The sequence below is a fragment of the Paroedura picta genome, chromosome 12 (assembly GCF_049243985.1).
Source record: "Paroedura picta isolate Pp20150507F chromosome 12, Ppicta_v3.0, whole genome shotgun sequence".
NCBI classification, from domain to species: Eukaryota; Metazoa; Chordata; class Lepidosauria; order Squamata; family Gekkonidae; genus Paroedura; species Paroedura picta.
The window spans coordinates 16,756,299-16,860,478 of record NC_135380.1 but is presented as its reverse complement, the minus strand read 5'-3'; the positions used below and the strand labels follow the sequence as shown (position 1 = coordinate 16,860,478).

At 47.7% G+C, this 104,180-nt stretch overlaps 2 protein-coding genes across 3 annotated transcripts; both read left to right on the top strand.

Moving 5' to 3' along the window:
* Positions 1 to 806: 806 nt before the first annotated feature.
* LSM1 (LSM1 homolog, mRNA degradation associated) lies at positions 807 to 12,771 on the top strand. The gene is made up of 4 exons (XM_077306795.1): positions 807 to 1,049; positions 3,300 to 3,368; positions 10,871 to 10,986; positions 12,242 to 12,771. Exons 1-4 carry the CDS (start codon positions 845 to 847, stop codon positions 12,410 to 12,412), a joined length of 561 nt encoding a protein of 186 aa, XP_077162910.1. The 5' UTR covers positions 807 to 844; the 3' UTR covers positions 12,413 to 12,771.
* Positions 12,772 to 15,935: 3,164 nt separating this feature from the next.
* LOC143821387 (G protein-coupled receptor kinase 5-like) lies at positions 15,936 to 92,898 on the top strand. Of its 2 annotated transcripts, none has more exons than XM_077305284.1 (16): positions 15,936 to 16,719; positions 62,287 to 62,382; positions 67,367 to 67,479; positions 76,196 to 76,273; positions 76,858 to 76,958; positions 77,232 to 77,324; positions 77,429 to 77,492; positions 78,411 to 78,551; positions 80,104 to 80,294; positions 81,240 to 81,277; positions 81,919 to 82,008; positions 82,970 to 83,178; positions 83,974 to 84,111; positions 85,361 to 85,498; positions 86,248 to 86,379; positions 87,436 to 92,898. In XM_077305284.1, exons 1-16 carry the CDS (start codon positions 16,668 to 16,670, stop codon positions 87,523 to 87,525), a joined length of 1,764 nt encoding a protein of 587 aa, XP_077161399.1. In that variant the 5' UTR covers positions 15,936 to 16,667; the 3' UTR covers positions 87,526 to 92,898. The 2 variants fall into 2 exon arrangements, with proteins under 2 accessions (XP_077161399.1, XP_077161400.1); XM_077305285.1 differs by lacking the exon at positions 15,936 to 16,719 and adding an exon at positions 60,897 to 60,997.
* Positions 92,899 to 104,180: the final 11,282 nt, after the last annotated feature.

Here is a 104,180-nt window from a genome sequence, read left to right as displayed (position 1 = left end):
GTCTTCAGCTCTACAGACTTTTACATCACTTTGGCCTGGGTTAAATACCCAGCAGAAGGAGGGGGGAGTGTGTTAGAGAGGTTTTTCTAGGTAGGCTCCGGCTGTGTGGCTGTGCTATAAGCCAGGCCTAAACTACAAGTCCTTTACAATCCTATAATCTTTCCATGTGATTTCGGAGGCAAAACTGCAATCATTCCCCTTTGGGCTGCATGAGATTACGGTTAGGGTTCAAGAGGTGCGTTTCCCAGGTCGTCCCCAAAACCCACAGACACGATCCGTGGCACTCGCCTCCCCTCTCAACTCTCCCGCTTTCCCCTATGGCAGGGGTAGTCAACCCGTGGTCCTCCAGATGTTCATGGACTACACTTCCCATGAGCCCCTGCCAGCAACCGCTGGCAGGAGCTCATGGGAATTGTAGTCCATGAACATCTAGAAGACTACGGGTTGACTACCCCTGCCCTATGGCATCAGCGGACCGATGCGCGGAGAAGCAGGCGTAAGCAGCTCGACAGCCCCTACTGGATGGATTTCTCTGCGGACTGACTTGCGAGCGACGGGCCCGCACCAAACTGGGAGGAGGAACTGCGGGTGGGGGGCTACTTCCACGTGAGCCCGCCCTGGGTCCGGCTTGGCAGGGCCTGATCCGAAGGCAGCCTGCGCTCGGGAGCACCGCACGAGGACGCGTGCCCGCGCTTGGGATGCTCAGCCGTTCCCCGCACCTGGAGCCGGCCCACCGCAGCGGATGCCCATCAGCCTTGATTCCTGGGTCCAGGTGGGCCGCCTCCTCCTCCTCCGCAGCCCATATAAGCCTGCGGCCGGCGCTGGCTGGGCCCTCCGGAGCTCCATGCGCACGAACCCGCCGGACGCGCGCAGCCTCCCCGCCGCTTCTCCCCGCCCCGCCGGAGCATGTGCTTCCGGACCGGGCGGGGAGAGGGCAAGGGGAGGTTCCGCTTCTGCGAGAGCAGATGCTGGCGGCGGGGCTTCCGCTGCGGCCGGGGGCAAGATGAACTATATGCCCGGCACCGCCAGCCTCATCCAGGATATCGACAGTGAGTCCGCTCCCAGTCCCCAACTCCCCAATCCCCAATCGCGCCCCGGAGCGGCCCTTTGCAGGCGCCTCCTTTGCAGCCGCTCCTTTGCTCGGGCGTGCTTGGAAAGCCTGGCCTTTCGGCGTGCGGCACGCGGGATTCGGTCCTGCCCGGCTGCATTGGCACGGCCAGCCGGGGGAGGGAGGTGAGGCGGGGAGCTAGCCCAGATCCTAGCCCGGCACGTGAATCGATGCGCCGCCCCGCCTCCTTGAGAGCTCGTCGCTTTCTTGCAGCTCTTGGCCCCTTCCAAGTTGTGGCTTTTCAACCCCCCCCCCCCCCCATGAAACTTTATTTGGGGTGTGAAGGATTTGAAAAATAGGTTCTCTCGTGTGTGGTGCTCACCTGAGCGCTTGTTTAGTGTCCGCAGAGCGTTGTGCCAAGTAGGTAGACTGCTTTGGACCCAACGATCAGTTGGCTTGCTTCCTGGCGCTGGTGGCGGAGGATGCCTGCTTCCCTTTTCCAAGGAACGGGGAAGAGCCTTTGTCCATGAGCTGGCTTGCTCTGCTGAACCTTGGTTTTTTGCCTCTGCTGTTAATTCTCCCATCTGAGAGCTGCAGCATGTACACTGTAGGGAGAAGAGCTGTTGGCAGGCAGTGTGGAGCCGGCCTGGCTCCTAAATTTTTGCCAGTAGCTCCTAGATCAGGACTGTGTTTGTCTATGAGGTTTTTGCTCTTCACCCTGGGCTCCTTGGATGAAGAGTCAGATAATGCTTACAAAACCTTGTCCATCTCTATTCTTTCATCATACATGTGTTTCTGGAGATGGCAATCTGGGGGAGAGGACTGATAATTCCAGCATGAAGAAGAGCTTGGGTTTTTTACCGTGCTTTTTACTACCCAAAAGAGTCTCATAGCAACTTGCAGTTGCCTTACCTTCCTCTCCTCTATGAGGTAGGTGAAATTGAGAGTGTTCTGAGAGAACTGTGACTGGTCCAAGGTCACTCAGCTGGCTGCGTATGGAGGAGCCAGGGAATCAAACATGGCTCCCCAGATGAAAGGCCATCACTGTTGAGGGCTACAACCATGCTGCCTCTCAATGATGGAGAGTAAGAAAGCTGCTGGGGGTGCAGACCTGGCTGTGGCTGTTGTACCTGACAGGTGAATACGGATTGTGCTGATTGGCTACCAAGTCAGCAACAGCTGAGTTCAAGCTGAATTAAGTCTGGCTTCCTTTCCCTGCAGTACTACAGAACCTGGGCATAGCCAGAGGTGCGACTTGAAGGACAAAAGCCAAAGGGGCTCTTAATCCTGCTGACTTGCAGCCAGGACCCCTTGGATGAGACTGCTTTTATAAGAGTACTTATTAATATACATAGTACAGAGTCTTGGCTTTTTTGGTTTGATACATCTACCTTGTAATATGTTTTTGTTAGTTTTGTGGGCTTCTTTGGGGAGAAAAGCAAGATATAAATATAAATAGTGATTGGTGGTGCACCAGTGATGTCTGATCTGTATGTATGCTGCTAGTGGTTTTAATCCTTTGCCATACATTGTAATAACATAGCCTGCAGCACAATAACTATACCATGAGCATGTAATGGTGCTCAGCACAATAACTATACCACGAGCATTTAACTGTGCTCAGCAGTGGGATCCCCAGGGTAATGACAGGTCAGAATGGCTGTGCCTGTGATACTATTTCCATTTCTGGTTTTTTTGGTGAATTTCTTTATGGGACCACTGTATGGATTTCAGCAGTCTTATGACTCTGGCATTTAAAGGTATACAGAAGATGGGGTGCAAACAGGCTTGCAGCATTCTAATACCATTTAGAGGGTACATCTCCAATATGCCTAAAAGAGACTTTTTGAGTATATCCAGTGAAGAGCCCCCCCCCCTTCCTCTAAATCCCCTTGTGCATCAGAGAGAGGGGGAAGCTGCCACATGAAACTTTTCTGTCGTGCCTTAATCCAGTGGAGCTCAAACTTTGCTCCCCGTTTAACCTTTTCCAAAGTTAATATCCAGGTACAGGGGGCTTTTGAAAGCTTCCCTCAAGTCATTTTGGGAAACAGTGTTTGTGTGAACAGCAGGAGGAGACGCGAGCCTGTAATATCTTGGCTGGTGTTGGGTTTAGGAAGCTCTGAACTGGAGATCACTGGTTTTGGAAAACCCAACCACTGCCACCACTAAAAATCCTGTCTGCTTGGTTCGGGTTGTACTGGGCTGATTTGTGGGTGACTCGACTTTTAATCTGGATTTTTCTTTCTCCTAGAGAAACACTTGGTCCTCCTGCGAGACGGCAGAACGCTGATAGGATATTTACGAAGCATTGATCAGTTTGGTATGCTTACCTTTTTAAAATGGTTTTTTTTAAATGGTTGGTGCAGGGGTCACTGAATAAGCCCAGCAATGCTTGAGTAGCCCAGGATCCAAAGACAATCGATACATGCTGGGGATTAAAGGTATTAGCATCCCTGTCTTGGCTACAGCTGTGAAGGCTGCCAAATAAGCAGTGCTGGTTTTCTGGGGCGAAATCAGAGGGCTGGATACCGCTAACTTCTGCGTTTGATGAGAAAGGAAGAAGGCAGCACAGCCTCCAAAAGGCAATACTGAGAATCCTGGGATCTGCAGGTGCAAAAGCCACGTAGGAGAAAGGCTGTACTGTGGGCAAGAACTGAGTGAGATTGGAAAAGCTGGCTGGATACAGCCTGAGATGGTTCCCTTCCATTTGTGCATGCTGTTAACCTCCTTCCCTTCAGATCTTTCTTCGGATCCTAGTCCAAATCTTCCCCCTGCTCTCAGGAAGCCATTCAAATTCTACTAGAATTTAAGCCTGTATACTAGAATTTAAGCCCGCTGTAGCCAAAATACAGCAGGTGCTAGTGGGCAATGGGTGGGTGCGGGAGGCCCCCCCCGGCCTGGGCGCCCCCCTCCCCCCCCCCCCCCGCGCTGAAGCCTGGCCCAGCCGCCCTCCTCCGCCCCGAGTCCCCGGCTTCAGCGCTGGGACGCTTGCACTCGAAACCTCACACCTTGAATAAATCTTTGTTGTTCTTAAAGGTGCCACTGGACTCTGATTTTGTTTTGCTGTGCTGCTTCAGACCAACACGGCTACCCACTTAAATCTATCTTTATGTTCCGCTAGAGGGAGCCAAACATTTTGAAAAGGCTCTCCCACTCCTTGAAGGGTAGACGTGTACATGGTCCAGCCAGTGCTGTGCTGAAATCTTTCTCTCAAACGACAATTAGGAAAATCCTTGTATAGGCTTTCTTGTGCCTTTTTAACTTTACCCGACCTCTGTTCTTTACAACCATACCCAAAATGCAGTCCACAAAGGTAAAAGTAGCCCTTAGAAAATCCCAGCTTCCACCTTCTCGGGTTTTTTTTTCTTTTTAAGTTTTCTTTCTGGTTATGATGCTTATTATATTAACCGTGCCTGTGTGATCTAATGGATAAAATGTTGGAAATTGGCTCAGCAGATTTAGTTTTGAATCCTAGCTCTTTAATAGAGCTCCTGCTTGTTTGCTGAACAACCCAAGTTCAGTCCCATAGCATCTCCGGGTAAAAGAAGCAGGTGATTAGAAAGAGGCTTTTCTACCCAAAGAAGACAGCACTGTACAAGGTTGAATCTTTCAAACATAGTCTAGTGGAAGTAAATGTGCTTTGCAGACTGGTATCTTCAGTTGAAACATCTTGCATAAATGAGTGCTGGGGATGACCTTTTATTCTGGAGAATCATTTGGTAGCTTCATATGCTTGAATGGCATTGAGTCAGTCAGCCCTCCTTTGGTTTTCACCCACACAAATGTAGTAAGTGAATAAAAATGAGGGTGGTCTCAATATAATTTTCAATGTAGGAGGGTTGATCTTGGCAAGATTTGAGCTTCTGGAGAGCCAGTGTGTGTAGTGGTTAAGAATGGTGGCCTCTAATCTGGAAAATGTCGTTTGATTCCCCACTCTTCCCCTTGAAGCCAGCTGGGTGACCTTGGGCCAGTCACAGTTCTCCAAGAGTTCTCCCACTTAACCTCACTGGGTGTATGGAGAGGAAGGGAAAGTGTCTGCAGACACTTTGAGACTCATACATGGGACTGCGTGTCCCTAGATGGAACTGAAGATCCCTTGGGATTACATCTCACTTCCAGACTAAAGAGATCACTTCCCCTTGAGAAAAGGGGTGCTTTGGAGGGTAGACTCCAGAGCATTTTACTGCATTACATGCTTTCTCAATCAGGGGTTTCATGAAACACTGGGGTTTCTTCACGGTTCTGGAAGGGTTTCCTGAAAGGTGGCAGTTAATCAATGTTGTATATAAAAATGTGTTAAACATTTATTGTGTGACACGTCAACCCACCTGCCCCCTCCAAAATGGCCAATGATGAGCCTGGAGAGGGGTGGGAAGGGGAGGCACCTCAGATAGGCATGTGCACAGCTGTACTCCCCAACCATATTCTGCATAATCGTGACACTTCTGGGGTTTTTTGGAGCTTGATGAATGTTTCAGGGGTTTCTCAATGGTAAAAAAGTTGAGAAAGTTTGCTTTATTGAGGTCCTTCCCTGTCCAAATCCCACCCTCTCCCAGCTCCACCCCCAAACTCTATAAGTATTTTACAGCCCAGAGCTCGCAACCCTATTCCTGCAGGTAAAAAGTGGGATATAAAAACTTCTTCTGATTATCTACAGCAGAAAGGGTTAGGATGCATTGGCAGTGCTGGCAAAGAAAGCTGGGAGCTTTTGGTGCTGCAGAGGTGCCCTGAAAAATTACCTAGGATCTCTGTTAAACATGAGTGATAAGGCTTGCCAGTATGGAGGCTGATATGGGAACGAACAAAGAATAAGTCACAACAGATGAAGGAAGCAATATTAACTGCAGCCTTTTAAGGGATGTGGTGAGGACGACAAGATTTTTTAGACCCGCGGTGGCGCACAATGTCATCTTGAACGCAGGCTGGGAAAATAAGGGGCAAACGCCATGTGTGGGTCTGGTTAATGGAAGCGTGTGGTTGTCCAAGGAAACCGCTTGTGAAATAAGTCTTTCCCTGGCACTTTAGCAATATTTATAAATTAAGACATTTTATATTTGACTATAAAAGCAGGCTAACATCGTTAGGGCCTCTTAAAGTTTGAATTATGGCATCATCCATGCAGCTGCTCTAAGGAACTTCTAAAGGGAATTTATAGTACACTCCTACTAAATCGCTGTTCATTGCTTAAAAAGAAATCGGAGTAGCACATCGGCATAACTGCAGAGAATAAGTGACCAACTATCCGGACATGGCCTGACTCATTTTATAGCTTGAAATACAAAATTGAGACTCTTCTCCAAGTGGTGATTAATATCAGTGAGGTTAGGTGGGGTCATTTGACATCTTCAGAGTATCTTTCTATTCCCTTATTGCGCCTTTCCTTGTGCAGGGCAGTATGCATGGTTCTTGGCACCTTTGTTTTGTCCTCTCAGTAACCCTGTGAAGTAGGCTAGGGCTGAATATCTGGCTGGCCCTAGGTTCCCATTTAGATTTTCTATGTTGTGTGTGGTCTCTCCACAGGTTTCCCCAGTTTCCAAGTACAAAGTTAGAACTGGGCTACTCATTCTGTCCTAAGCAAATGCACAGCATGGCCTTCCATTAATGGCAGGCTTGCTACAAATTTGAATGAACATAGATGCAAAACCTAAGTGTTGCGCAAAGCATCTGAAATAATTGTCTGTGTTCATGGCTGGGGACCAGCCTGGGCTGCCTTATCTTGAATAATCTTCCACTTGAGTTTACAAAGCAGGAGCTTCTGGCTCTCTTCAAGATAAGTGAGTTTATAATTAAGGTCTTGCTTGCCAAATATTTATGCACCGTGCATAAGAATGGTACATGGAAACTGATCTGGAATGCTTAAAAGCCTTGTAAATTCTGAAGTTTTACATGTCAAGATGTTCTCTTTTTGGCTGGCTGAAACTTCTTGAAAGGTACTTAATAGGTCTTTTAAACTTTTGTGTGTGTGTATGTTTTTAAGGCAGCATTCTCTCGCATCATTCTGTCCAAGCTGTCAGCCCTCAGAGTATGGCTGAAATTTCCCTTCAAGAAATCTTGGTGCTTCTGCCCTCACATCATCAGCAGGGGTCCACGCATTTCCTCTCCCAGTTCTTGACCTTCAGTGGTTCGGGTCAGTGGAGTCGGATGCTTGATATGACCGATCTCTCCCACCACTCTTCCAAAAATGTCTTGCAAAAGGCCACGCCTAGCTGTATTTGTCCTTGGGGAGCTGGAAGTTGATCAGTGTTTGGCTCTACAAGTCAGATGTTCTGTTAGGCTGTTGCATTGTTGCTGTCGCTGGGTGCCTTATTAAGCTGCACACGGAGCCACTTGCCAGAAAAAACATCATAGAAGCAGGAAGCAGCCCCATGACGCCTGTGGCCTGTGTTCTTGGTTCTTGGTGTTTTGCAAAGCAGTTTTTCTGGCAACAGTTCCCGGGACCATCTGGAGCGTTCTGCGAACTGTTATCTGGATGGTGTCTGTAAAATGGGTAGTGATGTGACTTTATTGTGGTGCCACTTTTCCCTCAGCCGATCGTGGTTTCCAAACATAACCAGTAAACAAGCATTCAGCCAGAAGCTGTTCTACCAAGCTCCACCTTGTACTCCCCCCTTCATTTTATGATTTCTCACCATTGGGAACCCAGAATAGCTTACATCGTTCTCCCTGTCTGCATTTTATCACAACAGCCCTGTGAGGTAGGCTAGGCTGAGTGTGACTGGCCCATGCTTAATCGGCAGGCTTTCAGGGCAGGGGATTTGAGTCTGGGTGTCTCAGGTCCTTGTCTGACGTTCTCTGACTTTCTTCTGATTTGCAAAACAGAAGGAATAACCCTCAGCCCATTGGTAGTCCATTCCAAAGGGCTGGAGCTGCTGCTGGAAACGTTTTAGCTCAACCAGAAACTGTGTCTCAAGAGATGGTAGGTTCCACCCAGGCTCATCTGTTGGTTTGGACTGAGCGATTGGGCATGAACTTGGAATCCCCTTGACCCTTAGCAACTTGAGGCCACTCGAATCACCAAGCTTCCTTATGCTGAGGGGAGACCATTGGTCTCTCAAGGTCAGTGTTGTCTGCTCTGGCCAGTGGAGCCTCGACAAGGTCTGTCACATGACCCTCCTGCTAAATCCATTTAACTGGAGATGCCAGGAATTGAGCCAGGGACCTTCAGCACGCCAAGCAGATGCTCTGCCACCTTCCCTTGAATAGCATCTGATGCTGGCAATCCCGTATGGATCAAGAGGCCCAAGAGCTTTGTGGAAAGTCTCCAAACCTTGGCTGCTTTAAACCTGCAGAAAGAAAAAAGAGGTGCATATACTGGGGCTATCTTTTTTTTTTCTTTCCCCTGCCAATGCTTACCTCCATCTGAGGAAGCCATTTTTGTTTTAGGAAAAGACATCTGGTTGAGCATACCCCTCTCCCCCCTCTCAGCATGAGCGCACATGGGACCCCTATTGCCCTTCCCGAATAGCTTCCCTTTTGCTGCTTCCTCCTAGAGAACCAAGCTCAACTAGATAGCTCAGAATAAAGCAGTGGCGTGAACAGCACATGTGGCATGTGGCTTTTTTTGTTGTTTGTTTTTTTGGCAGAATGAAACTGGTTTAGCAAGTCGTTAAGAGTTTCTTGAGTAACTCTGAAATGTTGCAATCCTTCCCGACATACTAGGCTCCTACCCACACGCCCCCTTCGCTCAGGGATTGCATTTCTCCGTCATGTATCGCCATTGAAACAAACGTGGACATTCATCTCTCAGATAATTGACCAGTAAAATTGCAGCAGGTTATGCAGACCCACAAGGGCCGTGAGTGACAGGCCTCCAGGTACCCACCATCAGTGTGACATATGGGAGAGGGGGAGAGCATTTTATTACCAGAGGCCACACCTTCCTTCAAATCAGGGACTAGATTGTAGTTCAAGGTCATCTGGAGAACCACAATCTTGGCTACTCATGGACTAGATCAGGGGTAGTCAAACTGCGGCCCTCCAGATGTCCATGGACTACAATTCCCAGGAGCCCCTGCCAGCATTCGCTGGCAGGGGCTCCTGGGAATTGTAGTCCATGGACATCTGGAGGGCCGCAGTTTGACTACCCCTGGACTAGATTAATCTCTTTGCAGTGATCATAAAATCATGGAGTTGGAAGGGGCCTCCAGGGACCTCCATGGGGGAGTGCCTGACAGTGTTCCATACTGGGGCAACATGGGCTTTTTGTTGTATACTGCTATTGTTACTCCTTTTGTGACTGTTAAGCCCCCCCCCCCCTCTTTGTGGTTAAGAGAAGCAGCCACAGTGATCCTTCCCATCTCTTGGGGTGCTGTGGGTCCAGCTGTAGGAACCTCAGAATAGAGATGACTGTATAACGGTCCCATGCTCATAAAGCAATCTTTGCCGCTTAAATATTTATTTAAAAGAAACGAAGTACCATGAGTCATGAATGATTAAATGTTTTTTCTTCTTTATTATCCATTGAACAAGCAATTACTGTACAAGTTGGTAACTCTGAAGTGGTGGGAACAATGTGCACTTCTTAGAGAGCAATAACTCATTCAAATTGGTCTGCGATTAAGCTTATGTAAATGTGCCCTCAGGAAGCCAGACTGGGGAGCAGTTATCCAATCATTCCTTGCTCCTGAGCATTAAAAAATAGATAACAGGCCGTTCAGAGATTGTGAGGAATCATGTTAGATTAAGCCGTGGTTCCGTTAAACCATGGTTAGTATGATCATCCAGATGTGAACCACTAACTGTGGTTAGTCGGGGTCCCTCAAACCAGGAATTGATAGTATGATGCCAGGGTTTGTAGCCAGTTGATTGACCATGTTAGGCTTGGGTACATACCGAAACCCTTTCCCCACTGCAGCCCAGGTTGCAAAGGTAATGGACACCAGCATTTATCGAAAGCCAAGACTTGAATGATTGTAAAATCGAGATTGTCTGGAGACAAACACCAATTAAAATTAAAACATGGCTTTGTGCTATGTTTGTGGACTCCATAGTGGTGCCTTTACAGCATCTATTGCAGGTTTTCGAGTCAAGAGTACATTTTAACAAATCTTGCCTTTTGAAGTACATTTTATCCACCTTTCTTTAGCAGAGTTCAGGGTGACTACTGTTTCATCATGCTGCTATAGACTAACAATGGCTGCCCATCCAAGACTATAGTAACTGGAGATGCCAAGGTTGTAACTTGGAACCTTCTGTATGCAAAGCTCATGCTTCATTACTCAGCCATGGCTCCTTCCTCTTACTGCACCCACAAAGTCTGGGAACTGTGAGTGCTGCTGGAACTGAAGAATAAGAGGAATCCAGCTTGAGGCATTATACATCAGGGTAGGCACATAGTTTGCTGGCAGGTGGCATACAGTCGACCTCTTAGGGGGCAGCCTTTCTCAACTATTTTACCTTCTAGAAACCCCTGAAACATTCGTCAGGCTTCGAGAAACCCCAGAAGTGGTGCGTTTGTGCAGAATATGGTTGAAAAGCATGGCTGAGTACATGCCCACATGGGGCCCCTTCCCATCCCCTCCAGGCCCATCAGTGGCCATTGGGGGGGGGGGTTGACATGATATGGTCATATCACTTGATAAATGTTTTAAAATAAAAAAAAATCTATAACAATTAACTCCTACTCATTCAGAAAATCATTCCAAGGTCGTCAGGAAATCCCAAGGTTTCACAAAACCCTGGTTGAGAACACCTGTCTTAAGGCATTGTTGAAGAAAGTCACAAGGTGTGTGGATGGTAGTTTTCCATGTGTGTGCAATTTCTCTTGCCCCTCCTGCATTTCAGCCCTTTCTCTGTTCTTCCCCCATGCCCTGAAACTTGCAGCCAACTTGGTGTTGCACCAGACGGTGGAGCGCATTCACGTGGGTAAAAAGTACGGCGACATCCCCCGTGGCATCTTTGTGGTGAGAGGCGAGAACGTTGTTCTTCTGGGAGAAATTGTAAGTAAGCAACTCCCTCCTATACACACATACACACAAAGCACTCCATTCTTCATTTTAGTGGTTCACAGGGTTTGTGTCCTTTGGGATGTTGGTTGGTTCTGAACTGATGTTCCTGTGTTCAATTTTTGCTGGGTTTGAGGCTCTTTGCCTTTTATTTATTTTTATATTTGTGATTTGATTTCTGTACCACTTTTCCACATGAGAGGGTTCAAGACGGTTTACACCAATACATAAGAACATCAAGCAATACAAATAACAACATGCAGTAGAACAGTGAAATCCTATTAAGAGACCCATCTCCCCCTTAACCTACCCTGTTTTTTCTCAGCATTTCTCATGGCAAGTTCACACTATTTTTTATTTATTGTTGTGATTGTTTTTGCATAAACACTCCCCCCTAAACAGACATACTTTATGATTCTGAAGTGGGGAGCAACCACAGGCCATTCTGTAATCTTTCATGAGCCAAGTTTTCCTTTATCTTCAGAATGTTCTTCCTCAGATCTGGTTGGCTGCAGTCTTTTCTGGAAGAGCAAAAAGTTCACCAATGGTATGGCAAGGTCGGGAAACGCAGTGTTCAGACAGAGGATGGAGGAAAATGCACAAACAAGCAATGGGTACTCCATTGCTTAATGCTATGCGCCTATGCATTTGCAGCAAACAGAACTCTAATCCTGTGGAAGTATCCTAGGGGTAGACTCATGCAGTGGATTGTGTATGGATCTTTCTACCGGCAGTCTGTACTGGGATAGGAGCAATGACTGTGTGCATAGTTTTTCCTACTATAAAAGGTGAAGTGCCTCTGATAATAGCTACTAAACTGACGTAGTAAATCTGCTCCCGGGCTGTGTCTCTTCAAGCTGCAGGTCAGAGCTCCCATGTTGTTTCTCTGCCTGGAAAATCCCTGCATGCAGAAGACTAGCATACCAGGAAAAAAACTAGGCTGGTTACCTGCCTTGATATGCTTGGTCCATATGGGCTGGGAGCTCTTGTAGAGAAGGGCACCCCATCGCAAGAGCCTCCAGCTGGAGTTAGTTCACCCACAGCTTTGCCATCTCACTAAGACCCTGGCTGTCTTTGCCAGCCATGTCATTTGGGAAGCATTAGTGGGGACAGTTCCAATGCCCACACTCTGTCCAAGGGCTTGAAGGTCACTGCATGGTGCTTTGTGGACCAGCACGGCTGTTGGCAGCCTTCTTTGTCTCCTTGGAATACATGTCTTGAGTATGACTTGACCCTTCTTTTGCTACAGGACCTAGAGAAGGAAAGCGACACCCCATTGCAGCAAGTGTCAATCGAGGAGATTCTGGAGGTTCAGCGGGTAGAGCAGCAAGCAAAGCAGGAGTCGGAGAAGCTAAAGGTGCAGGCACTGAAGGAGCGAGGCCTCTCCATCCCCCGGGCCGATACCCTCGATGAATATTAGACCGTCTGTTTGGACAGGCAGCTGCGCCTCTGCAGCATTTGAACTGATGAGGTTTTGTGTTGATCCGTCCTTATGACCAAGGACTGGTGATTTGGGTTTGTTTTGTTTTGAATTCTTTGGGGGGAGGGAAAGGGGGTGCAGGACACAAAGTTAATCATGGCTTTTTGTTTTCTCATTGCAAAAAATCACTGTTCCTGACGACCTAAGCGCTGCCGGATGTCTCATGTAAACCAGACGCTGATAGAGCAGCTATACGGCTTGGGATAAAACGTCTTTTTAAGTTGTCTTTTGTTCTCTGTGACGCCAGAGGGGGTGGAATGATACCTCCTGATGTGTAAATAAAAAAACAAAACCCTGCAGCAATTCGAATGCTGGTTTTGCTAAGGCCAGAACACGACTGAGAGTCTGTGCCCCGGCCTCTTTCATCACCAAGTGCTTTCCCCCTTCTAAATCGATACAGGACAATAACTAAATACCACTAGAACTTCCTCGGGAGGCTTCTTTGGGAGGTGTGGGTTCTCCTTTTTTGGAAGTTTTTAATCAGAGGCTCAATAGACATCTGACGAAAATGCTGATTTTATAAACTTGGGCAGATTGTGAGTGGGTGGGCAGATAGCTGTGAGTTCCTGCATTGTGCAGGGGATTCGACTAGATGACCCTCGAGGTCCCTTCCAACGTGATGATTCTATTATTCTATGAACTGGCTAATGGGCATATGAAGTTACCTTATACTGGTCAGTATTAATACTGGCAGTGGCCCTCTGAGGTCTTCTACATTGCTTGGCCCTTTTAATTGGAGATGCTGGGGACTGAGCCTGGACCTTGTTTGCAAAATAAATGCTATATCCACTGAGCCCCACAGCCTCTCCCCTCAAAAGGATGTAGGGAAAGGGAAGTGGGTGGAATTGCCACTCAGATGTTACTCTTGTGGATGAACAGGGGTTCAATAGATACCATCTAGCAAATAACCGAGTGGCTGCATTATCATTTGATCTCACCTATAGGTTTTTAGTAAGTGGTGGCTCATCTCTCCTGTACCTCCTACTGGTAATGTTATCTGTTCCGAAGGGCAGCAGAATGCCACAAGGATGTGGGTCCTCCTGGATCCAGGCAACGGAGACCATCTAGTCCAGCATCCTGTTTCCCTACCATGGCTACTCATATGCTTGGCACAGAGGCAGAGTCCCTCTGTGTCCTTCTTATTAGCTCTTAGCAGCTTATATTCAGAAGTATATGACTTCCAGATAAAGGTAAAGGTATCCCCTGTGCAAGCACTGGGTCACGTCTGACCCTCGGGGTGACGCCCTCCTGTGTTTTCATGGCAGACTCAATACAGGGTGGCCTTGCCAGTGCCTTCCCCAGTCATTACCGTTTTACCCTCCAGCAGCAAGCTGGGTACTCATTTTACTGACTTCAGAAGGATGGAAGGCTGAGTCAACCTTGAGCCAGCTACTGGGATCGAACTCCCAGCCTCATGGACATAGCTTCAGACAGCATGTCTGCTGCTTACCACTCTGCGCCACCTGGCTTAACATGAGTATCTGGATAGGGAAAACAGTAAAACATCTTGAAAATACATTTATAGTAGCAGAAGCCTTTTTATCAGGTTATTCAAAGAGCAGACTATTTGAGCCAGTGTGGTGTAATGGTAAAGAGCAGCAGTCCCTAATCTGGAGAGCTGGGCTTGAATCCTCACTCCCCCACATGTCACCAGCTGGGTGACCTTGGGCCAGTCACAGTGCTCTCAGGGCTCTTTCAATCCCCCCTACCTCACTTGGTGCCTGTTGGGGAGAGGGGAGGCGAAGGACAGGAGTGTGTAAGCTGCTTTGAGAGTCTTTTAGAGAAAAAGCAGGGTATGAAAACCTATTTTCTTTCTAAATTCCTCTTACATGGCTTCAAGTGTTTGGATGCTTTGAAGTCCACTTGGTTTTCAATATTTTTGGTACCCTGGTATCACTTGAATGTCTTAAATTAAGCACTCTTGATTGTTGGAACTTAGGCACACAGATCTTGACTGAAGTACACTGTGCTTTGTACATTTCACAGTGTGCAGTTTATAAACTCGTTGGTCATGCAAGAGAAACGCTGGGTCAGAAAGTCATTGAATTCCGATCTCTGAATGAAAGCTGCTCAGGGCTTTGCTGGTCATGTGATCATTTAATTGAGCACGTGAGGCATTCAGGTGCTTTCTCTACAAGCTCTGCTGGTGCATACAATGGTTCTGGTACTAGAACTGACTTCTCTATAGAGCAGGGCCAGATAACCATCAGATTTAATCTATAATAATATTTATTTATTGTATTTCTATACAGCCCTCCCCGAAGGCTCGGGACGGTTCAAATAAAACAGAAATGACACAGATAACATAGTTTAACAATACAGTGGTAACGACAAACAACATTGTAGAATAGAAAAACATGAACATTAAATCAACGCATAACGGTGGCCCAGTGGGTTGGGCTATTTGGGAATTTGCTAGCACTTCCTGTGCTCAAAGCACCAACTGTATGAAATCTCCTACAATACTATCAATAAGCTTTAACTACTAAACTGATCATACATATTCTTATCCTAGAGCCCTATGAGTTATCGACCATGGTACAATTCGAACTCGTTCACTTTGCTGCCAAACTGCTGCCAGTTGCTCCGCGGCTTTTTTGTTGTTTTTGTTCTTAAGGCCCATGCCCAGATTTGCTGAATGGGGTTTGAAACCTGATCCTTTGCACGTGAGCTGGAATGTAAGCCTCTCTGCATTCCAGTGGCTATCCTTACATATAGATTTAGTAACCTTCCCACCTCAGGGAAACAAAAACGTTTAGGAAGGCAGCAGCTACTCTGCTTCTTATGGATTCCTATTCCTTGCCGGGTATGAATGCATACGGCTGAAGGGGGGTTTAAATGTTAGTAAAACTCTAATTATGGGCTAAGCCTGTCGGGAGAGGTGGGAAATAAATCTAATAATAATAAAATAAGCATGTATAATCCAGATTAAGGACAGAATATGGGTGGGTCGGTGGTTGCAAAGGCCATGCGATACATGGTTGGGTTTCAGTGCTGACCGGACGTTTGCTAGGAAGAAAGCTTGCCGGGGCCTCCCTCCCACCACAGTTTTCATTGCACATGTTCTCACGACATTATTGCAGCGCCTCGAAACCCTAACTTTGTTCTGCCGCTTCAGACCAACACGGCGCCCCACTTGCATCATTGCAGGGGGTGCGCGACCTCCTTCAGCACATACCGGGTAACGCAACACGGTTTTGCAGCGGGGCTTTCCTCCGCCAAACAGGAAAACCTACTTCTAACGTGCCTCGAAAGCGCAGTCGCCAGCGCGCGCGGAGTGCTCTGCCCGGGAAAGAGGCTCCGGAATGCCGCGGAAACTACATTTCCCAGAATGCACCCGAAATCCCAGTTTTCTCCCCCCTCCCCTCGGGCAAAGCGGGTAAAGGGCATTACATAACTCCCGGAGCGTTGACACCTCTCGGCCCCGCCCCCTGCCCGACGTCACCCGCCCGGGAGCCCCGCCCTCGCGGAGCACTCAGTCGCCGTCCGCGTTCAGTTCCCCCCAGGCTCGCGCTGCTCCGCGCTGTTTCCTGCTGCCCGCGGCGGAGGGCGAGAGGGGAGCCCGGTCGGGCTGAGCTGGGCTTGGCTTCCCGACCCTGCGTGGCGAGCGAGCCCTCGCCCCGGAATCCAGCCCGGGCAGCCTGCGCCTCTCCCGCCCCTTCCTTCCAGCCCGGGCTATGGCGTGCTGAGGAGGAAGGGGGTGCGGGGGCTTTGGGGCTTTTCAGCGCCCCCCTCCCCCGGTTTCCATCGGAGGGGCGCTTCCCCCATCACCGGGAAGCCTTGTCCAGACTGCGGGGGGCGGCGGAGGGGATCCCCCCCCTCTGCCTGCATTGCTTTGCATTGCATTGCGGCGGTGCTCCGAGGGGAGCGGGAGGGCTCTTCTTGCAACCCCCCCCCCCCCCATGCCGGCCTTGAGCGTCGCGATTGCCCCTTAGGGGGAGGGGAAGCACGTTTTTGTTTGTAGGGTAGACCGCCTTGAGGTCTAGGGCGCTGCGAATTTCTAGCCCCCTCCCCCCCCGAAAAAAAAATCGGGAGGGAATCACCTCGCAGCAAGCTGGTCCCAAGGAAGAGCAGCTCCCCCTCCTCCCCGTTTTGGGTGGCTTTTTTATTTTATTTTTTGGCATTATTCCCCCCACCCCACCCCCCGGACTCCTCTCCCCACGGCTCGCCGCCGCATCTTGCAAGCTGGATCATTATGGAGCTAGAGAACATCGTGGCCAACACGGTCCTCCTGAAAGCCCGAGAAGGTAAGCGGCTCGCCGGGGTGGGTGCGTGGGTGGGGGGCTTCTTTGAACCTGGGCTTGTGCAGGGGGCGTCGCGAGTGGAAGGGACCTCGTGGTCACAGCGGAAAGTTTGGGGGCCCTGCATCCGGCATCTGGCCGGGACTGTGCAGACGGGCAGCTGGCTGGATTTCCCGGCGGGGGGAGGTGGAGAGAGAGCTGGGTCCTGGGAATGCCGGTCGGCTGCAGGGCGACGAGAAGGCGGCCGGGCGGGCTGGACTACACGAGCGGGGTTCCGATCCGGAGACGTGGGCCTTCGTCAAGGGTCGCCCGACAGGACCATGGAGTTGGAAGGGATCCCTCGGGGTCATCTAGTCTAACCCCCTGCAGAATGCAGGAAATTCACAACTACGATAGAAGCAAGACGAAAAAAATAACCCTTGTGGGTCTGAGGCGGACCATGTTGCTGCAGGAGAGCGTGATAGCTGCTTCTGAAATAAGGCTCATGAGCGCAATAGAGCCTCCTCCTGAGTAAGTGTGTAGCTTCAAGGTTTTTGCCCTGATAGCGCTTCATCGGATGAGCAGAAGAAAAGATGTACTTTCAGCCCTAACATAGCTTTCCTTGGTCAGATGCCTTGTATGAAGGTATATCTTACTCCCCACCACCACCACCCAGCTCCTTGTATAGCTCCTTGATTGCCCTTTTGGCCTTGGTCTCTCCACCTTTAAAATGGGTGTCTTACAAAGCAGGGCTATGCAGAGTTACTCCGGGCTAAACCCACCAGCATAGAATAACTGTTACACCAGAGATATCCTGTTGCTAACCTGTTCTGTTGTGTTCTTGGAAGTATGTCTCTTGTGAAGTGTTTTGTATGCTAAAGATGAAATGTGGATTGTTCATAGTCTAGCATATATATTTACTTTTCTGATTGGCCCTTTTTTCCCCACAAAAGAAAACAAGGACTAATGCTCCTCTTTGGCACCTGCATGGCATATGATGCCCATTCCAATAGTTGGGGATGGTGGTGTCAGCGGAGCACATTTGGTTAAAGCCACAGGTCAGATGCCTCAAATTCGTAAGGATGACTATAATGGCAAAAAGTGACAAAGCAGTCAAGAGAAGTGTAAACCCGCTTGCTTTAAACACATTTGACCTTAAACATACACATGCACATACAGTTATGTCTGATGTTTGAGGATGGAGGCTTCACATCGCTCTGCAGACCAGGAGCGCATTGCCATTAGCATGAGTGAGCTAGAATGCTCCCTAGCCTTGCTTCCTTTTGACAGGGAGCTTTGGCACGTGACTTTGCTTGCTGCTTAGAAGCCATTCTTTCCCTGAAAGCTTATAATGATGGGGAAATGGAGATCACTTTGCAGAGGGAGTGTTTTTGATGAAGCTAGGAAAAATCTAGATCAGAAAGGCCTAGCGACATTTCCCTTCTGCAGTTGAAGTCCAGAGACCAGTCTTAGCAAAACTGGTATGTAGATCTAATCCAATTTGCTATGCCTAAGCAAGGGTGATTCAGTAGATCTAATATAGCCTTTCTCAACTTTATTCCTTTTGAGAAACCGTCAACCTTTAAGAAACCCCAGAAGTGGCACGATCATGCAGAGCAGGGGTAGTCAACCTGTGGTCCTCCAGATGTTTGTGGACTACAATTCCCATGAGCCCCCGCCAGCAAATGCTGGCAGGGGCTCATGGGAATTGTAGTCCATGAACATCTGGAGGACCACAGGTTAACTACCCCTGATGCAGAGCATGGTTCGGAAGCATAGTTGGGTACACGCTAATCCAGGGTCACCCCACTTCCCACTCCCTTCAGGACTATCATTGGCCATTCTGGAAGGGGAGAATGGATCAACATGACCGTATGTGGCCTTATCACTCAATAAATGTTTAATAAATGTAAGAAACATATAAAAAGTTAAGTAACTACCATGATCCAGGAAAGCCTTGCAGGGCCATCAAGAACCCCCAGAGTTTCACAAAATTCTGGTTGAGAAAGCCTGATCTAATCACCACCCCCAGTCAACTCTAGGTGTCTGGACCAATTGCAGGTGGGTAGCCATATTGGCCTGAAGCAATAGAAAAAAGTTTGAGTCCAGTGGCACCTTTAAGGCCAGCAAAGTTTAATTCTGGGCACATGCTTTTGTGTGCAGGCACGCTTCATCCAGAGCAGAAATTCTCACCTTGGGAGGCTTTCTGGCCCAGCAGGGCATGCTGTTACTGGGCTCCAGTACTGCATTTGATGGCTACTTGTGATGCAACCATCCCCATTAGCCCAATAGGAACATCCTCCCAACCATCCGAATGAACGAAGTGCAGGAGGAAGATGTGATTCATTGCTGAAATGTTGGTTGTCCTCACATAACCTTTGTGTCGTTTTTTTTTTTAAAGACACTACAGTATTTGAATTCCTAACCTTTTTGTAATTGGGCTCAGAGCCTCTCAGAATGACTAACTTTGTCGGGAGTCAGAGCCGTAAATTCTGTCTGGTTGTAATCTGCCAAAGCAAGGAACTAATTTTCTAGGTCCAAAAGATTCCTTGCCTGGAAAGCCGCAATTCAAGTGGTAGACTGGGAGCTGAGTAGGGTGACAGACCCTTTGAGGTCTTGGACTGAACCAGAAACAGCGGCTAAAGCAAATTTCTTCTACAAAAATTAGAGGTTTACTGTACTGTAATCCAGACAGCAGTTTTGTCCATCCATTGGCTGAATGGATGACTTCTCCTTGGAGATGTTCTTGCATGACAAACGTACGGTGATATGAGTTCCATGTAGGGAATTGCATATACTATTTCCTGAGACTCACAGTGTAATCATGGTACGGGGAGCATTGATGGGCAGAGAGATTCCTCAGAGTGTGGGCAAAACAAAGCTGCATTAGCACTTTTTTGTAACTCTTTGGAAAGTTAATAGGCTGCTTTCTTGAGAAGTGAGATTTGGCTACAGTTGTGCACGCTAATCACTTCCTGATGAGATTACTGTAAGGCAGCTTTTCTCAACTTTTTGCCATTGAGAAATCTTTGAAACATTCTTTAGGCTTTGAGAAACCCCCGAAATGGCTTGATCATGCAGAATATGGTTGGAAAGCAGAGCTGTGTACAAGCCCACGCAGGGCCCCTCCCCTTCCCACCCTAGGCCCATCATCAGCCATTTGGGGAGAGGGAATGGGTCATCGTGACCATATATTGGTATACCCTAATGTTTAATATATTAAAAATACATTAAAATTAACTCCCACCCATTTGGAAAGCCCTTCCAGGGCCGTCAAGAAACCCGAGGGTTTCCCGAAACCCTGGTTGAGAAAGCCTGCTGTCTTTCAGGTCTTTAATAGGCAATCTTTGTAGAAATGTCACTGGTTTAAAATGCAGCAGGAAGATTGCTAGTGGGAAATAATTATTGCTCCCAGGATTAATAAACTCCATGGGCTGGCAGGTTGTTGCAGGGTATAATTTAAAATGCTGGTGCTTTCCTTTAAAATCCTAAGGCAGTGATACTCACTGGGGCCACATGTAGCTCTTTGACATGCCATCTGTGGATCTTCTGAGACCGATACCCAAATGTGGCACCTGCTCCATCTTCCAGGTGAGCAGGCAGTGCCCTTGCCTTCTGGGGCTTGTAGCTGGCACTTGGTTCCAAGCTGGAAACAGTCATTGCCAGAGGAAGTGGTAGGCGGTGAACCTCTCCGAGGTGCAGGCCTCTTGCTGGGAATATAAGTAAATGTGGCTCTTTCAATAGATCAGGGGTAGTCAAACTGCGGCCTTCCAGATGTCCATGGACTACAATTCCCACGAGCCCCTGCCAGCGGATGCTGGCAGAGGCTCTGGGGAATTGTAGTCCATGGACATCTGGAGGGCCGCAGTTTGACTATCCCTGCAATAGATGGTAATTATTTTATTTATTTTCTTTTGAGTTCGGCATACAAGAAAGAGATCATTTTAAATCAGTGGCCCCCAACCTTTTTATCACCAGGGACCGGTCAACACTTGACAATTTTACTGAGGCCGGGGGGGGGGGGGTGTCTTTTGCCGAGGAACGTTGCCGCCACCTGAGTCCCTGCTCCACTTGCTTTCCTGCCACTCGCTGGGGGGTGCTGCCAGCAGCCGCGGGGGAGCCTTTTTTTGTTTTCCCAGAATCGGCCTTTCTTTTACCTCAGTCACCCAGTTTTGCTGTGGCTTGGGGAAGGGCATCAAATAACCAAGTTGCACACTTGGTGGGCAGTAGTGAATTTAAGAACTACTTATCTAGCCGCAACACTGTGGCTGTCTCTGCCCTCAAGGATGGTAGGATTTGATGGGAGGGAATGGAGTAACAAGTCTGCATATAAAATTGGCTTTTCTTGATCTTAGAATGTTTCAGGAATGCATGAAACTACCTTGCATCACCTATAACAGCTATAACCTGCCTGGCGGTGACTCTTCGGAATCTCAGGACGGAGGATCACCTTAGCCTACTCTGGCTTCCTGAGATCTGTGCAGCTGAACTACCAAAAACTTCTATAGCTTTCTAGGCTTCTTGGAAGGCTCCAGAATGGAGCAGTCAAGTGAATCCAGACCTGTGTTCAAATCCCGGTGTGGTTATGCATTTGTTGGCTTTGTCCTGGAAATGTCGGTTGTTCATTTTTATGGTAGCCTTGAGCCGAAATGAATTAGTTAGAAATGCTCAGGGATTGAATGTGGCACCTTCTGTGTGCCAGGCATATGCCGTGCTACTGCCCCTCTGGCAGCCTTCCTTTCCTTCTTACAGTGAGCAGACTAGGAACCTAGAGAGTATATGAAGTCAGTGACAGACTATGGGCTCCTTGGAGGAAAGTTGGAGGAAATGTACGGATTTTGTGTGAATGAGAAGGGGGAACAAAAATCCTGAAATTTTATTCAATGAAAATCCCTTCTGATGTGGTAGTCCTGAACTGTAGCAGAGCGGAATAGTAAATTCTAGAGACATCTGATATTGCAAAGGAAATGTCTCAATCAGCACCCAAAATAATGTTCTCAGGGCAGGTGCAGTGAATGCAGATTTATAGACTACAGGTGTCTATAAATCTCCTAACAGCCGTGTGCTCCTTGGAGAATTCTTTTACTGCCCTAGGAAGTTGAACAACCCAAAACTTTTATAGCTTTCTAAGTTTCGTGGAAAGCTCCAGGTATAACAGTCAAGTGAATCCAAACCTGTGTTCAAATCCCGGTGCGGTTCTGGGTTTAGCCCTGGAAAATCCGTCTCATTTTTTGGTTTTGGTACCGTTGAACTGAAATGAATTAGTTAGCTGATGCAGAGTCTGTTTTTCCCTCCTGGTTAGGATGGATAGGCCATTGTTACCACCAGTGCTTATCTGAAATGTGGTTATCTTTAGCTGCAGCTTATCAGTAAGCTTGAAACTACTTAGAAATGAAGGCAGCAGGTCTCTGGATGAGACAGCCAAAGGAAGCGCATTTAGTTCACAGGTCTTCCACCCTGTTGCAAGCTGTGAAGAATGCTGAGCTCCGTTTCATGGCTTTTGAAAAGAGTGAACAAAATGAATATTCCAAATACTATCCCTAACATTATGGAAATGATTTACTGATATAAGGCCATTTTTGCGTTCTGCTGGAGCAGGCCAGTGGTCTGTCTCCTCCTCCATCCTGTCTCCCACAGACAGATGCCCTGGAAGTCCCACAAGCTGTGGCACAGAGGCCAAAGTCTTTATTTGTTTTTGCCCACTAACAGCAGGTGTCCAGAGGGATCCTGCATCTGAACATGGAAGCTCCATTTAATCATGATGGCCTATACCAGGGTAGTCAACCTGTGGTCCTCCAGATGTTCATGGACTACAATTCAAATGAGCCCTGCCAGCATTTGCTGGCAGGGGCTCATGGGAATTGTAGTCCACGAACATCTGGAGGACCACAGGTTGACTACCCCTGGCCTATACCATTGATGGACATAGCCTCAATGAATTCCTCTTTGTCTCCGATGGCAAAAACAAAATTGACAGTACATGTGCTCTCCCAAGGCTGACATTAGCTCTGCTGTTTAATTAATATGACTGTTTATTCCTACTGAATTGTATTTTGCCCAGAGGAACACTCAACCCGACTCTCTTGGTGGCCTGCGAATATCTGTTTGGTGCGGCATAACTTGAGTGAGGTTTTCTGTGAATTTTCATTCCCTTCACCCCCCCCCCCAACATGTTTGGCCTCAGGGAGGTGCCGGCCCTTTAATTATGTGGGATTGGAACATCCAGCCAGAGCTGGTCAGAAGGTGACCATACAGCAAGATGTCTGAAGAGTCTTTCTCTGCCAAGGGTTCAAGTGGGTAGCTGTGTTGGTCTGCCAAGGGTTGTCAGAATACCGGTGGGTTTTGTGTCTCATTCAGTTGGTTTGTGATTACCTTTCTTCAGAGGCTAAAGAAATCGCCCCTCCACCTTGTGAAGATAGTGTGCACGTTGTGTGTTGTAGAATAATCACACTTGCAGAAATGCTAAATAGATGTATTTTTAAGGCAGTGTGAATTTGCTTCCTTGCTCGTTTGATAGAATGTGCTGGTGTGGGATTTATGAAGAGAGGCATAGAGAGACACCAGTTTCAAGCCTATGGTGGGAAATGAGGTGTAAACTGAATAAATGTCCATGAGACACAAAGGCAAATAGGGATGCTGTCCCAGAAGCACAACCCATATTTCTGGACTCCTGCACCTCCGAGGAGGGAGGTTTCGAGGCTGGTGTAGTAGTAGTGGCTGGTGTCTACTCCCCCCATCCTCAGCAGTTGAAAGATGTAGGAAGAAGTGGTCTTCAACTGGGAAAATCCTCAGAGTAGCCCTGTGAGCTGTGTTAAACAATCCTTCTCTTTAGCTCTGTCACAAATTTGATGTCTAGAAGTAGCATTTTGCCCTACATGCCTGAGTAGCTTTGTGAGCTAGGCCACGGCTGTCCCCCTTTCACAGGAACGGCATTTTGGAGATTCAGGTAAGTAAGTCTGCTGAGACACAATAAAGTTTATATAATAAACTAGGGGCACAATAAAGTTTATATAATAAACTAGGGGCAAAGCCCATTGCATTCAGAAATACAATGGCCACTGGATTGTGTGTGTGTGTGTGTGTAAGAACTCTGCAGATGGCCTCTCCCTCCCCCCAGGACCTGGAAAGGATGTAGGCTGCAGGAACCCACTGGCAGGGGCAGCTCCCACACAGCAGGGATCTGCAGCCTCCAAGCCTCAGAAGGAAATGTAAGGAGGAGGGGGTGATCAGGGGTGGGGGACAGAAGGTGATTGGCTGGCTGCTGGACAGACAGGCAAGCCGGTTGGAGGAGGAGGCACTCAGGTGGGACAGTCGCCCTGAGTGGGTGTTAAGCCATGAGACCAGCTCCTCCTCCAAGGCCTTACCAGAAATATTACATGGAAAACATAATAAGTAAAGAAAGAAAGAATACCCTGCCTTTCTTCCCCAAGAGGCTCACATTGTTCTCTTTGCCTCCATTTAATTCACACAACAGCCCTGGTGACTCCGTGGCACAGCAGGAATTCGAACCTGGGTCCTTGTCTGCCATGCTATCCACTATAGCAGGCTAACTAACCCAAGGGACTCTGTTGAGTTCATGGCTGACAAAGCTCCAGAACCCAGACCTACCAACTCCTTGTCTATTAATGACCATTTTTACCTGAAACAAGAGTGGCCCTAAATATAAGGTGACCTCCTCTAAAAGTTTATGCACACACAAATGTTTTTGACTTAATGTAAATGTAAGGCAATCTCCCCCCCCCCCTTTTTTTTTATACATTTCAAACCTGAGTGGAAAACTCCAGTATTTAAATTGTAGAGGGGAGAGATCAGTGAAGTGACATACCAGCCTTGCTGGTGCCTTTAAGCCATCGTTGGTTTTCTTTGAAATACGGATGTGTGTTATAGGATCCCAAAGCTGTAATGCGAGAACCACGACACCCACGGCTGTTGGAAGACTGAGGAGAGCAAGCAGGGGCTTGGTGGAAGGGAGGGAGCTCATCCCTGCAACGTTTCTTGTCCTGTGGCAGCTTTGAGGCAAACGTGACCTGCATGTACAGCTGTGCTGGTGTCGTGAAACGCACAGCCTGGAAGGGAGGTCCCCCCCCACCCCTTCCCCTCGTGTGAGCAGGTTTGTTGACACAACAGATTGGAAAATGCTTATGCCCTGCCATTTGGTGCGTGGGCTTTCTCTTCCCCCTGCCCCTGAATGGTTTTATTTTACATTAGACAGCTCGTCTGCTTTCACAAGTCACCTTGGTAGGGAGGGAAGAGGTTTGCGCGTTTGCTTGTGTGCTTAAACTTTGAGTGGCATGCAAGCTCCAAAGAGGAGCAGCCGTTGATGGGGACGCATCAGCAAGCTGCGATGTCACTGGACTGTTTTATCTAGCACACTTATATCCTCTGCTCCTCTTAAGGAGCTTCAGTGCTTGTGGGTCTCCCTGTTGGGAGAATATCAATTGTCCAAAGTCACCCTGTGATGCCCACATAAGCCATAGCACCTGCTGTACCTTTCATGAGGGTTTTTGGAAAGGGGGTGGGGTAGATGGGACATTCGCCCCACATGCTTCTGATGGACTATTGCAATTTTTTTTAAAAAAATGGCGTAGCATCAGCTGCAACTACAGCACAAGGATCTTCACTGTTTGCCTGAGGAACAAATTGAGAGTCAAGTGGCACCTTTAAGACCAAGAAAGTTTTATTCAAGGGATGAGCTTTCATGTGCACGCACACTTCCTCGGATACAATGTCATGGGCTGAGGGTAATCCGTTCAAACTTGTGAGAGTAAATTAACAGACAGCATAATGAAAATGGTCACCAGATTCCAGAGATAAATAGGATTTTTTTTAATTCACTTGAGATTGAAGTGAATGCAAACCTGTGTTCAAATCCCAGTTTGAACACAGGACCTATGCTTCCCAACCATTTTCTGCATGATCACACCACTTGTGGGGTTTCTCGAAGCCTGCAGAATGTTTCGGGGGGTTTCACAATGGAGAAAAAAAATTAAAAGGCTGGATTAGGGCCTGGGAGACACAGGTTTGAATCTCCACTGTGCCACATATTTACAGGGTGACCTTGTGACATATACTTTCAGACTAACCTACCTTGCAGGATCCCTGTGAGGATGGAATGCAGGACAGGAATATGATGCAAGCTGCTTTGCCCCCCCCCTTTAGGGAGAAATGCAGGCTATAATTGAAATTATTATTGATACCAATAAAATAAAATATACCAGGGAAAATTCTAGTGCATGGATGTGAACTTAAATGTTTTTGCAGCTCATCAGCTTCTGAGCAGATGGTTCACTTAACAAGAAAGAGAGGTCAGAAATATTGGTCTTGACCTTTTGTACATCCAAGGGCCTATTTACAGAAGCTTCTTCTCAGTTAATACCCTTTATTTTGAAAGCAGATTGACTGCATGTTGTTTTCTGTGCAAACAGGACCTGGGATGCATAGAGACTAGATGTGGGGCCAGTACGTGTGGTCCAGTCCCTTCCATCTAAGCATTTATTCCACTAGATGTTTTCTCTGCACAGGGCAGATGAATGATCTCTTCCCCAAAACAGGCTTACAATGGCTTCCCCCTCCCTCTTCCAAAAATTTTTAAAGTCTTCCCCCTCTCAAAAATGTTAAATGTCCAGCAGACAGTAAAAGTACCCTTTGGCCAGGAGTCCAGGCAGACTGAAAATACAGGTTTGTGGGGCTTGGTGAGAAATGGTATAAACGTATTTATTTATTTCGACAAGCCTTCTCTGGGATCATTCCTCTCAAGCGTCTTTGGTTGTCAGGAGCATCCTAAAGCTTCCTCCATCATATTTCCCCCCCAAACTGTTGTTTAAAATCATAGAGTTGGAAGGGGCCATACAGGTGATCTAGTTCAACCCCTTGCTCAATGCAGGATCAGCCTAAAGCATCCAGGATAAGCATCTGTCCAGCCACTGCTTAAAGACTGCCAGTGAGGGGGAGCTCACCACCTCCTTAGGCTGCCAATTCCACTGCTGAACTACTCTGACTGTGAAATTTTTTTTGCCTGATATCTCGCTGGTACCGTTCTACATGTAGCTTAAAGCCATTACTGTGGGTCATTTCCTCTGCTGCCAATAAGAACCTTTCTCTGCCCTCTTTGAAATACTTAAAGACATCAATCACGTCCCCTCTCAACCTCCTGAGGCTGAACATTCCCAAGTCCCTCGGCCTTTCCTCGTAGGGCTTGGTCCCCAGGCCCCAGATCATCCTCCACTCTCTCCTCTGTACCCCTTGTTACTGAGCAAGCTTCTGTGGCAGAATAGGGACTTGAGTCTGAGTCTCCCAAGCCCTACTCTGGCACTCTAACCACTACACCATGCTGACAGGCCACATGGAATGTGATCTGATGGCTTTTGGGTCAGGGTTGGGCCTTGTGCAGAGGTCCTTGGCATGTGTTTTTTTCTGGTCTTGTGGAAAGCCTTAGACCTCTTTTTGAAAGCAGTCCTCTATCTCAGTGGTCCCCAACCTTTTTATCACCGGGGACCACTCAACGCTTGACAATTTTACTGAGGCTCGGTGGAGGGTGGTGGTAGTTTACTCCTCTACTCTCAACCACTGCCCTAACGCTCTCTGATCGCTATGGTAATGTTTAAACATCCCTTCAAAATAAGATACAGACACACCACAACAATGAACATAAGGAACATTTTATTTTCATGGAAACTTAAACTCCTGACAATGACAAATCAATGGGAACCCTGAGCTTGTTTCTCTGCAACGAGATAGTCCCATCTGGGAGTGATGGGAGACAATGACACCCGAAGTGTGTTGTAAAGGGCCGGGGGGGGGGGAAGAAGGCGTCCTTCGCGGCCTACCTCCAATTAGTTGATGGACCACATGTCCGCAGCCCACAGGTTGGGGATCGCTACTCTATCTGGTGCCAACTCCCTTCTGTCTACGCTGCCTAGTAGCTGGAGCGAATGGCCACAATCTTATCCTGCCTTCCAGCCGCAAAGGTGGCCACTTCTAAATTTTCAGAGTTTCTTAGCTGTATGCTTGGGTTGCAAAGTGGGAACAGAGCTGGTTTCCATCCATTGGCAGGTAGCCCTTGCTGCCAACCTCTCTGCCTCAATCCTTCGTTTGCAGCCTTTCTCACTGAGAAGCTCCTGAAACATTCTTCGGGCTTTGAGAAGCCCCACAAGCGGTGCAGTTGTGCAGAATATGGTTGGGAAGCATCACCATGGCACACCCACCTGGGGCCTCTCCCCTTCCCACTCCCTCCAGGTTCACCAGTAGCCATTTTGGAAGGGATGGGTGGGTCGGCATGGCCATATATGGTCCTATTACTCGATAAATGTTGAACAGATTTTTAAAATATATAAAAAATTAACTCCCACCCATTCGGGAAACCCTTCCAGGGCCATCAAGAAGTCCCAGGGTTTCACAAAACCCTAGTTGAGAAAGCCTGTTCTGTTGTGATGGCTCCATCTTGCTTTCTCACCTTTCGTTCTCCTCGGAAAGCATAAAAGTAGAGACTTCGCCATTCACCTTTTCTCACTCCACTCTCTCCTCACCCCCCCTCCCATTTAAATTCCCCAAAAGTGTTTCCTTTCGGCAGCTTTGTAGTTTCCAGGCATTTCCCTTCTGAGGCTGTGTTTGGTGCTGGGTTTCGTTTGAGCAGCGAGAAAGAAAAATAAGAAAGGGCCAGCTGTCCCGCACTCTGCTTCGTGTCTGTGTGGTGGGATCACTGTACACTCAACGCCAGGAACATTCTTCAGGACGTCGGGGGACTTGCTGGGTTTCCTGTTGGAGAATGCAAATTGGAGAGGGAGGGCGGAAGGAGTTGAGGCCTGTTTGGGCAGGTTACAGGGTAATATCTTGTAAGGGAAAGAGTGTGTGTGTGTGGGGGGGTGTTATTGGGGGATTATATGGGTTCCCCTGGGGCTGTCAGGTTATGAGTAAAGGGTTGAGACCTTTCTCTGGAGTGCCAGGCCTGCCTTTGCAGCGTGAGGGTTTAATAGTTCTCTGGGTTGCAGGACTAGGCTGGGATAGGCAGAATCTAAGACAGGGGTAGTCAAACTGCGGCCCTCCAGATGTCCATGGACTACAATTCCTAGGAGCCCCCTGCCAGCAAACGCTGGCAGGGGGCTCCTGGGAATTGTAGTCCATGGACATCTGGAGGGCCGCAGTTTGACTACCCCTGATCTAAGAGATGTGGACTGGCAAGAAGCGAAGAGCAGAATGTCTTCACTTGCAAAGTGATGGTGGGTTACGTGTTGGCCTTACTACTAGCTGTTTTCCCAGTTGGAAGCAAGTCATGTCTTTTTTCTCTTCCTTCTCCAGGCCACCGTGTTTTTAGGCCACTGCTGTGACATTTCTGGAAGGGGAATAAAAGGGTTTTGCAGGGTTTTGGTGAGGGGAAAAATGTGTTTGATTTGAGTCACCAGAGACAGGGCGCGTGGAATGCTGTGGAGGGCAGTCAGAAGTGGCAGAGTAGAGATCCCCTTTGGGGGGAGAAGAAAAAACCAAAGTCAAAAGCAAGAACGGCAGGAAAAGTAACAGACCGAAGGCAAATTAGCCATGGAAACAGCCACAGTTGGGCCAACATGAGATTATCTCTGGCTGTTGAGACAGAAAAACAGAAATGGGCAGGTTAGACCCGCAGATGGATGCACACTCGCCTGGAAGTAACTGTCATGCAACTCCATGGGGCTTACCTCTGAGTAAACAAGCATATAATGGGGAATGAGTCCATGTGGTGCAGTGTTGGGTACGCAATCAGTTGCGTTGTTATGTATTTTTAAAAGGACATTGCTCGGATGAATGTTAACCTCCAGCTTGCTCCTTGCCGGGCTCTCCAACTCTATGCATGATTACTCCCAATTTTCAGTTGACCTTACCAAATCATATTTTAATGCCAACCAAGGAAAGCAGAATAGCATACATGGTTCCCCTCGCTTTCAACAACCCTGTGAGGTAGGCTGAGCCAGGGTCACCCAATGAGCTTCACAGCAGAAGAGGAATTTGAGCTTCCCCGTCTTGAGCTCCGCTTTACCAGAAGAAAAGTGCATGTGGGTTCTCTTCAGGACTGGTGTGGTAATCGGGCCGATTGGCAGGACTGGCATCACTGGCTGGAATCACAGGGCAGCGTCTGAGCCTTAGAAGAGCTCTTGATCGTGGGGAGCAGCAGCTGGCTCAGGCTGATGCTCTTGGAGTAGTGATAGTCCTCTTGGATACAATGGGCCTGTCTCCCTGCCTTCCCTCCCTTGGCATGTTTGCTTATGTCACAGGTGGAAACCGGACAGATGGAATGCCACTCCCCTTCCCAACATGCAGTGATGGCTGCTAGGAGGAGGCCATGGGAGGAGGCCATGGGAGCAGTGGGGCAAACCATGAGAGGAGAACAAACATTGGCAAGGAGGAGTTCAGCTGCCTCACACTCACCTGTCCCTTCTGTCTTTGTTACAACTGTACCTGGAAGGGAGGGAGCCCAGGGAAGGACATCCATCTAGAGCTCCAAAACTTAGAACTGGCCATGCCCATTGGCAATTCAGGCAATATATTTTGACCTGGAGGTAGGATTTTGGGTGTGGTGTAGCCTTTCAAATAAATACATGGATGTTACTAGTCCTCATCATTAAACGAACCTTAACTTCAGTAGTGGTAACCTACTCTGTTGTACAGTGGGAGGAAGGGTCTAAATGTCTCTCACTCTTGCAGATCCCCTGCTGTCTCTTGGGTACTCCTGGGCAAGCAGAGTGGGGGTGGGTGGATCATCACAGTGGCATGGGGAAGGATGGGTTCAGTGATACAGCCCCTTCCCTGCCTCCCACAAGTTCCAGGCTCATTCTCTGGCATCTCCAGTGAAAGATTTCATGTCGAGGAAAGACCTTTCTCTGCCTGAGACCTTGGAGAGCTGCCGTCGCTGCAGAAGGTAGAAGATAACAGGCTTGCATCTTTTAACTTTTTGATAGTCTGTGTGACCGTCACTCCCATAAGGTTAGCGACATGCACTTTGATTATCTCTCTGATGGTTGATGATGTAAAATAAAGAGTGCAGCGGCAAGACACTTGCATGATCTTTTCCTTTCCATTAGCGATAGATGGACTTATAAGGATGATAACAAAAAGAATTGAGCTAAGGCCATGTAACCCTTCTCGAAAGCAGTTTGCCCCTGCAGAATGCAGTCTGTGCAGGCAGAGGGAGAGGTTCAACTGAGCACCTTCATTTGGGGAAAGCCTAAAGCATTTGGAATGAAGAGGCCTAAAAGGGGAACACGATAGAGGCTTAAAAATTGACACATGATGGATAGAGAGGCCTTTCCCCTCGCCTCCCATGACGCTTGGAGTTATCCTATGAATGATAGGCAGAAGAAACAGGGCACAGTGCTTCTCGACACAATACAAATGAACTTTCAGAACTCACTGCCACATGAAGTCATGGCTGCTCGCTTGGATAGCTAGTAACAAGATCAGTTACATTTATGGAAGATAGCAGTATCAATTAATATTAACCATAATGGATAGTAGGAATTTCCATGTTCATGATGCAGGGGTTAAAGAGTAGCACCCTCTAATCTGGAGAGCTGAGTTTGATTCCCCTCTCCTCCTCCACATGCAGCCAGCTGGGTGACTTTGGGCTCATCACAGTCCTGATAGTGCTGCTCTGACTGAGCAATCCTGTCGGAGGCTCTCTCAGCTGCACCTACCTCACAGGGTGTCTGCTGTGGGGAGAGGAAGGGAAGGAGATTGTAAGCCACTTTGAGACTCCTTCAGGCAGTGAAAAGCGGAGTAGAAAAACCAACTCTTCCTCATTTAAAGAGAGAAGCTAGTGTGCTGAACAGCTGATAATGACAGGCACTCTGCCCGCTCCCTTTAAATCTTAAGCAGACAGGACGCCTGACTTTATTAGCTGTTTGGTGAGTTCTTTCTTTCCCCTGCTTCTCAGGCAGTGGAGACACTACTGCTGGTGGGGGATGGGAACAGAAGCCTATGCACAGGATGCCCCAAGACCTTTTGGATTCAGCCAAATCTGGAAAGGTAAAGAAGTATTTGTGTATTTTGGAGTCAAACTCCAAAATGGTATGAATTTTTCTGTATGTGCACATGCCTAGCCCCTAGGAGCTGCCTGTTCCTTGAAACCCAATGAGCTCTCCTCGCATTGGGTGATGCTCCCCTTTAGCCATGTCCCTGGTCTACAGCAGAAACTTAGTTCTGTGCCATTTAATGCAAACTCCTTTTCCACCAACCTCATTTTCTGGGACCTTTGAGGCTCGTTCCTGCAGGTTGCTGATTACCGGAGTTACTTTAAAAAAAATGTGTACAATTAGCATTGCTCTTCAGATCTAGAGATCAACTCAGTGAAACAAATCAGGTCCTGAACCTGCCTTAAGCAAACAGCCGAAAGGCAAATACTACCCAGGCCAGCCGGGCAGAGGCACCTGTAGCTGTTTATGCTAGCAAGGAGGAGGCAAAAGGTTTGTCACTGTTGGCCGCCTGCTTTCTACACAGTCTGCGTCCTGCTTGCTTTGGCACAAGAGGAAAGGCCTTACGTGGTTCAAGCGCTTTGAATTTGAGGGACCGCCTTTCTGAACACGTTCCTCAGGGTACTTCGGTCAGCCAGTGCCAACTGCCCGAGGGTCCCTGGCCCCAAGGAAGTACTCTTGGCCTCGGCCAGAGTCACGGCCTTTTCAGCCTTGGCTCCCGGTTGGTAGAATGAGCTGGAAAGAAATTTGGTTGGCGTCAAGCAACTATTTCAGTTGACACTTGCCTGACTGACCAAGGAGTGCCCACCCCCTGTTTGCTGGTGGAACTGAGGCTTGAAATCACAGGCACCGACAGGTTATGTCTGCTGTTCCTGGGAGAACTGAAATGCTTCCCTGGCCAAGGTATCAGCCCTGAACTCTGGTTCCAGCTGAAGTCAGTAACTGCAGGCTAATGTCTAAACCAGGAGTGGGCAAACTGTGGCCCTCCAGATGTCCATGGGCTGCAATTCCCATGAGCCCCTGCCAGCAAATGCTGGCAGGGGCTCATGGGAATTGTAGTCCATGGACATCTGGAGGGCCACAGTTTGCCCACCCCCGGTCTAAACTAAGTGATCCCATGCTGCTGCATTGCCTTGAGAATGTCTGCCTGATATGTGACCCACCACTGGCTGTTTCCAGGGAGTATAAAAACTGGAAGGCTTTTTAAGCCAGGCCATAAGACTGGGAGGACCACCTATTCACTTATGACCTTGCTGGCCTATTATGGCTGGCATCTGACGTTCTGCTCCGCCCCTCACTATCTTCTTTAAACTGCCCGTGGCGCCACGGGCGCCACGGACTAAATAATTCGCTAAGGCGTGTAGAGGTGGGATTAGTCCGTGATGAGGAAGGGTCCGGATTGGACCCTTCCTCACAACAGACAATCGGAGGGACCAATCGGCAGCCGCGAAGCGCCTGCCGATTGGTCCCTCCGATTCCCAGCTCCAGGAACTGCGAGCCGCGCGCAGTGCGGCTCTCAGTTCCTCCCGGTCTGACGTGGCGAGAGGCGCAAAGCGCCTCTCGCCGCTCCAGGACGCCGACCCAGGGAGCGCCGACCCAGGGGGGTTCCCTGCCTGGCGGGCTGACGCGGCGAGAGGCGCAAAGTGCCTCTCGCCGCGTCAGCCCGCAGCCAACAGAAGCTTGCAGCCGCCGCGACCAGCCCGCCGCCGCGACCAGCCCGCCGCCGCCCCCGACCACTTCGGTAAGGCCCTAGCGCCCGCTGCATTCCCCTGCAGCGGGCTTGATTACTAGTCTGAAATAAAGAGGGTAGCCACCAGAGACTAGGCCTCTTCCGTAATGGCATCTCAGATGTGGATAGCAGCTCACATGGATCTGTCCTTAACATTTTTATCCTGCCCTTCTTCTGAGGGGCTTAGGGCAGGCTTACGTTATTCTCACCTCTTTCACTCTGTCCTTGCCACAGTTATTTAGGCTGCAAGATGGGCGACTGGACCCATGATCACGCCTCAGTGTAACTGGGGTTTGAACCTAGATCTTGCACTTGCTAGTTTTCTGTCTACTCTGTCATGTCGGCATGCCAACTAGCCTGACAAGTTTTACATATCAGGTGAAAATCTTTTTATTGGTCCAGACTTTGGGTTAAAATGCCTTATGGTTTCTGTAGCCCCACTTCTTTCCACACACACCCCTTGACTACCCCTTGCTGAACCTGGAACTGTTTAGCGTGTATTCATGCTTCTTCCAGGCAACATGGTTGATAAATGTCTTCAGGAAGTAGATGCATGACTACTGGGCATCATTTGGGTTTGCTGGGTCACAAATTGTGCAGGCCTAGTGTAGACCTTGCTGCCGACATGCTTGCTACAAAATGGACACACACATGGTCAAAAACGATGCTCATTTTTGTTCTTGGTTAAATATTCCCTGTCTGTGTGCTATGAAACTCAAAGCAGGATCCTGGCAACGTTTTTGATTATTTGCCAACTAGTTTGATAATCCCTGTCATAGGTGCATCTCTGATAGGAATAAAACATCAGGTTAGTTTTTAAGGATGCTTTAAAATCAGCCAGTGTTAGTTTCCATCTGTCAACAGTTGCAGAAATGGGGCTCCAGATTTCTGTTGCTTAGGGATGTGCGATTCAATCAGGATTACCTGAAAAACACCCAAATGAGCCTTGATTTGGGCATGAATTGGCGGAATCTGGTCCAAATTACCATTCCTCAATAGGTTTAAATGACTGAACCAACCTTGTTCAGATCGCTGAATCGTGATTCTGCACAATTTGTTCATTTGTCAAACAACCATTTAAACTTTAAAGGGAAAGAGAAAGGGAATAAAGTTCCTCTTTTCAGGGCTCTGGAGGCGTGGGGGTTTGAGGTAGAGGCACCAAACTTGAAGCATGGCTGCAGGAGCCTCTCTTCAAAAGGACCCTCAGGTTTCAAAAAGTTTGGACTTGGGGTCCAGTTCTAGGGACCTTATGAACAGACTAGAAAATCTACTTTTTCTCTCATCATCATAGGAAATAATGGATGGGAGTACCCTCCTTGGACCCTCTAGAATTGGACCCCTGGACCAATCTTTTTGAAACTTTGAGGGAAGGCTTCTTCAACCTTGCTTTCTCTACCTCAAAACCCCTCCAGAGCCCAGAAAAGACAAAAAAGGGGAAATCCCTGTAGATTTCAATGTCACCATTGGTTTCAAGGGCACTAAATTGATTTTTATCCAACCAAATCGATTTGGCTGAATCAAAAGAAACTATGGATGATTCAGACAAATCACATTCACACCAAAGCGATTCGGACGAAATCTGAAACTGTCCAAAAAGATTTTTCTTGCACATCCTTAGTTCAGATATTCCACTGGATCATGATGTCTGCTATAGCCATACTTTAAAAATAAAAAAATGGTTTGAACTTCACAGTATATAAAAACTGTGGCTGTTGTTGATTGTCTGACACCCTCCCTCCCCCTTCCATACATATGCAATGACCTCCCTAGAGCAAAGCTTATGTCTGTAGCTGTAGTTGGCCAATTCAAGCATCACATCCAATCATTGTAAACACGGACTTATGATTTATAAACTCAGCTGATGGGATTTTCATCTTAGGTTGGATCCAAGCAGCGTTTCCAGTGGTGAATAACGGAAGAGGGGGTTGGTTCCGTTTGATCATCCAAAGGCAAATCCAAAAGCAAATTCCTGGGAGTATGTTGTTTAAATCAGAGGTAGTCAACCCGTGGTCCTCCAGATGTTCATGGACTACAGTTCCCATGAGCCCCTGCCCACAAATGCTGGAGGACCACAGGTTGACTACCCCTACTTTAAAGAATCTAAGATCAGCATCTTTGTTCTGGGGGCTTTTGGCCCTGATCGCCTCCCTGAAAATCTGATGGGGAACATAAAGGAACATGTTGTAAGTCCTTCCAATCAAGGAAAGCCAGCTGCTGTCTTGGATGCAGCCTTTCTCTCAGGGCTCATAGCAGAGGGCATTGCTTGAAAGTAGGTCAGGCTGGTGGATCTCAATCCTCTTTGGCTGTTTCACGCTTGCATTTTGAAAGAAGCTCATACATACGTAAGAGGCAGCCTTATTCTGAGTCAGACCACTGGTCTATCAAGGTATATGTTGTCTGCTCTCCAGATGCTCCAGTGGAGGCCTCTCATATCACGTACTTCCTGATCCTTTTAAGTGGAGATTCCAGGGACTGAACCTGGCACCTTTTGGCATGCATGATCTGCAGCCCCTCTCAGAGTGTTCAGCCCCTGCCAGCAAAACCATTCTCAGATATGTGCTAATTTGGGAGATGATTTAAAAACAGATAGTAAGCAAAGTTAGTTAAATAGATGTTCCCCTGGAAGAATTGGCACCTTTGGAAGGTGAGCCCTATGATACTGTCCCCTCCCTAGGCTCAAACCTCCAGTAATTTTCCTGTTTGGAGTTGGCAACCCTAAATTACATCCATACTGAGCTTCCTCCCTTTTCCAAACTCTACCTTCCCCTGGCACTGTCCCAAACCTAGGAATATCCCAAGCTGTAGTTCACAGTACTACAGCTGCTGGCCAGACTAGACAAACAAAGAAAACGTGGGTAGATAACTTGGTTCATAGTGAAATCCAAAAAAGAGGTTACTAAGATCAACCATAATAAAACAAGCAAGCTTTTGAGCTCTCCAGAGCTCTTCAGCAGGACGGGATGCTGATAATTTTTTAAAGAAAGCGAGAGACGGGAGAAAACATTTCTCTGAGGCCATGATATTAAAGCTTCTTTGTCTACATCCTGTGTAAGACGGCATTGCTGACTTCAGTGGGGCACAGAGTGTTGCTGGTATCAGGTTGCACCCTTGGCATGCTAGGAACAAGATTTAACAAGATTTAAGAAAACCGAAGGCATCCAATTAAAAACATAACGATCAGATATCTTTCTGGCGCCAAATGGAATACATAGGTCCAAAAGCAAAGGGAAAAATGTAGTGTACTAAAGCAGAGATTATCTACAGATAACATGGACCTTTTTCATATTTGGAAGCATGACCCATTTCTTGCCGGGGGGGGGAGGTGTGCAGGGGAGGGGGAGTGAATACTGTATTCAATCCAGAATGCCATAATTTATCATGCCTATGAATCCTATTAGGAACTGTGAAAGGGCTAATGGAAGAGCTTAATTTATCATCGGTATTAACTGCAGCAAACTTGAAGATTTCTTTTCGTTAAGAGCTCAAATTTATGCTTTGCTTTCTTAGAATGTGAGGCATACAATGTTAGCCTTAGCTACTTAGGCAGGTTCTGAGTACATCTGTTTTGCATAATTTATTCAACAAGGGGCTCTGCAAAGAACCCAAGCTTCACATCTTTCTTCCAGGGCTTCAGAGAATCTATCAAGCATTGCTCCTCTAAGAACTATGCTTTTATTTTTCTGTAGGTCAGCTCCCAAAGTGACTTAGAATTCAGATCTGTAACAATATATTCTGTGTAGGGCTGGATTTTATTGACCTATTCCACCAACAATGGAAGAGAGGCATGTTTTCTCTGGAGGATGGATCTGCCATTTGTGGACCAGGTTCCTAGGATCCAACCCAAAGACCCATAGTTGCCAGAGAATTTTGGATAAAAATACATATTCACACATTTCAGAAGCACTGCCCATCCTTTTAAAAACCAACAATAATTCAGCCTTTTCTTTTAAAATATTTACATAGGGCAGTTCAGTTAGTCAAAGCACTTAGCATAATATTACTTTATCACAATCCCTACATCATTCTTGATATGTACAGTAACATTAGCCTTTGCTCACTTGACTTCAGGGTCTTTTGGAGCCTTGTAATTTTGTGAAAAATTTCATGTTATCTTAAGAACATCAGAAGAGCCCTGCTGGATCAGACCAGTGGTCCATCTAGTCTGGCATCCAGTCTCACACAGTGGCCAGCCAGTTCCTCTGGAGGCCTAATAACAGGGTATAGAGGCTGAGGCCTTCCTTTTATGTTCCCTTGTGGCAATGATTGCTAGTCTTAAAGTCTGGACAAATTCATATATTTGTGCCATGCCTCATCCTCCATCTTTAGACTTGCTCTGCATTCCACCCCATACCAGAGGGCTCTTCCCTCAAGTCACCCAAGTACCAAAATGTCCATTGTTAAGAGCTGGGGGTTCTTAGGGACTAGGAACTTAGGTTTTGCCATAGTCTCAAAAAGAAAACAATAGCCAAGGATCTATGATTTCAGCTCGATCCGGGAGATCTTGTGTTGATGATCAAATGTTATGTGTTACCAAATTTTTTGGTTCCTGAATGATTTTTAACTAATCATCTGCTTGTTTCCCTCATGATGGTTTACCCTAGAAAGGTTTGCTCATGCATGTTAAGGGTCACATGATTAATTTGCATGTTTCAGGTCTGATGCCGGATATTAAACCTGCATTTGGGGAAGGAGCCTGAAGCCAGATTTAAATCTCAGCCTCTTGTGTGGAAGGGATAATGTTCTATACAGCTAGGAAATGTTTACCTCTGTTATACTTAGAGGTGAAGGATAATGAAGTGTTCTGCATAAAGAGAACAAAAGAGCCTCATCCAGCAAGTCTAGGCCTGCAGAGTCCACATGGGCGTGTGAAAAGAGATGCCTCCCCCCTTCTCTTCTGGCAAATATAATTTAATCCTTCTGCATTCAACAGAAGCACAATTTCATCCCATCTTTTGGGAACTGGTTCAGTGAGTCCTGGAACTGTGGTGGCTTAGTGCAGGCTGTCTCAACCTGGGTTCCGTGAAACCCTGGGGTTTCTTGATGGCCCTGCAAGAGTTTCCCAAGTGGGTGGGAGGGTTTTTTGTACATTTTTTAAAATGTGGTAAACATTTATTGGGCGATATGACCGGACATGGTCATGTTGACACGCTCACCCCTCCCAGAATAGCCAATGACGGGGCTGGAGGGGGTGGGAAGGGGAGAGACCCTGGGTGGGCGTGTCCACATCTATGCTTCCCAGCCATAGTCTGCACCATCGCGCCACTTCTGGGGGTTCTCAAAGCCTGAAGAATGTTTCAGGGGTCTCTCAACAGTAAAAGGTGGAGAAAGGCTGGCTTAGTGTGCGCCTGATTGGGGTGCAGAGTGACACTTTGAAGACGAGGGGGCCAAGTCAAAAGATGTTCTTCAGAATGACATTTTCAGAAAAATTGCAAGTAAAACTGGTAGAGCTGGAAAAGCTGCCGGAAAGAGCAAGCAAAACAGTCACAAGGAAAGGCTTGTGTGTGTGTGTGTATATATATGCTAGTATCAAAGCCCATTTTAAAAATGGGCTTTGAAGGGAGCAATAGGCAGGCTCCAAACTCCCCCCCCCCCTGGCTCCCTCCCAACAGGAGCGTACCTGTGAGCCGCAAAGCCCTGTCGCTGCCTCTCTCCTCGTGGGCGACCATTGAGGCCGCAGCCACAAGGCTTCTAGCAGGCAAGGAGGAAAGGTAGTAGCTGGAGGGGGAGGGCCAATCAGGGTGGACCTGGACGGACAGGGCCCTGGACAGTCTCCTCCCAGGAGGCTGTTTCCCAAATAGAAGGGAGCGAAACAGTGTTAAGGATTTAGATATTAAGGACAAAGGACAGCTGGGGGGAGAGAATATGACTGACTGAGTGTTCTTCTTATATAGCATTAAATGCATACAAAAAGAAAGAACTTTGTGATACAATGTACAATTAATATACAAAAGTGTTGATAATGTTATGATTGTATGTATATATGTTGATGACCCATTTTTACTAGTTGTGCTGTAAGCTGTCTCATGAAGGAGGTTGCTTTGCTTGCAGGGTATAAATGCTGTTGCAAAATACTCATATTGATTATTAAAAGAAAAATGGAGAAATGTGTAGAGAGGCCTGCTAAGGGTTGTTGGCTCTGTTGGAGCTTCCGTGTTCAGGGGCAGCATATCACAAGAGCAGCAGGAGAGCACTAGTGCCTTTGTGACCTCCCAGGGGCATCTGGGTGACCGCAGTCGGAACCTGGATGAGATTAGATGGGCTAGGGAATTCCTTTCTTACCTGTGGTTTGCAAATGCTCGGACACTTGTCGCTGACGCCACAAAACCTTTAAGAAAAATGAGTTGTACGAGACATCTACCAACTATTTATCAGTTAGGATCAATAGTACATGTGGTATCTTTGAGTGCTAGAAAATGGCATACTGATCTCAAATCAACGGCTGGTGGCAGCTGCCAAAGAGGCCAATGTGTTTTTTAAGTTGCATTAATAGAAGTAGAGTGTCCATGTTACAAGATGTGCCAATCTTAAGAGAGGCACACACGTGAGGCCAGTGGAGCTGCTGGTATCTCAGCAGGGCTGTTGGGGTTGTGCAGAAAACCTGGGTTATGCCCCAGTCTCTGTTCATAGAATTGGATGTGCTGCAGGACATGTGACTGAGATTACAATGAAAATTGACAACGGACATTACCGGGAGTTCTTTTTGTTTTTGTTTCTATAACTGTGACGGTTTTAGTTAAATCTGAATTGTATTTCTCCAGCCTTCTTCTGCCCACTCAAATAGAAATCCACATACAGTGGATGCAGCCTTTCGCCAGTGAGTGAGCGTGTGCTTGCATTCTTAGGCATGAATTTCTCAGAACCATTGACAGTTCCTGAGAGCCAAGTACATATTCAGAAATATTGTTTGGGATAGCCCTCCCATTTCAGAATGCAGGGAGAGAAACATTTGACTGAATGCCATTCCCCTCCATAGAATCACAGAGTTGAAAGAGACCTCCAGGGTCCTCTAATCCAACCCCCTGCAGAATGCAGGACATTCACAACTACCTGCCCATCCTCAGTAACCCCAATTCCCCCAGTTTAATAGCTCCCTGTGCATCTAAAACTAAAATTAAACTTGGAAGGTGAGGCCAAGAACCTGGCTTTCATTGTGCACTGGGAGAAAGTTTGGTCATGCTTTTATGACATGGTATAGTCCCCCTGAGCCCTGGCTAGCCTGATCACATGCGATCCCAGAAGCTAATCAGCATTGGCCCTGGTGGTGGTGGTGGTTATTTATTTGTTTTATAGCCCACCACTCCCAGCCAAGCTGACTCGTGGTGGGTTGCACATTTAAAAACCAATGATAAAACCCCAATTAAATAATTATCCCACCCTGGCAACAAAAATAACCTCCCTTGGTTGGGAGATCAAGGAAGTTCAGTGTTGCTATGCACAATAGGCAATGACAAACCGTCTCTTGCCTTGAAAACGCTACAGGGTCACCATAATTCGACTTGATGGTCCTTTCCCCCCACCATCCCCAGAGTCTCCTGAAGGGCTGTGCCATAGACCTCTTTCCTCAAAGTCTCTCCTGGCTCAAAGACTTTGGTATATTGAACACCCAACTCCACCGCTGGTTTCCAGTGCTTTTCAAATAATAAATAATAATAAACTTTATTATATGTGATAATAAAACTTTTATTAGTCAGTGTGATCAAACTAAAAAAAAAACACATTATCTATTTTCCCAGGAAAGAAACTTATTGAGTTGAAACTCCTCCCTTCACCTTAAACCAACATTTCTTGGTTTAAGGTGGTATTTGGAAAGTTGGCAAAAGAGGGCCAAATTAGGTGAGATGTTGGGAGATCTCTTAAATGGATGCTCCCAGTATTTCAGACTGGAAAGAGCCACAAGGAGTGTGGTCAGGCCAAGGCCTTGATGTGGGGGAGAGAGAAGGGAGGGTGTTTAAACCTTCTTATCTCTTTCCTGTGCAGTTTCAGACATTGAAGCCAACATCTCAGTGGTTGCCATTAGCTCCGGAAAGAGAGAAGAAGGGCAGGGCACCCAGTTTTTCTCTGTTTCTCCCTTCCGGGCCAGTGCTCAGAGCGGCGTGAACCAGAAGCAGAACCAAAACCATCTCAACAGCAATCTGAGGGGGTGGAATATAAATGTGCTATTTAATTTTTTAAAAAATCCCTGAGATTGCAACTCTCGGAAATGGTACCTTGGGAAGCCTGTAGAGATCAATCAAGCTTGTGTAGGATAGTGACTGAGAGAGAGAGCTACAAGTTAGGGCATTTTGGGTCTCAGTCTGTCCCCTGCCACAAACCTACTAGATCAGTGGTGCTCACTCCACACCTCATGGAGAGCCACATTTGCAGTTACTATCATGCAAAAGAGCCATGTGGACCACGGTGTGTCCTGTGCACCACTCCACTAAAACACACACACAGTAAAAGGTAACTATTAATAATAAATATATAACTTTAACTCTTTTAATTACATGCTCAGAGGCACTCTGGTAGTGTTCTCTCTCCTCATCGGTCTTGAAGCCAAGGCAGCCCTTGTGTACCTGAAGTGAGAGCTTCTTTCTCTACCTTTCTGCTCTCTCCTAAAGATGACACCCAGCAGACCAGGCCAGAGATAGAGATTGCCAAGGCGTCAGGAGAAGAGCAAGCTGGCCCTGGAGAACAAAGCCACCACCCCTTGCTTTTTTTCACCAGTGGCGCTACTACAGTGGTTTTATTCTCTGCTGTTTTCCCAGCAGTTGACTGGGTGCTGCAGGGAGAGTACAGAGGCTCCAAAGAAGGGGAATTATTGAAGAGGATGGACCCTTTGATTCCATTCCTGGCACAAAGTCTGCAGCTCAGAGAAGTTTGCAACTCACCTGTACTCCAGTCCCTCCACGTGTGAGCCACCTGTCAACTACAGACTCTCCCATGCAAAGGCCATACCCACTTTCCTGGAACATGGGGCAGGTATTACAGGGGAGCAGTGCTCAAAGGAGCCACATGGGGGCATGTCAAAGAGGCACATGTGGCTCCCAAGCCACTGAATGAATATCACTGTAATAGATAATCTTGGGTTTATTCCCTATACTTCATTATAGGGATAACAATGCCCACTTTATAGGGTATTTATTTTTCTTATGGTATGTGTAGTATAGGAAGAAGAAGAGGAGTTGGTTCTTATATGCCGCTTTTCTCTACCCGAAGGAGTCTTATAGCAGCTTCCAATCAACTTCCCTTTCCTCTCCCCACAACAGACACCCTTTGAGGTGGGTGAGGCTGAGAGAGCCCTGATATTACTGCTCGGTCAGAACAGCTTTCTCAGTGCTGGGTGAGCTGGTTGCAGGTCACCCAGCTGGTTGCAGGAGATCCAAAGAATGTTTGGCAGCCAGGCAAGGGATATTCGAAGGTGGTTCGCCATTGACTACCTCTGTGTTGCGTTCCTTGAAGAAACTTTCACCCAAATCCTTGGAGGTCTCCCATCCAAATTCTACCCAGGGTCAATCCTGCTCAGCTTCCAAGATCTGATGGGATCTGGCTTGCCAGAGCTGTCCAGGTCAGGGCAACTTTATAGGGTTATTGTCAGGGTGTGTTTGAGATACTTTGAACATTTGAAAATATCGCACAAAGGTAAATGTTGTTACTGATCGTTTCAGGAAATAAAGGAGAAAAACGGCATGACAAGGGTTCTTCCGTAGACATAGACTTAGGGCAGTTTGTGTTGTTGGCAGCTGATCTCTATTGTTGCCATAGAGAAAATGACATCTGGGCTCTTTGCTTGTGAGTCCTGCGGCAAGTAACGATGGAGCTGGTATTCTTAAGAGCATGGAGAAACACACAGTTGAATGCACATGGGGCTGTGTTGCGACTTCACACAAGTGAGGCTTGTACAAAAAGCTCAGGCTTTAATGACTCTTGAGCTGCTTATCTTCAGCTTAATGGTGGCCAAGTTTATCATCTTGCTGGGGGGGGTTTTATACTCATGCTATACGTGTGCATGTTTAACCATGCTAAAAGGGGGGGGGGAATGGACTAGAGTTTTATAGATACAGTGAGGGGAGATGGGGGGAAAAAGTGAGTTCTAGATCAAATCCAAGCCTGAATTCTCGCTAAAATGACTAATTTGGGACCACTGTACTTTGGTCAGATTTGGGGAAGATGAGAGTCACTGAAAAAGACCGTAATGCTAGGAAAAATTGAAAGCAAGAAGAAAAGAGGCAGACCCAATATGAGATGTGTTGGCTTCATAAAGGAATGTTAGCCATCAGTTTGCAAGATTTGAGTGATGCTGTGTCTATGACGTTTTAGAGGTTATTCATTCATAGGGTTGCCACCAGTTGGAAGCAATTTAACTGTGTCGCACAAGCACACAACATAACAGAGGGGTAGCCATACTGATCAGAACCATCATCTACATCTTGTTTCCAGCAGTGGCCATTGACACGGTCTGTGGACATTTAGCATGAGTAAACATTTTATTTATATTTTATGTATAAAAATATTTATAACCTGCCTTTATGACTTGCCTTTCCCTTGTGGCTCAAGGTGGCTTACAGTTCCAAGGTTAAAAACATACAATATGTAATGACTCCCCCTTCCTAGGGAAAAGTCTGCAACTTAAACTCCGATAAAAGCCTTTCTGAATTGATCTTCTTTCTGGAATTGCATGCACAGCTTTGTATAAAAGAACATGGCAACACTCTGTACTTTTTTTGCCATTGATTTTAATGCACTAAAAACCATTAGCAAATTATTCTTTCATGCACATGGGTTGGCGTGTTTCTTCCTCTCCCACATTGTCCCTTTGTAGCTATTCTCATCCGTTTTAACTGCTAGCGTTGCACGTGATCAGCGCCATAACGAGCAGGCCAAAGAAGGCTAGATGAGCATTAGCAATGTTTCACGTTGAAAAAACGGTAATACCAATAAGGACTTTTTTTTCCAGTCCTGGGCTTTGTTTCCCCATTTCAGTGATGGGGCAGTAGCTCTGCCCTCCAGTTCAAGGGGATGCGGTAGCAGTGGTGAGATGCAAGATTACCATGGTAACAAGGGACTGGATAATAAACTCAAGAGAAAGACATTGCACATTACGCATATGCTCTAAAATTCAAGTGCCCTCTCCCCCCATTCAGACATCTACAAGCAGAAACCTGGTGGGGACATGTGCAGTGAAAATTTTTTTTCATGTATGGAATATATTCCTGCTTCTCCTCTTTGTTACTGATTGACGCATGTGTCTCTGTCTAGGAACAAAATTGGCTGAGATGCTGTTGCTGTGAAAGGCCAAACTACAGAAAATGCCAAAATTCTGTCACTGCCCCCCCCCAAGAGTAGTTGGGCAGGGGTTCTGTCTTGGATCAGAAGCATGATCTTCCATGAAAGCTCACTGGGGTGACTTTGGACAAGTCATTCTCTTTCTCACTCACCCCAACCTACCTTACCAGGTGGTTGTGCTCAGGATAAACAGGAGGAGGAATCATGTAAAGGGCTCTGGGCCTCCTTTGGGCAGAAAAGCAGGGTAAAAACATCTAAAGAAATAAACCTCTCCCCATACCTATCCCATTGTCCTAACAGGAAATGTCCTAACCCTGCCAGGGAAAGAATATACTCATGTGGTGCTTTATTTGGCCTTCCCAGTGCTTACAGCAGCCTGGTGAGTGGGCTGAAGAGGTCCTTAAGTCATTGATTTTGGCCCCATTTGATATAACATTGATGAGCTACTTTTTTGTGTAAGTTGAATGTGAGAACTTCTAAAAGGCTACCTTCAAGAATAAGGGAGATGACCATCGTGAGCCCATTCTGGTTATTCAGGCATGCAGGGGAATCACAGAATTGTGACACAGAAACACAAAGATCTGGCTTTTGATAATCGTTTTCTGGCAGGGTGCTTTTTAGGTTAAAGAAAGATGTCTCCTTTGCCTGCTCTGTGCACTTTTACATCGAAATTGACCCCACTGAATTTAGTAGGGCTTCCTTCAGAGTAAGCTCCGTTACGTTTGGACTGCAGTGACTTTTATGGAGTCTGATACAAGTCCATAAAATTATTTATGAATGTCATGAAAGGCACGGGGAAAGTCGATAAGTGGAAACCTTTTTCCCTTTTGCAACGCAGGAATACGGCTCACGCAGTGAAACAGATGGGGCCATAAATCCCGGACTGAGATAGGGAAGTATTTCTTCACACAGTACGCAATTAATTTATAAGGCCCATTTTCCGAGCAGTTGTTGTTACTTTGTGCAGATTCAAATATTTGCATTTCTTAATCACCCCAAGAAAAGCACGCCTCAGGGAGAATGAAGTTCTGTTTCATTGTCTCAGTGTCTGTTTAAAACAAATAAATGCAGTTTTTACCATTCCTTTATGAGCCTCTTGTGGTGCAGAGTGGTAAGGCAGCCGTCTGAAAGCTTTGCCCATAAGGCTGGGAGTTCAATCCCAGCAGCCGGCTCAAGGTTGACTCAGCCTTCCATCCTTCCGAGGTCGGTAAAATGAGTACCCAGCTTGCTGGGGGGTAAACGGTCATGACTGGGGAAGGCACTGGCAAACCACCCCGTATTGAGTCTGCCATGAAAACGCTAGAGGGCGTCACCCCAAGGGTCAGACATGACTCGGTGCTTGCACAGGGGATACCTTTACCTTTACCTTTACCATTCCTTTGGAAACCTGAATGCTGATCCCCGTGGGCTTTCAATATTTGTGAAGCTCTGCCTGTGTGCATGTGGCCTTGAAAACACCTCCTCAGAAACTCTGATTCATTTGATCACCAAAATAACAGCGGTTGCCCTCTGATGAGCCAATTCAAAGGCTGAGTGCTATGACCTCCCATTGTCCTCTGGACCGTCTGGACCAGGGGTAGTCAAACTGCGGCCCTCCAGATGTCCATGGACTACAATTCCCAGGAGCCCCTGCCAGCGAATGCTGGCAGGGGCTCCTGGGAATTGTAGTCCATGGACATCTGGAGGGCCGCAGTTTGACTACCCCTGGTCTGGACTCTCAGAAGATGGCGAAATTGGCCAGCAGGCCAGTGCTTGGCAGAGAGTGACTCTTAGGGCACCTGTTCCCAACAGGGAATGATAACGCAAATGAAAACCCGTGGGGGGGAGGGGGATGGAAAGACCAGCTCCTGATTCCTTATTGTTGTTGTAATTTGCGAAGTCGTGTCCGACCCATCGCGACCCCATGGACAATGATCCTCCAGGCCTTCCTGTCCTCTACCATTCCCCGGAGTCCATTTAAGTTTGCACCTACTGCTTCAGTGACTCCATCCAGCCACCTCATTCTCTGTCGTCCCCTTCTTCTTTTGCCCTCGATCGCTCCCAGCATTAGGCTCTTCTCCAGGGAGTCCTTCTTTCTCATGAGGTGGCCAGAGCATTTGAGTTTCATCTTCAGGATCTGGCCTTGTGAAGAGCAGTCTTGATTTCTACACACACACATACCCGGTCTGGAAATTTTCATTTAGTTTGTTTAATGTTTTTTGACTTTTGTATGAAGTTTTAATGTTGTTACCCACCCTGAGCGACACCGGGAGGGTGGGCTAAAATAATAATAAATATTATTATTATTATTATTATTATACATGGGATATAAATAAAGTAACCAAATGAATACAAATGAATCCAACCACTTGCAGGACCCTCTGGGCCAATCTCCAGCTTCCAGCTGGGATAGGTGCTGGAGGATTGAAACAGTGACTTTCTCTTAATCCTTGAGCTGTTTGTGTGTGCATGGAGGGTGCATGCAGGGGGCAGACGGACCCTTCCCCAAAGCCAGTAGCCCGCCCCAGACACAGAGTCATGCCTGCCCTTCTGAAAAGAACATGAGGATACTGGCTTGGAATGGATAATTTGGAGAGCTCAGAGCAGGGGTAATCAAACTGCGGCCCTCCAGGTGTCCGTGGACTACAATTCCCATGAGCCCGTGCCAGTGTTTGCTGGCAGGGGCTCATGGGAATTGTAGTCCATGAACATCTGGAGGACTGCAATTTGACTACCCCTGGCTCAGAGCTTTCCCTTTCTTCCGGGTTCCGGGGCAATTGAAGGTGTTTGCACGAGACTGCAAATGGCTCGGTAAGACGGCTTGACTCATCAAAGGAGCTTGTCGGAGCAGCTCCCAGGGCAGAGCTGGGCAAACGCAGGCCCCGTTGAGGGAGCTGCCTGGCTGGCTGGCTGGCTTCCTTTAGTTCCTGCTGCCATTGCCCCAGGTCCTCCATGTGGCACGAGCAGGCCTTCTAAGGAAATCTTTGTGTTTCCAAGGGTTAAGACAGGGGCGGCCGGGGGGGGGGGGGACCTGAGTGGATGGGGATGAGTAATACTGATTTTGCTGGTTTGGCTTTATTCCTCCACTCTCTCTGCCTGAAATACCCCCAGCTGCTGAATGCAGGAGGGCTCATGGAGCCAAGAAGGCACTTTTCTAGTCTTTCCCAGATTTATCAGTGGATGAGTCTGCCTTCAAGGAGAGGGAGCAAAGCAATAGCAGATGTGGAAGTAAGGGCCCTTGTAGTGGCTGTGATTCAAAAAAAGCATTGTTCATGGGTCAGCTCAGCCCCCCCATCTCTAATATGAGGATAATGCTTATAGGGCTGATGTAAGGGTGTCCATATGTTGGCTGCCATTGACGAGATCGCCCCCCCCCCCAACACCCACTCAACCCTGACCGAAACTGGCCCCTCAGAGATACTAGGGAGCTGCATGAACAGAAACGGAAGCTGAGACGATTAAAGTGAGTTCGGAGGACGGATCATGACGAAGCATCAAGATCATTGTCGAGGATGCTTATGAAAGCAGTGAAATTCGTGAAGACAGAATACTACGTGAATTCCATCGCATCTGCAAGCTCATGCCCAGCACAACTGTTTAGAGTAATTCGGTCTCTTATAACTCATGAAGAAGGGCATAGAAAACGATACCCGATAGGCCATTTTCAAATTGCCTTTGTATTCTGTTTTATTAACTGGTTGCTAATTGCTAATGGGTATTTTCTGTCGTTTCAGGCAGACCCATTTTAGAAACCAGCTGCTAGTGGAATTTATTTACCTGTTCATGCAAACCCGCTTGCATCAAGTTTGCTAAGCATGGCTGAGCCACTTTTGGGGAAAACTGCTGTCTTCCATTTTCTACCCTTTTGTTGCCCTTCTAAATCACTGTGGTGTGCATCTTCCATAAGGATAGATTCCAATGGGTAGCCATGTTGGTCTGAAGTAGCACAATCAAATCAGAGTCTTAAAGTCAGACTCCGTTGGTCTTTGTTGGTCTTAAAGGTGCTACTGGACTCTGATTTTCTTATGGTGCGCAGTCTAAAATGTCCATTGCACTTCCTGCAATGCCCCCCATCCTTTTCTGCTGCGCAGGTTTTTAAAAATGTTCTAAGTTGTCATGTGGCTCTGTTGGCTGATGGGAATTGTGGAAGTGGCCTTTTTTTGAGCCATGGAGCGAATAGGAATCCACGGAAGTGTCTTCTGTTGCCAATTTTGAAAGCATTTTCTCTGTAAGTCCTTTCAAGTCAAGAACTTCCAAAACTTTTCAGGAGTGTTCATTGCTTTGGTTTGCCCAAGCGGTTCTGACAAAAACAGCGTCAGGCGGGGCTGTGTCCTTTTACCCGCAACAATGGAAGGGGTTTTTTTTGCTATTGATTGCAGCAATTGCCATACAATTTCCTCCTTCTTACATCTTCGGGAGTTTCACAACCTCCTTGTTTGATTAAAGGCGCATACAGCCTAACCTGTCCGCCTACCTTTGCACAACTTGCCAAATTAGCTGTGACAGCGATCGCGGATAAAGCAGCTCTGTCACTTGGAGGTGAGCCAGGGGACTTCCTTAATCACCCTTAGTCCAGGACAGGCAAATTTGGGTAGCGTCACGACTGACGTAGCTAGCAAGCCATTGACATGGGCTGTTAACCTGTCCAGTGAAAACAAAAGGGACACAGAGGCAGAGACGGATGCCTTGTGTCAATTAGGTTGGCCTTTGTAAGAGGTTTTGACCGCCCCTGTCCACTTCCCTCTCTCAAGGGCAAGATTTTCACTCCGTTTTTATTTCCATTCTGTGACTGAGCTACCCTAGTTATCTGTTTCTCCTTTCCTGAAGAACTTTAGCTGTCCCACCCGGTCACAGTATCATATTTTGTCTTTTTGCTCAGCCCAGGAACCTGAGAGAAGGGATGGGGGGAGCCCCCTTTGACTTATACAACCTAAATGGCAGTCAAGAAGTTTTTATATTACAATTTTTTAAAAAAATTAACATTAAAAAGTTCAGCATAGAGGGGAAAGGTCAGGTGAAATGAGGGGTAAAATTTCTGAGGTTATTAAATATAGATAACTTTGAGGTAAAATCTGTACCTGCACAGACTTTAGTTCTTATATTTTAGGTTAATGAGAGTTTCTTAAGCTATTCAGAGTTACTTAAAATCATTATGCCGAGAGGCTTTTGTTCCAGTGTTTTCACAAATTTTCTAGTACACTTTCTTTTGAGTATTCTCTGATTATTCTTTTGATTTCCAGAAGGCTGGTACCCAGACCCCTTCTCTTGACATTCCAATAATCATCTTGAGTTTTTAATTGACTTAAAGTCTCCAAGGGCGGTTTCTAACCACACCAGATCAAGGTTCTCTTTACTCTTCAGAGCTAACTCCCTGTTTTGACTGGACAGGGAAATTCTCCTCTCACTAGATCTATCCCCTGACTTGACCTGCATAGCCCATGAACGGGTCTAGCCCTGGCTAGCCCTTGGCAGGGCAATCTTCAGGGAATACCAGGGTCATGTTGTGGGGGCAGGCAAGGGCAAACCGCTTGCAAACATCTCTTGCCTGGCAGCGAGATAATCTTAGGATCTCCTGGCTGTATTACACACGTGCCTTACAATAAATATTTTATCCCCCTTCTTTAGCCAGAATGGAAGTCTTCTTGTAACTATCCACTTGCCAACTTTCTGCAATTCTCCTGCCCTTGTTAAACTGCTCTCTGTCAATATTCAGCTTTAAAGTCTCTTTCTGCTCAGCTGATGATAAGCAAGCAGATCCCTTGGAACAGCCTGTCACTCAAGGCTCTCTGGCTTCTGTGAAGAATTAATCCTTCACAGTCCCTTACTGGCTTGTATAGCATTTCTAAGCTTTTAAAAGTGCCGTTCATCACAGAGGTATTACATGGATTTCCCCTCTACTACTTTTAATGGCTGGAATGCCCTTGTGCACTACCAGCTAAGAGGCAGTGTGGTGTAGTTGTTAGTGTGTTTAGACAAAGACTAGGAAATTCCAGGTTAAAACTCACCTTTCCAGTCAACTAACTGGGTGAACTTGGACCAGGTGTTCTCCTTCAGCCTAGTCTGCCTCATGGGGTTGATGTGAAAAACTGAAGGAGGTTCAGAAAGTTAGTTTAGTGGCTCAATGTCCCATTAGGATCAAGGAGATTAGCTTCGAATATCTTTTAAGCTGTAAAGCTTACTGGGTGATCGTGTGCCAGTCTCACTCTAACCTACAAAACTGTTGTAGAATCATGGAATCATAGAGTTGGAAGGGATCTCCAGGGTCCTACAATGCAGGAACTCACAACTACCTACATACCCACAATGACCCCCAATTTCATGCCCAAGTGATCCCACCACCACCATCACCAAAAATATCCAGAATCTAGCCTGACCTGGAGGAAATTCTCCTACCATCTCATAGTGGTGATCAGCAATTCCCTGGGTATGCAAGGAAGGGGCACAAGAGACAAACACTGGCACATCCCTTCCTGCCCACCTACTCACAATCGGCCAAAGTTCATAAAATCAGCATTTCTGTCAGATGTCTATCGAGCCTCTGCTTAAAAACTTCCAAAGAAGGAGAACTCACCACCTTCCGAGAAAGCCTGTTCCTCTGAGGAACCGCTCTGTCAGGAACTTCTTCCAGATATTAAGCCAAAAATTCTTTTAAGTTAAAGATAAAGGTAAAATGAAGATAAAATGGCCAAGGGTAGAACCATGTATGCCACTATGAACTCTAAGGAGGAAGTATGGGGTAAAAATGTGATGGGTAAACTAGAGCTGAGTTTACACAAACGAATTATGTTAGCAGAGCTATATTTTTTACAGTGTGTTTAACTCCTAAATTATTAAACACATAAACACACTTATTGTGAAGCATATGCTCACAGCTTTTTTTCTGTTAGGGTGTTAAAGGTCTGTTAAAACATCTGTTTTCTTGACCTGTCACTGCATAAGGGGGGTAGACAACACACTTTTCGATTTGAAGCCACAGCCAGATGCAGCCAATGTGATACAGTAGGTGGAATGTTATTTTAGGCTTGGGAATATCCCAGCTCAGATACCCCATTTAGCTATGAAGCTCAGTGAGTGTCCTTGGTGTCACTGTCTTTTCCTCTGTCAGCCATCACCCCTCCCTCACTCTCTGCCTCTCCGCCTCATAAGATTGTTGTAAGGATAAAATAGAGAAGGGTCAGAACTTGTTGGAGAAAAGATGTAATTAAACTGTGATACAAGAAATAAGAGGTAGCTGGAGTTTAAACTAATGCCCAAATCCAACCCCCTAATAGGGGGATGCCTTGTTATTTATTTAATTATATTTATATATCGCTGCTCTCAAATGTCTCGCAGTGGTTTACAAAATCCATGGGTACAATAAAGTCCCCTAAAATCTGGCACAAGTTGGCACTGGCAGATGTGTGAGAATTAGTGTAAACTACATCTGTATAGGAAAGGCTTAAATGAGTGAGACTGATGTGCTGAGGGCAAAAATCATTCAAAAAGGGGCAATCGCCCATGCCACTGGTGGTTTCCCTTCTCTCCTTGCTGGTGTGCATATACCAAGTTTCTGAGTAGATGGCTATGCAGGAATTGATTCACTAAAACATTTATCCTATTTTTCTCCCCCAAAGTAGGGTATAAATATGTCAAATTTACTCATCGCCTTTTGCATTATTATCTCCTATGCTGTGGTATCCTCACAACAACCCTAAGAGGTAGTTTAGGCAGAGAGAGTGACTGGCCCAACATCACCCAGTGAAGGTCCATGGTAGAGCGGGGATTTGAAGCCGAGGAACCTAGCCCAACACTGTGGTTACTACAGTTGCATTGTAAAGTTCCTACTTTTTATGTGGGGTTTTTGGTCTTGAATATGAGGCCCAGAAACTTGATGTGGTATACCACGAGGTGTGGGCTGTAACGGACTAATCAGGCCCAGATTCAAATCTTTGTTCACCAGTGAGGCTCACGTGGCGGGGAGCCGTGAGCAGATTGCTAGCTCTGTTGTGTTCCATGTCACAGGCTCATGGCTGTTAAATGAGAGATGCGTTATCAGCGTAAAATGCTTTACAGGAACTGCAGATCTGGCCATCAGCAAAAGCAGCTGGGGTTGGAACCCTGGGGGTTTGATAGATATCTTGCAAAAGGGGGAAAAAACCCTCCAGGGAGCCTCAAAAATCAGCAGGTTCCACTGGCCTTCAACTTTCAGGCTAACCTTAAGGTCAACAGTCTAGTGGCCTTCAAAAGTCTGATATTCTTGTAAACCCAGTTTTGAGCAGGTAGTGATATTTCCGCAACAAAGGAATCCGTCTTGGCTCCCCCACCCAGTAGGTCACACTTCTGCTGTCCAGGGCAGAAAACCCAGTCAAAAGCATAATGAAGAAAGTTTTGGTTGTTGTTTTTAAAATGATTTATTGAGTCACTGGCCAGAATATGTAATTTTGGCTGAACGTCACTTTCTCTGCTTGGAGAGCCAGAGCGAGAGGAAGATCTTGGATGCTCAACCTCAGAATTCTCCAAAGCCTGGCGCAACCTCTATCATTTTCCCCAGGGAACTCAGGAATGTATATAGTTCCCACCCATTTGAATAAGAATGGGAATTTGAACCTGTCTGCCCCAGTCTACATCCCAAAGGCTTTTTAGAGAGTAGAGGTAAAGCCAAAACCTCACACGTATCTTACTTTGGCCTTGGGCAGGCATCATGAATGTCTTTGCCAGAATTTTGAAAATCTGCTTGCCTTTGGTGAGCATGCTTGTGGACTTGTGTGTCTGGCCTTATACCTGGTAAGGCTGGAAATATGGCTGACGTATCAGTGGTGGACTTCCAAGCTGAATGTGTTAAGATGGCCTCACTTTGAAAATTTAAATTCAACAACAAAACCATGCTGGTCTAAAGTAATAGAATAAAATGTGAGTCTAGTGGCACCTTTAAGACCAACAAAGGAAGGGCTAAAGTCCTGAAGAACCTTAAAGGCTAAGAAGTCACTGCTCACTTCTTCAGACAGAGTAACATGGCTACCCATCTTGATCTATCAAGAAGGGCCAGTTAGAGTCAAGATGCATAAGAAGGGGGGGGGGGCGGAATGTTGAAAAATGAGGACAGCAATGGATTGCGGACAAAGCTGTGTGGAAATGAGGTAGAAGAACTGGTAACAAAGGGAAACATTAAGTCTGTCTGGAAAATGCCTTGGTCATATAAGAGCCAACTTGTTGTAGTGGTTAGGAGTGCTGACATCTAATCTGGGGAGCTGGGTTTGATTCTGTGCTCCCCTACATGCAACCCCTACATGCAACCAGGTGACCTTGGACTTGGTTATCTGGATTGCACTTGCTGACCCAGCCTGCACAGGGACTTATATACAGGTGCATGTATATACTTTGGTGTAGTGGACTTCTAATCTGGCGAGTCAGATTTGATTCCCCACTCCCCCACATGCAACCAGCTGGGTGACCTTGGGCTTGCCACAGCACTGACCAAGCAGTAATATCAGGACTTAATCAGCCTCACCTGCCTCACAGGTTGTCTGTTGTGGGGAGAGGAAAGGGAAGGGGAATGCTAGCCACTTTGAGACTCCTTTGGGTAGAGAAAAGTGGCATATAAGAACCAACTTCTCCTCCTCCTCCTCCTTCTTCCCCCCTTCCTCTGTTTTATCCTCACAACCACCACTCCCTCCAGAAAGTAGGCAAAGCTCAAAGTGTGTGACTGTCCCAAGGTCACCCCAAAAACTTTTCACGGCAGAGCGGGGATTCATGCCCGATTCTCCCAAATCTTGGTCCAGCACTCTTTATCTGAGCTCTCAGTAGGATTTTATTTATTATCCCTAAGTATACATTCGTTTGGGAAGGATTAGAAAAGACAGAAAAGCATCTGTGTCTCTAATCCTTTTAATCCCAGCTGTGTCGCTGTCCTGTCACTATTTCATCCCCTATCCTTATGGGACGGACATTCCCTGCTGTGCAAGTCCTGTGTTGTTCTAAAAACGGAGCAGGCTCCTCATCCAAATGAGAGGAGGGAAGGGCGAGTGTGCCTGGCAGCATCCGGCATGCCCACCCCTTCCCCCATTTCGAAAATCAATTTGAAACATCTGGAAGAATGTCATTTTTATTGGAACTCCAGACGTCTGCATTCTTATCGAGGCCTCTGCTGACGGCAGAAGTGAGGTATGAATAGCCCTTAATAAGATCCTTATCTGGCTCCATTAAAGTGCAGTGGAGGAAGGGGCCTGGAGGGTTCAGGATCTGCCTGAAGGGTGATGGGGGGGCGGGGTGGAGGAAGAGGAAGAAATCTCTCCAGGAGCTGGCGAGGGCAAGCTGCATTATTGTTGTGAATTAGGAAAAGGGAAATCAAAAGCTCATTCATTAAACACATGCTGCGGGGCTAAGGGTTGAAAGGCCACAGGCCAGGATAATCCAGCCAGATGCCAATAGCTTACATTTACCCGCACCATACAGATATCCGAGGATCAGAATCTGGCCCTTGCTGGCAGCAATGGCACCAGGGGCCACCCAAGGGATGAGTAGGGCAGCGGCTGTCCAGGCCCGGCATTGACTCCGTTCAGTCCGCCACCTCCTCAGCCACTGCCGTTGCTGGGGCTGCCACCTCTGCTGTGGCCTCTGCCACCATCACTGTTGGCCGCCTCCCTGCCTCTCATGCCATGCTTGTGGGAGTGGGGCGGATAGACGTCATGTCCGCGACTGTGTCCGTTTCACCAAGAGCGGCATAAGATGTGTTCCACCAAAAAAAATGACATTGTGTATGAACTCAGAACAGTGCTGGCTGTTTTGATTGCAATTCACTGCCAACTTACTGGACCGGTTTGCTGCTCTTGAATACAGATCTGCTGCTGTGGAGTTTGCCTTCTAACTACCTCCTCCTTTGTCCAAGGACCTCTGGGCAGTATCTAGGGCTTTTCTGTCTTGGGCTGAGGAAGCGAATGATGGGCTCCAAGTCACACAAGCAAACTTCATTGGAAAGTGGGGATTTGGAACTTGAGCTGTTTCCACGTGCTTATTTTGCTCTGCTTGGACTTCCTTGCCGCCAGGAACATCCATGCAATGTGGTATTCTATTTGTCCTGCTTCTGGGTTGCATCCTGACTACATTTGGGGAGACTTTCTCCATGAAGAACGGTTTCTGAACTTCAGGGATCCAGAAGCTGTAGAACAGCAATTCTGGATAGGCATACTGGGAAATTTTCAGCACAAACATGAACACCAAGCAAGCTTACTTTGTTCAGACTCCCTGAATTACGTATGAGGCAAGCTTCCAGCGAGATTGCCTCGATTTTTGTCTTGAGGCATCACACTGTACTCGGCCGTTTTGTGCTTGGGCGGTAGGTTCTCAGTGGTTGTGATTTGTGGCTGCTTCTGCCCACTTCAAGAACCAAGTCATCTTTTACCAGGGATGAATCAGTATCCCCTGGGCTCGTGGCCAATCAGGTCAGTAAACTGGCCAACTTATGTAAAGCATGGCATTGCTTGCAGTTATCTGCAACTAGATCCACCTCCAAATGGGGAGTCAGTGGACTTTTGAGACCTCAAGTCTGTTTCATATGATTGCCTCACAGCAGTGAAACCCTTCAGGAGTCATGAGAAGGCAATGCAGGAATATTTCGGAGTACTATGACTGAACAAAAGACCCTCTCCCCTTTTAGAGCACTTCTGCTGAATAATACACCTTTCAAGCACTTTAGTGACCACTTAAAAGTGGATTTTACTGTGTGAAACAGCAAAATCCACTTGAAAACCATTGGTAAAGGTAAAGGTATCCCCTGTGCAAGTGCCGGGTCATGTCTGACCCTTGGGGTGACGCCCTCTAGCGTTTTCATGGCAGACTCAATACGGGGTGGTTTGCCAGTGCCTTCCCCAGTCATTACCATTTACCCCCCAGCAAGCTGGGTACTCATTTTACCGACCTCGGAAGGATGGAAGGCTGAGTCAACCTTGAGCCGGCTGCTGGGATTGAACTCCCAGCCTCATGAAGACTTCCAGTGAGGGGGAGCTCACCACCTCCTTAGGCAGCCTATTCCACTGCTGAACTACTCTGACTGTGAAAATTTTTTTCCTGATATCTAGCCTATATCGTTGTACTTGATCTGAAAGACCTTGCCCTGCAGAGACCCTAAAGAGTCACTGCCAATCAGATAGTAGATGACTCAGTGTAGGGAAGGCTTATTGGGTGCTCTTCACATGTCATTGGGCTTTGCCACATGGGTTTTTCTTGTTGGTTCTGATCCCATATTGCCAGGGTGGCTAAACTGTGGCTCTCCAGATATTCATGGACTCCAATCACAATGAGCCTCTGCCAATTGGCCATGCTGACAAGGGTTCATGGGACTTGTCATCCATGGACATCCGGAGAATCACAGTTTGGCCACCCCTGCCATTCTGCTTTGGTTTATCCCCTGATTTCCACATGCATTCTTGTGTTAATGGTTTTCTCTTCGGACCCATTTTCCTGGTTCTTTTGAGACCACTTTCACTCCAAAGCTTTTCTGGAAGGAAAACTTGAGTCAGTTTCCCCCTTTGTGTAATGTTTCAGTTGGTTTTATTCCTCCCCCCACTCCTCCCCCAACTTCCAACTTGTGGTTTGATGATTGGGCTGTTGTGGTCAAATCATTCCCCCCCTCCCCAGAGACAAATGATTTCTCTTTTTTTAAGCACTAAAATATCAATATATCACTGGAGTGTTTAGCAATAGGCTCATTGTTAAACATCCAAGTAATATATTGATATTTCAGTGGTTTTTTTTTAGGGGAGGGGGCTGTGACGCCATAGATGATGGCAGCACCCTCTCTTGAAAGGCACATGAAGGCACATGCAGAAGAAGATAAGCTGACTTCACAATTGAAAACTCACAGTGAAAGCAGACATGCAGAAAAACCATCCTTAATTCAGTTCTGATGCTTCTGGACTGACTCCCAAGTTGACTGTGTGGAAAAGCCCATCAGTCATTTTGTACATCCCCTAACATAATAAAAAAATAACACCAGAGTCCAGTTCTACCATAAAGACTGATATGTTTCTGTATAAGCTTTCAGGCTGGCGCCCACACCATCAAATGCGTAGGAAGGTAAATGTCCTATGCAGAAAGAGAATCTGGTTCCAAGCATGATCCAATCCAAATAGTAATCTGTTTACTCAGCATGGGAATGAGACACTTCCCACTGCTCTGGTCAAAATGTAAAATCTAGTCCAGGATGCAGATGCAAGAGGAAGTTACAGATGTGTAGCTGAGTTAATCAACACCTGTATTGGGTGGGAAATGAAATGTATTAACACCTGTAGTGACAAAGGAAAAGTCAAGGCCTTGGGAAGACCTGACTCAGAGAGAGACCTAAACTTCTCTTATGAATTCAGCAATTTCTCTTTGATGTTCCTCTGTTGGCGATTTTATGATTAGCAACAAAATGTTTTGGAATCACAAGTTGTGCATGACTTGATTGTTCGCACTGCGTGCATGGTTTTTTGGTACCTCACCCACCCTCTGGATCTGCAGATTCTGTGCCTGGTCGCATGTTTTCTAAACATGATAAAGCTGTTCTGATCAAGCAGTAATATCAGAGCTCACCTACCTCACAGGGTGGCTGTTGTGAGGAAAAGGAAAGTGTCTATAAGCCGCTTTGAGACTCCTTCGGGTACAGAAAAGCGGCATATAAGAACCACTCTTCTTCTTCTAACATGGGTAGTATGTTGAAGAGTTGGCAAATACAGTCCATGAAATACCGTTTCCTAGGGCCAAACCAAGGACATAAGACAGGGTGTGAGCTTTCAAGTTCATTAAAACACTTCATTAGGCCAGATGTTACCAAAAAGGGTCAGAGTCAGCAGTTATTTTAAGGCCATGATTATATGACCTTCTCGTGTAGGTCCTCCAAGGGAGACATGAATCTTTCCCAGAATTATAATTTATCTCCAGAGCGCAGGAGGATAAATTCCTCAGGAAAAAATAGCAGCTTCAGAGGGCAAAAACTATGGCATATCATAGATTGCAGGTGAAACCCTTTTCCTAATTCCTCCCTCCACAGGTCCCTCCTCCAAATCTCTAGCAATTTCCTAAGCCTGATATGGTGGGACCTGGGAGGGAAAAGGGATTTCGGGCTGTTCCTGGCCAAGGGCCATACAAGCAGGAGGCAATAAGACAATCTAAATCCATAGTAACAGTGTCCTCCAATTCATTCCCCCCCCCTAACTGGTAAGGTTTCAGTCCCTTTTCGGAGGGGTGGGGGCCTTGAGAGCCGCAGCAGCAGAAAGGAGAGGGTAGCTGAATTCTCTCCTGCGTGGCATTTACGGAGAGCCAGTTCTAGCTCTGACGCTGGCCCTATTCATGTAGGAGGAAGTGAATTGATTCCAGCAGGAAGTTCTTACCCGGCCTACTCCCTGGAGAGCCCTGGAGACAGAAAGGGCTCTCTCGAAGTTTTGCGCTGGGATGCAGCCTGCTCGGGCGTCCTTCTGGGTTGCCGTGTGGGGTCTTCCTCGCTTCCTGTTTGCTTACCTTGACGTCACCGCTCCTGAGATGGCATCTGGTCAATGGGAGAGGTTGTTCCTGGCTGACGACCAGCCCCGGGCAGTCAGCAGGAGTGCTGATGTCACGGACCCACAGGGATTACTTCATAATCGAAGCATTTAAGGCCTCCGTGTGAATGAGAAGGGGGGAGGGAAGCCAAGGGAGGGAAAGGAGGAAACAGTCTCAGCCATTCCAGATCTCTGTTTTTTCCAGCGAACACCAAGAATACCCCACAGTAACCCGCAAACCTCAGTGACGTTCACCTGTTTCGGGCACCTTCGGCATCTAGATTGCACGGATCCTTCTCGTAGAAGAAATCTGTATTGTTTTGTAGAGCAGAGTTCTGAGTCCAGAGAAAGGCACCTTTAAGACCAGCAAAGTTGTAAAGGTGCCAGTGGACTCAAACTTGGTTCTGCTGCTAGAGACAAACAAGGCTACCCACCTGGAACGAATTGTTCTGTGCTGCTCTAACTGAGTTTATATGAAGATCAGAATCTTCTTTAAAAAATAATCAGAGTGGGGTAATTAACATAAGACAGTCTGTTGGGGTGGATAGAGTTCTGTTCATGCACATATACATGCCCTGCGTTATCTTTTCTTGTTATTTCCACCAGGTATTGGTTTAGATCGAGGGAAAGGGATTTTCAGAGGTAGAATGGGACTTCTTTGCCTCCCCAGGCTTGCTGTAGCCCAAGTACAACCAAAATATTGATCCTGGGTAAAGGGAGAACCCCAGGAACACCACAAGGAGTGAATCTGCAGTGGGAGGAGTTTGTTATGGAAATGTGTTGTTGAATTCAACCCACTTGTTCACACAGATGTCAACTGTATGCAACAATGAGGACTAGGTACATGCTCTGCATTTCTAGTGTGCTTCTTTAAATAGTAAAAGTCCTCCAATGGCCTCTCATCCAGGAATTGGAGAGCAAGCTTGCCGTTTTGTTCACCATGTCCCTCGCAGGCTTGTTGTGGGAGCACAAATGGATTCAAATGCAGTCAATAGCTGTCATGCTTAGAATCTTCAGATTTTTATTTTAAATGATGGGGGATGAGTATGCACTGTGTGTGCAAATGTAGAAGAGGAAGAAGAAGAGTTGGTTCTTATATGCTGCTTTTTTCTATCCAAAGGAGGCTCAAAGTGGCTTACAGTCGCCTTCCCTTTCCCCTCCCCACAACAGACACCCTGTGAGGTAGGTGAGGCTGAGAGAGCCCTGATATTACTGAAGAAGAAGGGTTGGTTCTTCTATACCATTTTTCTCTACCCGAAAGAGTCTCAAAGCGGCTTAAAGTCGCCTTCCCTTTCCTCTCCCCACAACAGACACCCTGTGAGGTGGGTGAGGCTGAGAGAGCCCTGATATTACTCCTCTGCGAGAATAGCTTTATCAGTGCTGTGGCGAGCCCAAGATCACCCCGCTGGGGAGTGGGAAATCGAACCCAGCTTGCCGCATTAGAAGCCCGCACTCCTAACCACTACACCAAGCTGGCTCTTTGTTGGGACTACCTGCCCTGGGGTCTCCAGCGTTCAGAAAGTGACGGTGTCTGCCTTGTGCCAGGGGCTGCATTGTGCCAGCATGCACATTGGTCTGCGCCCAGCCCTGAGCCTGGTGTGGACGATCACGAAGCCCGCCAGCAAGATAAGGAAGCCAAATGACTGTTAGCTGCCGAGGCTGGAGGACGAAGCATTGTTCTCAGAGGAAGTGGGAACCACCTCTGGTCTCCGACTTGTAGACTCTGCTCCGAAAGCACAATCCCTCGTCATGGCAGCCCAGCGAACCCACTGAGGTCACAGAAAGGCCATCTGCAGGGGGGGGGGAGGCCTGGCCTCGCTGGTGACAAAAGTGGAAACGGGATAAACCCAACTGCAAATGGGAAGAATAGAAACCCTAAGATGGGGTTTTCGGGTTGTGTCTTGGTGAGCAACACAGCTTGTGTGGCAGAGGGGTACATATACTCTGCCTAGGGTTGCCAACTGGGCTGGGAAATTCCTGGAGATTGGGGGGGGGGGGTCCTGGAGACTGCATGACTTGGGGAGAGGAGGGACCTCAGAAGAATATGATGTCATAGGGTCCAACCTTCAAGTTAGCCATGCTCTCCAGGGGAACTGAACTCTGCGGTCTAGAGATGTAATTCCAGGAGACCCATCTGAAAGTTGGCCATCCAATGCCGCTCCCAAGGGTTGTAGTTCTAACCCTTTCTCCCTTGCCAGTGGACTTTTCAGGGTGGCATATATTTGTCTGGCACTGTTTCCGGTCCCCCCCCCCCCCCCATGAAGCACAACAGTTGCATTTATCAAATTCTAACCAGCCAATATACTGGTTAAAATTTGATACCTATACCCTCATTCCTGCTCTCTTTAACCTAGCTCTAAAATCACCTCCATGCAATGGCCTCATTTCTGTGCTTCGGAGTCAAGAGCAGCATTTCTGCACCAGGTGTCACATAACCATGGCCATCTCTACCATGAACTAGATTATAGTTCCTTTTCCTGTCTTAGGTTTCTGCTGTTCCTATCACATGTGAGCCAGCTTGGTGTAGTGGTGGAGCATGGACTTCTAATCTGGTGAGCCAGGTTTAATTCCACACTCTCTCACATGCAGCCAGTTGGGTGACCGTGGGCCCGCCATAGCACTGATATAGCCATTCTGACTGAGCAGTAATATCAGGACTCTCTCAGCTCCACCTACCTCACAGGGTTTCTGTTGTGGGGAGAGGAACGGGAAGGCAAATGTGAACTGCTTTGAGACTCCTTAGGGCAGAGAAAAGTGGCATATAAGAACCAACTCTTCTTCTACTACTACTGATAGAGTGGCTAGTCCAGTGTCCGCCTTGCTGAGTGAAATTTGAATCTGGCTCTCCAGTATCTGAGACTGTTTCGCCAAACCCTATATCATGCTGGGACTGTATCTAGGTGTCACTTTCAGTCTTAAATTGTATTGGGGGCCAGGCTGAAAAATGGATTAGAATGGTGTTTCCTCACCTGTGTGTAGGGACTCAACAGTTGGTTGCACACCATCCCTTCCTAATGGCCAGGCCTGTCTTTTGAAGTTTTCTTCCTCCCTGCCATCTTCTGACATCCTTCTCATTTATCCTTCTCCAAGTGCCTTGGAGGATACGGCAAGTGTAGACCGTAGATAAAACTATACAAGGAAGTCTTATTTCCACAGCTAATCCCCTCCTCCCTTCTTTTCCCATGTTTTTCAGGTGGTGGAGGAAAACGGAAAGGGAGGAGCAAGAAATGGAGATTGATCCTCAAGTTCCCACACATCAGCCAGTGCGATGACCTTCGGAAAAGCCTGGGTGAGTGATGAAACCAGGTCTGGCAGATCCTTGCAGCCTGCTGAAGGTCAGTTGTTGCTCACGGTAGCGGAGCTGGTGATGTTGCAAGAACCAGCCAGACCTGCTTGCCAGAGAACTTGGACACTGTGCCATGTGCCTACAAGGAAGGAACTGAGCAGGATGTTCCTTCCTACACCAAAAAGGTGACTCAGGTGCTCCTGCATGACTTTTGGCAGGATCGTACCAGTGGGGTATCATTTCAGCAGCTTCCTGTGGGAAAAGGATCGCGTTGATGGTGGTTTTCTTGTAAGGTCATCACGTTCGAAGTGGGAAGCTGAGAAAGGGGAGATGTTATAGGGCTGTTAACTATAGGTGGTAGGCTCATGGCAACCTGTCGGAGAAGGGGCTTGGACCCAGTTTGGCAAAGCCCAGTTTCTCTTAGCTATTTATTTAGAAATTTATACCCTGCTTTTCTCCCCAGCAGTGAGCTTGAATGGAGATTTCAACCTGGGGCTCCCAGCTTGTGGTTTGCCGCTGTAACCATTACATCTTCTTTGGCACCATCCGTGTGCTTTCCAATCAGGGCCCTATGAGGCAGCCTGACTCCTTCCTTTTTGTTTCACTCTGCATTCTCCCTTCTGCCTCCGGAGCTTTGGCTGGTGCACATGGAGCTTAGCTGCTTCATCTTCACAACAGCCTTGCATGGCCAGGTAGACTTAAACATGGAGACTGGCCTACAGGCACTCGGCATGCTTTGTAGCTGAGTGACGGTTGGAACTGAGGTTTCTTGTTTCAATACCCCACCCTCTTCCACTACAGCACAGTGGCTGCCGGATCTTTCCTGAAGTACAAGATCAGGGTCCCTGTTGGAACCATCTCTCTTGCTCACTGGCATGACCTGAGGGCAGTCCACGAGACATGGCGGGACTTCCTTGGAGTCTGCCGTCTGGGTTGTTAAACTGACTTTTAACAGGAAGGGTTTCGAGTCAGGCTGGAAGTCTGAAAATGTGCTAGTATAAGCGCTGTGACTCAGAGACGGGGCTACGAACTGGAAAGTCCTTGTTTTGAATATTACCTTGGCTGTGATCTCACTCTGTGGCTTCAGGCAAATTCCTGCCCCCCACTTTCCAATCTCCCATGTGCAATACAGGGACCATAACACTTGCCTGCCTCATAGGCCTGCTGAAAGGATGCCAGTGAGTTAACGTAGGCGGATTGCTTTGAACCCTTGAGATGCTGCTGCTGCAGTTTTGAGGAGGTGACGTGTCGGAGAGGGGGAGAGATCAGCGTCCTACTCTCTCACCCTCTGAGTAGGGATGCTTTTAATGTGCAGAAGCATTTGATGATGTGATCCCCCCCCCACTTCAGCCTGAAGCGGTACAGCCCAGAATCATGAAGTTCAGCAACTTCTTGGGTTACTTTTCCGTGGGTGAGATCGTGATGCGAGTCATGAAGCCTGAGGCTTGAGATGCTGTGCTTCAAATGGTGCTCAAGTTACAGTGGCTTGTGTTTTGATTAAAGGAATGCCAGAAGTGTGTGTGGGTGTGGGTGGGTGGGGAGCCAAGTGCCCAAGGGAGAGCCCCTTCCCCCTCCAGTATGGTTCATGTGGCATACAGTTAGCAAAAGGCTGTGCCTTTCTGACCTTTCCCCTTTGACCTTTGGGGCAGAGGCTTACCGTGTCAGTCTACTTGGTAAATTGGCCTGTTTGCCTACTTGGTAAATTGGCCTTCACAGTTCCTGATGAATTTATCATCATGCTAAACTATCAGTGCAATCCTGAGCAGGTATACTTGGAAGTAACTCCTTAGGAAGCACGCTTAATATTTCTGGCCTGTAGCATGTTTGTCATGTTGATATTCCGCGTGCTTAATATATTATATGGTTGTCCACCCATTTGGAAGGATGCCAGAAGTTGGCTCAAAGGCTATGTGCTGTCCCAGGTTTCCTCTCTGCGACTCAAAGAAATGCCTTCAGCTGCCACCAAGGGTACACCTTGTGGTTGAGGCTGCACACAGACAGAGGACAAATTAACTTGTGTTCTGATTCCTTCCTGCAGACATTGAATAAGCCTGCTCTTCTCCTAGGCTTCTGAGAACTATCTGTGACTCTTAGCCCTCTGGATGTGCTGCAGAAAGTTCCCTAGAGCGCATGCTGAGTTGTGAGACAGCTCATGCTGCTGCCTCTGAGAACTGTGTTTACCAAGGGACCAAAGAGCACAGCTTCCTACTTGGTAAAGGCCGAGGGCCGAGGGCCTGACAAATACAGGAATGGACAGTGGAGCAAGTAGTCCCAGCATGTCCTGGGTGGCAAGCGAGGTCACCACAGCTTGGGAATTCAGAGTGTGCAGCTGAGCATAGTATGGGACCAGCCTCCGTGACATTTGGGTGGGGCCTTTCTTGAGAAAGGTCAGCCATGCTGGTTTATACGCATGACCCACAGACATCTTTATGGGAGGGAAGGTGGGCTTCATCGCTTTTTGAAGAGTTAGCATTTTGAATGCCCTCTCTCTAGCCAGGACAGCTGATAAAATATTTAAATTTAAAAATTTTTAATTTTAAATTAAAAAAAAAATTTAAGACTTGCTCATTCCCTAGAGATCCTGGCGACACCAACGGGGCATGTTCTGAGGTTATTGTGTTCTGGATTGTAAGTAGCCTCAGCCTGGTTCACACATTCCAGGGAATGAGGTGGCAGAGACCTAAAGGGCTGTAGAATGGACCCTTTCAGATGGTAGGTGGAGGATCACATTTTGGAATTCTCCCCTATGTTAAAAACTCCCTATAAATCAGTGCTCCCCAACCTTTTTATCACCGGGGACCGGTCAATGCTTGACAATTTTACAGAGGCCTGGGGGGAGGGGTAGTCTTTTGCCTAGGGATGCCGCCGCTGCCGCGTGAGCCCCTGCTCCACTTGCTTTCCCACCGGCGCCCCTGACTTCCCGCTGCCTGCTAGGGGGTGCTGCCAGCAGCAGCTGCGCAGTGCCACACCAAGGGGGAGCCCCAGCCATGGCGGCCTCTGGAGAGCACCAAAGGTGAGCTGGCGGCAGAGTGGCAGGGCATCCCCCGAGGCAGCAGCCAAGGAGGAGGACAAGGAGGAGCTGCGGCCTGGTACCGACTGATCCACGGACCAGGACCGAGCGCCAGACCGGGAGTTGGGAACCACTGCTGTAAATTAAAAAATCAGCATGGTCAGCTATCTGTTCCACTTAATATTTCTGGCCTTGGAGGAGGAGCGTGTCTCATGGCTTAAGTGCCACTCAGCGCTTAACACCCACTCCGGGCTGCTGTCCCATCTCTCCAACCGGCTTTCCTGTGTGGGATATAAACCTAGTGAGGTGTTTTTTTTTTTTTTTAAGGATTATTCAGGATAATCCAAATATTGCACGCTGCATCCAAATGTACTTGCAAGCGAAGTAATGAAACTGGCATACATGTGCTCATTCTGCGAAAGAAATGTTTTCCCCCCACAGCTACACAAGACACTGAAAGCAGGCAATTGTCCTTTGGATGACTGGAGATTCCACTGAACCCCACCCTGCAGCTGGTGACGTTTTGCCAGATGTTGCCTCCCTACTCCCCTGCCTGTTCCCGTAGCCATGAGGGCAAGAAACCTGGGCAGAGTTGCCAAGTGCTAATGAGCACCACGCCGTACACAGTTTGCTGATGTTCTAAATATGTTCAGCGTATCAAAATAAGCGCCCCAGTGACGCCATTAGGGAATTACAAGTCATCCATATTTGTACAAGCAAGTTTTACAAGCATATTACCACGTGTGCTGTTTTCACATCTGCTTACTTGTATTTCTCAATATCGAAGTGATGTCCACATCCATAACTGTGTTCACATCCACAGCAGGAGTCCATTAATCATGTGGTTTCAGTGGCTTTCTTTATCAGCTGAACACAAACAAAAGAAAACCAGAGTCCAGTGGCACCTTTAAGACCAACAAAGATTTATTCAAGGCGTGAGCTTTCGAGTGCAAGCACTCTTCCTCACAGTTAGAGATTGATTGATTGATTGATTTCCCACCTCTGGTACTATAGGAATATAACTACCACTGAGTGCAGTTAGTGCTCCTGCAGGATAAAATCTCTAGGTACTTGGAACCCCTGCATCAGTCAGGCCAGATGCTGTTTAAAGTGCGTTCTCTGCTGCTGTGAAAATAATACACGTGGTAATATACTTGTAAAACATGTTTGTGCAAATGCACGTTCATTTATTCCCTTCTCTTGCAACTTGCATGTTATGTCACTCGGACTCTTCAGCTGCGGCCCCTCTCAAATTCTATCCTCGCATGGGGTGAACACGCAGAGATTATACTTGGTTGTGCCTTGGGCTGTGCCTCTTCTGTGAAGACTTCTGTTTGATTTGGAATCAGGGTCACTGTGGGTGGGCAGGTAGTTGTGAATCTCCCGCATTCTGTAGGGGGTTGGGCTAGAGGACCCCGAGGGATCCCTTCCAACTCTATGATTCTGTGATTGCTTCAATAACAGTTTAGCCTTCAATAGCCCTCTGCTTCCCTTTCAGAATTGATGTATGTAGTGAGCTTATGCATCTTCGGCCAGTATTCTCTACAGCTTTGTACTACTGGTCCCTCTAGCCCAGCTTGGTTGACTTTTAACTAGCAGCTGCTCTCTAAGGCAGGGGTACTCAACCTGTGGTCCTCCAGATGTCCATGGACTACAATTCCCATGAGCCCCTGTCACCAAACGCTGGCTCATGGGAATTGTAGTCTATGGACATCTGGAGGGTCGCAGTTTGACTACCCCTGCTCTAAGGCCTTTGGTGGGAATCTTTCCTGGCCTTGCCACATGCAGTCCTTTTCAACTACGATGCCAGGGGCCATACCTGAGACCTTCAGCATGCAAAACAGCTGTACCACTGAGCTGTGTCCACCATCTGCCTTGATGGTCCCCCTGATGGGTTTATCACGCTCAGTTGAGGGTCAGAGGATGCTGTCCATCCACATAGGAGGTATAACCATTCTTCCCTCTCCTCCTTTGCAGACCGAGACTACAGCAGCCTGTGTGACAAGCAACCCATCGGCCGACTGCTTTTCCGCCAGTTCTGTGAGACTCGAGTGGAACTCCTCCGGTGCATCCACTTACTTGACGCTGTGGTAAGGCAAGGGCTGCACTCAGATAGATCAGGAAGTGCTGTTGGGCATGCATGGCTTGCTGCACTGTCTTTAGAGATGGCGGGGAAATCATGTGTATGTGTATTAGTTTCTCTAGTCCCTAGAGCAGGCTTTCAGGAAACCCTAGGGTTTCTTGATGGCCCCGGGAGAGAGCCAGTTTGGTGTAGTGGTTAGGAGTGCGGACTTCTAATCTGGCATGCTGGGTTCGATTCTGCACTCCCCCACATGCAGCCAGCTGGGTGACCTTGGGCTCACCACGGCACTGATTGAGCTGTTCTGACCGGGCAGTGATATCAGCGCTCTCTCAGCCTCACCTACCTCATAGGGTGTCTGTTGTGGGGAGAGGAAAGGGAAGGCGAGTGTAAGCCGCTTTGAGCCTCCTTCAGGTAGGGAAAAGCGGCATACAAGAACCAACTCTTCTTCTTCTTTCCTGAATGGGTGGGAGTTAATTAAGTTTTTATATATTTTTTAAAATTTGTTAATCAGATGCATTTATTTCGGTCAGCGACCAGTACAAACACAATATAAGACTGGTTAAAAGTTCCAAAATACTTCATGTGTTCAGTAGATCCATCCTAACTCTTGTACATATTTAGCCAGCCACTTCTACATTTAATTGATCATCTTTCATATTTGTGAATCATTTGTCAGGTGATAGGAACATACATGGCCATGTCAACCCTCACACCCTCCCAGAATGGCCAGTGATGGGCCTGGAGGGGGTGAGAAGGGGAGGGGCCCATGGTGTTCATGTACACAGCTCTGCTTCCCAACCAAATTCTGCACAATCGCACCACTTCTGGGGTTTCCCAAAGCCTGGAGAATGTTTCAGTAGTTGGGAAAAAAGTTGGGAAAGGCCAGTCTATGGAAAGCCAGGAGTCTTTCCATAAGATGAGGAGCACAGTAGAAAATGCCTGTGTACAGTGTATAGTCATTGGTGGGTCCTGCCTGTTTGCAAGATGGTGGCCTCAGAAGGCGCTGCTCAGATGAGTGAAACTGCTGTGGTGGAGCATAGGGGGAGAGGCCATCCCACAGGTATGAGGGCCCAAGATCATGAAGGACTTTGTCGGTGACAGCCAGTGCCCTGTCATGGGTGCCTCGTTGTTTTTAATAAGCTTGCTTCTCTGGCAGTTCTGGAGGATCCTTTGTGACCCCCTGGGCTCTTAACCAAGTCGGCAAGGGTCAGCTGAACCCCATCCAAGGTGGGAAGCACAATGCCCTTCAAGCTGGTCGCCTTCCTCACCAGCATCACCTCTGTTTTGCCAGGATTTCATTTCAGTTTGCTCAGTAGGAACAAGCTGTCTCTCCATAATATGTTATTAAAATGGTTTACAACCACATGAAAAATGTTGCAAAAGAAAAATTCATTATAAATGATTAAAGTCACTAACCGCCGGTCAGTAAAATGATAGAAGCAGCAGGATATACGCAGGGTTAAAAGCAAAATAAAACTTGGGACAACTTGAGCCATAACAATGAAAGAATAAAGGGTAATGCTGAGCACCACTTTGGGATCAGGAAGGAATTTTCCTCCAGGCCAAATCGGCTTTCCTTTTTTGCCTTCCTCTGGACATAGATTAGTAGTTGTGACTTTCCTGTATTGTGCAGGAGGTTGGACTAGATCAGCAGTTCTCAATCACCGTAATTCCACGACCCCAACTGCAGCAGTGGCAGGGGTGGCATGTACTCACGCGCACAACGATCTGGAGGCGGTGTGGAGGTGGGCCAGTGTGGAAGGGTCAGGCGGAAAGGGTCAGGTGACCCCACTTAGGGTCAGGACCACAGGGTTGAGAACCACTGGACTAGATGACTTTGGAGTTTCCCTTCCAGCTTTCTATTGTTTTGAATGAAACATCAGCATAGAGCAGGGGTAGTCAAACTGCGGCCCTCCAGATGTCCATGGACTACAATTCCCAGGAGCCCCTTCCAGCATTCGCTGGCAGGGGCTTCTGGGAATTGTGGTCCATGGACATCTGGAGGGCCGCAGTTTGACTACCCCTGGCATAGAGAGCCAGCTTGGTGTGCAGTGATTAGGATGCTTGACTAGGGTCTTGAAGGACAAGGTTAGAAGCCCCCCCTCTGCCATGATGCTCATTGGGTGACATTCTCTCTCGCTGTGTGTGTGTGTGTGTGTGTGTGTGTCAGCTTACCTACCTCACAAAATTGTGAGCATAAAAGGAAAGAAGGAAGGCGGGCAGATGTACATCACCCTTAGCACCTTGGAAGAAGTTCTGGATAAAAATGTACTGAAGGAATAAATCACAAAGACTCAGTATTTTATTAAAAAGAGAGGGGGGATCCTCTGTGCAGCATTAAAAAAACAACAGTAGATTTGGTAGTAGATTTGGTAGTAGATTTAGATTAAAACACAAGAGTTGGGATACAATCTGAATGAGTCTAGGCAGTGCATTAGATGCAAAAGCAAATTCAGGCTTCATCAAAGGTGAATAGCCAGGGGAGCAAACAGTAGTTGTGTCCTTCTGGAAAAGTAGAAGCCAGCAGCCATTCAGATCCCTTTCCAGATTCACAGATTCCTCGTTAAAGCTGAGAGCATAAGGCCACAGCAGCCCATGTGTTTGCAAAGCCTGAGCTTTATTTGAGAGACCACACTAACTAGAAAGCCAATAAAACCAGAATGGGCAGTATGTCCTAGTGGTCACAGGATATGGACACCCTCCCTCTGCCCCAAGCAAAGGCCCGTCATTAACCGACTGAAGGTTAGAAGTGCTATGCATGAATCAGCATGGGTTGTATGCTGTGAAATATTCATGTGTGCGGCATTTAGAAAATCATGGGTGGGAATACATAATCTCTAGAACGCTTCTCTTATGAGTTCAACCGCTCTGTTTTTCTTTATCATTGTAGCCTCATTCAAAGGTTAGGGGGAACGCATGTATAATTTGCACGCAATGTGCACTTGATCTTTTGCGCCTGTTGAGTAATGCTCATCTTAGGTTCAATGCACATATGGTTCAATGTGTGATTTTGAAGCCCCTGTTTATTTACCCAGGTGTTATTCTCCATTTTGTTTGTTTGTTTATTGCATTTGGATACCACCCTTCCCTAAGGCTCAGGGCGGCTTCATTTGTAAAGGGTCCACATCCTCTTTGGTAAAGAGTACACACATGCCCTCAGGATGCACATGCATTCACGGTAACCTCTAAATAGGTTTGTGTCTCGTAACAAAGTGGTTGGCTCTTATGTGCATGGGGTAAGCTGCAAATCCAGGCCACCGGTATGCAAAGTAGGGTGTGTCTGCAGATTTGAGGGATTCCCCAGACGTGCAGAAAATTAGGACTTTGTAATAAATTAACCAAAAGAGACCTCCGAGCCTGATAATGTTGAATCTGGAAAGCAAGGAATGTCGAGGCACAAAATTGGGAGGGGGGGGTCAGTCCATTGAAGCCTGAGAGCTTAGAGATTTCTTCAGGAAGTGATTTGGAAGGAGGATTTCCAAATAGTCCCTCACCTGCCCTTGCCTCCTCCCTGTTAGCCCGCCTGTCTTGTCTTGGCTGTCCCTTTAAAACACTAAAGATTTTTGAGACCTTGGGCTTTTGAGACCCCATGAAGTCACTTCTGGCTTCAGTTTTCTTATCAGCTTATTAACTCTGCGATTGCCCCCTTCCTCCGAAAGGCTCAAAGGGGAGGTTTAGAATCATCACAACTTTTTGTTTTTGCAGCAGGGTAGGCTGAGCTAGTGAGATTTCCAGAGACCACCCAGGGAGTTTCGGAGCAGGGATTAGAGCCTGAAATTCTGACATGCAAAGGCAACACTCTAGCAATGTACCTTTCATGCTGGTTTCTGCCTGGAGTTGGGGGTGAGTATGTGGGAAGAGTTGTAGCTGCTCAGTTGTTCAAGTCACGGCATTAGCTAAAACAGAGGCAGGCAGAGGCCAACAACCCCTCCAAGGGTTTCTCCTTTTTGCAGGGATTTTGTCCTTCTTCAGTCTTTCCCATTTTGTTCCCTGCCACTGCTTCACTGAAAGCTCGCAAGGGGAAAGGGGACTGTTTGGTACAGGAGAGAACTGAATTCCAGAAGAGCAACTTTTCTGCTGGGAGAGAAGAGTGTGTTTCACAGCCTGTCCTAAAGTCAACGGTGCAAAAATTCCATCCAGCTGACGTGTAATTTTAAAAGTCAGCCCTTCATCTGAAATAATATCCTAGTGTTTTCATGAATTTTTCTCCCCCCTCCTTTTTCACCCTTTCAAAAATTTCCTGGTTCTGGAAGCATTTTACACGCAGCCAAGCAAATTTGTTGCTCCAGGGGTCACGTCAACTCATTTGAGCCGGGTGTTTTTTTTGTTTTTTAATTGCAAACTAATGCTCCGTTCTGATCTGAAATCCATTTGCTCCTACTCTGCGCTCCTTTGGCAGCAGAAGGCCAATTTCGATGCCTTTTTAAAGAGGTAGAACACAAGCCTCTGAAACGGATCTGTGTTTCCCATTGCCCAACTGTTTATGAAATCAAACGGGGCTCTCTCTTTTTTTCTCCCCCTCTGTGGATTGAAAGGCACTCCTTCAACCCGCTTCAAATCTGCGCAGAGTGGTCCCCTAGGCCGACCAGAAAATTTAAGCCAGCATGTAAAAAGGTTTAAGCCTTTTGCTTATTTGCATAAGCCCGCTGGACACAAATGACAGGAATGCCGGTCTCGTCAGATGGCTGTTAAATGGGAAACACATGCTGGGAAAAAAGATCCTCTTTCTGGCTGCAGCTGTATGAACTGGCTGAAAATGTCATTCAGACTCAGCCTTGTAAAGAAAGACTTGGAAGTGAGCTGAGGGCTAAAGAACAAGGCATTGTAGGCCTGCATCGGGGACTTCATACAGGGCCCTGAAGCAGTTGTTATGGTTATGTTTTGGGCAGTAGTAGGCTTAGTACCACTCAGCCTGGAGATCCCTGGAGATCTCTCAGGATGCAAAGTGATCTCTACACCACAGAGAGGTCCCTTTGGAAAGAAGAGCTGCTTGGAAGGATGGACACTCGGCTGTGAAGTTTTGTCATTGACCCTGGGGAGGTCATCAGCTGCTAACCTAGCCTATCTCACAGGGCTGTTGTGAGGATAAAGTGGAAGAGGGGAGGAAAACTGCGTACCTTCTCCTAAGCTCCTTGGAGGAAAAAGGGGTAAGCAGGTACTAAAAAAGCCAACATTTCACCTGCCAATCAGTGTCATTTTGGCTTTTGGGGGAGGGTGGGTTTGCATCAAATAAAAATTCCTATACGCAGACATTTGTACATCCATGAGACATGTGTCAGACATTGAGAAAACACAGGGAGTCACATTTGAGATCTACAGCAGGGGTAGTCAACCTGCGGTCCTCCAGATGTCCATGGACATCAATTCCCATGAGCCCCTGCCAGCAAATGCTGGCAGGGGCTCATGGGAATTGTAGTCCATGGGCAAATGGAGGACCGCAGGTTGACTACCCCTGATCTACAGGATATGAATTCTGGATTTTCCTGAGTTCCCTTGCTCATTATGTCTGTTCTTCAGTCATAAGACTAATCCTGCCTCTCTGGATGTTAGTGTGTGTGTTTCATACATATGTTCCCTCTGTGATTTGTGACTATCCCTACGAATCATCCTTCCCTTGGTTTTGTGGCTCAGGAAATACGGGATCTGTAACAGATCAGTCTTACAGCTTCCCCCCATCCTCCGGGACTGTTGGAGACTTTCCCTTTCTGTTTCTGAACTTCGCGTGAGACTCTCTACGGGGGGAGCTCTCAGCAAAGCACCCCAGCGATCGAAGCCGAGTCAAGGAATTTCCTTTTGCCCCCTCGGGAGCTGCTGCACATTCCTTCCGACTGGATTCTCACGGCTGTCACCCCAGCGGCCTTCTCATTAAGGAAAACACAGGAGTCAGTCGGGGAGCCTTTGAGAATGGCAATGACCCATGAGCCACTCCAGTTCTGGCAACCCGCTGGCTTCCTATTTTGGTGCTTCTTGCTTTTGAGAAAGGGGTGTGTGTATCTACATATGGGGGGGGAAGGCTTTTTAAAACACCTGCTCTACCCTTATCCACTGATTGGCTGCTTCTCCAGTTCTGGATCCCTGCTCTTGGCTTGAGTGGTCATATAGCCAGCTTCATCCCTGACTTTCTTGCATTCTCCCACTGAGGCCAGCCCTATCCAGAGCATGCCAGGCCAATTAACCCTTCACCTGCTCCTCATCCCTGGCACTTCAGGGGTCGTTGTCTTGTTTCCCTCGTCTCCTAGCACCAGGCCTTGTTCCAAAACATTCGGGAGGGGACCTGCAGGTCAGATTTTTATAGCAGCAGTGTGCTTCTCTCGGGGTCAGGCAAACAGCTTGCATCCTGTGGAAAACGGGCAGAAAGGAGGGTGTAAACAGGAGAGAAGCATATATATGTATCTGCGGGGTAAAGGGGAATTCTTGCAGAATTTTCAAATCCTAGAACACAAAGTTTGGCCCGGTGTCTTAGGAGGGGGTCTGAACATGTCCAGTAGCTATGATATAGATCAGTTGGATTTTTTAACTGTTTCTCCAACCACATATATATCTAGCAGCCCAAGGGCTGGTCTCCTTATGGACGGAAAAATCTGTACGGTGAGGCCAGCCACGACTGCACAGTAAGATTCTGCATATCCAAATGAAGCCTCTGGGTTTGCAGAAAAATCTAGAGAAAAATACTAGAGTACGTCTACTATTGGAGTACGTCTCCCCAAGTTTGTAATGATTTTGCTGTGTGTGCCGATATAACCAACGTAACCAGGGTCAACGTAACCAGGGTTTGGCATCATTTGAGGCTGCTGCTGCAATCCAGAATGGGACACAAAAACATGGCAGTAGCCACCAATGGAAGAAGGGGCGGGGGGAGAGCTTGCTGCAGCTTGCTCCCCCTCTGCCTACCTGCCCACATACCTCACTTGTGCAGGGAAGTGTGAGAGGGCAGGAAGCAAGTCAGGAGCTTTATGGCAGGGGGAATGCTGGGGCTGGGAGCAGACATGTGGCAGGAAGTAAATCAGGGACTGGGTCGTACAAGTGTGATGAGAAGGGGGGAGTGGGATTGTCTTTGTGAGTTCCCTTCTTGTTCCTGCCCGTACAGCAGAAGCAATCACAGGGTTGTAATCGCACAGTTTCTGGAAGGTCTTGCATAAGAGCCAGTGTGATTTATTGGTTAAGGTTGTCAAACTAGTAACTGAGAGACCTGTGTCATGGAAGCTTGCTGGGTGACCTTGGGCCAGTCACACTCTCTCAGCCTGACCTGCCTCACAGGGTTATTGTGAGGTTAAAATGGAAGAGAGGAGAATTAAGTAAGCCACTTTGGATTCCTGTTGGGGAGACAGGTGGGGTGTAAAGGTACTAAATAAATTAAAACATGGATTAAATAAATGCCTCCTGGCATGGGTAAGAGGTTCTTAGTTATCTGATGACATCCGTGTGCATAATACTTTACAAAATAACACAAGCACACAAAAGACTCTGCCCCAAATGACTTGAAGTCTAAAGTTTTGATAAGAGGAAAGGCAGAAAAGTAGATAAAACTTTTTTAAAAAATCCACAGAGAGATGCAAGAAATTAGGGGCTTGTAGAATAATTGTAAGGGGAAATATTTACAGTTTATTTCAACCTTTGTCTCCACTGGGATCCCAAAGCAATGTACATTGTTTTTCCCCAACAACCCTTTGGGGTACATTGGGCCAATTGTGTGTGATTGGGCCAAATTCACTCCGTGAGCTTTCATAACAGTGAGGATTCAAACCTGGATCTCCCTGTTCTTAACCTGATACCACACTATGCTGGCTCTTTTAATATATTTCAGAATGCATTTTATCATTGCGTGGGGATTTGATGGTTGGCGGTGCAGGTAGAAGAGTTAAACAAAGGGCTTTAAGTAGGGATTCAGCGGAAGGGAGAACGGCACCCCCAGAACTCTGGGAAGGAGTAGAATTGCTCAAGAGACCAGGGTGGCCTTTGGCAAGATGTGGGGTGATAGAATTGGAGAAGGGCCCGCATGCAGATAGATCTGCCTGGGAAGTCTTTGCTGGTAATTAATTCTAAGGACCGCAGTTGGAGAGGAGGGCAAGAGCCAGATTGTTGGAGGTCAGAAGAGGAGCTAGAAGAGAGAAGGGCCAGATGGTGGGAGTAAACAGCACATTCCAGGAGTTTGGAGGCAAAGAAGGGAGAGTAGATGAATGTACGAAGACTCGCCGTGATGTCAGGCAGAGAAAGGTCTTCCCTACCCAAAATCCCTTAGCTGGAGATGCCAAGGATTCAACTGGCAAACCGAGTGCTATCCCCAAAGCTTTTAAAGGTACAGGCCTCTCTCATGCCTAGCTCCAGGGATGGTAGCAGAAAGGAATGATAGATAAAGTAAGAAGGTGTTTTTTGTTTGTTTGCCTGGGACTGGGGGATCGCATGGTATATTTGAATGTATTCCAGGAAAAGACCAAAGAAAAGGGATGGGTTGATGCTGTGAAGAAAAAGCAGCCGTTAATTTAGGGGGGATTTAAGGGGGGCCAAGGAAGGATCAGATATTAGAAGTCTCCAGCATCCTCGGATCTCTCCTTTCTCCCAAGCTACATTCTTTCTGTCTTCTGATCAGGATTCACCTCCCAGAGGACCCAACCATGCCACTGAGCACTCAGGGTTTTTGGGGGTTTTTTTTGCTCCGGGGCTGTTTAAACTTCCTAGTTGGTCCCTCCAGGCAGGCCTGCTCAGTCCATCTCCCTCTCCCACAGGCAGAGTACGAGCTTTCCCCAGACGAGAAACGCAAGGAGATGGGAGAAGAGATCATCCACAGGTTCTTCCACAGCGAGGTAAGCTGCTGGCTGCCCTGATGGCTGCATGTTTGGGGGTCGGGCATGGCCCTGCGTGTTCGTGCAAGTGTGCTATGCCACCTGCTGGCCATTCAGGATACACAGCCTCCCCTTGTACATGGACTGTATCCTCCCCTGCAGAGTCACTCCGGTTTAAGTCTGTTCAAGTCAATGAACTTAAACAGAAGTAAATTTGCATACGGTTGCGCTGTGAAAATGAAAATCGGCTCTGTATTGAGTCAGACCAATGGTCAGTCTAGGGCCGTGTGGTCCTCTGTGGCTGGCAGCAGCTCTCCAAGATCCCAGGAACTGAATGTCAAACCTGTATATAAAATGTGCTCCACCACTGAGTCACGGCCCTTCTTGTCTCGTGGTATATTTAGCGAGTGTGTCTTTGTGTGCCTGTCTGTATGCATGTGGTAGGGACATTGCAGTTCTCACGACTGCGTCCATGTTAAATCGTAGCAAAGGTGCTTTTGGCTTTGTTCTGTTTTGTAACATTATTCCGCATAGTACTCGGGATGCGGTTTAGAGTTTCTCTTGTGACCTCTGCCGCCCATAACGGTGTTTCCTTTTCGTCTTAGTCCCCAGACTATATGACCGAGGTCAGCCAGGCCCTTATGAACGAATGCAAGGAGAACCTGCAGAGAAGTTCCTGCAAAGATCTCTTCAGCAACTGCATGCAGTGAGTTCTGAGCTTGGTAGAGCTTCAGGAGAGGGCACCAGGTGTGGCCATTCCCTGAGCTCCATGTTGTACATGCAAAGGCAGTATGGGCTGTCTCACTTCAGACAATAGACAGAGGGTCCCAGTTTGGCGGGGATGCTAAGCAAGAGAGAAATAGGTTCTTTAATAAACAGGGAGTCACAGTTCCAGCAGGCCTGACCCTCTTGGGAGAAGTTCTTTGGAGATGACCCCCGGGCATGGGCTGTTGGATCTGAACTCCTGTCTTTTGCACAGCCGTCTGCACGAGTACCTGAGTGGCGCCCCTTTCACGAATTACCAGGACAGCATGTACTTTGACAGGTTCCTCCAGTGGAAATACCTGGAAAGGTAAAGTAATCTTCTCCATCCTCAGAATCTATCTTGGTGCTTTGCCAGACTGATCCCCATAGGGACAGACTTTTTCATTAAGCAATGCAACTTTGTCGTTTTAGACAATCGGTGACCAAAGACACCTTCAGACAATACCGGATTCTTGGGAAAGGGGGCTTCGGAGAGGTAGGTGGCTGCAACAGCAAGGAGGGATTCTCTGGGGGTGGCGTCTGCATGAGCATAAAACCGCAAAACACAGAGACAACAGGTAAATCAAACAGCAGTGTGAACTCAGATGCGCATTCGGGAATGCCAAGTTGAATAAATCGGTGTGATCAATCACAAATCTTTCAGTTGATCAAAAGGCATCAGTCAGCAACAGCAGTCTCTCCCCCCCCCTACAATAATGTTTACCATTTGACATGTAAGTGCTGGTAACTCAGGGGGTGGCAGTTACTAGGTTAGATTACTCTGGACAGGAATTGGACAAAAACGTTTTAGGCAATCAGGCTATATCATTAATTGCATGCAGTGCACTTTTTAAATTGCGCTGTGTTCTGATTCTGAAAATTCAGTTTGATTGCCACACCTATTTTATGCATTAAAATGCTGATTTTATTTGTATTGTTTTAAAATTTTGCAATTCGCCTTGGGTCTCAGTGAGAAAAAAAGAACTACAGAAGAAATGAAGGTACAAATAAATGAAGGAGGATTTTAAAATTCCCTTTGCAAAGCCAATGGGAGGAAGCACCACGAAATGCCGGATTGCTAGGCAGGGGTTGCTGTGTAAGGTGTAACTTTTCCACGTGTTTTCTGAAGTGAGGGACTTGAGTTCCATGTGGCCCCTGGTGCTTCCATTTGGCGGATGTACAAGACCTGCCCTTTGCACTCAGGTTCAAAGAGAGTAGTTGAGGTGTTTGGCTTTCTTTTCCCTGGAGGTGGCACAGGAGGGACCTCGGACCCACTTGGCAGGTGAAGACGCATCTGGAATATTCTGCCAGTTCCGCCATGAACACCAGCCTTACTTGGCACACTAAGCTCTCTCCTGGTCCCCAGAGGCCATGAGTTGTCTTTCTTAGTAAGTTCGCCTTGTCTTGTCTCCAGGTTTGCGCATGCCAGGTGCGAGCCACAGGGAAGATGTACGCTTGCAAGAAGCTGGAGAAGAAGCGCATCAAGAAGCGGAAAGGGGAGGCCATGGCTCTGAATGAGAAGCAGATTCTAGAGAAGGTCAACAGCCGGTTTGTGGTGAGTGTCCGCCCGGACCCATAGCTGACCCCACTGCACAGAGTCCTGGTGGTGTGGTTGGACTAGGACTCAAATCCCTACTCTGCAGTGGAAACTTGCTGGGTGGCCATGAGCAAGCCACATACTCTCGGCCTGACCTAACTGACAGGACTGTTGTGAGGATAAGATGAAGAAACGGAGAATGTTATGTTATAACCTTCTGTGGGTCCAGTCTGCAGAGAAAAATGGGCTACAAATGAAACAAAGACAGGCCAAATTGCAATGAAGGCATTCCTGCTTTTCTGACACTTCTTTCCTGCATTTTCTTCTCTGGCACGCCATTTCCTGTGCCGTGCTTTGGTTACCTCCAGATTAGGGGTGTGTTGTCCATGGAGCTGCTTAGAGGAGACGCTTGAGAACCTCGGTTGGTTCAGACCAGACCAAGCCCTTGTGGACTGAATGTATTTAGCCAGGATCAAAGAATCTGCACCAGTTGGTTTCCAGGCACAGCTCGCTGGTTCCAATTGGGCTCAGTGAAAAATCTCCTTGTTTATCCAGACTTCCTGCTAGATTTTTAAAACTGGTGTTCTCCTGTCTTCCCTGCTAACCTTTAAAACGATTGATTCACTAAGACAGTTGCCCTTTGATCATTTTATGCTGCTTTTGTGATTTAGTGTATTATCTTAGTCTTCTGTTGGCGGTTTTATTGCAGAAAATAATTATGCCATTTTAGTTCCTCCTGTTAGTTATTTCATCACTGGTGGTATTAGTTGCATATTGATTTTAGCATTTTTAGGTGTACATCTCCTTTGGGAGTGCAGAAGAAAAATGGTTTTAGTAACTAAAGAACGTTGGGCCACGGAACCAGGGATCAACACCTGCTTCTATGCAAAGCCCATTTTTGTGGTCATAATCGGAGTCTCTGCTCTTCACACCTCCACCTCTTGCTATTGTGTGGTGGGCTATCTATTCCTCAGTGCCACGCTGTTTGTGGACCACTCTTGACTGGCACTAATGCTTATCTTTTTTTGAGCTGTCCATTGATAGGCATTTGTTTGGTTAAAAAAGAAATTAGTAGCTATTCTGTTTGTTTGTTTTTTAAATTTACGAGGGGTATTCTGATGTGTATTGGTTGCTTTAGATCAGGGGTCTCCAACATGAAGCCTGTGGCATCAATGACACCTGCTGCCACCTTTCTTGGTAACCTGCCCACCAAGTGTTTTTAGAAAGGGGGTGGGGCCTGATGCAGCTTTTGCCCATCAAGGCTTCTGATTGGCCACTGGAGATTTGATTGCCTATGCAGATTTTTTTTACACATGGCTTTAGTGAAAGCTGCCATCATAGCACAAGGATTTGCACTGTGTGACTGAAGCTGGCTCCGCCTCTTGCAGCAGCCATTTTGTGGCAGCCATGTTTTGGTTGTGCCCGTCACCCCGTGTTGGAATGTCAGAGGTGCCTAGACGCTCAAAAAAGTTGGTTTTGGATTTTGCAAGCCTGCTTGTGAACTGTTCTAACATCAAGACTCTGGGTCTAAAGACCATTCAGTACCCTCCAATTCTGTCTCTGCTCTCAGGTTAGCTTGGCCTATGCCTATGAGACCAAGGATGCCCTGTGCCTGGTGCTCACCATCATGAACGGTGGAGACTTGAAGTTCCACATCTACAATATGGGCAATCCCGGGTTCGACAATGAACGGGTCACCTTCTACGCTGCAGAGATTTGCTGTGGCCTTGAGCATTTGCACAGGGAGGGAATTGTGTACAGGTGAGAGGAGGGTGCCGTTTGCCAATCCCAGGGAGACAGGGGCTTGGGGGTTCCAGGACAATATGGGGAGGGCCCCCTTTTTGCTCAGGCTCCATTCAAAAACATTGCAAAGTTAGGCATCTGGGACAAAAATGAAATGGAGCCCATCGGGTATATTGGTTAAAGTGTCAAACAATGATCTGGGAGGTTCAAATCTCCGTTGTGCCATAGGAGCTTACCAGATGATGGTCCAGTCACATGGTCTCAGGCTGATCTACCTCACAGGGTTGTTGTGAGGATAAAACAGAGAAAGAGAGACTGTTGTGTTGGAATCCACTTTGGGTTCCCATTGGGGACAAAGGCAGAAGTAAACAAATCCTTCCTCTTCCTCCCCACTGGGGAGAAAGGCAGCATAGAATTGAAATAAGTAAGTAAGCCAGTTTGGTGTAGTGGTTAGGAGCACTGACTTCTAATCTGGGGAGCCGGATTTGATTCCCCACTCCTCCCCCACATGCAGCCAGCTGGTTGACCTTGGGCTTGCCACAGCACTGATAAAGCTGTTCTGACTTAGCAGTAATATCAGGGCTCTCTCAGCCTCATCTCCATCACAGGGTGTCTGTGGTGGAGAGGGGAAAGGGAAGGCAATTGTAAGCCGCTTTGAGACACCTTCGGTTAGAGAAAAGTGGCATATAAGAACCAAATCTCCTTCTAAATAAATAAACCCTTCCCCTCCCTGTCCTAGTTTCCTATGTGGGAGGAAATTGAGTGTACGCATGCACCCACCCATGCAGGAAGCCTCAGGTTTATCACCACTTCTGCTTTTTGTAAGAACCAGTAAACTTTGAAGGGGTTCTTATTCTCCCCACCACCACCACCACCCTTGTATACTCAGAAGAGGCCAAGAGCACTGCTGTCTGGGCCGGACCTTACTTCTCATTCTGGGTTTTGCCTGTGTTTCCCTTGCAGGGACTTGAAACCGGAGAACATTCTTCTGGATGACGATGGTGAGTGTTGGATTTTGGGCAGAATACTTTGGAGACCTGCAAGTGGCTCAGAGATCCTCAGCATCTTTCATTGGTTAATAGCAGCCACAGGATCTGTGTGTGATGAGTTGCATCACAAGGAGAAAACAGCTTTAGCCATTCCCTTAATACCATTTTGGGGATTTTAAATAACACGTCGGTGGTGGTGCTTTCACTTTTGGGGGAGATATACAGGCTATTAAACAGAAAGCCCCCATGTTTACCCTAGCAACACAAATTGTACTTCAGAGGGAGAGGTGGAGACCAAGGTGAAGACACCCAGTTTTTTTTTGGGGGGGGGGGTTACACCTCCTCTTTCCCTGTACTGTGGCTGTAGTCTGAACTGCCCTCCTACTCGCATCCTTGGCAGGCCTGTTCCTTACCAAAGAAAACCACTCGGGGGATTCAGTCACAGATCTCCCAGTATATCATCTAATTTGGCCCTCTGCCAGATTGTCTGCTCTTACTGCATGCAGCTCTCCTGGGTCTCCAGCAGAGAACAGTCTTACTGAAGGTTCTGGAGGCTGAACCCACTGCACGCTCCACCACCTCCATCCACCGGGTCAGAGACTGGAATTCCCCACTCAGTGCTCCATGCCCTCTTTCTTCCCTTTCCCCTGTAGGTCACATCCGGATCTCAGACCTGGGGCTGGCCATCAAGATCCCAGAGGGCGAGACCATCCGTGGCCGCGTAGGAACTGTTGGCTACATGGGTGAGGATGGATGGGAAATCTGCTTGGGGAATACTTGCCCAACCCCTTCTTTTATTTCTTTGGTATTTATTTGTGATTCGATTTCTAGCCCGCCACTCCCACAGAATGGCTTCTTGTTGCCAGCCAAGGGCAACCTTGACCATTCATAGTCAGGAGACACTTATGTCTGAAGCCACGACATTCAGGAGGCCCGAGTGTAAGGCCTACTTGGCCGTGGGCTGTGGAATCCCTCTCTGGAAGTCTTTGCAGATATAACTTCTAAGCCAGAAATTATGGGCCTGCTGGACAGAGGTTGATTGCCATAACTGGGGAAATCTGGAAATGTGCTGTCCCATTCTCTGCTGTAAAAAGAGCCTCTTGTGGCGCAGGGTGGCAAAGCAGCAGAAATGCTGTCTGAAGCTGTCTGCCCATGTGGCTGGGAGTTCAATCCCAGCAGCCGGCTCAAGGTTGACTCAGCCTTCCATCCTTCCGAGGTCGGTAAAATGAGTACCCAGCTTGCTGGGGGGTAAACGGTAATGACTGGGGAAGGCACTGGCAAACCACCCCGTATTGAGTCTGCCAAGAAAACGCTGGAGGGCGTCACCCCAAGGGTCAGACATGACCTGGTGCTTGCACAGGGGATACCTTTACCTTTATTCTCTGCTGTTATTATCTCCTTAGATGTGCTAGGGCTGGGAGTCAGCTGAGCTATGAGGCAATCACGTTTTATCCATACATTTTAGAACACTGAAATCGTGTTGGCTTATTTGAGGATCCATGCAGACAGCCCATCTGAAGTGTGGGTGGAGGGACAGGAAAAGGCAATTAGGATTTCATCTGCCGGCTGTGCGCTGCAGGAACAGCCCATGTTGAAGGAAGGTGGATTCTTCATCTCCTACCACCCTCTGTACTTTCCGTGTGCTGTGGCCAATTCATCATTTGTAGGAGGCTCTGACTGAGCTCTCGCCTGTTCTCCCCTCAGCTCCTGAGGTGATTAACAACGAGCGCTACTCCTTCAGCCCGGATTGGTGGGGGCTGGGCTGCCTCATCTACGAGATGATCGAGGGCCAGTCGCCCTTCCGCGCCCGCAAGGAGCGGGTGAAGCGGGAGGAAGTAGAGAAGCGGGTGCAGGAGGAACAGGAGCAGTACTCGGAGAAGTTCTCAGAAGACGCCAAGGCCATCTGCAAGGCGGTGAGGGCCAGAAAGGTCTCTCTCTGTCTCTGTCTCCATCTCTGTCTCTCTTTCTCTCTCTCTCTCTGTCAAGTATGACTTTAACTTGCCTTTTCCCCCAAGGAGCCCAGAGTGACATTTGTGGTTCTCTCTCAGTAACTTTGTGAGGGGATATTTTAGGCTGAAGGAGAGCCAATGGCCCAAGGTCAGCCAGTGAGCTTCTGTGGCACAACAAGGATTTCAACCTGGGATCCTATTCCAACCACTACTTAACCACAGCGACAGCATGCTGGCTACAGACAGTGTTCACCATGCTGTCATAGGATCAGCACTTGTGTCCGACAACTGCCCACTGCATATGTGCTTGTTTAAAGTAGGGCTTCCCAACCAGGGGTCCGCGGGATCTCCGGGAGGGGTCTGCGGCATCTCCGGGAGGGGTCTGCGGCAACAGACACCCTGTGAGATAGGTTGGGCTGAGAGAACTCTGAGAGAACTGCTCTGTGGAACAGTTTCTAACAGGACTGTGACTAGCCCAAGGTCACCCATTTGGCTGTGTGTGGAGGACAGGGAATCAGGCTCTCCGGATAGAAGTCCAGCGCTCTTAATCATTTTGCCTTGCTGGAAGGCAATAACTTGGACCGAACAATATAAATAGAGAAGGCAAAAGAATCGAAGTAGGGACAAGTGGCTAAGTGGTGCTTAATGTTTCATGGGCTGAGCTGGGAGTGTCCAGGAGCCTGCAACTTTTGCCTGAGACATTGTTCCTCCGATAGCTTCAGAATCTACCCTGCCCCTTTTCCCCCCATCTCTCTCCAGCTCCTGACCAAAGATCCCAAGCACCGGCTTGGATGCAAGGCGGACGGGGCAGTCCAGGTGAAGTTGCACCCCTTCTTCAAGACCATCAACTTCAAGCGGCTGGAAGCAGGCATCATGAAGCCCTCCTTTGTGCCAGACGTAAGTTCAGGCGCAGAGGAGGTGGGCATGGAGGGCGCATGTGGCAAGATGTGGAGGACAGAAGTGGAAGAGCCCCGTGGAGGCAGTGAAGAGAGCCAGTGCGTGGAGAGCTGGGAGCAAACACACTGGCTCCACTCCATGCCCATGACTGCTTCTCCTCCTCCTCTACCAGGGGTGGCCAAACAGTGGCTCTCTAGATCAGGGGTAGTCAACCTGTGGTCCTCCAGATGTTCCTGGACTACAATTCCCATGAGCCCCTTCCAGCGTTTGCTGGCAGGGGCTCATGGGAATTATAGTCCAGGAACATCTGGAGGATCACAGGTAGACTACCTCTGCTCTAGATGTCTATGTGCTACAATTACCATGGGCTACAATTACCATGATCCCCTTCTAGCATGCTGGTGGGGGCTCATGGTAATTATAGCCCAGGGGTAGTCCAACCGCGGCCCTCCAGATGTCCATGGACTACAGTTCCCATGAGCCCCTGCCAGCACTTGCTGGCAGGGGCTCATGGGAATTGTAGTCCATGGACATCTGGAGGGCCGCGGTTGAACTACCCCTGTTATAGCCCATGGATATCTGGAGAGCCACCGTTTGGCCACCTGTGCCCTATACACATTGGCTACATGTGGTCACACAGTGCACATAGGTTGCTTCCCCATGATTAGCAACAATTGGGAACACATGATCCTGATCCTGGCTTGGTGTTTGTACACCTGTAGGCGCTGTTCCCACAGGTGGTAAACATGTGTAGTACAGGGAGTGGAAGACAGCCCTTTTCCTTCTCGGCATTCATTGGTTCTGTATACAGATATGTTGCATGTACAGAACCATTGGTCCTTCCCTCCCCGTGTATTCATGGAACTTGGCACCTGGCAGCATTTATGGAAACCCACGGCTTTTGTTTACTCGTAGAGCTATCAGCTTGCGATCTAACATGGAGCACAGGGGAGACAACACAGAGAAAGAATGAAGGTAGAGGCACGGGAAAGGAAGCAAAGGAAGAGTAGGCACTCAGTTCACAAGTCCCAAATCCTCTAAGCCTCAGAGATTTCCAGTGGCTTCCATGAAAGAAGGGCTGTGGAGGAAGAGAAGCGATGTCATGGATGCATTCTAGGAAGCAAAAGAGGCAGTAAAGGGGGGGGGGGGAGTGGGTTATTGGATAGAGCAGGAAGTTTGCACTCTCAAATACATAGCTCCATGTGTGAGACTTGCAAAAAGCAAACTTACTGGTTGGTCTTTTCTGTAGCCCCGGGCTGTGTACTGCAAAGACGTCTTGGACATTGAGCAATTCTCCACGGTTAAGGGGGTCAACTTGGACCAAACGGACAATGACTTCTATGCCAAATTCACCACCGGCAGTGTCCCCATTCCCTGGCAGAACGAGGTGAGGATTTGGGGCCACTGGCATGCAGCTCCTTGTATCGGGGTTTATGTTCCTATTGGCACTCTCGTCAACCCAGGAGGTCCCAGCTGGGCCACTAGAAGATTTGTCAACTTTGTCGGGTAATCTTAGAGATGCCTCTAGCTTTCAGCCCCAGTTCTGTAACTTGCAGATGAGAATGCCCAATCTAATATGTGCATTGAATATTGAAGACAGAGTATAAATGGTAACTGTTGCTTTTTGGGGGGTTGGTCTCAGTTTTGCTTGATGGGTAGTCTCGTTAAAAGTTTTAAGAAACATCAACAGAAAGAAATACAGAAGGCCATCTGGTAATTTGCAATATCAGAAGGGATAAATGACCTGTTTAAGGTGGTGAGGGGGTTATCTGATCAGGTTATGAGTCTACAGTCCCCTTTTCCAACTACGTTCCCTTGCGACGGACAATCCATAGTTCTGGAACTTGCATGCTTGACTCCCGGAAAACATTGTCTTGGATCCTCTGCCTTAGCTCTCTATACGCTTATCTGGTCACTACAGAGTGCATTTCCTCACATGCTCAGTGTTTCCACTCGTGCAACACCAGCATTTTTCAAGGAGCCCATAAGTGCCTATCGCAAGAGGAATGCACTCCGCAGCAAAGGACCGCTTCTCAGCAAAAACAGGAAAGCTCGCCGGGAACTAAGTAATGGGAACATGACATCCGAGCCATTGCCTTCCCACACGGAGAGCATAACCTTTTTACTGTTCTTTAGATGATCGAGACCGAGTGCTTTAAAGATCTGAATATCTTTGGACCAAACGGCACCCGCTCGCCCGACCTGGACTGGAAGCAGCTCCCCGATCCTCCCAAACGCAGCTTGCTGCAGCGGCTCTTTCGACGAAACGTAAGGCACAGCATCACAGCCGTGTGTCAACTCTGTGATGTGTTTCTCTCCACTATTGATATGATGAGAGACATTCCTTCTAGCAGCAGCCGTTCCCTCTCCCGTCTGTCCCCCCACCCAATCTGGATTGAGTTCTGCCTCTCAGTGCCTTCCCTCCGCAGATGCATGTACCTGGCTCAAACTGTACCACAGATTTGTGTCTCTCCTCAATGGGTTTGGCTTTGTTGCAGTTTTTTACCCCAATTACATTTATCCTTTTATATATATGCCCCATCACCTGCCCTTGGCGCACAGTCACCTGTGGCGCACAGTCACGGATTCTTTTCTGATACCCTGTTCTCTGTGTTCCCTGCCTGCAGGGTGAGGACAAAAGACGGGGCTTTTTCAGGGGTGGCACCTCACCTTTGGAATGCCCTCGAAGCTCACCTGACTTTCCTTTCAGCACTAGGCCAACACATTTCTTTTTACCAGACTGCTTCATCTTTTTCAGTGGTTGCTGCGGTTTGATTCTAGCTTGAGGACTGTTCCTTACAGGCCCCTGAATCTTGTTCTGTGCTGTTTTATGCCCCTCGCTTGGTTTTATGGGTGGATGGAACATTTTTATGCTGTTGTATTGGCATTTGACTTTGTGAGCTGCTTCAAGCGGGTCTCTGGAAAGACGACGTAAACAAATTTGTATCTATGTTATTTATTATTTGAATACTTTAGTGCTGCCCTTCCCCAAGGGCTCAGGGCAGCTCACAACGTATCAGTACGATAACATAAATATTAAAACCCAGATTTGCATCGTATCACCAGAGTGCTCGCTGCCTTCTCTCCGCTAGGAGGAAGTGCTATGATGTTTTGGCAGACAGTGTGCAGATGATAGCAGCTGATCCATGAGGGAAACACAGCTCAAGATCTGTGATGAGAAGGTCCCCCTTTCAGTTCCTGCCTGTTGTGACTAAGCATTCTGGGGTAGCCGCTCAGCCTGGGTTGTTGTCATGTCTGCTTCTATCTGTGATGGTTGCTGACTTGAGTTCCTGCTTTCTGCTCACTCTTGCATTTTCCCCCCAGCCAAGTGACTTCACCATCACCACCAACGCACACTCCAACCTGTCAGCGGCTCCCTCGCCAGGCCGGCCCACAGCACAGGCTCCTTCCTGACCTTCGGCTCCGAGGCCCCCTGGAGCCGCCACCTTTTCGTTGCCTTCTCAGGGTTGCCTTAGGCACGGAAGAAAAATCCAGACATCCCTGTCCTGCTGCTGGCCTCCACGAGTGGCTGGGAATCGGGGAACGCAGCCTTTGGAGTGCCAGGATGGCTGAGCCTGCCAGCCGGAAACATTCGCTGCCTCCCAGTGCCGACATGGATGGTGGCCCAGGACCCCCTTTAGGTTCTGCTCCCAAGAGACTGGGATGCTCGTGGACGGGATCTTTCTTCCTCTTTCGCACCGGTGGAGACGCTATCAGATCCAGGTCACAGCTGCCCTTTGTTCTCTCTCTCTGCTAAGACACAGAGGCCTTCACCAGCCACACGATACTGTCAGTCGTGGTGTTTTGGGGGAAGGTGTTTCTTCCTTGGAGATGCCTGAGACGTGACATCCGGAGTACAATCACGGGCAGGGGGCTGGCAGCTGAGGACGAACAGTGTCCCGGAAACAGGATGCCTGCCTCTTACAGCGACTGGTGTTCGTACAGCTGGTGAGGGGGATGCCCAGCTTAGACACATCCTTTGGGTCCCCCCCCCCCAGGAATAACCCACCCACCCCTTAGCAAACCAGAGCCTATGCATCTGTTAAAGACAAGGAAAGCCCTGGGACCATTTCAAGCATGGGGCGGGGGGGGGGGGCTGAGGTCAAAAGTGCACAATTCTAGCTGCCCTATGGAGAGAAACACCTGTGGGGGTACTGAGAGGATGGGCGGGGGGGGGGGGAGAGTAGCCGTGGACTGAGATTGGTTGTGGCAGCTCTTCAGAGATCATCAAAAGAAGTGGCTTTCACGCTGTCATGCCTCAAAACCTTCTTCAGTCTCCAGCGTGAAACACGGGGTTCATTTTTTAATTTTGTCCCCCATCTCCTCTTCTTTTACGTGGACTAGGCTTCACTAGTCGTTTTCTTCTTGTCTCCTGTTCTTTCCGTCTCTCTTTTGAATTCCCCCTTTCTGTTCTCTCATATCCCTGTTCAAATGGAGGTGATGAGCGACGCTTTTGTGGTTCCCCTGTGTTTGGGGCGCAGCCGGCTAGTCGAATGCCAGAGACTTAGGGAGCCGCTCAGTTGCCTGCGTGTGTCTGTGTGCCCTTTCTTAACCAATCAGTCCACGGTGATTAGCATAAGCCTCCACAGCCGTGCATCATGGGAGGAAAGGTGGAGGGATAGAATTCTGGATTTGAACTGCAGTCTGGAAGACGTGGTGCAAAATGTTTGGCTTAGTGGTGGATGACGTGCTTTGACTGGGGATGTTCTCTGGTGCCGATCCCTGGACTTATCAGTGAAAAAGATCTCAAGATGTTGCCAGGGCTGGGAAAAACTTCTCCCCATGAGAAGCTGGTGCCTTGTTAGAGTAGGCAACAGTCATCTCAGTGGGCAGGGGAGTCAAGAGAAAGCCGTTTCATATGTCCATCTCAGGATGGGGGGTGTGGAGTTTCAAGTGTATTTGCAGAACGGGATGGGAAAAGAAGAGCACAAAGTTCAAAAGATTAGGTTGCAAAAATACCATTTTATTTAGCCTGAAACACTCAGAATCTATCTCTGTAAAGAAACCGGACTATTGCAGCTTGTGGGCAGGGGCTTGGCCCTCCTTCAAGTGATAGAACTGGCAGAAGTTCGTCTGATCCAAATGTGGATGTGTGGCAGGAAAGGGCCAAGAATAGGGCTACCAGCTTCCAGGTAGCGCCCGGCATGCTACGGCTAAGCTCCAGAGGACAGAGAACAGTTCCCCTAGAAGAAATGGCAGCTTTGGATAACGGCAGATTCTGTGACATCACATCCCCACTGGGCTTCTACCCCTCCTAAACTCCACCATTCCTAGGCGCCGCCCCCAAATCTCCAGATATTTCCCAAACCAGAGTCAGCAATCCTAGGCCCAAGCAGACCTAGGACTACTCCAAAGCTGCCTCGGAGGGGCGATGAAATTGTCAGAGCCAGACGTGCCCTCTCCCTTGCAAGCCACGTTCACTGTGGTGCAGTGGCTTTTCCTGCCAGGTGGCTTTTGCTGGGGCCCTACCAGGAACAATTGGGAGAGGGAGGGACACTGAGCTGTGGGCCTAAAAACTGTGCTGATTCCATCCGAGGTTAGGCCCGGCCTGCCAGGGTGTTTGCTTTCCAAAGCAGATGGCCAGGCAGCCAGATCCAGCATGTCGTGCTAAAGGCCATTGTTTGCTGGGGAGGCCAGTGGGAAGATGGGTCTATTTTTATTTGGAGTTTCTCCTTGTGTCTTATCATAAGCGGTTGCGTGACCTACTGCTAGAAGGGCCTGCTCCATGCCCGGGGCTGGGTTTTATCATTTTTCACTTTCCAAATAGCAACAGATCTGGCCTTGGGCGGTGGGGGAAGGGTGGGCCATGGGCCTTGGCAGGGACTCCCCATGCCAGCTTCCCCATGCTTAGCCTTGGGCACAAGAATCTCATTTTGAAGTCATCTAACTCCCAGCTGCAAAATAGAAACTTCTGGCTCCGGACTGAGTCAGGCTAAAAAAGACAGTGAGCGCTGCCTTTTGAGCATGGTATATCTCTTCTTTCTCCAAACCTCAAGTGGAGAAGTTGCTCGCCTAGTGTTTCTGATGCTTATTGGCCAGGAAAGGCTGAGATCTGTTGTTCTCTTTGCTGTGCAGATGTGTGTGTGTGGGGGGGGCTGCTGTGCCATTTGCCTATGAGTGAACCTTCCCCCCTTTTTTCAATTCCGTGTGTTTAGAAAGGAGACCCTCATGTGCCTTTTTATATCTATATAGATATAGAGATGCAGCCTCCAGGTGGGACCTAGAGATCCCCCAGAATTACAGCTCCTCTCCAGATAACAGAGATCAGTTCCCCTAAAGAAAATGGATGCTCTGGACGACAGACTCTATTGTACTCCACTGTACTCTGTCTTCCTGAGGCTATACCCCCAAATCTCCCAAGAATTTCCTGATAAGGAGCTGGCAACCTTCTGTGTACAGCAAGGTCTGCAATTTATGCTAGGAGAAACCGTGATGTTCAGATGGTGCACGCATTAAAGATACACACAAGTGACTCTTAGGATCAGACTGCAGGAGTCCTTTCCATCTGTGCTGCTGGTTAAAGGGCTAAGAAATACAGCCAATGCCTCACTTTGCCCAGATTGAAAGCTCCCCTTTACTGCATGAGCTTGGCATTAGGCCCACCGCTGACCACAGCCATGGCCTGCCTGCTCCAGCCAGGAATGCAAGATGACTTCCATGACCATCTGCTAGAATTAGAATAGCTCTCCAGGTGCAACCGATATCAGTACTCTGGGGAAAATGGCAGCCTTGGAAGGTGGACTCTGGCGTTATACCCCCCTTGAAGTCCCTCTCCAGGCTCCACCCCCAAAATCTCCATGTATTTGCTAGCCCAGAATTGCCAGCTGTAAGCACTGGAGGGGCCAGCAGGGCTGAAAGTGATTGAATAGCACTGAAATTTCTTCCATTGCAGATAGTGTGCTTTTGAGGGCATTCTTGCCAAGGGCCCATTGGGGTTGAAATGGCCAGGGAGCCAGCACTAGCAAGGGATAAATAGACAGCAGGGCTCAGTTCCCTGTCCTGTCCTGTCCTCCAGGTCTCCTTTACAAATGGGATTGGGACCTCTGTGCTTGTCTTGGAACAAGGTGTTCCACTTCTGTTTTGGGGGTGGGTCCTGAGGAAGGCAGGGGTCCTGGAGTAATATGCCACCTTCCAATTTTTTTCCATATTAACTGAGCCCAGGAGATCTCCAGCCACCCCCTGGAGATTGGCAACTACAGAAAAGGGGAAGTGGGTTGGGTGTTGCTTCTCTTGTCCCCGGTGTGCTTCGAGGATTGACTTCTTGAGCTCAGTTATTGAACCGCTGAAAGAGATAGAGGCACTCTGTCATCCCGGGATCGGCTACCTTATATCGACTGTTGTCGCTGGAAATAGTGTTTAAAAAAGCAGTTGATACAGATACAGACTGAAAATATGATTCTCCACCTCAAAGGGTAGAAGGAACAGTTTTGGATTCATTTAGACTGTTCTTACTCCAGTGAGGAAAGCGGAGATCCCTCAGTCAGGCATCTGGTTGAAGCAAAACTATTCTAAATAAGGAAATACGATGAAAGGCCAGTGTTATAGGTAGCTCCTTTCATTTCTCCCCCTTAAATTTGAAGGTTTCCAGGGCGAAGGAGCAATCCCTTCCCCCAGGTCAGTCTGAAATGGTGCAGTGCGTTTTACCACCTCATTTTCTTGCCTGTGTGAGCCTGGCCTTAGGGAAGGCCCGGGTAGCTCCCATTGGGCTGAAAGGGAAATTGGGCTGGGGAGGGGAGGGGGGGTTGCAGTGTTTCCTGTTAATGTCACAAAAGGTGGTGACTGAGTAAAGTCCTGCAGACTTTAACCTTCCCAAGACAATCAGAGAGTTTGGACAAAAAAAGTTCACACCACTTCTCTTGACAACGATAATAATAAACAGGCTTCAAGGCCAGTGGACTAATGGCCAGTTTTAGGTTCATAAACCAAAATCCCTCCTTGCCAATCACTGCCATTCTCACCACCCCGTTCTCCTTAGTAAGGGATTTTTTTTAAGCCATTGGCTGAAATTTTCAGCCAAAGGGGGGGCAGGATGTCTCCCTTCATGTTTCTGGAAGGCTAAACTGCTTTTGTGGGCTCCCACAGGGGAGCAGAATCCAGGGTGGTGCATCAAAAAGGAACGCATGAGGAAATTCAATTTTATCCTGGCCTTCCCAGTCATATGCGTGATTCTGTTTTGTAGCAATGGACCATCTTTTCTCTGTGGAGAAAATCTTTTGTCTTATGGGTGTAGCAATTCCAAGCCAGACTGAAACTCCACCTCATAAGAGGACAAGTATATTTTTGTAAGGGTTTTATTTTTTTTTCATCCCTGTCACTTTTTTTGCATTGATGCATTGACATTGGTTTTGTCGCTGGTTTTTTTTTAAACACTGTTAATTTCTGATTCTGATGCATTTTGGTTTACATTTTTAAGCTTTTTGTTTTGTACATTTGTAAATATTTATATGTGGAATGCCAGGATGTACATTTTTAAGCTTTAAAAGCTGCAAGCCAAGCCATGTGGTAACGTTACCCAGATGTGTCAGGGATATTTTTTTATTGGGGATCATTTGCTGGGGGTGGGGGGGGGATACCCAAACTCTCAATAAAGAGTGACTGTCACTTTATCCCAGTCAAGGGGGAGTGGGGAGGAAAGAGACTCAAATCAACTAGGTTTTCTTTCCTGATTTTAAAAATTTAATTTACAGAACTATATATACTAGGGTTATTTCCCTCCCATTTACTTATCCCCAGGGTTGTGTGTACTCCACACTGAAAAGAAATTAAAAAATTTCTGCACCAATCAAAGCTGATGTCTGTGTCATATTTTGAGGATGCAAACGTCTTTCTTGCCTTTAGTCATCTGCATGGTTGTCTTGCTAAGAGGGAGAGGTGAAGCCCATCTTTACAGTCTTGTGGACTGGACTAGAAACTTGCCTTAATAAGAAATATTCTCAGGATGCAGAATTGAATAGCTGATATCAGTTTCTGGTGTATGAGATGGTAGAATACACACAACCTGGCTTGTGTCACTGAGAAAAAAACAACAATGCAAAATGCAGTTTCCTTGGGCTGGGCGTAGTGTTTTAAAGCAAAGTCACATCACAGAAACCAAAGACCTCCCACATTGGATTCCCAAATCAGTCCCTAACAAGGTTTGACATACCTAGCAGGAAGGTGTCCTCCACCATCATAAACAGCACAAAGGGAGAGTTTTCATCAAGGAAGAGCTTCACAGGTAAGGATAGTCCATGGATGGCAATAGAGTGAAATTGAGTGAAAAGGCTGGCTGGATCCAAGTCAAGAAGCGCGGAGGTCCCCCTGACAGCTGCAAAGACATTTCAGAACTGCTGCTGCTGTGCCAAGTCTGCTTGTCAGTTCTATAGAAACCCGCCCCGCCCCCCGCACTCTGCAATGAAATCTGAGCATGTGGCACCCAATGTGCAGTGGTACAGTGTTTGCCGCTCTGTGGCCCGGGCATGACAACACAGGATGTGCAAGGGAGGCCCTGCAGGATGTCCCATCACCCTGGAAGAAGAGTTTTTTAATTTCTTCAGCTTATCCAAAATCTCACTTGGTGCCTGGAGTCAAGTCATAAGGCCATGTTCTGTTTCAGCAATGAAGCCCCCTGGATGAGAGCAAGACCAGTGGGAAAGACTGAGATGGGATTCAATTCTGGGAGAATTCTGTCAAATGTGACTTTTCTCTGCTCCTCCACATGCAGCCTACTGGTGACTTTGGGCCTGTCACAGTTCTCTCAGAGCTCTCTCAGCCTCATCTACCTCACATGGTGCCTGTTCTGGGGAGAGGGAGGGTAAGTGATTGTAAACCGTTTTAAAACTCCCTTGGTAGCAAAAAGTGGGGTACAAAAAAACAGCCCTTCTTCTCCATATTGCAGTGAGGGATGATGCTGAACCAATGTCCATTTCTGCCCCAGTCTTAAAGATTCAGAGCCCATCTCGGGACTAGAAGTTGTGAGTCAGTGTTCACTGTGCCTAAACCACTCCCATTCAGTCTCTGCTGTGAAAGAACATCGAAGAGAACATTCACATTGGCCGGAGATCATCTCAGGGGCTGCAAAAGGCCAACCGGAGCACCAGGGGGCCCCCTAGGCCAGAAGTGTGGAAAACAGGATTGCACCTTCTCTACGGTTGAGGCTGAAGTCAGGTGTGCCCCTGCAGTGGAATGAGGGGCTCACCTCTTGAAGAGAGAGGCGGTTGGCCCTCTTGAAAGTGCTGAATTTTCTGATGTTTCCCTCCGTTGTTTGTTTTTTTGTTTTGCTTGCTTGTTTGTTTCTTAAAACATGCTTCCATGCCAGTGGAAGTGATGATTTCATGGAAATAAGTCCAAAGAAGTGTGCTTTATTAAACTCACGTTCTCCTTGCGTGGAGTTATTTCACAGGCAGGAGGATTCAAGATGGGACTGCCCTAGCTGCAGTCTGAAGTGGTGCGGTCCATGCTATTTCAAGGCCAGGATTGTCATTGCACATTCAGAGGCAGCCTTGGAGAGAGCTTCTCCTGTGAGCCTTGAGTCCTGATGAGGGGTGCCCGTCTACGGTATCCGAGGTTGGGATGTGAAGCAAAGCAGCCGGTGAACAGCCCCAAGACATGCAGCCATTTGCATGGTAGGCTCCCTTTCATGGACAAACCCTGCTTAACTTCTGAGCTCTGGTGAGATGGGGGGCATGCCATCCTTCCTGCCCTCCCAGTGCAATCCTAAGGAGACTTATATCCTTCAAAATCCATTTAAGTCAATGGGTTTAAAAGGATCGTGCCGGGAGCCACTGAAGTACTGACACAGAACAAGGAACACAACTGAGCAGACTAAAAAATAAAGAATGCAGCAGAGCAATAGCAAGCCAAGCAAAAGAATGACATAAAAAAAAATCAGGGGACAGTGATGCAAGCCTAAAACTTTACATAGACCAGATGCCCATTCAGATGTCTTGTGTGTCATTTCCTACCCAGGATGCCACCACTGCAAAGACTGTTGCACTAAAAAGTACCCTCTTGTCCTCTCCCCACAAGCCTACCTCCATGCACTTCTATCAACTGCTTCCATTTAATCCAATGGGAGTTTCTTCTTAGATAGGTTTTAAGAGCCAGCTGTCCATGTTGCGGTCCTTAAAAGCGGCAGGTCATGGATCAGTTACAGTGCGCATGGGAATGTTTCCATAAGACGGGGATAGATAAACAGGAATGCCAGTGCATGGGGGTCTGGATAGCTGCTGCAGCTGATTGCCCCCAGGAGATGCTCTTGGGCCTTGTGGCTCGGGCAGCTGAGTTCCATCGGCTCTTCCCCAAGGCTGCTTTCAATGCCAGGGCCTTAACCTTTTTCATTCTGCACCCCCCTGAGAGCTCTTTGGGAAGGAATGAATCCAGCAGCTGATGACCTCTCAAGGCCGCAGGGTGAACACGAGGCAACTGAAGCAAGGGATTTTTTGAGTTTTGCTGGGGCTCTGCATTTCAGGCCTGCAAGCTTTGCTTGCAAGTTGATGCTGTCTTCTCCATGGTCACGTTTTGGAAAACATGCAGGTAGAAATGGGCAGGAGGATGAGGCAGAATCGCCTCTTTGTTTCTGGCACAGTTCATGAGCCCTAAACTGTTCAGGCAGAAATTCCACCAGTGAAGTTCTTCACACTATGGAGATGCAGTGATGGGAAACATTGCCCTGTGGAATTTTAGCCCGGGCAGTTGTTGAGGGCACAGCAGCCCTGCCAGAAGCAAGGAGCCTGTCCTGCTGGTGTCGCTTTGCAGATTGTGCAGGGAATTTGCTTTGGAGATCTTCACAATGGATCACAAACGTGACAAAAGTCATACGAACCAGAATTTATTACAGCAGGTGGAGTCTAACTGAATTTGAGAACAAAACTCAGCATCTACCTGTTTCTCCTGTCCTGAGATGTCCACCCCAAACTGCTGTCCCTTTGACTCAAAGATTTCATGCCAGAGTTAAGTCAAGCAATAGCACTGCTGTTCAGGTACTCAGAGACTAACAGAGCCATGCATTTCAATATACTTTTGTGCTCTTCTATTGGTTGTAATGCACTTTAGCATAATTCAACCAAGATTTGGGCATATATGCAAGCCAGAAATAGAAGCCGTTGTATTATTTATTTTCGTACAGATCAAGAAACAAGGGTGCATGGCACATGATACGGTGTGTATGTAGCTGTGTGATACAGGTGCGATTTTCTGTAGCAAACATAAGTTTTATGAAGCAGCGTTAATCCTGTGTGACCATGTAAATGGAGCATTGAGCCACTGTTGGACTCAGACCTGCTGTAGGCCCAGGCAAGGAGAATTATTTGGTTATTTGAATACTTTATAGCCCACTTTTTTCCCCAGTGGGAGGATCAAAGTGGTTTACAACATTGTTCTCCTGTCTTCAGTTTATTCACTCAGTAACAACCCCTTTATGTACAAGAATGACTGGCCCCAGGCTCTTGGCAGAATGGCGACTGAATCCCTGTCTCCCCAATCCTAGGGTTGCAAACTGCAACCTCTTGATTCAGACCTGGAGAAAAAAAAATGTCCTGTATCTTTAACAGAAGTCTTATTTAGTGGGCAAGGTTACTTTCGGCACATTTCCTAGTGCAAAGCTGCTATTAAAGGGACAGGGCAGTTTCTCTTCCGGCAGTTGGCAACCTTAGATTCAAGTCCAATGCTCTCTGACCAGATGCATTGCGCTGCCTCTGATGAAGATGCGGTGATGGAGAGTGTCTCTTGCTCCAAAATGGAAATCTCCCAGAAGGAGAGGCCATTGCTTTGGAAAATATCTAGTATACCTCTTTAGCAGTGTCCTCATCTGTTTGTTTTTCTCCCCAAAGATAACAAACCATGCATGAGTACACATGTCTGTGTATACTTGTGGGGGAGTCACTCCTGATGAGAATAACTTTTTGGTTCTCTGCCAGGAGGGTGTCCTTCTTTGCTTTGGTCTAAAAATCCTGGCTGGAGCTGAGGCATCATCAGCTGATCTCAGACGGAGGGGAAAAGAAGCATGCAAGGTGCTGTCAGGGTGTAAGTACTGGACCTTCTGTGATAGCCAGCTTGGTGTAGTGGTTAAGAGAGGCAGCTTCTAATCTGGCATGCCGGGTTTGATTCTGTACTCCCCCACATGCAACCAGCTGGGTGACCCTGGGCCACTGTTAAAGCTGTCCTGAGCGAGCAGGAATATCAGCAGGAATATCTCTCAGCCTCACCTACCTTGCAGGGTGCGTGTTGTGAGGAGAGGAAGGGTTGGAGCTTGTAAGGTGCTTTGGGATACCTTTGGGGAGTGAAAAGCAGGATTTAAAAACCAACTCTCCTCCTTCTTCTTTCAACTTGGTTCAAATGTCCACTCGACTGTGGAAGCTCAGTCTGACTTTGGACCAGTCCCTTTTTTCTTAGTCTCGTCTCACAGTGTCATTGTGAGCGTATTAGGGGAGGGATAAGAGAACTGTCCCCACTGCCTATTCAGCGTGTAGAGTCTCTCTCTCTCTCTCTCAGGGCCTGATGGAACTATCTGCCTTGCTCCAGTGGCTCTTGGCCTCTACTGATGCTTCAGCTTGGTATTCGTAAACAAAGTGAACATTAGCAAGATATTATAAGCCTCCAGGGCTCTCTGATCCCCTGGGATTTATAACCTCTCAGAGAACTGGGTAGCACATAACAATATTTCTCAGGGAGGAATTCTTTAGACCCAGTGGGAACAGGGCTAAGAGATCCTGAAGATTACACAACAAGCCGATTCCTGCAGGTCCCATTGTCAGTTTTCACCCCTATTGCACAAACCTTGCTAGGCACACGAACGGGAACCACCTACCCAAAAGGTATCGTTATACTGCCAGCACCCAACTGAAGTCTTACGATGAATCGCAGGGAGGCAAATAGCAGGCCATGGCGTGTGGAAAAGGTGGAGGGAATGCAAGGACAGCTGCAGCCAGTGAGGGACCAAAAAGGAGATCCGCCCTCCCTCCAGAGGAACAAGGTTAAGGTCAGTGCTTATAGCCTGTGGGGATATTCCCTCCGTTTCCAGCAATGTTTTTTCCATTGTAGATGAAGAGGAAAGTCCTCTCTACGCAACTCTTCCCAGCAGGACTTTGCCTTCTGTTAGAAGAATAGCTTGCTGTATTTTTCTTTCCAAAATGTATATCTCACTTTTCTGCTTTTACAAGGCAGCTACCAATTTGAAACCTACACGATAAACTGACATTATAAAACCATTGAAATTGTCCCCTAGCAAATATGCGCCGTTTAAAACTCACACGTTTTAAAAACACAGTTTAAATGCATACAAACCGGAAAAACAGTGACCAGGACGGAAAGAACATTGAGAGAATGCCAAACAAAACAAAACAAAAAAGGCTTTTACTTGCTGGCAGAAGACAGCAATGGAAGGGGACAGTTGAATCTTCCTGGGGAAATTGTGCCAAGGTTTTGGTGCCATCACCAAGAAGGCCCTTTCCCTGGTTGCCACTCACCAAATCTTAGGAGGCAGGGACACAGGTAAACTAAGTTAGTAAATAAATTCATGTGTGGTGCCCCATAAGGGGGGGGGGGGCTGCACAGCTAGAAGGAAGGGGTCTTTAGCCCTGCCAGGACCCAATGTCTGACCTGGAGTTTCAGAGGTTTTGTTTCTTCTCAGGGTCCTTTGGAGAAGGAGCAAAACCTCAAGGTAAGAGGTCTGAATCTTCTGCAATTTTCTGCATTTTGTGAGAGTATCAGCTATTTGCTCTGTCCCACCCCCATGTTCATCAGATGACGCCAGCCCCTCCCAGCCCTGTTCTGCAAGCCTCTTCTGTTTAGATGCTCGTACTAGCTGCTGCAATAAAGGGACCCCAGCGCCCCACGCCCCCAAAGGCAAAACGGGTCTCAGTCTTCTTCCACTCGGAAGATAAAATATGAATCAGCACCTTGTGACTCAAAACTAGGGTCTGACTGATCAACGTAAGGTCTCCATATTTGGGCGTATGGAGAAACCTTCCTCTGTGTCAGTTTAGCGAATCAGTCTGGGATGTTTTGTACAAAATGTGGCCTGGCTCACTTCCTTAAGGAGCCCATCTTCACTCACTTGACCTTCCCTGACAAGTAAGATCTACTGAACAGAGCCTCTTTTAGGTGCTGGCACTGGTAGTGGCAGAGCCCTTTGTGTTGCCACACCCTGGCATAATCCCTTTCCATTGCATTGTTTACAGTCTGTGTTTTAATGGCCTTAATTGCATTGTTCTCATAATTCTGTAATCCACCTTGCGTCTCAGTGAGAAAAGTGGACCGCAAATGAAGTAAATAGGAACTTTGCATTTTATACAGAGTTTTTGTTGATGTTCTTCCTTTCCACTTCTCTTTTGTACTTAGTATTTGCTTTTTTGGAGAGATGCCAGTCTCCAAGTGAGACTTGGGGATCCCATGGAATTTCAGCTCATCTTCAGGCAACAGAGATTAGTCTCTCTGGAGAAAATGGCTGCTTTGGAGGGTGGACCCCATAGCATTATACTCCACTGAGGCCCTTCCCTGCCCCAAATCCCATCCACTCCCAGCTCTACCCCCAAAGTCTCAGGTATTTCTCAACCCCGAACTGGCAACCCAAACCTGTGTCCTCCTTCATAATGTGCAAAGAGGAGTTCAGTTTCTGCAATGAAAGCTGATCACGTGTGCTTTCTCAGTGAGCCTTATCCCAGCCTGGTAAAAAAGGTCCCTGTTATTACCATCAGATTACAGATGGGGAGTGTCTGCCTATTTCAGGTGGATTAAAATATCAGGATGTGATTGTTTTCATTGTTCTATTTCTTTTTTCTTTTCTATGGTAATTTCAAATTGATTTGTAAGATGAAATGATGATTTTTTTTTAATTTTTAGAACTCTGGGGGGAAAGAACATGATCAAACCCGGAACTTACACCTCAGTACTAACGGGGACAGGGCGGTGGCCCTGGCAGCAGGGTGAGGCTTCCCATGGGTGTCCATTTCCCATTAATTCGGTCACATGCCGTCTGGCTAATGGGCGCAGTTCTACTACCAAGGCCAAAGCTGTCCACTACGCCGTGATTTACAGCCAGGACTGCCCACTCTGCTCTGATGGGAAGCCACGCAGAGGCGTTGGAAAAATTTAGCATTGATAGCTGTTAATTTCTGGGACTGTTTTCAAGAGCTCTAGAATTGAGCAGAGATGCCCGTGTGCATTTATTGCTCCCAAAGCCATCCCTCCAGCTGCTAGGCTACATTGGTTATTTGTGAGAAGACCGGGGAATACAGTTGTATCTTCTGTCACTTGGTAATCACAGACAACCCCCCAACCCCTCCCCCTGCTATGCAATGATTGGAAATGCCACTTCCCACTAAAGGGGGGGTTTGAGGGGGGAGCCCGATTGATACTCCATCACCCAGCCTCAACCAAATGCCTGATGGAAGTGCTCCATCTTGCAGGCCCTGCGGAACTGTGAGAGCTCCAACAGGGCCCTCAGCTCTTCCAGGAGCTCATCCCACCAGGAGCTCATCCCACACAGCTGGGCCGTGTGAATGAACAGGTAGGACAGGCCTCAGCCTCTGTGTCCTATTGTTTGCCCTCCAAAGGAATGGTTGGCCGCTGTGTGAGAGAGGATGCTGGGACTGATGGTCCGTTGGCCTGATCCAACAGGGCTCTACTTATGTTCTTACCAACCCTTCCAAGATCTGATGAGATTGGGCTATTCCATGCTGCTTTCCCTCCATGAGACCAATATTATTGCTTCCATATTGAAGATCTGGAACTTTTATTTCATTCATTCATTCATTCATTCATTCATTCATTCATTCATTCATACTTAGATTTCTATACCACCTTTCCCCGTTGGGCTCATGGCGGTTTACAACAATAAAAGGATAAAAACACAATAAAATCCCATAATTCCCTTAATTACATTACAATTACTGCTAAAAGGCGGCAGGCGAAAAAACCACTAACTACTCAACTGCATCCAGCCAGGGGGCCAATTTCCTTGTTGTCCACCAGGCCTTCAGTGACTATCACCACACCAGCAACCTGACAGTGAACCAACCTATGCAAGAAGTACATTTTGGTACCACCTTATACCAGAAACCTCCTGACCAACAAGCATCTCACCTGCCTCCAGCTACCATTCACAACATCCCAAGCAATCCATTGTGTTCAGCCAGGCTCTGTGTTATAGCCGCACCTGTCCCAGTCCTACAGCTAGAGATTCTCACCCGAGGGATCTACAACAAACCTTTTTGGGACTAAAATATCCTCCGGATGAAGTGAAGAAACAGATTAACAAAGCCAGAATGGGACCCAGAGTCATATTTTCTTGGTCTTAAAGGTGCCACCGGACTCCAGCTTTGTTTATGGCAGAGGTGACTCAAGCTTGCTCCAGTGCTGTTTCCATTCCATCTTTCTGCACTGGGCTGATTTGCCTCATCGCAGGAACTGTACATTCTCTTTGTCCTTTTCCAGAAGGCTGAGGGCAGGTTTGCGGGTTTGGCAATTAGAGGGCTGCTGTTGCAAGAGGCCTGAGCAGCCATCAAGCTTTTCTGCCCGTTTGCTTTTGTGCGGTTTGCAGATAGACCCGGTGCTTCTTTATCTGCCGATGGGCTTGAACCTCCTCCGCGTGGGCCCACTCATTTTAATGGCTCCCTTAAAAGCTTGGCAGTCGGTTATCTGCGGTGAATGAAGATGTGGTTTGCCTTTGATACAGTGTCCTTGGAGCACAGCACCACAACTTGCTTTGAAAAGCCGAATGAGTACTTTTGGGCAGTGAGAAGGTACTCAAATTTGGGGGGGGGAGGGGAGAGAGATGCGATTCCATCTATTTCGTATGGGAACAGAAACTCTACAGATCTGCATGAATTAGATCCTGCTCCAAAAGTGATCTTACAAGTTCTGTATTTCTAGCATAGATCACCTGCATATGCCCCAAAAGATGGAACTCTTATTTTATGTCAAAAATCACTGCCCACACCTCTGTATTTATATCTCCCTGGAGGTTCTTTGCCACTTCGGCAAGACCCCATCTTTCCTCCAAGGGCATGGCTCTCCCCTCTTTCAATTTGTTCTCACAACCACCCTGCGAGGTAGGTTAGGCTAACAGAGAGGGACCTACCCATGATCACCCAGCACGCTTCCATGGCAGATCAGAGGTTTGAAGCTGGACATTCCAGACTTCAGCCTCCCTAACCCAACCTTTTTCAAAATTTGGACTTTGAAGGAACCCCTGAAATAATTTTTCAGACTTCGAGAAGCCCCGGAAGTCAGCTGACCACACCTCCCTGCCACACACACACACACACACACAAACACACACATACCAGAAGTGACATCACCACCTGGGTTTACAGGCAGTCTCAAGGAAGGAAGACGGGAAGGGAGAGAGGCTAAGCCAGGAGTAGGTGTGAAAGCTCTGCCCCCTCCCAGGTGCAGAAACCACAAGAGAACTTACTCATATTTGGGAGGGGGGAAGCAACAGAAGTGACTGGGTCCCTAGCTTGTGACTGAGTCCATTAAGGCCGGACAGGAAAGGCCATGGACCCCTTCTAGAGCTCCCATGGACCCTTGGGGGGTCTGCAGATCCCTGGTTGGGAATCCCTCCTCTAAACATTATGCCATGCTAGTCTTCATGCTAACTTGTTCAAATCTCCTGCCTTCTCCTCCTGTTCAAGGATCTCCATCAGCAGGTAATATCTATGGACAATACTGCCCTACATAGACCAAGGAGCTGCCTCAGTATCGGTATCCTGCCTGCTGTGCACAGGGATGCCGCACATTATCTTCCTCCCCTGGCACACATTTGCAGTGCTTGTGATGTGCATTGATTACACGGATGGGTCATCTTTTTTACTGACAAACATTGGAAGCTGGCAGAAAAGGAGTCACTGGGTGACTCAAGTGGGGGAGTCATGTGGGAAGAAGGGGAGCCCGGAGAAAAGCAGTGCCTTGTACCTCTTGGCCCAGAGCAATGATGAAATAGAGATCGGTGCTGCTGATGAGCACATGTGGCATCAGGGATCCCCCCTCCTTTTCACAAGCAGTGGCAGCTTCAGGGGTGAGATATGTGCTGCAGGGGGGGGAGAACAATGGGAAAAGGTGTTTCTTGAGAACAGGGCACACGGCACACCAAAGCTGTAGGTGAAGGAAGAAAAATACCGGTGCGCGGTGCATGCAACTGCCCTGCACAGAGTCCAGATTGGGTACAATGTTAGCTCAGTGTTGCCTACTCTGGTCGGTAACTGCAAAGGACACTGAACCTGGTGCTTTGCTCCAAGGGCAGCCTTGTTCATTTTGCTCCTCGCTGGTGGGATTGAAAATGGTCTATGGTGAAGCCGTTTTGCCCATGCCCACTTCTACTGTAGAGGCACTGATGTATCTGTTTGCTGAATTTGTACCCTGCCTTTCTTTCCCAATGGGACTCAAAGTAGGGTTGCCAGAAAACCTGGAGACTTTGGGCTGGAGCCTGCAGAGGGCAGGGTTCGGGGAGGGAAGGGACTTCCCCTGGAACTGCAGTTCATCTCCAGGCAACAGAGATCAGCTCCCCTGGAGATAATGCGTGCTTAAGAGAGTCGGCTGTATGGCAAAATACCCCACTGAAGTCCCCTCTCTCCCCAAACCCTGCCCTCTGCAGGCTCCACCCCCAAAGTCTCCAGGTTTTCCCCAACCTGGATCTGGCAACCCTACTTGGAGTCCCATTGGGAAAGAAAGGCAGGGTACAGATTCAGCAAACAGATACATCAGAGCCCAACAACTGAGCAAATCTGACATCCAGTCTTCCGTTGAGGATCTAAGGTTGGAGATCCTGGCTTCCAGGACAGGTGCTTAACTACTGGGCAGCACTGCCCCTAGGTCTAACCTTCGAGCTTGACAGAGGAAGCAGAGCCAGCTTCATCCCACCTTCGAGTTCTTGCGCCAGTAACCTGGAAGGTCAGTTTCTCAGCAGAAGAGCATGAAAACTGACGTCAAAGGAAACAGCTGGTGATTCACGGCTCTTTGGAGAGCGCATCCCTTTGGCTGTAACTCATCTGCGAAATGTCATCTCATCCTTGACTGTTATCATCTCTCTTGCTAGCCTGTGTGTGTGTGTGTAAGGGGGGGGGGGAGATGGTAATCCCGCCCCTTCCAAA

What these genes read in the sequence shown, in the direction of transcription:
- LSM1 (XM_077306795.1), top strand. Translation starts at nt 845, where the DNA reads ATGCGCACGAACCCGCCGGACGCGCGCAGCCTCCCCGCCGCTTCTCCC. An exon ending in ACGAAGCATTGATCAGTTTG is followed by an intron (nt 3,369 to 10,870) that starts GTATGCTTACCT and finishes TGAAACTTGCAG; the next exon opens with CCAACTTGGTGTTGCACCAG. An exon ending in TTGTTCTTCTGGGAGAAATT is followed by an intron (nt 10,987 to 12,241) that starts GTAAGTAAGCAA and finishes CTTTTGCTACAG; the next exon opens with GACCTAGAGAAGGAAAGCGA.
- LOC143821387 (XM_077305284.1), top strand. Translation starts at nt 16,668, where the DNA reads ATGGAGCTAGAGAACATCGTGGCCAACACGGTCCTCCTGAAAGCCCGA. An exon ending in CCTCCTGAAAGCCCGAGAAG is followed by an intron (nt 16,720 to 62,286) that starts GTAAGCGGCTCG and finishes CATGTTTTTCAG; the next exon opens with GTGGTGGAGGAAAACGGAAA. An exon ending in TCCACTTACTTGACGCTGTG is followed by an intron (nt 67,480 to 76,195) that starts GTAAGGCAAGGG and finishes CCTCTCCCACAG; the next exon opens with GCAGAGTACGAGCTTTCCCC.